This window comes from Tetrao urogallus (genome assembly GCF_951394365.1).
Source record: "Tetrao urogallus genome assembly, chromosome: 3".
Classification (NCBI taxonomy): Eukaryota; Metazoa; Chordata; class Aves; order Galliformes; family Phasianidae; genus Tetrao; species Tetrao urogallus.
The window spans coordinates 58,059,106-58,203,284 of NC_136815.1; the positions used below are offsets into that span (position 1 = coordinate 58,059,106).

The 144,179-nt window shown below is 42.5% G+C and overlaps 3 protein-coding genes across 3 annotated transcripts; all 3 read left to right on the plus strand.

Annotated features, from left to right (window-relative positions):
- Positions 1-18,426: 18,426 nt before the first annotated feature.
- On the plus strand, positions 18,427-73,330 carry PARD6G (par-6 family cell polarity regulator gamma; the record flags this gene model as incomplete). The annotated part of the gene is made up of 3 exons (XM_079533103.1): positions 18,427-18,498; positions 28,993-29,215; positions 72,471-73,330. The coding sequence occupies 3 exons, from the start codon at positions 18,427-18,429 to the stop codon at positions 73,328-73,330; spliced, it is 1,155 nt and encodes a 384-aa protein (XP_079389229.1).
- Positions 73,331-76,049: 2,719 nt separating this feature from the next.
- BLOC1S4 (biogenesis of lysosomal organelles complex 1 subunit 4) lies at positions 76,050-80,221 on the plus strand (the record flags this gene model as incomplete). The annotated part of the gene is made up of 5 exons (XM_079533512.1): positions 76,050-76,289; positions 76,394-76,465; positions 76,670-76,771; positions 77,657-77,791; positions 80,126-80,221. The coding sequence occupies 5 exons, from the start codon at positions 76,050-76,052 to the stop codon at positions 80,219-80,221; spliced, it is 645 nt and encodes a 214-aa protein (XP_079389638.1).
- A 17,842-nt stretch (positions 80,222-98,063) lies between these two features.
- GLIPR2 (GLI pathogenesis related 2) lies at positions 98,064-112,907 on the plus strand (the record flags this gene model as incomplete). The annotated part of the gene is given in 6 exon segments (XM_079533889.1): positions 98,064-98,163; positions 99,481-99,530; positions 99,532-99,659; positions 103,330-103,433; positions 111,592-111,669; positions 112,747-112,907. Coding segments are annotated over 6 exon segments (621 nt in total).
- Between the last annotated feature and the right edge of the window lie 31,272 nt (positions 112,908-144,179).

The following is a 144,179-nucleotide window of genomic DNA, read 5'->3' on the forward strand; positions in this document are numbered from 1 at the left end:
TTTTTAAGCATCCTAGGCATTTAAATCAAAGAGAACAACTGTTGTGGCCTTCTCAGAGGTTGTCCATCAATAGCATGTCAAATAAAGCATTTCCAAGAACAGGCTCATTTCTTTGCTTTACAGCTTGCCCTAAGCCTTGCAGTTTTGTTCACCAATGCCAGAAAAGTCATTCCCAGAATAAAAACAGACATAGAAGTCTCCAGATCCTCATGTAGAGCAATAATGCTGAAAATACATATCCTAAAGAGTTTTACACAGCCACACAGTAGAAAATGCAACCAAGTCATGAAATAACACAGGCAGGCACTTCATAGTGGATACAAGACACCCAGAATAAGCAAGAGAATAGGCAACAGACCAGAGGTGCTCAGTCTGTCCACTCCACAGGCATGAGTGCCCTCTGAATTAAATCTGCTGCCACCACCTTGACTAAGGCTCATTCTCTGAGATCTGCTGGTGTAGCTCACTGGGTGCTTTCTCAGAGCAGAAGCAGTGCAAAGCCCAGATGTCCTTCAGGAGGTTCTTAGTGATCCTTCTTAGTTATACTCTCTTTGGGTTAGTGGCCCAGAGAAATACTAAGTCGGTTACAGACACTAAGGAGAACAACAAGGCTGAAAGGAGGATGCTTTAACGTATGCAAGAGGTTTCTATAAAGAACAAGCTAGTCTGCAGGGTGCAGCCACTCTATACTCTCATTTAATCATTTCTGAATAAATATGCTCCTCAGCAAAGCATGATATTGATTCTCCTGAAATCACGCCTGGTACTTGCTCCCTAGTTTGCCATGGATGCAGATGTCATTCAGCTCATCCAGTATGCTTATAGTTTATCCGTCAGTTTTTGACTTGCTGCTCCCTCTCTTCACATCCCCAGGTGCTGGCTGTGTCTAAATTGTACTGCCTTTTTGCACCGCCTTTCACTCAGCTCATATGCATACCAAATAGTCAGCTTGCTTTAATCTCCTGGACAACTAGAAGTTATCCTCTTGGCTCATACTACTCTCACTGCATCCCCACCATGGCTTCCACTTCTCAATGGTGTCAAATACGTACATTTTCAAAGCCATTTCATAAATAAATGAAGGAGTTAATCTCCCTCCCTGGTTATCGATAGGACTCTTGAAGAGCCTCAGAGCTGGGCTCTGCAGCCTTTTGCAGAGCCACTGAGAGGAATACAGGCGTCCACTGCTTGCAAATAAAAAAGACTAAAATGATAGTAGCTATACTAAAATCAGCGCCAGCGCTGGCCCACCAGCCTCCTCCTTATAGCACTCCTGCAAAGGCTGTTAGCATCACACCAAAGTGTGAGCACTTTGAGCACACTACAGCACCTTGAAGAGCTCTAGGGATTAACCACAGGAGCTGTACATGTTCTGCCCTCTTCTCTTTTCCCAGTGTTAACTTACAAAAAGAGGAAAGGTGATCCAAGGAAGATCTCAGGATTTATCACAGCAGTTGCTAGTGACTGTTTTCTAAGACCTGTGACTAACAAGCCATGCATTTGGCTTGAAACAACACTGAAACTCCCTAAGTAGAAGAACTGTGAGGGATGTATATCATGCTGATGCTGTGCTATTTGATTTGTGCTCCAGCTTAGAACCAGCCTGTATTCCTGCAGATGTCAGAAGCTAAGTAGCTAAAAGGGTTCCCCACATACTATCTCCAACTTCCCCTTTTTTGTTTCACATTTGTTAGGTTGCTGCAGAGTTCTGCTTTTTAAATCTGTGCAGTTGCATGAAGTGATAGCTACAATATTCCTATTCTTTTCTATTATTCTAGGTGCACAGGGGTTCAGAATCATAGAATCTTTTGAGTTGGAACGAGTATTTAAAGGTCATCCAGTCTAACTCCCCTGCAAATGTTAGTACTTGGATTTTATTCACAGAGAAACTTATTTCTGGCACACACATCTGAAATAACATCCCAGAATTAAGGTTTCATTATGCTTAATTCCAGTATTTTTCCTGCAGGTTGTTTTAAGAACACCAAGGAAATCTGGGTGATAGTTAACTAGTAACTGTAATCTTTGCAGAGGCAGAAATTAAATACGATGCTACACATGTGCTTTTAAATGGGGTACAGAAAGGGAAAAAAAAAGCTAAGGTTTGAAACATAAAGATTTTTTTTTCCAGTGGTCCACCTGCATTCATTCTACATGCATCCTTCCCGACGTATGCCCTAAGTTTGATATGTGTAAAACATAAATCGAAACCATATGCTGCAAGCCATTAGACTTGACAGCCTAAAATATCCAAGAGACCACAGGATAGAAATCTCATTACAGCCTCACGGCTGTTGTGCAAATGTTTCAAGTTCATATTTTATCCCGACTCTAATGATCAGGGACGTCAGACTGGGAGCAGAGTGCTCGTGTTTTATCCACTTGGCAAAAGATGGCTGTGCATAGCGGTGCATTCAGTGCTCACGTGTTTTGCTGCTTGATTCGTGGCTCACTCTGTTCTCCCATAGCACTGTGGCAAATGCAAGAGGATTCCAGCATTTCCAGCTGGCCAAGTACACAGATGATGAAACTGCAGTTGATTAAAAGAGCAGTCCTTGGGCGTGCAAAGCAATTAGCACATTTGTGAAAGTGATGGAAGGAATAACAGTGACTGAGATGGAGTCCCCAAGGCGATGATGGCTGGGCAGGGCAATACTGCTCATGACTCCTCCCCTCCTGCACTGGCTCTGTCTGGGCCATGGAAAGGAAAATGTGAAATGGAGTGTATGGGAACTGCTGAGTCACAGCCTGAACCTCTGATTGATCACCTGAGGTGAGCAATGAGTCAGCCAGAGGAGCACAGGTGAAGGCAATTCACCTGTGCTGCCAGAAGGGGTGGAGCCTGGCTCCTAGACCTATTTAAGAGCTGGCTACCAGTGGGGAAGGGTCTCTTCTGGAGATCTGCTCTGCTGGAGTTTTGTAAGTGAGCCTAGAATAGGGGTAAGCTTTGTAAGCTTTCTATCTATTCTCTTTTTGTTGTCATTATCTGCTTTGCCAAACTCCCTTGTTTATTTTGTAATTATAACATCTTAATACTCATTGATTATACATGGGGCTTTAGGAACACTATCACAAATGATGATTTATTTTAATCTGACATGTGACCTGTCTTAGTTTACAGTTAAGAAATGTGGTCAGATGGTACTTGCCATCTAACTCCAGGCAACCTCTGACACCTTTTGTTATTTCTAAATGAATACAACAGTGGAAATACTGGCATATGTGAAGGGATTATGCATAACTTGAGACTTCAGAAGAGCTATGTCTTCATCTGTTCTTTAATGAGGAGGAGGTTGCTGTTGTGGAACCCTTTAGATAAGTTCTTCTCAGGGATCAGTGGATACAGGTGGTACTCAGGGTCTCCCTCTACCTCTGTGCTGGATTTTCCATCTGCTAAGTTTTACTAGTGCCATAAGCTCCAAAGCTGTCATGTACTCTTACTCATGAGGATAGGCATTGCCTACAGCAAGTACACCTCCTCCTGAGTAGAAAACACTCAGTTTTGCCAGGTTTCTGCCCACTCTTTCTTCCTCTGCTGCCCAGCAGAGCCCAATTTAGGAGCTTACACTGCACTCAGTGATGGGTGCCTTGAAGCTCCTTCGACATACTGCTTCAAGTCCATCTTAGAGCAAAAGATGAAGGTGTGTGATTAAAGCTTTACTTGGCAGAGGCTGTATGTCCTAATGAAGTCAATGAGAGACACACTAAGAGTTATTTAGGTACTTGCATTTGTTTACAGAGGAAAACACCAGTCTTAACCAACAGGTAACAAAGTGCAGTAGGTATTTCATAGACAGGGCTTCAGTGAGAACATGGATAGAAAGTACCAGAATGAGTAAAATAGTGTAATGTTAGTATTGGAGGAAAAATACTATGCTTAAGTGCTTACTTGAAATTGATAATTTTGGATTAAAAGTCTCTTTAAGTCCCCTGAAGTCAACAGAAAAGAGGGTCTGGCATTGAAATGTCTGCCAGATCAGATTTCACCTCTGAATAAGAAGATTGTTTGGGATTTAAAAAGATGGCCCACACCAAAACAGGGCAACTCAAATACGCTTTTGAAACATAAAACTATTTTTTGCCTTTGCTCCGACTCTTGTCAAGACTGGCAGCTGGGGAAACTTTGTGCAACACATGCCTGGTGCTCTCTTCCCTTAAGCGTGGATGTGCAGGGTTGGTGGAGGCAGGAATTCCTCTGGCACATCTGCTGACGTGAGGCTCCTGGAATCTGCATCCTCCCTGAGCCTGCTTTAGCTCACTGTCCTGGTGTCTCGGCACCCGCCTCCACCCGCCAGTTCAAGAGATAAGAGTGCCTTCACAGAACCAGTCTTGCAATTACCCACCTTCTAGGTTTTCTTTCCCTGACCTTTAAAGGGATGAACTGCTTACATGCCTTTGTGCAAGAGCCAAGCTTTTGGAGAGGTGGCTGTTTCAAAGGAGCAAGTATGGTCTTTTCGTAAATATCATGTCAGGCCCATGTAACTCAATCTTATTTATAGCAGTCTTAATGCACACCGTGGAGACCAGCGTTGCTGTTGCACAAGAATATTAATCTGAAGCATTTCAGAACTGTGAGGTAGATAGCTGCATTTTTTGAGCAAGCTGCATAGCAATTGTTGACTTTAGCTTTGTCTCAAGTTTCATGAAGCATTTTAAACTATTCGGTGCTCTGAAGAAAATGATAAACTATTACAGATGAGCAGCCAGCCTGTGAATCATTTGTTAAGCGTTTGGTTTTGACACTCAAAACCCAAACTGGATACCTAGGAATGAGGACAGAAAACTGTTCTGTGATGTTAAGCATATAATTTTGTCTCTGAATGCACTTACTAAATATTTGAATCCTCCTTCAAAGCCCCTTCAGCTCACATGTCCCCACAGAACTCACCTGAAGTGAACAGAAAGCAATTTCTGTAAGGAAATCTTAAGACAGAGCTTGCATTATTAGATGAGGGCTGTATATTTTGTGCTTGGTAGAAGCAAAGAGAACAGCTGAACTTTTATCAATCTCAAGGGCACTTTTACAGGCTTGAATGCTTCTTGAAAATCTGGACCTAAGACTCTTGGCGAAAGAAACATATTCCTGCTTTATGTGCTTAGGACAAGAAAATGATCAGAGTCCTTTTGTCTGCAGTAGACTGAAAATAAAATTGATAATATTTGCTATATCCTGAGGCAAAAACTGGTATACTGATACCAAATGCAGGAGGAAAAAAACAGCATACTGCATAGTACTTGCTTCACTGTGCTTTATGGAAAAGTGCACATAGCTGGGCTTTAGTCCAAAAAGCTCTGGTGTAGTACACACTGCTCTTAGAGACACAGAACATCACACTTGGAAGGGATGCATAAGGATCACCAAGTCCAACTCCTGGCTCCACACAGGACCACCCAAAAATCAGACCACATGACTGAGGGCATTACCCAGATGCTCCATGAACTCCAGCACTCGGGGCTGTGCCCACCGCCCTGTGGTGCAGCCCCTTTCCCTGACCCCCAGCTGCCCTCCCCCGATGCAGCTCCTTGCCGTTCCCTCGGCCCTGTCGCTGTCCCGCAGAGCTCAGCGCTGCCCCTCTGCTCCTTGTGAGGAGCTGCAGCCGCCATCAGGTCTCCCCTCAGCTCCTCTGCTGTGCACTGAACCAATACAGGGACCTCAGCTGCTGCAATGCTGTATCGACCCTCACACAGATAGTCAAGAAAGCTTCACTATCTGCTGAGCCTGGGGTTAGTTAGTACTCACCACATCTTATTTGAATTACGCATACGGCTGGGTGTGTAAATTACAGGAAGACTCCGTGTTTAAGAGTTTCCGCATCATGCCGAGGCTTGGAGAAGAAAAAAAAAAAAAAGCAAGGTTTGACACATAATAAGGATTGATGTGCTACTTCAAATGGTAGTGTTACTGGAAAGGAAGGAACTTCCACAGGAAGAGCAAGGGAAATAATACAGGAATCAATAAAGGTTGCTAAAAATAGTATTTGACCTATCTTCCATATGAGCTAAAATGCCCTATGTAAGACATGCACATGCTATACCTTGGCTGGCACATCCAGATTGCTCCTACTGGTGTACAGGTTGTCAGGATTTCCCCAAAGGTCGCTGGGTAAAGGGAAGCACCTCTAGAGGATGAGTGAGGTTCATCTCACCTACCTAAGGAGCAGCCAGCAAAGAAAAGGAGCGTGCTGTAAAGCCTGCTGTTTTCCTAATTAACGTTAGCTTCACGTGCTTAAAGTCAAGCATGTGCTTAATTACTTTCCTGGAGAGAGCATAGAGAGCTGAGCACCCAGGGAGACTGAACTACTAGCTGGGAGGAAAGCAAAGAACTGAGCAAACCTGGCAAGCAAAACTGGGAAATGGGGAGAGCTTGCCTGCAAGGATGACTAAGTTGTAAGCTCAGAAGCGTAATAGGTCTAAGGTGAGAGAACATCATTAGTCAGGCAATTTACAGGTAACATGCTTTCATCATTTTCTATTTAGCATTCATTTTCTGCAACATTGGACAGGAGTTTGCTCAGAGGGGAGGAAAAAGGCAGAGGCAACATGGGGCAGGGAGCTGTGACCCCCTGGTCCCTCTTGCTCCAGCATCATTACGGTTAGTGAAGGCACTAACAAGTGGAACGAATGTCAAGGACAGTGATGGCTGTATGGCTGCTGTCTGGAGGGGGAAGGCTGTCATTCCACTTTCTTCATGTTTGGGAGGTTCTTAGAATTTGAGCACCGTGGCTGCTGTTCTATGTTCTTTGTTCTATGCAAACTCCAGCTATCAATTAGTTCTGATTTAAGCCTCTATTTACGTGAACACTATTAAAGAACAACAGATTATATGGTTGGGGAATACATTAGTACCAAAGATTGTTCTGCAAAACATGAGAAAAGATTGCTTGGGCAAAATTAAAGGGGTTTTTATTTCTAAGACATTTTTTAAGCCTATTACACAAACTCTGCTCAGGGCTTTCTGTGCTTCTTGGTGGGGCTTGTATGGATAGATTGAGAGCAGTACGAGGCCCTAAATTTGAAAATTATGGCCTGTAACAAGTCACAGAAAGGTTTTAGCATTGCCCCTGTTAATCGGCACCAGAAAAACATGTGCAAGAAGTAATACCCTCCCCGCATGCCCCCACCTCCAGCCTCCCCATCTTGCAAACAAAAAACTACAAGAGCCAACAGATCTGTTCTGGTTTGTTTTATTTCACTTTATGTTTATTAAAATGCTGTGTTTGCAGTTTATATTTCTTGGCACACTTATTTCAATGACATTTAAACAAGAGCAGCAGATTGGCTGACAGGATAGATGGTTTCATTTGGAGTTTTGGAATGAGCCTGTGTCTTATAATCATCAACTGCATTATCTGTACTCTTCATTTGCTTTTGTTTAACTTTGGACAGTGAAAACATGCTCAGCTGTTTCCCTTTGTTCTCTACTTGTTTCCGCTTTCAGTTTCTCAAGTACCAGAGGGAGAAATGCAGCAACATCCAAGTTAGTCTACCAGAAGCAAATGTTTACAACACAAAAGAATCATCAATGTAGATGTTTTTACTCAACAGCAAAAAAATCTTTATTGAGAACAGGGCTTGTGATGTGTGATTTTACTTGCTTCTTTGCCCAAAAAACAGCACTTGGTATCAAAATTCCCTGGCACTGATGAGCAACCCTTTGGAGGCTGGCCAGCTCCTGGATGATCAGCTGCTCTCCTGCTCCCAAAGGTTTTTGAAGGGCAGCAGGGGGTAACACCCATAGTCATTTATAGTTTGGGATCATCTGGAGCATTGCTGAAGGCAATTCTCTTGGCTTGGTAAAGCCCCCTGTTAAAGTCATTGCTAGTTTCCAACCAGGTTGCTCAGGAGCAAAGAATCAAGCTCTGATATCTTTTTCCCTGTGCAAGTTTTAGCTGCTTGTTTGAGTAAATTCATTGTGCCCAGAGCCATTCCTGGTGCTAGGCACCCCATTCTATATAAGTAACCTCTCCCACTCAGGAAAGAGCGTGCCCCATACCCAAACCACCTTCTGGGAATAGTCTCTCTAGGACCCTCTGAAGAAGATTCTCTTTGGACCCAACAAAACCGTGCCAGGGGCAATGTGAATAGTTTAGTAATGCTTTGCAATCTGAACAGCAATGTTTAACAACAGAACAATCAAGCTCTGTCTACTGAGAATTGTCCCTGGCATCATTAACGGTTGTGTGCCTATATTAGCAAATTAGCATCCACGTGTGACTCCTCTTCCTATAGCTTGATGAAGCTTAGTCTGTGTGTCCTGTCCAGAGTCTGGCCTCGTGCTCTTTGGCCCTGGAACTGGATTTTCACAGCCAGACAGCACAGACTTGATGTTGTCCACGAATGGCATAAGCTTCATCCTTACACTCTGTCTTTGAAATAATCTGACCAAAACACTGACTACTATCAGCCCACTATGGGCCTCCACTGACTTTGGGCATTCTTAATGAAAGAGCCCTTTTTCAGGAAGAGCTGAGCGTATGTAATTCCCAAGTGGTTTGTAAAACCTTGTTCTGAACTCAGGAACCAAAGCTCAATTGACTTCAGTGGTACACAGCTGGGATCGCAGCTCTGTGGCTGCTCTGCGTCCCTGAATACAAGGATGCCTTCCTCTGGTCGTGAAGGCTTCAGATAGAAAACATCAGTCTTAGCACAGGCAAATTCATTCTCTGTAAGCAAAGCAAGGCAGCTTCAGCTCTATCTGCTGAAAGCAAGCTGAGATGAGAAGGCAGGAAGTTTCCCATAATCCAGCAATGATAACATTTCATATCAGGTTCTTTTAGGAAAATTATAACATTCCTGCATGGTTTATTTGGATGGGAAATTTTTTCAGACTGATTTATTTCTTTACTTGTCAGTTTCTCTCTTTTTTTTTTTTTAATAAGATCTGAGAAACGAAGAATTCTTCCTTCTTTATAACCAGAAACCAGATATTTCACACGATCTTGTATTTCATGAAACAAAACTAAATCAAACTTTCCCTACACACTGAATATTGAATATAGGATATCCTGGATGTAGCAGTGCTTCTTCTCTTCTATCTGGAGTGGAACCAGCAGCCAAATATCTGAAAAACATCTATGAAATTTTTAATCCCGTTCTATGTTCACAGGCTTGCTGTGAGATCTGAGGAGGTGAGTACAGTCTGGGCTGATATCCTAGCACTGATGCTGAGTGTGACGTGAAAGAGCTGAACAACAGGTTGCAGTTAGTCATAAAGTATCAGCACAGATATGGTACTAGGAACAGAAAAGTTAAATTCAGAACTCAAAGTCAGATGTCATCAATCCAAATGTAGTGAGTACATATTATGAATGAAAAGGGGAAATATCTGTGGGTTTCTTTCCTAGGAGGAAGTGTGCTTATACCACAAAGTCAGTGGGTTATTCCCAGCACGGGAAAGAATGAGGTGAGTTGAAATTGGCCATGCTGACTGTGGAGAAGAGTGATGCTGGGGAATGCCAAGGAAAACACAAGATACTGTGCTATGCCAGGTGATACCTGCCCATGAAGGCCATCTGAGTGCCATCAGCAACCTTGAAAAGCTATGGTGGCTGACAAAGAAGTCGGAATGTGGAGCTGCTGGAAGTGGCAGCTGTGGAAACCTCTCATCCTCACTGGGAGCAGACCTGAAGTGCTTTCAAAGTCAGGCTGACATTGTGCGAAACCTGGAAATGTCAGGAAGGAAAGTATGAAGTAGCTTCAGACAAATTCCTACAAGAAAAAAAAAAAAAAAACACCAAACCAACAAAACAAAAACTGAGAAGGACTGAATTTGATGTTCGTTCTACATACAGGTTCATTAGCAGCCACAATTATCCTGCAGGCAGTGGAGACTCTTTTGCTTCACAATGTTTTTCCAGCTTCTCTGACAGGAGATAATGACTCAAAAGTTGTGTTAGGCTTGTTAGCAGTGTAATTTCATGCATTTTAACTTTGCTATTACTTTGTCTAAGGCCCAAATCCTGGCTTACCAGTCTATGTGAACTAGCTCTTCCTTTTCTAAGTAAACCTTTGGCAGGATATTAAAGGGAAGAGGTACCTTTGGAGATATTTTTACTTGTGTTTTTTTTTTTTTTTTTTCCAGGAACATTCTTCAGTCATCTGCCTGGAAGCTGACTTAAGCTGGGAGACCCGTTCCCACAGTTTGGTGGCTGGCTTAAGAATGAACAGGTTGTAAGGCAGTGCTTGTTTTTTCAGGAGTGTTCAAGACACACATGACAAACTCATTGACACAGAGTTCATTGTTCTTGTTTTATGTTTATGCCTGTCACCTACTTCTTCATTTAATCTATTTCCAGAACACCTACAATTGGTAGGACATTTTCTGAAAATAATTTGAAATTGCAAAACCAGACACTTCCCACAAGGTTCCCAAAGGAGAAAAATGTAGGTTTTACCATTATTAATTCTTAGCTGGCACATTTTTCTGAGAATTACTAGTCACCTAATAAATAGGTTTGAGGCATTTTTACAATATAACTCAAAACATGCTGTACATCACTTCAAATTTTATACTTTTTATGAAAAGAGAAAACTAGCATCCAACCAAAGCATATTTTGTACTTGCATTATTTATGGCTATTTTATAGACTGTAACGTTGCTTAAGAAGCACAATCAATTATAGACTGCAGCTTTTCTTAGGAAGCATAATCAACCAAACCTATCTGGGAAGGACTGGCATTCCAAGCAGTTATGCACAGTTCAAAACAAACAGTAAAAATGGATCCCTGCTGTAGCTCTTCTCCAGCCCAGAAAACCTTGTTTAAGCCTTATTTCTTTCTGATTTTCCTCAAATGATGGACTATTCATTTCTACTGTTATTGTACTGTAAGTAGAACAGCCATACCTGAAATGTCACTCAGCCTGTTGTCTTTGTAACAGGTTAGGAATAAATGACAAAATATCCAGGATTACTATAGTGCTAGTCTTTTTAGTATGCTCTTTCGATTTCTAGCAGTTGGCAGCACAGGGGTTTCTAGAACCCAGAAATGTATCTGCTGCTCTGTGTTTACCAGCCCTAACATCCTTTCCTCCATGAATGTAAGTACTTTTGAATTACAGTCTTTTGCCTTCACAGCATCCTGTGGCATCCTGTTGTTAAATGGTGTGTTATAGGAGAAAAATACTTTCTCTTCTTTGCTTTAAACAAATATGCACGATAATTCCACCTGATGCTTTCCATTCTTGTGTTATAGTAAAGTGTCAGTAATTACTTCTTGTTCACCTTCTCGATTCACTTAACAAGTTTATAGCCTCTCCAGCTTCTCATCTCAGTCCTCTTTTTTTTTTTTCCTCCCAAATTGCAGTACAGAAGCCATAACGTATCTCCAGCCATCTTTGATGCCCCTTTCTGCATCACTTCTTATTCTGCCATGCCATCTATGAGAGATGAGACTAGAATCATGCACCAGATATTCCAGATAGAATATGGAACATTATATAAACTGTGGGTTTATATAATGGCACTTACAAAGCTTTGCTTCTTCCCTTCCTAGTAAACCCATGAGTCAGTTTGTCTTCTCAGCTCCTACTGAGTGCTGAAACAATGTCTCAGGAGATGACTTAGAAATCAGGCATTATGTCTCTGCGGAGTGATTAACCAAATTGCCTTATGTAGTTCTTAGATCTTCACATATTTCTCATTGTGTTGCTTTAAAAATGAAAAAAAAAAAAAAAAAAAAAAGTGTTTTTATTGTTAAAGTGCAAACTTGCCAACAGGAACTCCTAATAGGAATCACCTGCTAGACACAGCCAATGAACCCAGAATAGGGCAGAGACCAGGATGGCTGCAGTGGGTAGCCTGCCTTGCATTCAGGTTTCTGGCCCTTCCTAGCATCAGATCTTGTCTTCACTTTCTTATGGCATTGCCAAAAGTGTTCAAGCTGAAATATTCCCCGGCTGCCTACCTCAGGCTAGTTTAGTCTTGCTGGGAGTTTATTTCATTTGTGGATTTTTGTGGTTTGGAGGGGGTTGTTTGGTAATTTTTTTTCTTTTTCATTGTTTGTCTCAGGCAAAACAGCTTTGCTATTGCCAAGTAGGAGGCTAGGGAATTTTCCTCTTATCCATATTTGATGGAAATAAATTGTGTCCTTTCATTTGGAAATTACTAATGACAGTGGGATTGGAGAAAAAGATTGTAGTTGGGCAGAATACATTTGTCCATTATTTTGTCAAGAAGGAGACTTCTGGCATCCCCACTGGCATGCTTCTGATATTTTCCAAACCCTTATCCTGTGAGGAGTCCCAGTTTATACAAAGAGAGATAATAAGCTGATGAGGGGAGCTGCTACTTACGGGATCCTATTTCAATTCTGTTCCTCAGTAGGACCTGAGCTCATCAATGTCTGGTTTCAGCTAAGTGAGCTTCCAGCCTTCACAGTGTACCCAGCTCTGGCTTCCTGCTGCCTTCTTGCCTTACCCCCTGCACCTCCTCGGATGCTAATAAACTGCTTCCCTGTTCTGCAGATAAGAGTTTTCCTGATCACTTACAAGCCTGAAATACAGAGCGGGCCAAAACTATACAACATCACTCCCCCACCAACACACTCACAAAAACCAACAATCTAAACCAGTTGGCATTTTGCTGACTCTTCACAACCACCCTGTCTCCAGAGACTGTTTTGTTTTGGCACTCAACATCAAGAATAACGTCAGATCCTAGCCAGTCATGTGGCGCCAGTGCAAAGTGAACAAAAGCCAAGGAAGGGAGTTATGGGAAAAAAGGCCACTGTTCCAAAAAAATGTAAATGATATCACTTTTCTCCTTAACAGCCCCAGTAAACTATCCCTCCCAATGGCAAGTGCTTCTTTCTGCAGTTGCCTGCAGTAAGGGCACAAGTATGGATCATATTAGTGTGCTTCGCAGAGGCTACATATTTATCATAAAACAGCATGTTTCAGTAAAAATTCTTTCCCCTTCAATATGAGCTGAGCAGTGCTGTCCCTTGAAGTTAGCATGAGAAGTGAGGGTGTATGGATAGCCACAAGAACTGGAGCATGCATTATCTGGAAGGGAGGAGAGCCAGTCGTGTGCCTCATTACAGCACTTGCACTTTTCAGGAGTCATCATTTGCATTATGACATCTGCTAGAGATCTTAATTATGGGTTGTGGCCCCACTGGAGTAGGCCTGAACAGATGTAAGTGTTATGTTTCTAATTATCTTAACACCTTTCTGGCAGGGTGTCATAAATACAAGTTAATTAAGCCCTATGATGCAGAGATATGAGTGGGTTTTTTTTTCATTCTGGTTTATAAATGAAAAAGCTGAGTGACTAGCTCATGCCTATTACTCATTCCTTAAATCCTAATCCTCTCTGGGTCCTTCTTCTCAACCACTAGGTGCCTTCCACCTTGTGGAAAATCAGCACATTTTTGCCCATTGCTGATAAAATTAATAAAGCACATCCCATTCTCGTGGCAAATCTTAGGAAACTTTTCTTACAAAGTTGAAAAACATGAGGCATTTCAACTTCATGAAAGACCTCCCTTTCAGCCCTCTTGCTACCCACCCATAGACCGGGTCCTTCAAGAGACATAAATATTCCCTGGCTACTCTAACTGCAGAGAAAGGACTTGAAAGGAGCTGGGACAAAACAGGTTGGGTGGGTATTTTCTCCCTGCCTGCAGGTACAGCATGTGCACACCCGAGGCCAGCAAAACATACACCCACTTTCTAGCCAAATAATGATCTCTTTCCACTAGCAAGCATCCGCAGAAATCACATTATGTTTTCAGATCAGTTTCTGAAGGGAAAAGCACAAGAAATAAACTTTAGATTTTCCAGAGCTATTGAGGGTATCTTGAGCAGTCAGGTGGAGAGACTGGTCTTGAACATGACCTAAGGCAGACACTTAGAAGTTTAGATAAGCAGAATTAAGCAATTAGAATGCCCTCAACTTGAGTTTCCAGAAGTCTTTTATGACACTTGGTATGTGAAACTCGCTGATGTTCATAGTTATGACAAAAATCCCAGGCACCAGAACTCAGCTGGAAAAATATCATAAATTAAATCATCTCTCATTTATTTCATAGTTGTTTTATTGCAAAATCTCTGTGGTAAACTGCCCTATACCTGGAGTGCTGAATTCAAGCACTCTTTGTTTTAAAGTCTTCAAGCTGTGAAGGGAAAAATAAAAACTAGGAAGTCCAGTTTTCATCTTTTGAATTTGAGGTTAATATTTTTATTGTTTATTCATTTATTGTTTTTTTAGAGGAACTGGCAAAACTGATCTCAAAAATGCCTAAATTTGAGAGGAATTGCTGTTGTACCATACTGCTCCACAGGGCTCATACCAGTCAAAATAGTACATAAGAAGATACACCTTGACAAATATGCGAATAATTATGAAGCTGTCCTTAGTGGTGTCTTGTATTTTGAAGAAAAACTTGTCATTGAAAATGGAGGCTGCTTTGTTGAACTGCCTGGACTGGTGAGCGAGAGGCAACCCTGTACTTAGGGGGATTGCTGTTGAACAGATGGGATCACTGTTTTGCACATGATCGTGGAATGCAGTAAAATTGTTTGGTTCTGGGAAAGTTTTCCTCCCATGGTATTATCAAAATGGCCAGAAGGCCTGGTTCTGAAATCCACAGTCCCGCATGTAATCCTCACACATGCTTAAGGAAGACACGAATTACGAAGGAAACAAAGCATAGAAACATCAATTTTGCAGAGAGATATTCTTATTTCTTGATATTAAGAAGGTGCAAAGGGAAGAAAACAGATATACAAGGAGCCTTTTTCTGCTAACAGCAGAAACGGGGGAAGGACACCGTGTTACTGCCTCATAGCTGACAGCCTGCAGTGACTTCAGCACACTGGGATGCAGAAACACTTTCAGGAGAGTTCTGTCAAAATGTTTCTCTCCAGCACCTTGACACAGCAGGCCTTCATGTCTCACTTCCAGTTTCAAGTCACCGAGGATGGCAGCGCAGGATGGAGGCTAGGCCAGAGGTTACAAATGTAGGCTCCTCATCCATAGAGGCCAGGGGAATTCACTCCGCTGACAGGCTTAGGGCCCCCAAAGAGCTGCAGCAAAGCTCTGCTGCTTTGCACCCGCTGAGCATCTGGCCCTGAGCCTGTGAGAAGGAGGAATTAATGTGTCTCATGCTCTGTGCAGTTCTGAGCAGCTGCTCTGAAGGACTCTGGGAACGTGTGCCCTAGCTGAAAGCTCTGGAAAGGATCGATTGTGCACAAGCATTCCAAAACTTCAGTGTTTTACAGGGCGTGAATACAGGCTGGAAGAAATATGTAATGTAGTAAGCAGCTTCTTGGCAAATCTCTTTGCAGATCAGGTGGGTGAGGAAGAGATTATGTCCATTCCTACTGATTAAGAGCTGCATGGTGCCTGTCCATGGACTAGCTCTGATGGGATCAGGTGACCCCCGCCTGGTACAGCTATGTGCAGTGGTCTGGCTAACATGGGAGGGATTTTGCTGCGTGAATAAGTGTGAGCTCTCCCTCTGACTGGTTTTTGTCATTATTATTAATCAGGAGCTACATCTTTCAGTCTATCTTTATCTTAATATGGTAACTGCTTTAGTAGATCTGCCGAAGAAATCCTGCAAAGATTACTTAAAAAGTCATCTGATAACTTTTTTTTTTTTTTTTTTTTTTTTTTTTCCTAAGAAGCTTTCAGCTGCTGTGTGTTACATTTTTTAGAGATTGTGAACAGTAAGTCAAGATTTGTATTCTGTAGGACTGACTACCTTTGCTACAGCAGTTCCTTGTTACTTTTCCTTAATAGAAGGTGATATCCCTAACCACCTCTGAGAAGGGCTTGAGAGGGCTCTAAGGGCTAGATAGGGGGTTCAGCCTCTTATCCCTGGTAATAATGATAGGATGAAAGGGAATGGCCTCTGGCTGTACCAGTGGAGGTTCTGGTTGGATATCACAAAACATTTCTTCTCAGAAACTGTGGCGAGGCAGTGGCACAGGCTGCCCAGGATGGTGGTTGGGACACCATTCCTGGAGGTGTTCAAGAACCATGTGGCACTGAGGGACGTGGTTTAGTGGGCAATATTTTTGGTAGGTGGATGACTGGACTAGATGATAGTGATCTTTCCAAACTTAATGATTCTATGATTCTATATAGTAAATTCCTTAAATTCGGGAATATTGAGGTAATTTATTTGTTTGTTGCTTTATCTTTCCAAATTGAAGTTTTCAATAACTTACACTTTCATTAAGATTTTGTTGTTCGTTCCAGTTAACTGCATCCCACGCCAGGCTGAAAACCTCTTGAGTGCTTATATGAGAAACTGAAACTGAGGAAAAGTTTTATTATTCTATCTTCCTACCAAAACCCACGTTTCAGCTTCCAGCTCTTCTTGCTGTGTGTTAAATGGTTACCCAAGAGAGAAGAGGCACAACTTGTGGTTAAGAAGAATTGCAGACGTCTGCCATAGGACAGTTCTTCTGTTCACTAAGCAAGTCAGGTAAGTACTTGGACCATAAACAGAAGGAATTACATCTATAGCAGCTCTCTCATATTGACATTATGTATTAAAATTAGCAGTATTACTTCTCATAGAATCATAAAATCAATTACAGGATGGCTTGAGTTGGAAGGGACCTCAACAATCCAGTCAACCCCCCTGCTATGGGCAGTTTTGCAAACCACTAAATTAGTCACTTTTCTTTCAGTTTCTTTAATTTAATGAAGATCTGATCAGCTTAAGCTCTTTAGAGAAATTGAGAACTACCACGGAAAGTTACTCTCCTACCATGGTGTGTGTTTTTACAGTCCATTCTAACTTGAATCACAGTTTCACAAAGCAGAGATGCTTGGGAAGATAATGTCAACTATACAAATTATTTGATATTACAGGGATAATTAGAAGATGTATCCTGAACTTGCCAACTTACAACTATGCTTCAATTTACTCAGCAATAGGAGCAACTAAAGTGAGGCACAGGGAAGAGAGGGAGGCAGATGCCCCTGCACATGGGGATTATTTCAACTGTATTTTTAAAGTGTTTACAGTCATCATCCTAACTTCATAAATAACTGCTCTCTGTACAGCAATTTCCACCTAGAGACCTAAAGAGCTTTCAGAAAATTTACTCAGTGCTTCTTGTGAACAGGATGGCCTGAACCCATACCACTATTAGTGAACCTCCACCTCCTTTCCCAGAACCTCTGCTTTCACTATTTCTCTTCTTCTTTTCTTCTTCTTTTTTTTTTTTTTTTTTTTTTTTTTTTTTTAAGTCAATCTATTACTCTTACTATCAAGCCATAAATCATACAATGGCCAGGGGAAACTCTGCTGTGCTATTTGAGGTACAGGAACTTGAAGGTTGTGTTAATTTCAGTGGTCTGTGGCAGTGAATCAGGCAAGACCTGAGAGCAGCCTTTTAGTATCTAAGGGAGGGCAGTGAGAAAGAAGGGGACAGATTCTTCAGCAGGGTCTATTGTGATAGGACAGGGGAAACGGTTCCAAACTAAGAGAGAGGAGATATAGATTGGATGTATGGGAGAATATCCAACTTTACAGTAAGGGTGGTACAGGTTGCCTGGAGTGCGGTTGGACTTAACGATCTTGAAGGTCTTTTCCAGCCTGAGCAATTCTATGATTCTAGGATTCTATGAGTGGTGGTGGATGCTGCACCCTTGGAGGCACTCAAGGTCAGGCTGGACTGGGCTCTGAGGAACCTGACGTAGCCTGTAGGTGTCCCTGCTCAATGCAGGAGAGCTGGACTAGGTGGCATTTAGGGGTCCCTTCTGACTCAAATGATTCTATGATTCTCTGAATCACAGTGTAAACACAATTTTTATCCCACGTGGAAGTAGAAGAAGCTTCTTCTGAACAGACGGTGGAGAGCGAGTTCTATTTTTCTGCTGAAATGAAGGACACTGGGAGACACTCTTATTAGTTTTTCCCTCTAGTCAAGAATGGAAAACCAACAATCAAAGCAATAACAAGGGAGAAAGGGATTAAAAAAAAGAGAGAGAGAGAGAATGAATATTCTGCACTCTCAAAAGCACAAAATTAAAAATCCTATCACTGCAGTAGGTACCAATATTATCAACCAGCCAGGGCCCTTCGGCGTACGCCAGTCTCGGGGCAGGAGCCGCGGGGCTGCGAATACCCGCAGGCTTCGGGGCGGAGGCAGACGGCCGAGCGGGCGTGGTTAAGCCGTACGGGCGTGGCTACGCGGCTCGGGGGCGTGGGCCGCCGTCCCCCCGCGGCGAAGCGGGGGCGCGCGGCTGTCGGCTGCTGGAGCGCGAGCGCGGTGGAGCGGCCGCTCTCATTGGCGCGCCGGGACAAAGTGGCCGGAGCGGCTGGGAGCTGAGCGGAGCTGGGCGCCGCGTGCCGCCGGCCGCGCGCGGTGCGGCGGGGGGAGGTGGAGGAGGAGGAGGAGAAGGAGGTGGAGGAGGAGGAGGAGGAGGAGAGCGGGGGGGGGGCGGCAGCGGCGCCGAGAAGATGAACCGGAGCTTCAACAAATCTCAGACTCTGCGGTATCTGGAATGCAGCGCAGTGGAAGTGAAGAGTAAGGTGAGCGCGGCCTCGCCGCCGGCCGTACGGCCCGGGGCGCTGAGGGCGGACAGGCGAGGTCTCCGCTCCCGGCGGTGCGGGCGGGCGCGAGGGGCCCCGTGCCCGTCGCCGCAGCTCGATCTTTTGTTTCGCCGCCGGCGCTCGCTCGACGGGGCAGCGCGGGGAGCGCCGCCGGCCCGGTACCGTTCCGTTTTGCCTCGCCGCCGGCCGGCCGCGTCTCGGTGTCCGCGGCCGCTCACAGGTGCTGCGGATGCCGGGGCTTCAGCCGGTACGCCTCCGCGTGGGGAAACACGCGTGGAAGCGCAGGAAAGCTGCCCGTCCCTCGTCACCTGCCCGGCGGCGGGATGGCTCGGCTGCCTCGGTCCTCACTGCCACCGAAATGTTGCGGGGTTACGGGTGTCCGTCGTGCTCCCGCAGCCGGGCAGTTTGTACTGCTCCCCGGGTGGGACGTGGCCCCTGCACTTATGGCGAGTTGTGGTCCCGTTCAGTGAGTGCCGAGTGGTGCCCTAAACGCGTAAACTCTAATCTAGAGCACTGGCCATAGGTGAGAATTGCACTCCCTTCCTTTAGCTTAACGTATCCATAGCGTGAGCTCCTTCCCTTAATAACAGCTTTAAGAGAGTCCTATAACAAAGACTCAGAGCCCTGTTTACAGCTGCAGTGGTCTCGTAAGCGAGCCCTGTGTAGGTGCAGGGTGGTAGGGGGCTGTGAGCATACTGTTGTAGATGGTGAGAGGGAGCTACTTGGTACTCATTGAGTGGTGTCCTGCTGTGCATAAAGCCCACGGGGTCCTTCTTGTGCCACTGTCCTGTGGTGGGGATGGAGCCAGCAAAAAGCTCTGGTCGGTAGTGCCACATGAGGGGCTGTGTGGGACTGGATAAAGCTGCTGTTGGTAGCTCCCAAGCAGTCAGTTGCCTCTGTTTTGCAAGCACGAGGCCTGCCCCAGCCTGCCAGAAAACCAGAAAGTTGAGTCTGCGTGCTGTTGGTTGGTGCCTGTCGGGCAGCAGCGCTGGGACCTGGCTGGTTGCTCCTGGGCACCGTGTTGCAGCCATCAGCTATGGGGCTTGGGTGGCTTCAAAGGGCTGGGCTCTGTGGTGGAGGGGCTCAGTGGGAGCATTGCCTTGGCACGTGGTGCGAGACATTCCTCTCCTTGTGGGTTGAGTCAGATCTGGAGGAGCTGTGGGGAGTCACATAGGCTGCAAACTTGACTTCTAAATTTTATTTATTTATTTATTTAGCCTATGGCGTGATAGCCAGGTGATTTCCTGCCTACGCCCAGCTGGTGTGTTGTGTTAGGCCGCTGCATGGAAATGGCTCCTGTGAAAACGAACAGAATGCTTTCTGGATTAGTTGAGAACTGGCTATACCCGAATGTTATTTCTGTTCTCCAAAAGAAAGACCTTGGAAATCAGTTTGCGCCTGTAGTTATTGGAATGGGAGAGTTTATCACATCCTTGGTACTGCGCTGGATGAAACAGTTGTTTAGCAGTCCCCAAATACCTGTAAATTTTAACGTTTCTGATGTGTGTCAGAGGATTATTTAAAAAAAAAAAAAATTTAAAAAAGGGAAGGAGCATCATGGTGGCTAAGCTCACTGATTCATAAATGCCTTTCTTACACACAGTAAGTATGTGAGCTCTGTGATGAGGGGATTGTAGCTGATCTGAACCTGGACCGAGCCAGGCCTGTGGCCATAGCTGGGGACATGGCTGTGTCCATGGTTATTCTGATGCCTTGCAGTTTTTACATCAGGAGATTTGGGAGTGATGTACTCTCTGCCTGCTGGTCTCTAGGCCTAACTTTGTGGCACAGCATTACGTGTCCTGGTGTGCATCAGGCCAGCTTTTTTCTTTGGGCAAATGGAAGATGTTTTAGAAGTCTCCTGGTCACTGACTTGCAGTAGGTTCCGAAGCGGAGGAGGGAATATGAGCCCTCTGCATGCATCTGCTCGCAAACATGGCAGTTACAGTAATTGCAATTGCAGAGTCTTGTGCTTTAGGGAGCCGTCTTCCTTCAGGCCCTGTCCTGCCCCCATCTCCGCCCCTGAAGCCGGCCTTATAATCAAAGCACTTATGAGCTTATTGCTGGATGGGAGAGGAAGGAGAAGGAGAAACCTGCTTAGAAATTGGCACATGTCAAAGGAAAATAATAATTGAATTGTAATTATATCTTCTCCCTTTTCTCTACTTCAGTGTTTCTCAACAGAGTAAATTAGAAGCTCAGTTGTTATCTAGGTGTTGTCCCTGCTGCTCAAAATAAGTGTTTCAGCCCTTTTAGACAGGATCTGAAGCCACTTTATCTTGCAGGCCTGAAAGAGCTCCTGTGTCTCGTTCTTGCCCAGTCTGGTGACAAGTGGCGTGGCTGCTCCCTTTGAAGAAATTACCTCTAATCTCTAAAAAAAGGTTTCCAGATGACTCTTTCTCTCCCGTTCACCAAGATTTCCAGAGCAAACAACGTGTGGAGATTCTTGTTTTATTAAGAATCCTTCCTGTTGGCACTGGATCACAAACCTTCTCTTCGTTTCTCTCTCTAGCTTTACTGAGAGGTTGAAGGCCCCTCTCTTTGTGAGTGTAAGCCTACAGAAGAACCAGAACTTATAAAATAGGAATTCCTGCATTAATACTGAGACTTCCTCTTTAATTACAGTTCTGTGTAGTCCATGTTCTTTCACTCTCCTCCAATTGAGTGAAAAACTGCATTATTTTCTGTAAGCTTTATATATCTATAAGAATTCTTTCTCGGGTTTTCAAAATAGTTAGTTGCCTGAAAAAAACGATCCTTTACAAAAGCCACCTTGTTTAGCTGCCTGTTGAAGAGTGAAAACTTGGAGCAGTAGTTGAGGACTATGAAAGTACAGCTGCCTGACTCAGGTGCTGTTTTGGATGCTTGGTGGTAGACCTTGACACTGCTGCCATGTTAATAGTGTCATGTTTTCTTGTACTACAAACTGATATACAAATTAACAATGTGACTAACATCCTTCTACTGTAAACAAGCCCATTAAGATAAATATACCAGTTAACCATAACTGTATTTCCTTTGCTATCTTCTCTCACCTAATTTCTGCTTTGTTCCACTGAATGTTGATGTCTGTCTGAATGCCACTACTGGATTTTTAATAAACTTTCAGCTATATTCTGTTGTATCCACAGTATGAGTGTGAGATTGATGTGGGCCTTGAGGACAGGGCATGCTTGTGGTGAACCGTGCTCAGGGTTTTTACCTGGTAACTAACAGGGAAAATAGTGGCTTCAAGTCTTGGGCATGTGTATGAGCTCGATAGTGCTTTAGCAGCTCTCCTCCCAGCTGCTGTTTGGGTGTAACAGCCTAACACCTCTGGAGTGCCTTATCCTGCCTACGTGTCATCTCCTTTTGTTGGAAATGTACGTGTACCCATTACATAAAAATACCTGGTTTAACCTTCAGCATCCTTTCTTTTTCCTCCAAAAGTTACTGGTACGGTTCAGATACCTTAGCAATCTGTGTCAATAGAGATAAGAACAAACTTACACCATTTCTGTGCGAAGAGATTGTAAAGTTCTGCTGCTTCTCTCTCAAGTTAGCTTAGTGAGAGAGGCCTACAGATCATATTTCCCAGCCTTGTGCACTTTTACTGATCTCACTCTAACTCTGAGAGTTGTACAGGCCTTTTGGAGTTCAAGGGATGTTTTCCATGTGTTGCATGCTTCAAAAATGATGAGAAAGCTGAAAATCCTGTAGGTTTAAAAAGTCTTCAAGCCTGCTTTGTGTTTTTAAGTAGTACTTTAGTTTCTTCCAAGTTAGGATCCTATTTATCATACCTAGAACACAATGAAAATAAGTGCAGTGAAAAACTCAATGACCAGATGTTTGAACTGCTGCTTTGGAGCTTCAAAATATTTGATTACATGCAAAACAAATGTGGCATGGTCTCAGAAAACCACAGAGCTTCCCCTTTCAAAATGAAGACATTATGCCACAGCAACATCAGCTCAAGTCAGTCTGGATTTTTGTAAAATGTATCAACAGTAGATACTTATCCTTTGAACATCAGTCTTTGAAGAGGTCTTTCCCTTGTTCCCTTCCCTCCCAGCTTGCAGGGCTTTTGACTGTACGTACAGTGGTTACTGCATTGTACTAAGCAGCATTTGCTAAACTGCTGGTTACTCTGTTATTACAACTCCTTGTTTTCCCTAGCAGGATAATTCTCTGAAGCGGTCATACTTGATAAACTGAGGTCTGTCTTTGAATGTAAGGTCATTTGAGAGAAAGTGACTGCAGCTTAACAAGTTACCATCCATCAGCTGAGCCCTGTGCTTGCTCAGTGCCTTTCACAGGTAAGAAGCCAAACTTCCCAGCTGCAAAGAGAACCATTCTGCAGTGGTTCTGCTACCTTGTGTTTTGGCATTTCCCATACTCTCCTGTGCTTGATCCACCTCCAGGTTCTCACCCTTGCTTTTGTGGTCACTTTTATGCTAGTGACTTAGGAATTCCTGATCTGCTTGAAATTCCATCCAACAAGCCTGTCTTATGGAGTCGTCTTCTAGATTTCCGTCTCGCCACACTGAAACTGTCCTGAAGGCCACAGAACAACGGACCTTTAATTTGCTGGGATGCTCTTTAAAGTTGAAAAGCTGTTTACAGCTGGAGTCAGAAAGGAATGTCTTCTGTTGCAGGCTAAAATACCTGTGGAGGCTCCATCTGGCAGCCTGCAGGACCAGCCACCTCTGAGGAGTTCTTCAGGGCTGCAATTAATAGCGCTTTCCTCAGTAGTGCCTTATCATGCCTTTGTGTGCGCTTTTACTAACCAAGAAACACTCTCCCAAAGATTGATTGCTTGCCCCTAATTACATTTACAATGCAGCCAGAAGTTAAGGATGAAATGTACCTCCTGAGACATTCCCTCCCTGGAAGTGAAGGCAAGGTCTCCCAGCACAGTTAGTGCCGCTCCCATTGGAAATTCCTGCAGTTAATTGAGGCAGGGATGTCTGGGGCAGGGTGCATTGTACCAGCCCCAGGGCCACCCAGCCTGGGGCCATCCTCCTGCTTCCCTGTCAGGTCTGGTAAGGTGTGCCTGTGTATCACATTGCTTCTCTGCAGCTGCTGGTGGCTGTGGAGAGCTCTGGCAGAAACTAAAAGGGTCTTAAATGAGTTTGCTACCAGCCAGAGCCCTTACTGGTTACATCACTTAGAAAATGGTGGGAAAGTGGTTCGCTCTGGCTGGAGACCTGTACTAGTGCAGGGCTGCCTGTCTGCCTGCAGGCTTGTGTGCTGCTGGCAGTGTGTAATACCAGGTCTCCTGACTCAGTGCTGCTTTGTCCTGCGGGTGGCAAGGGGCCAGCTGCTGCTTTTTGCCTTGTGCTGATGGTGGCATGCCATGGATGCCTGCTTCCCGTGCTGTAATTGTGCTAAGGCTTGATGGTGCATGGGGTGCATGTTGAGCAGTGCTCTTGAAAATACAGGACCAGTTTGCTCCACATCCTTTGCAAGCAGGCTTTGGTTCATCCTTGAAATTAGGAAACTGGAAGAGATTCCTTTCTGGACGGGAACAGCTATGTAAGGCAAATATTTCTTTCTTTTTAAAGGCTTTGTTGCGAACAACAACTGCATGAAGTAGGACAGCAGTGTGGTTTTGAAGATGTTTATCGTGAGCTGAAGCAGAGAGGGCAGTTAGGCTGGTGACCCTAATTGAGAAAGTTACTGGAGCGGGGGTGGGGGGTAGGAGGTGTGGGGGTGACAAAGAGGGTGTCTTCAAAGGAACAGGCTGGGAAAAAATATCTTTTGTTAGATGGTGATGTGGCAAAATGGTGCTTGGGAAGGCCACTGAAAAGCACAGACCAGTCAGGCAGGAGTCTAATGGTATGTGAATGTTTGTGGGTTTCAGACACTGGGCAGAAAAGGTCTGAAGGTAGCTAACATAGATCTGTGGTTCCTCCATGAAGGGTGGTACAGAAGTTGCAGGTGCTAGGGCAGGCTGTGTGAGGTTCTTGTGTTCAGTGATGAAGAATTTAGGTGAGGAAGGGAAAAGAGTGCACATAGTGTGGCTCAATTTACCCTTGTGCTGATGGTTGAGATTCTCTGAAGAGGAGATCTGTATGAGATGGCAAGGGTGGCACATCTCATGGAGAGGTGTTGGTCTGAGAGATGTGGTCAGGCAGGAGGTAAACTTGTCTGCCAAGCTGTGGAGGGAGAAAGATCGTCAGGGACTGGAGAAGGTTGGAGAAGTGAATACTGCCTTTGTAAATGAAAGTCAAAGAAGCAGAAATTGTTGTGTTGAAGTACTATGGAAGTGAAGGGGAACCATTGGGGATGGGGGAGGATAAGAACTGAAGATAGTAGAGCATGGCTGTTATTTATTGGGGAGTGACAGGAGGCTATAAGGGAGAGAAGAGTAACAGCATAATGCCAACCAGGAAAAAACTTTGAGGTTAAAGTAGTAAAAAATATCTGTAATGTAGTTCATGTGAGGATCAAACACAGAGGGGCAATTTTGTTCTCCTGATCACCTCTGCGAAGAAATGGTAAATGGTGAGCAGGGGGCTCAACAGAATGCAAAATGCCCAATTTCCCACCAGCTTGATGGTTGGGATGGAGCAGAGCTGCTTTAGGGCAGGTGGCAGAAGGCAAGACGAGAACTTGTTGCAGAGAGCATCTGCTTGGTTGGTGACATCTTGCACAGAGATGACTGGAGTGAGATGGAGAGCAGTGCAAAAGAGTGCTGAGTGAGTTGGGGAAGACATGGCTGTGGGAGAAACGGGAAGACAGAAGGATGACAGCTGAGCTCAGGGCCCAGTTGAAACCACCTGGTACAAAACCATTTACTTTTTGTCTTCCCTCCTTCTTACTGATAAAGTTGCCCTGGTCAGGTAGGTCAGGTAGTCTTCATTCTGAAAATCTCATGGGTAAGCAGAAATTACAGTCTGTGCATGGATGGGAGTGTTTGTTTTTCTTTCTGTCCCTGATACTTTGTGGGAGAAGTAAGTGGTTAATGTAATTCATGTTTATTGCTAAATGTCATTCTCTGATGTTCTCTTATTACAATAGCTTAAACTCAAAGCTAGCAATAAGCCAGAGGGATAGCATCTCATAAACATATTCTTATAACCCCATAAATTTTTTGAAATCACCTTTTCTGAAAAATGAAAAGGTCACTTTGGCTTGCAGAAAACTCCTCTGTTTTGTTGCACAAAATAGCAGCACTCCGTGGAAGCAGACCTCAAAATCCTGCTCTTTTCTACCCTCACTGCTGCACCCCACCCTCTTTTTAGAAAAGTTTTTAAAAAAAGAGCTTGATTGCTGTTAGGAGCCCATGTAAGTTTTGGTCAGCTGGCTGTGACTTTCTTCTTCTCTGTAATTCATCAGAACACTTTTTTTCCTTTTCTTGTAATTGTTTTTCTTGGCCTCTGGTTTTGCTCAGGGCTCCTGCATACTGCATGGCATTTGTTTTGGATGCTTTTGGTCATCTAGTTGCAGACAGCAAGTACAGTGGCTGGCAGATACTTCGGAGGAACTTAGGACAGAGCGTATTCTTTGTAAAGCCAAATTGACAATTCTTTTTAGTTTTTTCTTCTCCCTTCCCCCCTCCACAACATAATTAGCTCTGTTAGACTAAATTCATTTAAGTTCCCTTGGGCTTTCCTGCCCTCTGACTTTTGCAATAGTAGATGCAGTATTTGCATTAGATAAAAAGGTCAGAATCATTTACTTCATTATAGAAAAGTAATCTGCTTGTTAAAACTGTTAGTTTGTCAAACAGTGTAATACAGTATTGTTCTGGCAGAGACTGTGCTAGCAAACACCAGTGCTTGTGTCTCTTTCATTGGAGTGATAGACTAAAGATGAACTTTGTAGCTTAGAAAAGCAGATAGCCATCGTGACAGTCTTTGAAAAGCCTTCAGAATTTGAAGTTTCTGGAAGATACGTGGTGGGTGTTATCTTGAAATCCTGGCTGAATACAATGCAGAGCACCCGGTCTCCAAGCTGTGTGGTACTGCAAAACCTATTATTACTGTGATACTCTCTATCAGCCTCATTAGGGATGATGAATGAGCGGTCACTGCTGAAGCATTTTTTACCCTCCTCTGAAAGGACCCGCTGACAATGGTTGCTGCCTGTGCATGTGCCCAGGGTATATTAATCAGCTAAGCTACAACTACAGCAATGCTAGCCTTTAAACAACAAAACGTCATCTTCATTTCCGTTTAAATCCCTTTTGAAGGGACTTCCTTCCCCTCTGCGGAGTCGCCTTCCAGCTCCCTTGCCTTGAAGGGCTGCTTCATGCAGAGACATGTGAAATCTCGTACACTAGTTTATTGCTGTCATTCTGCTACACAAAAGAGTTTGACTCTTGGCTCTCCCAAGGCTGAACAAGTTGATTTGGCTACGCAGTGTTAGTATCAGCCCTCAGTACCCCAGGTCTGCAGTAGGATCCCTATGGTGTGCCAATACTCCGTGTTGCCTTCCACGGGTACCTGATGTGCCTCAGAACATGCTTCCTGCAGGGCCTAGGCTAGGAGGCCTGGTCTCCTCACTGATGCCCGCCACTCCTGTAGCAGCCTAAGCTCAGCCGGGGGTCGTAATAGCTGTCCTTGCTTCTTCTCTCCTTTCCCATGTCACTTTTCCCCTGAAGGTGGTGTTCCTAGCGCTGGGCGCATCAGGACCCACAGGCTCACCAAGGCAGACATCAGGGTGTTAGTAGGCTGGGGTGAGTGAGTGCCATGCCTGTTTGTGGGGCTAAGTGTCCTGCTTGATAACTGAGTGTTTGCTGGGACTTGTACCCAGGGAATGTTGCTTTGGCTAAAGGGGTGCTGTGTTCAGGTGTGCTGAGGAGTGTAGCTGTAAACAAGACTTACAAGAGATTTTGTTGCTGCCTCTTGAGCTTGCTCTGTAAGTGCTCAACTTGTCAGGTGAATGTGACTTCTTTCATACCTAAAGAAAAACTTTTAGATACTGTTCAAATGAAGATGTCGACTTTCCTATTGACATATTTTAAACTGAAAGAGTAAGATGTCACTTGGATGTTTCTTCGCAGAGGAGTGGGGGTTGAGGACAAAGAGACTTTTTCTTCCATTGGAACCAGCTGTGGTTTGTTTGGCTTTTGTGCATTATGATGGGCACTCTGAATTGAAATCCAAACTGGAACTAGCAGTTAATATTACAAACAAGCAGCTTAATTTGACTAAACGAGCTTTCAGATGATCACAACCAGGCTTTGATGCTGAAGAGTGGGATTTTCATAACTGCGGAAGTAATTTGAGAACATGCTTGCACCCAAAAGCTAGGAGGGCTTTTTTTTCCCCCCCCCCGAATAAATATGGTTCTGGTGATGATTCATACTTTTGTTATCCTCAGCAAAAGAGTGGCTTGTATGTGTAAGTTGATTTAACAACTGAGAGCGTCTGCTTTGAGAAAGAACTTACAAAAAGTTCTCAATTTTCTTTGATCTTTTTGTTTGGATGCTTTTTGTTTTCTTTTGTCTGTGGTCTCTTGCCTGGCATTGACTGACTTTGCAAATGAGAACTTCCGTGAGATGCCAGTCACTGCCTTATTCCTGGATTTATATTTAAATGTTTTCAGAAATGAGTGTGATGAAGAGGTTCAGTTGATAAACACTAGCACTAAATGATCTAAGTTAGGGAAAGAAACATACCAGACAGTTGTCTTGTTGGTTTAGCTGGATGCCTGATTTTTCACGCCATTCATTTCTAAGACTGGAAAATCTGATAGTTTCCTCCTGTTCTTAGTAGCATGCTCACTTTCTGATATCAGAAGTAAGGCTAATTAAAGTCTTTAATACAATCACTTTTTGACTTATTTTAAATAACTTCATGTATTTAAAACACATTAAATTGTTCTGTGCCAAACCATCTCTCCTGGATTTTTAATTTTTTTTAACTCACTTGTAAAGCTTCAAAACTAGAAACTGATGGAGTGACGGAAAAATTAAACCTGTAGAAACACACTTGAAGGACTTTGCTCATTCTGTATGGATGCCAGGAAATTTTGGGGGCATGTAGAGTGAGTGTAACTTCCTAATAGCAGGCTGTGTGCTTGCATACCGCGCTAAGAAGTATCGTGGTTGGGATCCCAGTGGTATTGATGGAAAGCATGTAAAGAATTTTTATTAAGGTTGTTTGAAAGCTGAGGAACTTCTTTTGAAAGCAGTAGAGTGAGCACTTCTGCTTCAGAGAAACTTGTTCTGTGAATGTCTGAGATCGTGATGATAATGATGGCGCTTCAGAGTTGAATCCTACCAACGTAATCCTCTGGGATGAGAACTTAGTGTGTATTTTCAGATATTAAGGTGGCATGTGAAAGCATACCTGTTGTCAGGCAGGGTGGTGTCTTGGTAGCTGTGGTTATATTCTAACAGGGGGGCTTAATAGGGTGTTTGTAGACCAGAAAGCACTGATATGTATAGAAAGGAGAGATCATGGGCGCTGTGTTTAAGTGCCAAGCTAAGACATTGTGCTTTGGTGATGTCTGAAAGCAGATACTCTTTGTTTTCTCTTGCAGTTTGGGGCAGAGTTCAGAAGGTTCTCCCTAGACCGCTACAAGCCAGGAAAGTTTGAAGACTTCTATAAACTAATTCTTCATATTCATCACATAGCCAACCTGGAAGTGATGATTGGATATGCTGATGTGCATGGAGACCTTCTCCCTATTAATAATGATGACAACTTTTTCAAGGCTGTTTCAAGTGCTCATCCGCTGCTCAGGGTTTTTATACAAAGACAAGGTAAGATGTGATTCTCATTTCAGTGTACTGAAAAATGCTGGTACAAGGTGGCCCTCATTTAAAGGCTGGGGTGATGTAAGAGGAGCTTAGGATCTTCTCTCAGGGTTGCAGGCTGTTCCTTCAGGCACTTTGTTATGATGTGCAGAAGTGGTGTGGTGTCAGTGGAAGTAGAAGTATGGTATCTGGGTATCACCCCAAGACCCTTCTTTTCCCAGGGGAATGTGCCTCGTGCTGCCTGTGCTCTGTTATCACTGCAGCCAATAGTGCTGCTCTGCCTGATTGTGGGAGGGGGATTATAGTACAGTATTACTGCAACGCATTTAGAAATCCGTGGTCTAGTGGTTACCGACCCTGCATGTGGCAGGGGGTTTGAAAATAGATGATCGTTATGGTCCTTTTCCTTCCAGACAATTCTATGATCCATCGTGATAGTAACATCATGCTCAAATATTCACGTCTGTGTAGTGTATAAACTGAAAGATATATAGGTATGTAAGAGGGGTAGAAAGAAGTTATGCTGCAAACGAAGTCTTGTTTGATTCTGATCTGCAAACAGATGATCTCCCCTCTGTGCTTATGTAAATGACTTAATTTTTTTTTTCCTGATTTTTTAAATCGAGCATTGGGCAGAATTGCCTGAATGTCACAGTGAGTTCAGGTTTAAGCTGCTGTGTGTTACTCTTGTAAAGCTTTTATTGCAGATAACTGAAACTATTCTCTACCTTCCCCCCAGAGACTGTGTTTGACAGTTGCTTCAGACAAGGTGTCTTCCCACAGAACTCATTAAATCCCACAGGAACCTGATGCCATGTTAACACTGCTTCCACAGTGTTTTCAGACACATAGTGTCTGAAACAGGATTAGGAATTAAACTCGCATCGGTAGCAGAGTCAGAAATGGGATCTCATCTGTGACTTGGAACACTCTTTCTGGAGCTGGACTCTGCTGCTTGGGTTTTGTGCTGATTAGGATTTGGCAAGGGGCTCCAGCCTGCTCACTGATAGGAGCTAATTTAGTGTGCAGTTTAATTTGGTGTCATCAGATACAGAGATCTCTGTGGCCCTCCCCATTCAGAGGGTTATCTGCCTCCTTTTAGATCTAAACCTAGACAAGTTTTGTTTGTTTGTGTGTCTGTTGTATGAGTGGGAATGTCTGTGAGAGAGGACTTGAGTTGCTGTCTCTCCTTTCTCATACAGGAAATGCCAAGTCAGATAATAAACCCTCTTATATCTCCTTCCTGCAATGCCTGTTAGGGCTTGAATGTTCATGGTGGGTTAAGTCATAAGAAGTTGCTTGCATGATTTTGTCATGCCTGCTTTAGTTCAAGTTCACTCATGTGCCTCTGGATCAATCCCATTCAAAATGTGGCTGTTCTTGCTCTGTGCAGACCACTGGAAGTTGAGTATCCTTAGCTGTGCTGAGAGAGGAGTCGAAACAGAACTGCTGGTCACACAAGGAAGCAAAGGAAAGAAAAATTAGTTAGGTGTGGAAAAAGTGCTCTCCCATTATTCAGTAAGAGGCAGTGTGCTATGGGTAAAGGTTTTTAACTTTTAACCTTAGTGGAAAAATACAGCATTTCCCTCTTTTTTTTTTTTTTAATTTTAAATTTTAGTGGAAAGAATTACGCTGACTCAAAAAGGAAGCTTATATAAGAGGAAAGACAAATCAGTGCTTCTCTACATGCGGCAATGCCTGAAAGCTTTCCCAATGCGCATTCTCCTGTGCTCCCTCTAAAGCCAAAATGAATCCTGGTCAGTCCCTTTGATTAATGGCACCTTTTAATATGGGACTCCTGTGGTTAACACTTGAGACACTTGTCCAAGGTGGTTTGGAAGCATCCACGTTTCCTTGTATGGGAAACAACCTTGAGAAATTGTTCCCTTCAAAATTAGCATGAATTCCTGGAATCTTGTTTTTCTTCCTCCTTTTCTCCCTCAGACCTCCCGCCCCTGCTTTCCCTGAAGCAGTGCTGGCCCTTCTGCTGGAGAGCTGTGCAGGGGAGCAATGTGCTAGGCACCTTTCCCAGAGAGCAGGAAACCATTGTGCCATCCAGGGGAATGCGGTGTGTCTGCAGTGCTTCAGCTCACACCCTAAACTCTGGCTGCGGAGGTGGGAAATTAAGTTGACAAGGATGCCAGTAAAATATGAAGCCAGTCCTCTTCTGTGACTTTGAAGGAGACTGCAGAGCACAGACTCCTTAAGTCTGCTGGGTCATGGATTGCTGTCCATTGGTGGGAGAAATCCCAGGAGGTGCCTGCCAAAGGTTGTTCCTGCAGTGTTACAGAGTGGAGGGGTTTGGGGGACAGAAGTATGTAGACATGGAATGAGTGAATAGTTGAGCTTCAGGCCTTTCTGTAGTAGAGTGGACTGTTTATCAACTACTTGATGAGTCATTCTATTTTTCCAGATTATAGCTGCGTTATCCTTTCTCTTGTCAAGTAGGTTAAGTAATCACATTAAATGAGTTTAACTGTTTGTTAGCAGAGTGACAGAGCAGATGGCTTACTCTTTGCATAAAAATCAAGCAATAATTTGCTAGGTTTTTTTTGTTTGCCTCGTTGGTTTTTTTTTTTTTTTCTTTTAAACCTGAGCTTCGTCTGGCACTCCTTTAATTCAGAAGTACTTTCCCAACTTGTCCCCAGAAGCCAGTCACATAGATTGATTCTCACATGCCAGATTGATGTCTAGGTGTGAGATAGCTGTATTATTCTGTGTCCTCGTTCTTGTTCATGTCTCAAGAGCCCCAAAATTTTCAGGATCATAGCAACTGTTCCCTCTTCTAGGCAGTGGATGTCAGTGCTTATTAGCCAGCCTTTTTATTCAGAACTGGAATCCCAATGTGTCTGCAACAGTTACTCTGGATGCTTTTGGGGGTCTTTAAGCCCTGAGGACATCTGCTGGTTAGATCTGGGTGAACTCAGCTCAGACTGATCCATCTGCTGAAAGCATGTGTTGCTCTTCCCTCCAAATTGCAGTGCAGATAGAAATCCTAATTAGACAACCAGACTATAAAAAGAAAAGCCAGTTTTTCTTTGTCTTGCTTTCCCAGGCTACAGAATGGGCTGTGTCCTCAGTTGCTGTAAGCTGATGTGGCTCTTGACTTCATTAGCACAATAGCAGTTGATATCAGCTGATGCTTCCAGCCCAAGAATTTATTTACTTGGCTGTGATTGATATCAGACATATCCAGAACTCCATGGAAGATGCCTGCTGTTGGGGGAAAGGATGGATATACCAAAGGCTCTAGAACAATGTGAAGAATTTATAGATCTGTTTGACTTACTCCACAATAACTGAACTCTTGTACTCTAGTTGAAACCTGTGTGAATGAAGAGCTTATCTGAAGATACAGTTGTTCAGTGTTTTTTTCAAGACTTCGTTTGTTTTATGTCTGATTTAAACTACAGCTCTGGGGAGGTGCAGTCTTCTGAATACAGCAAAAATGTTTAAGCTGTGAGTTCAAACAGAAACAAAGACCTGAAAAACTGAAAGGGATCAGTATTACATATTGCAAATGCATTTCATTTCTCCTTGCATGATTAAATGGAATGACATGACTGTCAAATCTTGTTTGTAATACCTGTCTCCCAGAGTCAGTGTGTGTGCAAACTAGGCTGTTTTGGAGGCTTTTAAAAAGGATGGAATAATCGTAAATGCAGTGACTCTCATTATAAACCTGCCTTGAAACAGCTCCTTGAATTCTGTGAGTGAGACACAAGGATATTAGTGAAGGTCTGTGAGATAAGAGATTCCAGGATTTTCCCTCATTTGCTTGGATATATCAGTGTGGCATGCTTAACCTAGTAAGGTTAGAAACTGAGAAGTATTGCAGGATGAAGATGCTGTTCACCCTGCAAGTACTCTGCAGCATTTTTTTCCCCAAGCAATGGAGGTAGGTCCCAGTCTGTGATGCTGAAGAACAACAGGCATAGTGAATGGTGTGATGTTTGGTTCTAATTGTGGTTGGGCTTGCTGTTGTAAATCCAGGCTGGGTTGTGGGAGAAGTGAGGGTGACTGATGACGACCAGACTTTCACTTCCTACTAGTCTGTAGGATTGCATGGGCAGTAACATAAGAACTGCTGCAGTGAAAGTAGCAAAACATGGGAGAAAGCTTGTGAGCAGCTTGTTCTCCTCTTGATCCCAGGCTGAGGTCATATTAACTATTCTTTGTTGGGACTGTTTTGTTTTTTTCCCCATCACTGATGGAGGTGCATTCTGATGATGTTTCGAGGTTTTAGACTTCTGCTTTCTTTGCTGAGCTTCTGTAAGCATCACTGTTTTTCTGAGTCGGTAGTACAGGCATACAAGTATCTCTCTTGGCAGAGCAGTTCTGAAAGAATACCTGAAGGAGTTGGGGTTTGGAGGAAAAAAAAAAAAAAAAAAAAAAACTTGTTTAAATATTCAGGCAGTCTTGAGGAGATGTGTAGGGTGTCAGCAGGAACTGGAATTGTGGCTGTTGTGTGAGTACAGCTGTTCATTGTATGAGTCAGCAAGTGTATTGCTACAGCTCTTAAGCAACTTCCATAAAAATAACAGCGAACTAATGCATGTTGGGAACATTTATCAAGCCTAAAGCACGTTACAGATCAAATTTGCAGTCTTTCCATTAATGGTGTTAACTTTAAAACTTTCTAAAAGTTTGAATGGTTTCCTACAGATGGAAGACAGCTGGAATTCTGACCTGTCAGTTGCTGGTTCGGCGTTTCTGTACGTTGTACCAAGTATTAGACTTCCTACAGGCACATAAAAGAAACAGCAAAAACCTTAAGAAGCTAAAGAACTTTCTAACAGAGCAACTAACCCTAAGACACTCTATAAAGCTAACCAGAACAGAGCATAACATAATAGTTGATGCCACAAACAAACTGCAGCTGTTAATTGAGGTGGCCTGAAGCTAGTGAAGGCCGATGTCTTGTAGTACCTTTGTTTTGTTTTGCTGTACTTGTATTTTAATAGTCTGCTATGCTAACAGTAAACCAGTACATTGAACACCAGACCTTGATTTTTCTGTAAGAGTGGCTAGAGCTGCAGTCTACCCCCAGTGCTCACTTAAAACTTAATCCAAAGTCAGCAGCAAGAAATGTGCATTTACCAGGCAGGCTTTTGGATCTGGTGTTGAACTTGTTGGCTTGTTTTAACCAATTTGGAAGATGCTATTTTTCCTCAGCAGCATGCAGTGACTAATGTGTTTGAACTGCTGTGCCACGCAGTGCGAAGTCTCTTCTTCAAGTGCAGATGCAGTTCATAGCTCTACAGTTTATTTACCTGGCAAAGTTCTGCTTTGCTTAAAGTACCAACATCTGTGTTTAGCTTTCTTGTTTCATAAAATCATAGGAATCACATTTTTAAAATGAAAAATGTGCTAATGGGAATCATGCCCAGGTCTGACTGAAAAACTGATGTTGAGTTGTTTTATTGTCTTTCATACTCTAAGCAGATAATCCTCAGGAATGGTGGTTGGCTGTTTAACCACATGTGTTAAACATGAGAACTGGCTTTGAGGCAGCAACTAAAACCCATTTTCAGCTATCTAAAACATTCAACCCTCTGCTGAGACTTCTACAGGAAAAGTTTAAGAGTTAAAGTCTTAAGCAGATTTTGGTTCTTTAGTGACCTTCCTGTTTATTTTACAATGCAGGCGTTGACTTTATCATCTCAAAATGTTGTCCTTTGGAAAAAGAGTGGTATGATTTTTCTACTCTCGTTAAAGGCTTCTGGTATATTAAATAATAAAGCAGGTAGCAGTGCGTGTTGAGGCCCTGAACTGCTTCTGGTCTTGGTTGAGCTGTGCAGATTTTCAGAATATCTTTCTATGAGTCTGAGGCATTAGAATTAAGGTTTGGGTTGCAGAGATGACGACTTGAGGCTTATACGCTCTTGTAGAAGATGAGAGAGGAGAAGCAACTGTTCTGGTGCGGGGTCTAGTCGGTTCAGCAGGAGATGCAGCCCTTCTGCTATCCTCACCATTCCAGGGCTGCTACTGGGTCACTTCTGCCTTGGCACTGGTGTGACTCAATGGCTGGGCCCTTCCAGGCAGTTCTTTGGCAGAAAGCTAGTTGCTCTTCTGAGGCACTAGTGTGGGCCAGGCAGGACCATGGCAGTTTTACACCGACTTATGTTGATGTCAAACATCAACTTCATAGGAGGAAGCGCTTATCTGCTTGCAGCCTTTGGAAATGGACAGCACTGCTGTATTGAAAAAGGAGGAAAAGCATTTTGCCTGAGCTTTTGACAAGATTAGGGGATGGTGGTAGTTGGTGCTAATATAATAGGAATTGCTGCTAGGCTTAAATTAAGTCCTTTCATGATTTTCTTTAGAAACATCTCTCTGTTTGAGCTGGAGGGGTCTTTGAATGCTTGTCAAACCAAGTGATCTTTGTCCCACTCAAGTTCTTTGATATCTGAAGATAAGTAAAAATGCAGCTGTTTGTTCCAATGAAGTCTGGCAACAAATTACTATAGCTTCTTTGCTCCACCTTTCATGTGCAAATGACGAGACTGGGTAATCTTTCAACTGCTTTATTAAGCATCCTTGAAAACATTGTTTTATCTGGCTCATCAGACATAAACACAAAACCGCCTTGGATTTTGTTGTTAGCATGGTTAATGATACCTGTTGGCTAAGCAGAGTGAGCAAGGCTGCTTTTCTCCTTGAAAACTCCGTGTTTAGAATATGAAGATATTTTTTTCATCTCCAGTTAATTAAATTGCAGCTAGAATAGCAGGTAAGCAAGAATTTCAAGTGTTAGGATAGTGCCTGGAAATAGTACTGCCTACAAATTGGGTTTCTGGAGTAAATCTGAAACTGATGTTTCTGCAACACTGTGTGCTGCATAAATATTAGTGGCTGTACTGTATGCTAGGGATGGAGCAAAAGCCTTGTGAAAATGCTGCTGCTTTATAAGTGGCCGAAAAAACTTGTGGTGCTTTTGTGTTAAAGCTATGTAGAATTTGCTTTGTGTTTCAAAGTACAGAAGCTTTTGAAGGAAATTATTAACAATTGAAGTTTAACTGATTAAATTTTTAAACTGAAGCTTAAATGCTACAGGTAGTGCTGCTTAAACTGCTTCTAGCTGACACTGGCACCACTGGTTCAGCTGAAATTTAGACTAAAGGAGCTTATTTGCAGTGGAAGCTCATGCAGCCTTTAGTGGGAACCTCTCCTCAGCTCCTTGCTTGGCTTTCACTGATGACCCGTATGTCACAAAGTAAATAACTGTAATCTTCTTATATTCCACATGCATGCTTGTTGTCTTAGGATTGCAGTTTGTTGCTGTGATGTTACTTTTAAAGAAAAAAAAAAACAAAAAAACAAAACTCCCCCAGTTATGCCAAATAATGTCCACAAAAAGATGGTTTCTGTGGAAAATTATTTCTTGTTTTCTTCCTTGATCTGACCACCATAACAGGTGGCCCAACTCTGTTAATACTGGATAGGAAGGCTTGTCAGATGATCCACTGGTATTGAGGTCTGTATGAGGGAATTTTCCACTATTTGTATTTCCTTACCTTGGCAGTCAAAACATGAGATTCTGTTTCCTGTGCATGGCTCAGGTTTTTTCCTGTTCTGCAGAGCTGTCATTTCCTCTCTTGATGGAAAGAAGTACAATGTGCAGATAATGAAATGCACCTGATGATCTCTTCTTGACACATGTTCTGGATTTTTACCTCAAGAGACCTTGCAAGCTCAAAGCGGCTTTCATGTGGTGAGGGAGGATAGATTCCCAATACAAATGCACACATTAACTCAGTGTTCAGGCCTTCAGGAGTAGGCTTTCTGCTGATTCTCTTAAGTACTGTAAAGGGCTTATGACAACTTAATGGGTGCACTCATGCACTGAAAGCAAGTGAGCGTTGCTTGATGCTTCTGCTAGCTGGAATAGGCACTGAAAAAGTAGCTTAGATGACTGAAGATATAACTCAAAAAGCCATAACACAGACAAAACTTGTTTTTGAAAGTGAAACTCCTCCTCTGTCTTAGGACAACCTGCATTGTTGGGTTGCACATTCCAAATTATGTAAAGCTTCAGCTTTAATACTGTGTAAGCACTCATGATATTTTCCAATTCTGAGAGTGAAAGTGGTCTGGGGGCAACTGAAAGCCGCCTTCTTGATCTTGCCCCTGATGACTCTGCTCAAGTCTTGTTTTTTCCTCTGTGCTATGTTTAGAGTAACAAAGAACCCTCTGGGAATATTAAGGAAACTATTAACCTAGAAAAATTCACTGTTCTTGCTCTTGAGTCCCCTGAGATATACTGACACTAAATAACTTCTGGAAACTTCATATGAAGAACTTCCACACCACTCATCTCCTTCCTTCTCCTCCCTTTATTTTCCCATATTTTTCTATCTTGCTGATTTTCTCCCCTATGCAGTTTTTTATTTCTTTCAGCTTTCTGCTCCTTGTGATAGGTTTTGAATTGCTTTGCAAGGCCGTTACTGGGAGTAATACTTTGGGTGAAAGAATACAGCGGCTGGTGCCAACTTGATTCCAAGTGTTGGAATGCTTAAGGAGCATTAAATAGAGGTGAAGTAGCAGCGACAGTGCAAGTAAGGAAATAATTAGTGAAGAAAAAATGCCTATAATTAATAGAATCACAGTCATTAGGGTTGGAAGGGACTGCTAAGATCATGTAGTAAGGTCATGTAGTCAACCATCTGCCCACCCCCACGTCCCTCGTTGCCACATCAGCACAGTTCCTGAACACCTCAAGGAACAGTGACCCCACCCTTCCCTCAGCAGCTTGTTCCAGGGATCTTCAGTTAACTTTATTCTCTGCTTACATATGCGGATTTGAAGGAGAACTGATTAAATTGATTTTACCAATGAGTAAGAAATTCTGTAGTGCCTGGCTGCTGTGGTAGCTGTGGAGCTGCTATCCTGCTGAGCTGGTGGAACGCGGTGTCTGGGCAGGGAGCAGCACAGGTGTGTCTCTGGCAGCAGTGGGCTCTGAGGCTGTGTTGTTGCTGCCTCAGCCACTGCGGATGACCACTGCTGATTCTTTTAAAGATGAGGTACCAGCTGAGGACTTGAAAAGGTTTTAAGCTCTTTTACTCATCCACGGATACCACAGGCCTGTCAGTTCTGACACCTTACCAATGACAGCTGGTTTGTTCACTTTGTTAGCCTGGTTGGTACCTTACTGCTTTGTTTTTGTTCTGTCAGGCAATTTACTATAAGCAGATGCAGTGGCTTTATTTACAAAATAATGCCATCTTTGAGTCTTTGTTTTTGCGTACTTACTGCAGTCAAATTTTAAGTGCAGCTGGCACGAGTAAAGGGACAAAAACATAATGTGTTAAACTAGAAATCCATAAGGTTTCAGAAAGAGAAACACAGGTGAGTCCAGAGTGGTGTCTTTGTCCCTAGCAACAAAAGAAACACTGAGTTGTCAAAGCTGCTTCTTCATCTGTTGGGTTGCTTCATGTAGGAGTTACTTTTCCATGCGGATAACCACTCTTCTTTCATCAGGCTGCCGTACCTGAAAGGTTGTGTCCTAAGGGTTCCCCCTAAGGCACAAACAGCACTGATCTGCTAGTGAGCTTTATGTTTACGAAGGCAATTGAGCTAATTCTGACCTTGGTTTCTGCTAGGTCTGGCTAACACCTCTACTTGGGCAAATAGGCCAAGCCCACAGCCACGTCAGATTTTATTTTAGTTGAAGGTGTCTTTGTGACCTCTTCAAGGTATATGACCCTATGCTGGGCCATGGCTATCAAAACCAGGAAACGTCTCTTGCCTTCTGCTGGTAAAAGCAAATATGCTGGTGAAGTGTTGCAGAATCTTCCCTTCCTGATTTTTGGAGATTTCAGAAAACAAACAAGGCTTCAAAGGCTGTGTGACAGCATTACCCTGAAGCTCTTGTTACACTGTGGAGTTTGGAGCCTTAACTCTTTTTGTGTAAGTGCTATCTTTGGGTTGTCCTGAGGGTTGCCAGCCTGCCCCTTTAAAAAAAAGTGCTGGCCTATGCTGTAATTTGCTCTACTCGGGATTTATTTTCTCCTTCCCTGATCTATTTGCCTGCTTTCCACTGGTTATGGGGAACATCTAGACAACTTGTTAGCTTAGGCAAAAAAAAAACACAAATCACCCCAAACTCACCCTCTTGTTGTCTCCTACTGTGCCGTAGCATGCTTCCCCTTCTGCACACTTGTACATCCCCCCGTAAAGTGAAAAACAAAGTAATGAAGTGTGGTAACAGAGGCTTAATACAGATTCTGTTTTGGAGGCTATAGCCTTGCATTGCTGTACAGTGAACTGTTGTATGTGTGCTGTTGAGCACTCAGAGGTGAGGGAGCTGCTGTGGGCATGGTGTTTAAGCTTATCTCAAGCATGCCATGTCCAGAGGGGGCAGAGTGGAGATGGGGAGCTCTGAGAGAAGTTGCTGGATGGATATCCATTGTGGCTTTACATCTGCTGCTGTGGGCAGACTGGTTTGGCAGCACCTCAAAACCCACCGCCCCTCCCTGAATTATTCCCAGAAGCATCTGGCTACAGGAGCCAGCTCATGGGTTGCAGATCACAGGAAACAGCTTGCTGCAACAAACGTGTCTTCCTTTGCTCAGATGACCCTCAGTAAAGGTAACACCTGCGTCATTTCTAGGAAGTGTAGTAGTGTTGGCAAGCAAGAGGGGGATGTTGCTGGTGTGTGTAAAGCCCTGTCTTACAGCAGGCTTCCACCAGTGTTTAAACCCCAGGCAATGTAGAGAGGTGGTGTTTGAGCACCTCTGCAGCTAACTTGCAAGTCCTGCCACTGGATGCCTGGAGTAAAGCTAGATATTTAGATATTTCCTCAAGTGTGTGGGTTGTTTTTTTTTTTTTTTTTTTTTTTTTTTTTCCATTGCTATACCTCAGCTCGTGAGTGGTGTCTGTGTCCCACACCCTTCGTCTCACCAGTTGCATCCTGAGTTCCCAGGGCCATGTTGCCTAACAAGGAAGTACTACAGCATGCTGTGGGTACCCTTCTACCCTGATGAGTCTCTTACGGTGTGTAGGTAGCATGCTTGAGTCCTGTTGGTCAGGTTTATGGGTGTGTGTACTTATCTTGGAAGATCAGAGTCACTACCTCCATCTGTCTTGGGAGATGTTACTGACTGTTTCAGCCTTTCCATCAGTTCCATCCAAATGAGAGAGCTGAAAGAGACATGAAGATGGTGCTTCCATATCAGCAGTAGCTGAGAGGAAATGTTTCCCTGCTAGCATAAGCCTGGCTAGCTAAGCTTGCTCACCCGCACTCACTGAATAGAACCCTTCCATGGTTGCTTTCTTGTAAGTGGTATGGACAGATTAGTTCCAGCAAACCAGATCACCCTTGCTTACAGACCTCCTGGCACTGTAAGGGCTGCCTGTGTTGACGATGCATGCTGCTGGAAAGCTGCTTGCACATAGAAATAACAAGGGGGAAGTGACATCCTGGCTTTGGAAGGATGCTCACTGCTGCAAGAATTGCTGTCAGAGGTGTTTCTAGGGGTGTGCTGACTCCTAGGTCCACAGGTCCATACAGACAGCTTCCTGTGGTCTCACATCTGTGTGGTGCACAGCAGCTATGTAATGGTCTCACATCCCTTTTGTGTTGTGAGGCTGAGTCAGCTCATGCAGACTTATGTGGCTCATGGAGACGAGCATATTCATGTTTTGTGCTGGGTGGCTGCAAAGTCTGTTGGTCACGTTTTGGTTCCTGCCTTCTTGTGGGAACGTGGCATCTGACTGACAACATACGTGATGGTTAAGGGCAAACATAAGCAAACCTTGTGTTTTTTAGCTTTCACACTGCCTAAAATGTCAGGAGTAGTTGCTGTTTGATGTGGTGAAGGAATCTGCTCTTGAAGTTGCTGATCAGCTACAGTGCGTACAGGTGGGCTCTGAGAGAGAGCTGATCCAGTGTAATGTTGGAAAAGATCTTGGAGATCATCTGGTCCAATTCCCAGCCCACCCCCCCATGCCCAATAGACCATGTACCTCAGTACCCTCTTCATGAAAACCTCCAAGGACGGTGACTGTACCACCTCCCTGGGCAGCCAGTGCATTACTGTTCTTTCTGAGGAGAAATATTTTGCCTAATACCTAACCTGAACTTTCCCTGAGGAAAGTTTGAGGCCTTTACATCTTGTTATCACTTGATAACTTCATCTGGCTAGAACTGGTTCTGGAGACTTTACTAAGGAGGTTATCCCAAGGAAGCTGGATGTACAGAATTCAGTTCAAACTTTCTATCTGTGTCAATAGCATGAAGAGTACTGGCACTTGGAAAGAACAGAATGACTGTGTGTGGTATCTGCCTACACATGCAATGTTTATCTGAGTCTGGGCATCAATACTTAGCAGCTTGGATCTCAGTAAAATATGATAAGTTCTGAAGTAGGGTGTGGAAGAATAGAGCTACCCTGAATTTGCTTGCTTGTTAATGCTGCTGTGGGGGAGCATTTCTTTTACCCATTCAAAATGATGTTTGTTTCAGAAATGGAAGGAAGGAGGCTGATGATTACCAAATTTCTGGTTGAAACAAGTGCTGCGTCTGGTGGCACAGTCACTGCCACCAGACAGCGTGGTTGTGTGCCTTTTCAAGGAAAAAGATATCTAAAGGGAAATAACATATTTAGGTGTCTATCTTATAGGAAGGAAAGTTATTTCATTTTGGCTCTCTTGAAACTGTGTGTCTTCCCATCTTCTTTAACAGTGAAATACTTAGGTGAAATCTAGTGCACTTTTCACATGTTTGCTAATTTAGGAAACTGCTGTGTTTCATGTCTAGCTTTATTATCTTAGCAGAAGATGTGTGGACAACTCCTGTACTAGCCTGACACATTTAAAACAGTCAAAGGAAAGCTGCTTTGAACAATATCACTGTTTAATTGAATAAAGGAGCTGAGTTCTGGGTGTGTTGTCTTATGTACCTTTGTTATCTTTGTGAAGCAGGTGAGATACCAGCTCTTTAAGTAACAACTCTGGTCTTAAGCAAGCATTTCACAACAGTTACTTGACTCATGAGCAGTTGGGAATAGCAGCCTAGATCCATGTTACTTGTGTGGAAAGGACTCCCTAGGTGAGGCCTTACAAAGGCTTATCACAGTTTGCTTGATTGTCATTAGCCTGTATTTTCTCTGGTGGCTGGGATGTAGTGGGGTGGTGAATTGGTTAAGCTTGGGGTTTGGGGTTCTCTCCTAAACTGCCTTGTGGTCCTTCTTCAGAAAGAGGATAAAGAGATCTTATATTGGAGTGATGCCACCGTGTCTGCTGAATCATGACCATGAAAACTGCTAAAGGAGGGGAGGAGGGGGGGGGGAAGGGTCTGTGCTAAATAACAAGTGTTGTATGCCAATGGTTATTTTTGGTGGTTGCAATTACAGTCCTTCTCTTTGACGACTGCACTGGTGTTTATGTAAATGGATGCTGAGTTGCGACAGCAAAGCCACTGAGTACCTAAGCCAAATCTGAAGAATAGTGGACACGTTTGCAGCAATGAGCCTGCTCTTCTCTGCTGTTCTAGCCCGTGACCCTGAGAGCAACTTCCTTGTGTAAACATGGATGTAAGCAGTCAGGATATTTTTGTTCAGGAGCAATATCAGGAGAGTTAGCTGGGAAGAGGCAGCGCAGAAGATGGAGCAGTGGTTAGGCTTTTGAGTCTTTGTCTCAGTGGGAAAGTATGAATGCATTTAATAGTGTGTTTGACTGGCTGGGACCCAGCCCTGACCGCAGCGCCTGCTGATGCTGCAGGGATTGCTTTGGCTTTTAGCATATGGATGAAGGAAAAGCACTTTTAGGAGCTTATTAGTAGGCTGAGAAGAGCAACTCTTTTTTCTGCCCTTCACCCTTATCTTTTTTTTTTTTGTCCTCTTTCAGTGAGACTCAGTGTTTAGACATCTTGTGAATGAATGGCGGAAAGTCTTTGACTTCTGTTTTGAGGAGAAGCCAGGAGTGACTAACATTCCTTAATCTGATTTTATTGCACATTCTTGTCTTGGATATGTTTTCTCTTTTGCCCAATCAAAAGAAGAAAACAATCCCTGGTGCAAGTGGCTTCTAAGCTCTGTCTTCCTGTAGCTCCACATGTGGCTCTCTGTATCCACTTGGGAACTGACTTTGTGCATTGTTTTGTTTTTATGCATAAACTCTGTCTCCAGATTGTGACTTGAATAAAAGCAGGAGGGAGTTCAGATGCTCGAGTCAGTGATGCCAACTGTGGCAGACAGCAGATAATGGCTGTTCTGGTTTTTGCATTAATTAGCATTCTAGAAATACCTGGCTTGGCTGTTTCCTGATTAGGGGATCTCTAGGTAAATGCTTGGTTTGCTGGTTTTATGTATGTATGTATTTATTTCCACAGGAAACAAAGTATTCAAAACTTCTCTGGAAAAAATTAGGAATGCCTTTCTGTGTGCATAACTGTGGCATTCTTTCGTTTGCACATGTTACTGGCCTTTGTGTGGTGGGGACCTCTCTGCATGCTGGTAGAATGTGTGGCACAGAAACAAAGTGCCCATGGTACCTATCTGCACTTCTGTTCACTCCCATTTCTGCCTCTTCCTTTAACTGACAGATGTAGGAGATGGTTTTGACAGGAGTTGAGAGCGTTGAAAATGGTTCCAAGGAGACGAGAGCCTTACAAAACGTGATCAAAGCATGCTGGTGTCACTGAAATATGAGCGCTGTTCTTGATGCTTGTTTGTAGCTTATTAAGTAAGTCTTCCGTGCATGTACAGTTTCATTTCATAGGCAGATGGCTTTTAAGTAAAATAACTTCTCAGTGTTCTCTCCTAAAGTAAAACACTGCTTCCTTCCTTCCCCCCACCTCCCAAAGAGAAGTTTGAAGTCTTCAGCTATTAGTAGTGCTCAATCCCATCCTGTTTGTTTATTAATCAGCTGGCTTTGATTTTCCTTTTGCTTAATTTAGTCCGAGTGCTTGGGGGTGCATAGATGGGAATGCAGGCTCAGGAGTGGAGCCTTTCAAGGAAAAATTTAAGGAGTAGTAAATGGAAGTAGCAGGGGATATATCCTTCAGCTAGGCTCTGGAAGACAGCACTGTGGCACGTTTCTTGCAGCTTCAAAGAACAAAGCAGTGATTCCCAGGGAAGTATGCTATAGTTAGCTGTAGTTAGCAGTTAGGTAAACTTCAGCTGCTTTACTTAGCTTTGGCAATGCTGGCCACTTCTGTTTGCAAAGCCCTTGTTTCTAGAGCCTGTGGTTGGCTGCTGAGGTGCTCCTGCACGTCTTCTCATTTTCGAAGTTGCTGAGGAAAATCCTTGACCTGAAAACACGAGTGAAGTATCTGCAGGCCTAGCTACACTGATACTGGTCCAAGCAATTGCCTTTTGGCTCCCTCTGTGTCTCTTGGCAGGACATGAACCACTTTTGCTCCAGAAGCCGCATAGTTGGGTTAGTGTGGTGCCAAGCTTGAATTCCTGTGCCTGGTGTCTGGAGCAGGGTGGGTGCGTCTGCAAAGGATGGGACAGCAGTGCCCTTGGCGTTGGTGATCCAGGGGTAACACAACAGAGCTGTGTGTGTAAATATATGTTCTTAATTTTTCTCTTCCCATGCTGTGTACTTTTTAGGATGAGGAAGTGGAAGTGGGTATACACGTGTGGCTAGCATCAGATATTCACTACACTGTAAGCAAATATTCCTTTGCACAACACCTAGATTTCTCTAGCATACGTTCTGTGAGCAGTTCTTTACTGGTATTAATACAGGTATCCTTGGACTACAAGGGGTTGCAAGGTGACAGCTAGCAAACACGTGTCCTCCAGCGTGATGTTTTCCTTTAAAAACTTCACATTGACTTTACCACCGAACCTTACAGGAAGGAAGAAAACGGTGGTTTCCAGAGGCTAACCTCAGGCCTTCAGTGATGAGTCATGGCTGGGGACTAGAAAGAAGGATGGACTTTCTAGAAATTCAGTGCCTCTATGGGAGGAGGGAGGATGAAGGAGGATTCTGCATGAGAGCAGGGAAACAAACTCTCTTGGAAGCTTTGTTAACAGTGTTTTCTTAGCTTGAGTTCAGTCCCCCTCTGTATGCACATAGCTCCCTGAACCACCTGGGAACTGTGACGTGGTAGTTCAGGAGAGCTTCAGTGATTGTGTTGATGGAGAGGAGAAAGTAAAATGCCAGTATGTTGAGGTAAAAAAGACACCCTCTGAAAAGTAAAAGGTCTTTTTTTTTTTTTTTTTCTTTTTTGAGAGAGAACTTTTCTGCTAATACCTCAGCTTTCTGCAACAGAGTAGTTCTTTGCCTGGCAAAGTCTTTCAAATAGTTAGACTAAGGCTCATAAGGCTGAATTACAGCATGCATGCTAATAAGAATTTATTGTTTTTGTGCCCTTGAATTGAACAAAAACACTCCCACTCGGTATTTTCAGTCTGGAGGAAAGCACACAGTTCCCCTTGTGCATTGCTCTCCCCTTTCCCAGCCACTCTTCTGTGCTATGAGGAGTGCTGCAGATCTGCTCGTGCTGTAGCCTGTGCCTGTCTTTGTACTGGCAAAAGTGGGTCTTAGGAAAACTGGGGAGGGCATGCACTTGGGAGGGAAGAGGTGTATGGTCCTGTATTAAGCTGAGACAGCAGCTGGAAGAGTTGGGAGTGTTTTGATTAATCCTCCCATGCTTCTTAGAGGCATATAAAAGGGAGAGGAGGAGGAGGAATTTACATTCTCTGCCAAAGCTTCCCACAAGTTGCGATCCTTTTTTAAAAGGGAATTTACCATAAAGGGCCAAACTGTACTTTGAAACCCAGTGAAGCATCCAGCTTTTGTTATGTGGCCCCACAGAGCAGTGTCCCCATGGCCAGGTGGAAGCTGGCATGAAAGGTCTACTTTCTGGGAGAAGCTTCAGATTTTGAGGGCAGCCTTATCCCCTCATGTTTGACTGGGAAGCAGCCGCAGCTGAAGCCCTGGTGTCAGCATCCTCACCTTGCTTCCTGCTTCCCTTCCTCCATGTCTTCCCTATGGTGATGGACTTTTCCTCTTCTCGCAGGCTGAGCCTCTGTGTAAGGGAGGTTTTTACACACAGGGAGGCCACTTCAAAAGCAGCTCTAGAAGTTGATGTTCAAGTCGGGAGTTTTGTCCGGTGTTGTCAGTGATAGAGAACAGCTTAAAAAAAAAATATATATATCCAGATTTAAATGGTTAGGAAGATGTGCAAGAGAAAATTGAATGTAGTGTGGGAGGAGGCTTGCTTTCTAATAGAAATGGGTGAGAAAAGGTAGAATGAGAGGACTTAGACCCATGAGAAGTGCTAACTTTCCTTGTGGGCAATGCTATGTTGGTGAGGTATAGGAGGAAGGTGTGAGATGTCCTGCAGCCAGTTCTGGTTGAGCAAACTTCTTACCTGTGCATGAACAGGTGGAGCAAGTAACAAGGCATCTTCTCTGCCCTCTGCCAGTTCAACTGCCAGTTTATATTTATAAATAATATTGTTCAGATATACATCAGGGGTCTGCTGGTGAAATCTGTTATGTTCTTAGAGACCAACTGCCCAACTCGTTGTCCTCCAGAAGTCTGGGTCACTTCTTTTTCAAACATGCTTGATCTAAACGTTGTTATTCTGTCCTTCTGAAGACCAAATCTTCTGTTTGCCTCATGTAACAAATGATTGGCAAATTGGAAAATATAAGGAAACTTGTGCAGCGCTGTTGTTCTTAGATTATATGATGTTTCAGATGCAGTTCCCAGTGCCATCCGTGTAACTATTTGCTTACTGCTAAAATTGCAACCTCAGCATTGTAAATGCTTGGATTTTTTTTTTTAATTGGAAGAAAGGAGTGCATATTACTTCTTCCACCCACTCTTGTTTGAAATTGAAAGACCATTTTTGACCTTTGTGAATAATCAATATTTAAAAGCTAGCCAGAATTAAGGGTGCTGCATCCTAAGTGGCTTGCATCTCACACATGCTCATCATACTATGTGCTTTCCCTTGGCCAGCTTGGGAAGCAATTCAATTAACCAGTCACTAATTGTCTGTGTCCGTGTGGTTTGGGATGCACAGGCATTCCTGACGCAGCAGAGAGCAATGTATTCAAGGCTTGCTCGACATCTTGTTCGTCAGCTCCAAGGTGGATGGATGTGTGACTATGGTCCTTCAACCCTTGGCAGTATCGCTGACATGGTGCAGTCTCTCACAGGGCTCTCTGCTGCTGAATTCTTAATTTCTGTTGTTTCCCTCTTCCTGGAGGTCTTGCTGCTTGGAGAGGTTGTTGGGCATGCTCTGCTTTGTTCAGGTCCTGTGGAATAGCTGAGTTGGAGAAAAGCATCTGTGGTGGCTAGACTGGTTTTTGCACTGCTGATGACTTAATCTTCTGACTATGTGATGTGTCTGAGACTAGGTCTGCTGGAGACACACCTGAGTAACTTTGGTTGTGGAGATTATTAAAGAAAAATGTTCCCCCTCTAGTTATAATAAAACTTCTGTAATCCATTTCCTGAGTCCCAGCATAAAGGTAATCTGACTGAACTATCATGTTACACTTCTTTTAATTTTCATTTCTCCCTTGCTGTTTGACCAGCAGTCTGTGCCAGCTTTGCTGGATCAGGTTAAGTTTAGAAGACTTCATTTTGCTGCCCTTATTTCAGGGCAGGAAACAGTATACTGCTCTGTCCTAGAAGAGGAAGTCCTCTCTAGATCGAAGCATAAAAACTTTATTCCATTAAATATGGCACATTATGGCAGGAAAGGGCCCTGCTGCCTTGAACCTGCTTGGTTTCAGACTCTTAAGTAGTCTGACCCATGTAATATTAACTTTTAAAATGCTCTCTGCTAGACACTGGAAGCTGCAGTTCCCCTTCTTGGTCTTCATCTCTAAGTCAGTGATCATAAGGCTTAAGGAATTTGCAGCAGACTCGCAACTTCAGTAAGCAGAAGAGACTTCAATATATTGTGAATCTCTAGGTTTAGGATTAGTTTAATCAGAAATTCAGGTTGCTTTGCATTGCAACCTTGCAGCCATCTGCATTGGGTTGTGCCTAATTTTATAGCATATGCTTCTAAAACCCTGCTTTTAAAGAAGCACTTCCTGGTTGTTGCTTACATCTTCAAGCCTGTGGGATCTGGCGTTGGACCTTGTGTTCATTTGTGGGGATGGAAAGGAAAGGTGTGCAGCTCATCCTGCTTAACAGCTGTTCCCGAGCCAGAGGTTTTTGCATGTGGCCTTGGGTGCAAAATCGTGTTGCAGCAGGTTGGATGGAAGGATTAGAGAGAGCCAGCTGTTGGCACAAAGGCTGCTTACTGTCTGTGACGCAGTGTGAAATCAATTGGATAAGTACAGCTCTTGCATCTTACCAGGAACTTTTTTTTTCTTAACCCTTTTAATCACTGTGGGAAATCCAAAATCAAACTTCTTCTTTTTTTTTTTTTGTTTTGTTTTGTTTTAATTCTTTTTTCGAAACTGAGACTAAAATTCTGGGAGTTCTTTGTTTTGTTTTTGGTGGGGATATCTGTGGGATAGGTGAAGATGCTACCGTGACAGATGCAGTGAGTGAGCTTCCCTCCTGATGTGTCTTGACTGGGGCTACTCAAAGTTTGCTCACAAAGACTCTGAAATGAAATTGCAGTCATGCTGGCAAAAAATAAAATTAAAAAAAAAATCAGGCACTTCATGTACAGCAAGATTTTCAGGAGTCTGAGAGAGTTCTCCAGGGAAGTGCTTAAAGTTAGAACACCTAGCTTTCTTGTTCACAAACTTGGTATTTGCCAGCTGTTACCTGGGAGCTGTGGGGTGGCTGCTGGGGAGAAGTGCAGATGTGTTTCTTGGGTCCACTAAAAAAAAATGAAGAACAAAAAAAAGTATGGCAGCATGGAACTCTCGACCTTAGCTAGCAGGCAACATATCTATGATTCATCCTGCGCTGTCAGGTTCTCTTGAATAAAGAGATTGCAGGACTTTTAAGATCACTCTTCAGATGGTATTTCAGTAGAGTAGGTAGCAGTTGTCTGTCTGGATGCTTTTGGACTACGCATCTAGTATCATGTTTTTCAGGTTAACTTGTTCTTAAGTTGTGTATGCTCTATAAGCAAAGTATTTTTACATCCTGCATATGAGTAAAATGAGCTCAAATGGGCCGGTGCCAAGGTATGACTATGGTAGCAGCAGTGACTAAGGTGAAAAAGGAATGGGTCATTAGTGTGTGGGCCGTCTTTAAAAGAGCATATTGTTTTAAAAGTTCTTGCATTGTGCAAACAGTGGTGTTTGTCTTGGTTGGCAGTTATCAGTGATCTTGTTCTGAGATAAGTGACCACTAGCTGGGCTGTCAGGCAGATGACTTCATGGCTGCGCAGCTCAGACTGAACACCTAGCAGAGAACTGCCACCACGAATCCAGGGCTGACTGTTTTGTAGCTGCTGCGTTTCAGAACTGCCATAGAACAGTCACAGCAGGGCTTTTCCTTTCCAAAAAGTCAAGACAATAGACAGCTTCTTCTAAAGAAAAAAAGAAATGGAGGAGGAAGGCACTAATTGCCCTTTAGAAACAAAATCCCTATCTTGCTGGGCTGCTTCTGGTCTAAACTTAAAACATTAGATGAATCTTTGAAGCGGTGCAAGAATCTCCAGGTGGTTTTCCTCTCTCCACCCAGCACGTGCCTGGGTTTCCCACTCACTCCAGGAGCAAAACCTGTGGCAGGGATGAGTGAAAAACTTTGTTCATTGTTGCCGGGAGCAATGAGATGGATTCAAAAGTGGGGAGGCAATGGGAGTGGGGCAGCTCGCGAGTCTGCCTTGTGCTCCTCCAAAACAAATAAGGGTTGGATTTTTATTAAAGCCATGACCAAGTTTTATTTTTTTAAATGAAAACATAAGCTTTATTGACTTTTTAATGGGATCTAGGAAGGCCCTTCCTGTTATGTTCTGTTTTTAAGCGTGTCCTTCTCCAAGCCTATCAGAAATCTCTTGCAAGTAGAGTTTAATAATGAATTTTTGGTTTTGTAGCAAAGGGGAGGAGGTCAGGCTCTAGTTGCTCTGTAAATGAGATCCCTCAAGCAATCTATCACCAGTGTTCATCTCTGTTTCAGTTGGTTGTACGATGGCTCTTGCCCCATGGCAGAGGGGGCAGCTGTTTTGCCAACTGGCAGGTGTCAACCAGTTCATCCTGGTGTTTGCGTGCTGGTTGTGGCAACAGTGGTCCTTCCACCTTCAACAGCCCTCTGTCTTCCTAACAAGGAGAGCAACTTTCACTTAACTTACACCATGTGTGAGGACGAGAGGAATCTTTCTTCTTCTTGTTTCTGGCTGTGCTGAAAGTGCTTCTGCAGCCTGAACAGGTTTGGATACTGGAAGTATCCTAAGGAATGGACTCCTGTCCTTGCTGTAGGACTTGGTTATGTCCTGGAAGCTCCTTTGAGCAGCTGTTTGCTGGAACCTTACTTGCTTGCAGGTCTTAGAGCAGCAGATATTACCACTGCTTTCCCTCTGATATTAATGCTACTTGAGCTTGCTGGCTTTGGCTACCACTTCCCTGCATTCCATAGGTCTCCTCAACATGTGCAGTCAAGCTGTGACTTCCATAGGTGGTGCACAGCCACATAGCAGTCTTCTCTATATAAGCAATTATAATTTCTGTGTTGGCAAGATGCAAGCTGACTGTGGCAACTGTTTCATTGGGAACTGGACTTACATGGGAAAGCTGAGTTCTTCTCTCTTTCCCCATGGAGTAAGGGGCTTCCTGAGAGCCTACAGAGAGAACCATCCCCTCTGACCTGCAGGTATGTGCAGCTGCGTATTACATTCCCCTTGTGCCTGAAGTAGCAGCAGGTCCTTTGCTGCTGGGGATCCACAGGAAAGTGGATGGGAACTGTTGCAGACTTCTGAAAACTGAGGGTTGTGTGAACCCTACTCTTTCACCAGGTGTTGCTTGTACAGTATTTTCACGTGGGCTGTGGGAGTGCAGACTGGGTTAGGGGTGGTATTGCTGACCTTGGTGTACTTGGAACTGCTTAAGCAGTGCGTTGGAGTCTTTAGTGACTGGGTCTGGCATGCCAGGGAATATCAGGAGAGCCAAAGGGAGGAACAGATGATAAAGCCTGGCTGGTTTTGTTTACTCCCCTCTCCCTCCTCCATCTCTAGGAAAGGTTGTAAGCAGACACAGTAAAGGATGTAATTACCTTCCGTTAAGTCCTGCAAGAGTAAAAGATGAAGTTGTAAATATAACTGAGACTTCTTTTGTACTGTTCTTCTTTATCTATTTGCCACTGCCTTCTGCATTTTCAAGCTCCAACTTGCCAAGACACATGCCTGTTCTTATTCTTCTAGTAAACTCCTGACTGAAATAATGGGATGGCAGCTCCAAAATGCATCCTCTTGCAGGCAGATGCATTGGGGTCATTTGTTCTGCATGGTTTTCTTGTGCAGAAACTCAAAAATAGAAGCTGGGACTCATAAGATGGCAAAGGCCTGGCTGTACCAGTCTGAAGATTTGGTTCCTGCCAGTGTAATGAAGAGTTGTACAGGTGTGTGTGTGTGTGTGTATATCATACATATATATGCACACACACACACATATAAATATATTTATATGTATGTATGTATATATGAGGCACTGATGGGTGAAACTGTGGAAAGGGAAGGAAGTGAATAAGCTGAAGACTTGTTTTTGGCATGAGAATGTCTGTAAATTGACCAGAACTGGTAGCAAGGGCCTGGGCACACAGACTCAATGGCATTCCTTCCAAATCTGAAGACTTGCAAATATCTTACTCTGTGCTTTCTGAATACTGATATGAAGCACATCTTTAGAGACACTGGTGTTTTAAGTTGCAGGAAATGGTGCTTTGGTGAGGGCAGAGCAGTTAGGGCCAAAAATAAAAGCTGGAGAGTGTACCACTGGAGTAATGTGGCTGGGATTGGATAGGTGTGCTGCAGGAGGTGGGTCAGTCTGGTGGTGCTGACTCAGGAAATGCCTGCTGGAAATCCTACGTCATCACCATATTTGTTGTGTGACAACATTTTAGAAATTGAGAGACTTTTGTAGCGAGTGCTTTTAGCCCCTGGCTGCAAGGATGGTGGGGGAGGAGTGAAATGGCTGGTTTATGCTAATCAGCCAGCTGTTAATGAAGTGTATATTCAATTTTTGAAATGATACAGAAGAATTTTTAAGTGGGTTGAAGCCAGACTTGAACAGGCATGTTTTGAGGCGTAGTGTTGGGTACATTTGTGCTAGAATACCTTATAGTGAAGGTAGGGTGGAAGATCTTCTGTCTTAATTACCTAAACAAGCTTAGGCTGGAATATGTTTTTGTAAGGAGGTGTTGATTTTTTTTTTTTTTTCAGGATTAAATCTGTGACCTAGTGTTAGTGGGCTTGCTTTCTTCCCTAGGAAGTAAGATCTCTTACTCTGGACTGTTACAGTTGTTGATAAAGGAAATCTAAATGTGCGTGGTGAAATAATGTGGTAGTTCAGCATATCTGTATGCTTCTAATTCTTGGTCTCTTGTCCACAGAATGGCACTGTGAATTTTTCAGTTTGGGTTAAGTTGCAGGACTTGTGAACCTACTGAAGGCTCAGGGCATCCTTCTTTTGGCAGCTGCTTGTTCTGTAGGTTGTAGCCCAGAAGTCACCATTGCTGAAGGAGAAGAGATACATTGGGAGATTCTGATGAAAGCGGGAATATAAAGGAAGTTAGCAACATGGCAATGACTATCCAAAGGGAAGGGAGATAAAGATCAATCCAGGCACCAGTGTGGCATGTGGGCACTTTACAATGTCTTGGCTTTTCCCAAACGTAGAGTTAGCACTCTTCGCTGTGTTGTCTTCTATGCGTATCAGTTCTTCCTGAATCAGAGCCTGTTTGAATCATCCTTTTGAGTCTTGTCTTCTAGATCTTTTTCTTCAGGGGCTCAGTAATGTGCGTGAGCAATTGATAAATCAAATGTCTGTAGTTGCAGAACTGCTTCTACCTCCTCTGCTCTCGAGACTGCCATGCGGTTTTGGGCTAGCCCTGTTCATGTTCAGACACCTCTGAACGTGTCTGTCAGGTGTGCTGTCATTCCTCTCCCTCCCTCCTGTTTTGCTTGGTAACTGCATGAGATCATCTTTTACCAGCACCACCCCCCTTATTCCTCCTCCCAACAACTAGCATTACTATGTAGGCTTTTAAAGTTTTTTGGTTTTTTTTTTTTGGTTTTTTTTTTTTTTTTGCTCTGTGGTTTCAACTCTGTCTGCCTCTGAAAGATCTCTACTTAGTGCAGCACTGATTCTGAGCCAGTCATCTGTCTCTATGGAGTCTGTGGATTATATATCTATATGTCTACGGACCCCTGAGGTACTTTACCTAAAAGTAAAAAGGAAGATACATTGAAGAGTTTGGGCCATCCTGGTTACCTCAACCCATCATCAGGGAACAGGGATACTTGAATTAAGTGTTTCTTGGAAGTAAATGCCTCTAATGTTTAAGAAGCTAGTGGTGGGAATAGGAATTGTGAAGTCCAGTGAGACACATTACACTGTGGAGTCTCACCATAGTTACTGGGCTCAAACTGCAGCCTAATGCAATTGTGCTATGAATCCAAGTGCTGTATTAATCTAAGTCCTGCAACTTGCTGAATTAATTAGACAAAATAAAAAATCACAGATCAGGCTCTGACATTAAAGACTTGACTACAAATGTCATCATTCACTGTTTTGAAAAAAAAAAATCGATAAATCTGTGAAATATAAGATTTCTTTTTCTGCAGCTTGACAGTGCATCAGACTTATCTTTAAACTATGAAACTCATGGAGCAGATCTGGGTGCAGCTCTGCTGGCTTCAGTGCACTGTGATGTGTGACAGCTGAAGTTGTGGCCCTGTAACTTTAGCAGCAGCAGACAGATGCCTTCAAACTAGTTCTTGTTTTGTATTTGAAGGTGAAAAATTAAGCTGATTTTTTTTTTTTTTTTTTCCCTAGGGGAGAAAAATAAGGTTTTGGTAACAGATAATGGTCAGAAAATCCTATTCCAACCTATCCTTGGCAGAAAGAAGGAAGATACAAATCAAGTAGCAGTTTGTGTCCAGGTGCTGGGAATTGTGAACTTCATCTGCTTCCAGGAATCTGCACCATGAAAATCACTTCTCAAACTGACACAGGATGACTGAGAGATCTTAGCCAAGCCTGTTTAGAGAGGTTCTCTCAGTTTTTAGCAATGGTTTCAACTCCTTACTTCCTGAAAAAGTGAATTTCAGCTTCCTTCAGTGCATGTCACAGTGCACCTCTACTACATCGTGATCTGCTGTTCTCCTTTTGTTTCTTTCCCAGGCCAACTTTCTAGGACTATGCAGATTTCAACTCTTAACTACGTCTAGTGCTTCTTTTTAGTAAACATAGCCATTAGCCTAGCTCTGACAATTTTTTCACTTTGTCCTGTGCGTTTTGATTCTTTTTCCCTTTTGTACTACTAGGACTCAGAGTCCATGACAGTCTTTGGTTTTGTTTGTGTACCTTGGGCAGCCTTCTCCATATCTGTTGTGAAGTCCATATTTGAGTGGAGATCTGTGTGCTTGACAGTCTAAGAGAAAGCTGTTCTTGCATCTGGTTTTCTGGAAGACTTTTATTTAAGTAGCCACAGGCTTAGTGGGATCTGCAGATGCTTTTTGCTCCCTCCACAGGAGCACTTAACATTGCTTTCATCTGCTGGCATATCACCATGGCTCTGCTGGCCTCTGTCAGTGATGCTGACCAGGACAGTGCTTTAAGCTCCTGTCAGAACCTCCTCCTAGGACAAACAACACTGTTCTTTATCTGTTCTCATTCCAAATACCATGATGGCAGATGTGAACCTTTCCTTTCTTTAGGAAGAAACGTGACTAGGTTGTCCAAGCAAGCTGTGGTACTGTCCCCTCTTCAGGTCCCTCTGCTCATATTGAGGTAACTGGCTTTCAGATCTCTGCCAGATGGGGCTGGGAGTGTCTGCCACAGTTAGAGCAGAGCCTGTGCTATCAGTGCCTGTGTGGGTACTTGAGATGACATCTGTGAGTGCTAAATCCACAGGCCTGCTACTCTTTCACCCTAAACAAGAAGGCTATGAGCAGTTGTGCAGACAGCAGACATCCTTCTGAAGCAAGCTGCTGTTCAGCAGCAGTGAAGCACTGCACATCATGCAGTCAACGGTTTTACTGTTAAAGCGTTTTTCTGTGCAGATGTGCTCATGTGGCTTACCATCCCTCTGATGTTAGCCATATGGCCTGGCTTCAAGTCTCTGCAGAACTTTTCATTGTCTGTGCCATAATATATGTGTATGTGTATGTACGTGTATGTTTCTTTCCCTAGAAGGAGCTCGGTGAGAGCTGAGATTCTTCACTCTCCTTTTGATCCTGTGCTCCTTTGGGATTGCAGGAAAAGTTTAAAAGGTTTATTCTAAAGCCCAGGCAGACAGGCAGGTTTTTTGTTAATGATCCCTCAAGTGTTTCTTCTTGGCTCCCTTATCTCCAAAGCAGAAGTTGTGACTTTGTTTCCTGTTTGCTTTCCTCAGTAGGTGCTTTAGAAGTAGTGCCCATATTGTCAGATGACAACATCCCCAAGATTGTTGATTACTGTAAGGGTATACAAAAAACTAATAGTTGATATAGAGTGATCCCGTGTTTGACCTTATTCAGCAGGCCTCACTTGACTTGAACATAACCTCTTCCAATGTTACATCTGTAGAACTGGGCTCTCAAGCAGAGGCTCAGACTGTTGAACTAAGACAGCGTGCAAAATATTTACCTCTAAGGACCAGAATCTTTTGCCAAGAACTTGCTAGTCCTGAATTGGTACCCTTCTGCTATAAACTTGAACCTCAGACTATCCGATCACAGAACCTGTAGGTCTGTTTTTTTAACTCCCAGAAATTTCTTAGAAAAGAAGTGAGATGGCAGTGAACTGGGAGCTTTAAGATGGTACTAGGAATTTTGAACTGGCTTGGCATGGCCTTGAAACTTCTTGTTTAGCACAGAGAACAGAAAAAGAACTGCCTGTTAGTGTGTTTGATATCCCACAGTTAAAGCTTAAGATTAAAATAATTTTGTTAATATTGGTCTGTGGAACTGCTGGTAGCTTTACCATTATTTTGTTAACCTGACAAATCCCAAGCCTATCAACTACCACAAGGTGAGGCACAAAGCCATAGACAGTGACCTGCAGGAATGAGCAGTGAGTTCCAGTTGCTCAGAGGCTCTCAGTGAGGATTTTAATTGGCCACAAAAACCACAAGCCTCACCGGGGAAAGATAAAGCAGTGGGTTTAAATTGCTGTAGCAGTCCAGAGATTAAACTAGGGTCATGCAGTGACATGGCTCACTGTGGCCTGAGTAGCTAGTGTCAGGAGCTGATTATAAGCTACAAAGGCTAGCTGGAAGAATTGGTAAGAAGTCTGCCCAAATTCAAGCTTCAGTACATCAGGTAACTGGATGTGTAAAGCTGTCAGGCTTTTTTACATTTTTACAAGGCTTTTGAAAGCCAAAGTTGTAGCACATAGCATGGAGATGCGTGCCTGAATTTGTGATGAGTGGATTTGAAATGAGTGGATAGAACCTGTCCTTCAACAAAGCTACCAACAGTCTGGATGTGGTTCTTGTAATTCGTGTTTCTTTTGCAGCCCTTTCTTTGAGCTTAAGAATATCAGTAGTTCTTTACTACTTATTTATACTTTACAGGCTTCAAGTGTGTTTTCTGTCATGCTTTTCTGCCCATGAAAAGGGTTGGAACACCTCTCCTGCAAGGACAGACTGAGAGAGCTGGGGCTGGTCAGCCTGGAGAAGAGAAGGTTCCAGGGAGACTTGACAGCAGCCTTTCAGTATCTCAAGAGGGGCTGTAGGAAAGAAGAGGACAGGCTCTTTAGTAGGGTCTGTTGTGACAGGACAAGGGGAAATAGTTTCAAACTAAAAGAGGGGAGATTTAGATTGGACATGAGGAATGAGTTTTTTACAAGAAGAGTGGTGACACAGGTTTCCCAGAGAGATGATGGATCCCTGTCTCTGTAGCCATCCACGTTCTTTGCAGGCATTCTCCCTTCTGCAGACTTGAATGATCTCGGATGTGTTTAGAATTTGAAGGCAGTGTACAAAAAAAAACCCAACTGGATGAAAGAGGATGTCTGTGGAATGAAACAGAACAGCAAGGGTTGCTATATTATCAGTGTGAATCAGATCAATAGCTGGCCGAGTATCTGGTTCCCCAGGTGGTTCACCCATCCATAGTCTTGCTTTTTATTGGTGTTTTATTTTTTTCCTCAACCTTTCTACGTTGTGTGGAGCCAGCTTCTGAAGCGCTGCTTGTATTGGTATTATCAGCAGTAATACAGTGCTCTAGGGTGATAAGCAAGCTTCTTTTGGACAAGTTAGTCTCTTGTCAGGATGAAGGGCTGGAAGTTCAGTTGGCAAAGATCAGGTATGGTCCACTAGGAGCTGTGTTGTTAAATGGCTCAGACTGAGCCTGTTGGGTGGGTTTGTCAAAGCTTTGTTATTTGGATGAAATGCCAGCTGATGAGCAAACAGAATTCAAATCTGGTGTGTGTGTGTGTGTGTGTGTGTGTGTGTGTGTTAACAGCTCTCTAATGAACCAATTACTGTTCTGACGGCTTTACAGTCCTTGCTCGTGAGAGGTGTGGGGGCAGTCTGAGTAGGTGGGCTGATCTCTCTTCTCTGTATCAGAACCTGCATAGCAGTTGGAGCCCCAGCATGACATTTGTGAGTACCGTAGCATACATGTTTCTGAATGGGTGTCCTCTGAGAGGACTGGACCACATCTTCCTTCTAGTCTCAATTCCTATCCTAAACAAATGTTGAGCAACGTCTTCCTGCCTGCCTGCCCCATTCCTCTCCCATTAGTTGCTGCTCGGCTTCTGCAGTGGTGAACAAAATATAGGTTGGTCTTCTAGATAAATGTGTGTTAATGACTCAAAAGTTGGTGTGGTGTTTCAGGTGTTAGCTTTTAATTGGAAGTTGCCTCCCAAGTAAGTTGTCAAGTCTCAAACAGGAATTTGTCCATTTTCTCCGCCCTGCTGACAGCATTACTTCCTCTAGAAATTATCTGAAGGGTGCAATCCAGCATGTTTCAGTTTTTTTTCTTTTGTTTTCCACACCAAAGATGCTGACAGATTCTGGCATAGCTTGTAAATTTTAGAGCTGGAGTCGCATGACCATGTTGCTTGCACAGTGTGTGCCAGCACGTGGGATGCAGCAACAGTTTTTGTGGTCCGCTAGAGATGTGAAGAGGGAAAACTAAAAAGTTGGAGGAAGGAAGACGCCTGATACACGCTTTTTCTTTTATTTTATGTGATCAGTAGCATTTCCTACTGCAGCACTTGATTAAATCATAGAATCATAAGAATAAAGAGAAACTTTCCTCCTTTGTTTTGAATTGTGCTCTGCAAAATGTGAAATCTGAACTCGCTGGGTAAAAGTTCTCCAACTTGTAACTTACTTCTGGAAATGCTTTTTAGGGAGATGCTCCATTAAATTTGTCTCTGTTGTAATGAAAATGATTTCTTGAAATAGATATGGTGACACCACTGTCATGCAAGGACAGGCTTTTTTTTTTTTTTTTTTTTTTTTTAAATCTGCTAATAACTGTGGTTGGTGATGTGTGTGCTGACAGCTGTAATATCTGCATGGGCAAATGATACAATCTGCAATAACTGGAAATGCCAGTAGGAATAGTGTCTGTGTGCTGCCCTGTGCATTGAAAGCTTAAAAATGAGAATTTTAAAGCACAGTTAAGATAACTGTTGGGATGGGAACAAACACGTAATGATGTCTTGTGTTTCCAAAGATGCATTTTCTGTCTGTTAAGAAAAATGCCATTTTCAGTGACTGACAATGTAGACAGCAGACACTTGGCATTTTATTAAATGTGAGATTCTTGCAAGGCTTTTATTTTGTATTTTGGGGTTTTGCAATGTTAAAAATATAAGCCATTTTTATTTCTGCCATTTAACCATCATCAGCTGATAGGGCACAGTCTGCATGCTGTGAAGGAGAAGGATAAAGGATTAAGACAATGAGGATTAAGACAAGTCTTAGTGAAAATGTTCTACTTTATTTTAATGGGTACCTGAGATATCTATAAATTCCAGGGGAGAAAGGGAATATTATGTGCTGATGGTTATCTTCTTCCAATTGAGGCCCAAACGAAAGCATCCCAGAAACTTTGAATAATAAAATTAAAAAGGCTTGAAAGGATACTTACGTAATTTTAAAACTTTCTCCAGGCAGACTGTTTAAGACGGGGAAAAAGTGAGAAGCTGTGTCTCCTGCTTTCTGAATGAATATAGTAGAAAGGGTTTGCAACCTTATTTTTTGCAGGGCACATGCTCAAAAGATGTGCAGTTGTTGCATGTGATCCTTGCTCGTACAAATGTCCAGCTTTTATCCTTTTTGAAGTATTTTTGGTAATGAAGGTAGTTTGCATAACTCTGGAAAATGTAAATTGACTGGGAATAATAGATCTGTTAGAAGCAGAGAGAGGGAAAGCAGCTTAAGGACCTCGCTCAATTAATATCCTTTTTCTCAAGTGGCTGGTGTTCTTGGTATTATTCCCAGTGCTTCTTAGCCAGCCCTTTGTCCTAACTTTGCTGTTCCCTAAGTCTGGTTCTGTGCTGCTTCCATTAGTGTCTGCTTCAGGGGTGGAGTTAATGCGCTCCATTAGCCATTCTGGAAAGTAAACTTCTAGCTCAAAACGTGAGCGAGACATATTAGGGTTTTTCTTTGAAGTGGAGTAAGGAAAGGTTCCTTAAGTGCACTGTACTCTTTTAGCACTTCTCATCAGACAGGCAGCAAATAAGCCAATTGCTTAGAGGTTATGAATTAAAGGGATATGTTGAAAGTCCTCAGCTTTCTGTTCTTAGCTTTAGCTGGTGAGGAGCTGTCATCTGGTACAGCATTAAGCATCTTGCTTGACACATAAGCAGTTCTCTTTTGCTATTCACTGTCTCATTTATCGATATCTCCCTCAAAACTTAGTTGGTTTGGGTTTTGACCAGTACAGAGAAGAAGTTGGGGCGTTCCTCTTGTGTGAGGTTCCTAACCCACATGTGGCCCATACCACCATACTTTGCTCCTGTTTGTGAAGGATCCCTCAAGCCAGCTCTTCCACGCTTCCCTCCTGATGCACAGAGTCCAAGGTGGCAGCCACCTCGCCTAGTCCCTGAGTGCATATCTGTTGTCTAAGTCCCCCTCTGCCAGAGACCTTACTCTTCTTTAGCAGTTGGGGTGGCTTTTGAAGATGTCTTCAGGTATATTAAATTTCAGATGGCTTCTAAATTGGAGGCTTTATGACTTCTGAATTGGGGATTTGCTGTTGGCCATACTTAACTGGAAGTACCGAGACACAAACTTGTTTAAGCTGGTAAATATAGCTGCTGCCTCACCAGTTGGTGACATTATTTCCTTCTGGATATTCCCTGTTGCCTTGCAAACTACTGCCAAGGTATATAGAGTGACTCACTTCTTGCAGTGCTTCCAGGATGGAAGTTCTTAAATCTGAGCTTGGAGATGACAATAGCGATGTTTTTGCCTGCTTGCTAGGTTCAGCAGTTGTCTGTGTTGAAATGAGCCCAAAGGTGACACACCCGTCCCTTGTAACACCTCGGCTAGCAGCTGCCATTTGTTGATGGAGTCATTTCTGCAGGGCTGCCTCTTGGTCAGGGCATTTCACTTGGAGGGTCCAGCAGTTTTGGGCAAGTCTTTGTTGTGCTCCTACAGAAAGCTCCCATTGTGAAGGAGCTCGGGCTGGCACTGCACAATGTGACAAGTCTCCTACGCAGAGTCCTCCCACAGCCTTCCAAGCCAGCTGTGCCGTGCTTGCACCCTGCAAGGCAGTGGTGAGAGTGCTGGGAGCTGTTGACTGACATTATTACATAGTTCGGCATCTCCTCCTCGCTTCCTGTGGGCTGTGTAGCACAAGAGCAGGACTTTTTAATTAACACAATGATCTGAAGCTAGCTAAAGAGCAGAGCTCAGCTAAAACGGCTTCCTCAGTTGTTTGGGCAAGCAGCTGATGTGAAATCTGGCATGTTTACTTTATGTTGGCCTTTGACTGATCTGACATGAGAGGCATAAAAACAAATAGCACAGTGGTGCTTTTCTGGGAGAAATGTATGCTACAAGCCAGACTCCTGCTTTCATAGACTGGCTTTTTGATATCCATAATACCCGGCTGCTCTTCAGTGCCTTACTCTTTCAGTGCATTTTGGTTACTCTGAGGATCAGGATTTTCCAGATTTCTTTCTTGCCCGGACAAGCAGGTGATTCACAGCCACAGTCTTGTTCTTTTTCCCCATTTTCTTTCTTAAACTCCCAGTACTGCATCTGTGTATTAAAAGATGGAGACTAAAGGATCAGGGTTATTCCTTTCAGCTTAACCTATCATTTGACTTGCTGTGGCTAAGGGCCTGACTCCTGTAAAATGATACAAAGCCAGATGAGTTCTTTCGTGTGTTGATCTGGATGTTAATTACATCCACCTGGAAAGAAAAACTGGACATGTGCAGATGATAAGCATGATCTGGATGGGTAAAGGTAAAGTTATCTCTTTCCTGCTTCTGACGTGTGCCCCCCCCATTGCCTGTGCAGCACTCTGTACTAACATGGTGTTATCTGCTGAGCCAGGACTAGGTGTCATTAACTTTGAAACCTGTTAAACCTGTCTCCTTGTGCTCTATCTGCTTAGAATGGGAGGAAGCACTCAGATGTTTTTGGTTTGTGCAGAAGGTGCGCTGTGTCTGAGAGTCATGTACAAAATGCAATGGTTCTGCATTGCACACTTTTGGCTGTTGTTTTTCCGACATTTGTTGGGCTGAACTTTTGCCCAGCGCAAATACTGGTTCCTAATGGTGATCTCCACAGTGCAGCCACAAAAGTCTGCAGAGCTGATAGGCTTCAAATAAGCTGCTTCAAAAACGTACTAACAAATGCATGTGAAATACAACACAACTCAGTGTTGAGTGTTTGTATTTCTTCCCTGCTGCCTACCCTGGAGCAAAAATGTACAGTGATGGCATCAACCTGTGAACCACTGTTTTTGTTTTACGTAACTTTTTGTCTTTATGTAACTATTAGTCTCCACTTTCTTTGTCCTTGGAACTGTTTCTTCCCGAAGATGAGATACATCATCAAATAAAAATTGTCTTGGTCACCATTTGGCTCGTGCTGTGGGAATTCAGTATGGATTTAGTAATAACTGCCTGATCTTACTATTAAAGAGCTTGCCAATTCCTGATGCTGTCTAGCAATTTAAGAGAATGAGGCAAGAAAAGGCTTGAAAAGGAACACTGGGCTCTTGTCAAAAGAAAACAGAGGGGTTGTAGTCATTATTGTTCTACTTAGGGGGTGAGGATGTGAGCTGTGTGTCTGTGGCTGTAACCCAGGAGGCTGAAGGCAGAGGAAGTCATCAGGATAAGAGGTGAGAAGTCATGAGCTGAAGTTAATAGGAGCAGTTCAGTGTCTCTGGGCAAGGACGCAGCTTGTATTGAAGCCTGTCCGAGTCAGTTTGTTGTACTGAGGAGTAGTTGTGTTGAAAGCATTCTTGGAAGCAAGCTATGCAGTGTAGTAATGAAACTAAGAGCTAACATACTGCATCTGTTCTTTTCTGCCTTTGAACAGTACAAATCCCTCCTCCTTCCTTAGAGCTCCTGGGCTTTGCGTAACCTCTGATGTATTCTCCAGGTTTTTAGCATAACCAGTAGGATGGGAGCAGAGTCTCTTGTGAACAGCACACTTTTTATTTTATTTTTAGCCCTTCAGGATCCACCAATTAGAAGTGCTTCTTGCAATTTGACTTCTCATGCAGGATGCCTTTACTGAAAGGTGACTCTTCTGGAATTTACAGTGCTCTAAATCACTTTGCGTGCGCTGAAGAGCTGCATGTCTGGTCTGGCCACAGCACAGTTTTTTCAGGCATGGGAAAAGCCAGCATTGCCCGTGCCTTTCATCTGAAGGAGGGCTCAGGCTGTGAATGCTGTATTCTCTTCTAGGTACATGACTGCCCCCCCCCAATCTAATGATATAATTTAGCAAGCAAGCTTGGCAATGACTCAGCGTTATCGCCTGTGTAACAGGAAAACTGAGGTTGTGAAGGGAATTCCCAGAGTCAGGAATAACGGGTGCAATACCCAAGAGTGGCACTGGCAAACTCTGCTCTGTCTGTAGCAACAGGATAGCATTTCTAGCACAGAGTGCTGTCAGAGTCTCTGTGCCAGGCAAATCGTGAGAAACTTGCTACTGCTGGCATGGCTGCACTCCCATTCAGAAAACTGGCTTGGCTAGAAGCAGGTGGTCTGTGCTGCAGTGTGTGGTATGGCATTGCTGATGGAATGCAAGGAATAACCTGTGCTCCTTGGGAGGTGTGTCGATGCTAGCAGCTGCCAGCAGCTGCCAGCATTGATGTTCGTTAAGGAGACAGAGTACTTGCAGGAGGCCCAGGGCTTGATTTGGTAACCAGAGAACATGCTTTCTTACATCTGAACCAGTAAATGTCAGCTTCACTTGCCGTGTTTCATGTTGTGTTCTGATATCGTGGAGCCTGATCTAATCCTTTAATTTCTGAACAATCACTTCCTGTCTGCCACTCCCTTGTTTGTATCATGTGCTCATAGGGAGAAGCCCTGTTTTAAGGAAAAAAGTACAAGAGCCACTAGTTTACCACACCTAAATAATGATGGGCCGTCTCAAAGACTGCTTAAAGGAAGAAGCCGAATTTGCACTACTTATGAAACATTAGTGTATTTGTGTTGTTTTTTCTTCCTTGCTTTGGTGTTAACAAACAGTGCTTGATATTCTAGAAGAAGAAAAGCTCTGCAGTTGGGATAGAGGTGGCCTGAGGGCAATCCCCCTCAAACATACTAGTTCTGCTGATACCCACTGATGCTGGGCAATTGAACAGTACTCTCTGTTCTACCTTGCTTGCAAGAGCCCTCTCTGGTGTGAATTTGCCCAAGGCTTCAGCCTTTAGTTAGTTTGTCTACAGAGTTGGGCAAGGAGCCCTAGCCTGTCACAGAGGAAGGAGTACAGTTGTAAAAATAATACTGGAGCAGTCATTCAGTCAAGAGCTCCACACAGCTGGTCCTTCTGCTGGGATTTCCCTCATCCTTTAAGCTGACAGCTGGTGAGACTTTAAAAGTAACAAACTGATTTTGCCTTCAGCTGTAGAAGACATGCAAGCTATATATTGTGGTTGGCAACCCTGCCCACTGCAAGCTCTGGGTACCTCCTTGTGATTCCCTGCATGAGGAGGTGAGGATCTCTCATTCCTAAGGCTGGCTTGTTTCAGTACCTCCATGGCCTGGGACTGAGGGCCTGGACTCTCCTAGCAGCAGGCTGGTCAGCTTCATGAGTGGTAACCAGTAAAAGCAGCCTTTGCTTCATACCAGCAGTGCTTTGAGGTGCCCCAGAGGCAAGGCTGGGAGGGCATTGCTGTGGAGGCCCAAGCTGGGCAGGCAGGGAGCACGCAGCCTGCTGGCTGACCTGCAGGGTGTTCAGAGATCGTGACGGGCAAGTGCTGTAATAAATATCTTGTGCCACGCTTGTTTTGAAACCTTCTTAATTCAGTGATAAGAGGCAGAATCTGGATTGTGTTTATGATCTGATGACTTGGAGGCAGAAACCAGCAAAGTGCTCTGTAAAGCAGTGTACATGCTTTTCTGCCTCTCCTCCAGTGCAGGTTGTATGTGGCACATCTTGTATGTGGTACATCATGTATGTGGGGCTTATCTTGACAGTTAAGCTATAAAAATATGATTGTGTCCTTTTGTTTCTTTTTTTAGGAAGAGAAAATGAGTCCTAGAAGAATTTAAACTGTGTGAAAACTTAGTCTTCCCTAATAAAATGAGGTAGTGACATTTTAGGATCATCCAGAACAATGAGTGTAGAAGAGAGTGCCATTTATTCCTTCGAGTCTTAAATCTTCATTAAATATCAGTTTCTCTCCACAGTTTGGGTATTGTTTTGTTTCTTATTTCCAGTTATTTTTTAATGGGAATTTAGAAGTCTAAGAAGGTGCTTCCTAGCCTGCTTGTCTGAACTAGCTTGGGATGAATAAGGTGTTAGTCAGCAAAAGAATGCATGAGAAAGAGACTGTTTTCTATACTGCTGTAATTCTTCTTGATAGTACCCTTGTATTTCGCAGATCTGATGTTTGCAACAGTTGTATGACCCCATTGCTGTGGTTATGAGCCTTTTAAAAAGGGCTTGTCCTGGTAATATTATGTTTTTTTGTCTTTCTTTTAAACTAGAAAAAAAATCTTAATTTTAGGTGTGCAAGAATTGTAGTGGGGCAGGAAAGGAGATGAAACCCAGTAAAATTAGTAGCTGAGCCGCAGACACCAGGGAGGTTGGTAGGTACACTGCCTCCAAAGCTGATGTTCCCAGCTCTGGGATGTTTTTTCCTTCTAAACAGGAAAACAAGTTATATATGCTGCAAAAATGTGATTAGCAGATATCTGCATGCAGTATAATAAACAATTCTTGTCTGCTGTCAGTTTTGCCTGCAGCCGTGGAAGGAGGATGACTATGGAATGAACAGAGCGCTGTGGCAGGTGGCAGAAAGCAGCAGGAGGGAGAGCCTAACAGCATGCTAAATTTGGTTTCCCTTGGGCAAGCTGCAGGCTGCATTAGCTGGGTGACAAAGGTTCTGCCTGCCCAGTGTCTCGCAGTACTGCTGCTCCTCCAAAGCTTTTCATTGGACCTATGGATTACCTTTATTTTATGCTCCCTATCGTGGTGCCTTTCCAAGCTTCATTTGCAGTTTCTTCAGAGACTCCTATGAGACTTTTTTTTTTCCTGTCAGATGTATAAAGATTTTGAATGAATGTGATCCTTAGGTGATTTTCTTTCATTACTTTGTGTTTTTTCAAATATCGTAGCTATGAAAAATAGAGTGATATTTTCCCAAATTTGCGGTTCAATCTCTGTTTACCTTTATCTTCCAAACTTCAAACATGTGCAAAAGTAACTAATTTTTCTGGTACTGTGTGGGAAACAGTTACGTTTGGTACTCAGAGGCAGTAAGAATCTTATTAAAGTAGTGGATACTGTTATTTTCTTAGATTAGTAGGAGTTAACTTTAGCTTGGCCTCTTCATTTTTGTTTGGTTGTTTTTTGCTTTGCATTGGGTGTAGACATTTTATTTTGGAAATAAAATATTTCCTTTGCCAACGTATAGGGAGCAAGCAGTCAACATCTGCTTGATCTTCTGAATGAACTGAAGAGGTCCCACATCTTTTTGCAGGTCAAAAATGAGCTAAATGATTAAGCCAAAACTCAAAACCTGCAACTTTCTGTTGCTTCAGTGCTGTATCTTTTGGCATAATGTGGTTTGTGCAAGGAAGCAAGGGGAGAGGGGTCATTGCACATGAAAATTAAATAGGAAGAGGACCCTGATAATCTTCTTCCTTTAAATGAAGATTGTCTTGGCAACATTGTCCCAGGGAGAAAAAGAAACCCAAACAAAGACCATTCTGGTAGAGATAAATGTGATATCTAAGGAGAATGTACCTGAGATATAATGACAGCAGACTTAGCAAAACAACTGAAAAGCCTCCCAAACAAGCTAGAGGCCACAACTTCACCTATAAAACAAGGAATCTGAGAGTTACTTTTTGGCTTACTAAGAGGGGGCTGTGTGAGGGCTTGCAGGAGGTGAGGATCACTTAGAGAGGTACAGGCCTGGACACTTGCTTACATTTGTTGGCATCCTCTTCCTCCTAAAGCCTCTCAGATTAAGATTGGGAGCAGCACTGCTATTCCAACATAAAGAGTCTTCTGCCAAGGAGGGAAGAGGTTCAGCAAGGGAACAGTGGCCTCTGATGACAAGCAGAGAGAAGTGCAGGAGGCTGCATATTAAATTCCAGAGTGATTGTCCCCATCCTTGATGCAAGTGGCTTTGAAATATCTCCTGTGTGTGTCTGCCACTGCAAAGAGAGCCTGCACCTAATGCAATTATACTTTTGCTTGCTGTAACATGCGAGACTAAGGAACAAAATAATGTTCGCTGTCGTGAATGAGAGCAGAATACTTTGAATTTGATAAATGTGTCGAGTGTAGAGATGTGCATTTGTATTCCTTTGATTTTAATCCTAATCAGATAAGAATGCTTGCTAGATAGGGAAGTATCTAAGTGGGAATTTACCTTTTTAATACTGAATCACTGTAGGAGGTTGCTTCTCACAGAACAGCAGTTTGGTAGGGGTTAGGCTAGAGTAGGGTGGTGATCTCAAACTTTATTTCTAGCTCAGTTATTTGGTGATATTTGTTTTCAAAAATGTCTCTGTGTTTACGAAAAGTGGGAAAAAAAGTCATTTTAAAAACAAATGAATTGAGATTTAAGATAGTGAGAATGATATGCTCTCGTATTAATTTGGTCTTGGTGCTTCTGAAGCCCCATTGAATGTCATACCTAAGCTGTAATGTTCAGGTGGTCTTCCAAAGGCTGATGAGGTTGTATCAAAAGGAACTGATGCAGCAATGTGATGGAAGAGAGTAGTTAAGCATGTGTGTGTGTGCATGCACACCTGAGTGTGTTACTTGTCCTTCTAATGGAATAGCTTCTACAGCTGCTCTACCTGCAGTGTTTTTGGATTGGTATTCCAGAGGTTGCTGGCGACAGACATGATTTTAATATTCCTGTAATGTGGAATGCTGTGTTAGCATTTAGATAACCTTATTTTTTCCCCCTTAAACGCTCCTTGATGAGTGATACTGGCACAGGACTCCTGCCTCCCTGAGCCATAGTTCACTTCATATCTGTTTCCTCTGTAAATCCCTTTGCATGTGGTCAGCTTGCAAGTCGCTAGTGAGAGCCTGCCAGCTTATATGTTGTCTGATTGCTTTCACAAATGTGGCTGACTTTGATCTTTCTGAGAAAATAGACACTGAATACAACTCATGTAAAGCACAGACGGTGTCTGTAGAGTGGATGTGGAAAGGTAGAAGGGTTAACCATGACATGTTCTCTTGAAATGGTTTTATGACTGCTGCAAATTTGAATGTTCTGTAATAGAGATCTGCTGGATTGAGGGGTTACCCTTTGCTATTAATGACTCATTGGCCTCCTTCCCAAGCTGCCTGAAGTGCTGCTCTCCCTAGTGGAAGTAATTTTGTCTTTGAAGTACTTTCCAGAGCTGTCAACTAATGTTCCACAGTTCCCAGAGGAAATAATGAGCCATGAGTGTATGTACACTGAAAAAATGGACTCTGAAATGAACTGTTCCTATAGGAGCCTGGCAGTCTGCTTCTCTGTGGAATTCAGCTTGTTTATACAATCTTATCTGGCTAAGCTTTGGTATTTCATCTGGCAGGCAGCTCCTATGAAAAGCAGCTGTCCAAGCAATGGGAGTGGTGCTCCTGGTGGCTTTTTCAGAAGGTCTATAATTTCTTCCTTCATGTAAATTAAAGAAATACAATACTCTTTTGGCTACAACCAGATGCTCTAAGCAGTTTTCTTACCCTTATAAATAGCTCTTTAAGTGTGCTGTGCTGTGCTGTACTCTGTGACTTAAGAATAGGATTCATGACGGCAACCAGGAAGAAGGTATAATGTATTTTGTAAGTCATGAGTTGATAACAAAATTGTTGGAGGAGTAAATACCTCAAAAGTGTAGGCATCTGTAACTTTTTAGATATGTTTTAAAAGAAATTGGTTTAGTAAAATATCCATACTTGAAAGCAAAAACCACCTTTATTGGTTTTACCGTTGCTGGACAAGAGGCAGTTCCACCAATTGAGGTGAGAAAACACTGGTATAAAGAAAACTTACCACAAGTGTATTTCTATATGAAGAGAGCTGTAGCATATATAATCCCTACCAGAAAGGTTCTGATGGGTAAGTAGGTAGTGACAACTATTTCAATGAAAGGAGACAGGCAAAAAAAACAAACAAACAAACAAAAAAAAAACAACCCACAAACATTAACAGGAAGGATGCAGGCATCCAAAGTACTTAAAGTTTTTATTGCTATTTATTGCCAGATAGCAGATTGTTTTGAAAAATGTAGTTTCTGTGGAGGACTGGTGCAGTAACTTTCAATGCCTATAGGAAAAAAAAGAAAGAGGGTTTTTTGGGGTGTGCTTATGTGTAGGACAGAACTGGAGAGCTGATGATTGCTTCTCCAGCTGTGGTAAATGTTTTGGGTTTTTTTCTCTAGAAAAGGTGAACAAGATTACTTGCTTCCTATTGAAGATAATGGGCCCAAATAAAGTTCAGATCTAAGTCTTTCAAAATTCAGTGGTTATCCATGATTATCCAGTTCACAGCCTATCTGTGTCTGAAATTGTATTTTGTACAGGTGAATGTTCGGTGCAGTCTGCCAGATTGTAAAGAATGGAGGCTGTACTCAGCACCTAAAAGTTAATTCTCCTTCTGTCATCTGTGCATCACATTTCACTCTGACCACTGTTCAAGACAGAAAAACAAGACACCCTGTAAAATATGAGACATTAAGTACTGCTTAGATGTGCCACTTGATGGCACTTGTCCTGCCAGTGTGCATACAGATTTATGTAGCCTTCATTCTGCAAAAGGAGGACTTGATATTGCAACAGGAGAAACATGAAATACAAGCTCTGTCTGGTTTATATACTGCATACTTGTCTACCTTGGGATCAGGATTCAGGCACAGTCAGTTTTGTTAGCTAGAAGGGCATTCTTGCTTGGAATCCTGCATGGTGAAGAAATTGAAAACCTAGTAACTGACCTTCATTCAAAGCGTGTTGTTGTAAATTATGCAGTGATGGGTAGCTTTCATTTTGGTCTGACACGTACCACCTGAACAGTGCATAACTGGAAAGAGGTGACAGGTCACTGTTTGACCACCCTGTAGCTGCTGAAAGGTGGTGATATTTGGCTGACTTCTCCCATTTCTGGTGAGGAAGGAAATTTTTCTTGAGATTGACTTTCTGCTGCCCCAGCAACAACTGTTAAACTTCAGTATGGATACTTGGCTTTATTCCTGCTGAAAAAGAAGCAGCTTGGAATAACATGACAACCTGTTTTGTTCTAGCAGGTCATCTTGAATACAAGCAATGCGATAATCCCTGTATTGTCAAGGAATGTATATTTTGTACTTGAATTTCTTCTAGAAAATAGTTAATTGTGTGTTACTTTTGTATGTTTTTTCCTTAAAAGCACTCCAAATTAACTCCCTTTCTCCATCCTGCAATAGATTTTAACAGTTTCACCTTTTGAAGTTGGGTCTTCATCTTTCTCAGAAGTGATCCCATGGAGAATCAGAATCAAAAACTGATGCCTGATGCTGTCTTAAAAACAGATCCAGTCGACAGTGCACCGATTTCATTTTTTAATCTTTTCCAGCCCTGGAATACTTGAATTTAAAAAATGGTCAATAATCCAGTATAACGTAATTTCTAATCTCTCCTCCTGCCTCATGGTTCATGGCTTGGAGGAGAATGAGCATTTTTGTGGCAAACTGGGCTCTTTATTATTAGTGGTGGTGGTTATTTGGAAGTTGCCCAAAGGTCAGGAATGCTGGCAGTCATCTAGGGAGACAGATTAGTGGGCTCAGTGCAGGTGAGGAGGTCATAAAAGCAAAATAAGGACTTTTTTTTGTCATTGCCTTCATTGTTCAGCCAAAAGAAGCAACTTCAGACGTGTCCCACCTGTACGTGTCAGATGGACCATTGTGCTTCTTTAGTTTACCTATGACATTAATACTCAATTATGACAAGCTTGAATGTTGTGAGAATTAACTCTAGGTTGTTCTTGTTATTTTAAGAAGAAGAAAACTCTTGTCAGTAAATCATCTGATCTGGTAAAATGCTTGCAGGCCAGTCTTACTCATTCACTCTTAATAATCATATACAGAGGTGCAGGGAGCAGCTACCTGGGTGTTGTCAGCAGAGAGGGGGATCACTGGGGCATGTTTAATTTTACCTGCAGTGCAATGAACTGCAGTCACCAGACTGATTTTCTGAGTCTTAATGACATGCAGCTTTTGGTTTGAGTTTAGTTTTTGCGTGGTACAAGAGGCAGTTTCAAACAAAAACTTGCATGTAATGTAATTTTAACTTTACCATCTTAAAATGAAAGTCTGGGGTAAAGTTTGCCTCGGTAGCATGCTTTTTCCAACCTTTGTTATCTAGAGATATTATTTTACTTTCTCAAGTGTTGTTATGCAGGATTAATTTATATGAGCAAAAGCTTCACCACACTTCTGTAAACTAATTGTATTTCTGTATTTTACTGCTTGTCTTCAACAGTAAACTGAAAGTCTGTTAGTTTTTATCTGAATAGTGTTAGCATGTTTAAACCCCTGGTGAAATGCTTTTCTAGCTAGTATTGTGCTTCATGTTCAAAATATGCGCAGTATTTCTAATGTGAACTGCAGTGGCACATTTTTTTTACACTAGGTAATTCATGAATATTTAGGTATTTTTTGCGAAGCACAAAATGAGTTTCTTACATGGAATAACGTGACAGTGGGCATTTGTGTATTGTTCAGCTGGTTTAAAGTAGATCACTTTGCACATGCCCTGGAGGTGCATGGAATACATTGACAGAGACCAAAGTATTTTAACTTCTGCAGTAGATCTGACAAAAGCTGCTTTCCTCTGGATTTTTCTCAAGAGTGGGAGGGTTTGTGTAAGCCCGCATCTGTTCTGTGCTCCTCAGCACATGGACTATGCAACAGGGCAGTTTCTCTCTCCCCTCTTCTATTCTGCTTGGCGCCTTACTTCCACAATTTTTCTTTTTTTTTGTTTTAAATTTAACACTTTAGCACTTGCTGTGGCTGTCAAATTCTTCAGAAATTAAAATATTCCAAAGAGAAGAGTGCAGCGTTGATAGGTGTTTATTAACATAAATCCCTCAGTGAAAGTGGCTAGGCTAAAAATACATATCCAGCTAACTCTCTCATACCCTGCTTTTGTGTTTGAGGTCTGCTATCAGTTAATGCTGTGACGGATATTAAAATATTCTTTCATTCAGGCTTTTATATTAGGAATTGTAGACACATTTTTCTCCATGTGACATATATGTATAAAATTACTATCTAACTCTGAAAATACAATGTCATATAAGAAGGTGTATCAGGCTTGCAGCTGCAAGTAATTGCATTCCATGCAAGAGTATGAAATCAGAAGTCTCCTTCCTCAAAATGTGGAAGAAATATGGATAAGGCATTGGAAACAGCTAATTCATTCTGAATGATGTGTCAATGGACTTAAACTGAAACAAAGGTGAGGGTAAGCAGAAGAATTTGACTTCTTCCGTATTATTGGGAGTACAGTTTCAGTGAACCAGAGTAAGGAGGGAAGACTCCCTGCAGTTTGAATCATTCTGTTTGATACAGTGGTACGTTTTATCTTTCAGATGAAGTGGACTACAGTAATTTTGGGACCAACACGTTGTCAAGGAAGAAGAAGGCTCTGGTGACGCTCCGCAACGACAACCTCCGCCGGCGTCCTCACATTAATATTGGCATGCCTCACGATTTTAGGCCTGTGTCTTCCATAATTGATGTGGACATTCTTCCTGAAACACACAGGAGAGTGAGGCTGTATCGACACGGGTGTGAGAAACCTTTAGGATTTTACATACGCGATGGCACCAGCGTAAGGGTTACTCCTCACGGACTGGAAAAAGTACCTGGTATCTTCATCTCTCGTATGGTTCCTGGGGGCTTAGCAGAGAGCACAGGCTTGTTGGCTGTAAACGATGAAGTCCTGGAAGTTAACGGCATTGAAGTAGCAGGAAAGACTCTCGACCAAGTCACAGACATGATGATTGCTAACAGCCATAACCTTATTATCACGGTCAAGCCAGCGAACCAGAGGAACAATATTATTCGGAGCAGTAGGATGTCTGGTAGCTCTGGGCAGTCTACAGACAGCACCGCTAGTCACCACAGCTTGCCTACATCTCACGTACTGCAGAACTTCCACCCTGATGAAATGGAGAGTGACGAAGAAGCTGACATTGTCATCGAGGGCAGTCTGGAGCCGCAGCACATTCCCAAACTGCACAGCCTTACTTCCAGTAGCCTCTCTAGAATCAATGGCAGCAGCCTTAGCCACAGACTTCAAAGGGACCTGGTGCTCAACAACAACTCTGGCCGAGAAAGCAATGGCAGCATCCACAAATTACTCAGTTCCTTAAAAACTGATCCCAGACACAGTCTGGTTATTCCCCGAGGAGGAATTGAGGAGGATGGCACAGTTATTACGCTTTAGTAGCAATTGCTGCAACTCTTTTCAGTCTTAAGTGCCAATGGGGACAGTTGACTCTTAGAACTTGTTATGCACAAAACAGAGCTGATATTCTCATAGACCTCACAGGTGCAGAATATTTTTGCTGTCTAGGAAACATGGCATTTGGAGTTAGACAGAAGACTGCCATGCACTGCAAAATTGATCAGGAGAATGCCAGAGTGTAAAAGCTGGTTTATATCTCAGTCCTAAAGTAAGAGGGCAGATTAGTTGTAGTTTGTATAAATTTAAGCAGTTTTACAAGCTACCACTGGCAGTGCTACATGCTTGGGTTTGAATGCATGGGTGGATGTATTTATACACGCATGTATATGAGTTAGGTTTTAATAGTAATAACAAATGTCTATTTGAAGTGGAATCTGTTTTTCCTCTGATATGAGTTTTAAAAGAGCTCTTCTCAATAGCATTACATACAGACCTTCTGCTAATTTGTTTATACCACATTTGCAGTGTTATGTCTAAACCAGACAAGCTCTGTAAAAGTAGTTTTCTGCCCTAGTGGTAACAATGGTAGGGAGATGCTGCAAATGCGTTTCCCAAATGAAAAAATGTATGTATTTTTTAAAGTGTAGGGAGAGGAGGTTAGAGGGTGATGTTATTGCTTTGGGATCAGCACCACCTGCTGGTCAGAGGCAGATCTGCCTGCAACACAGATCTATACTATATGGGAAAACAAAATCATGATAGTGAGAGCTTAAAACTGTTCATTATGTGTGAAATGTATTATTTTTGATATTTATTAGATAATACCTCTTTTTCAAATTTTCTCACCATCTCTTTTTCAGTATCAAGTTCATGTGAATTCTAGGGATACATGACACGCAAGAAGGTGAAAAGAAATGGGAGAGTGCTAGGACTGTTTCCTTCCCCACCAAGATAGGTTCTTGCTGTATACAGCCTAAATCCTGGAGGTCCTTTCTTACCAAAATTTGGCCAATTGCTATACCAAGGAGGGATGCTGACTGTCTTTCAAACCTAACTTAGAATAGTTCTATTGTTTTTGAACTCTTCTAGTAATCATAAAGCTTTATGTCTACACTTGATTTCTAGAAACTTACAATATGCTGGATGTTGGCGGTGGCCAGACATCCCTACTGGATGCTAGTTAAGGGGTAACCAGTGACTGCTGAGTGGATAACTGCTCACATCTGAAATGCCATGAATTTGTTAAAATGATCAAATCTAAAGTATTTTGTTACATCTCAATCAGTGTAAGAAGCAAAATATAAATGTTTTACAATGTATTTTTCTACTTTTAGCTTGTCTTTTTCTTTTTGTTTTTAACTTTGTAGTACATTAAAGGTTTTTTTTATATGGTGAAATAGACATTTCTTAAATATTGTATGAATATGAAAATTCAGAAGTCTTGGTTTGAAAAAAAAAAAATTACATTCCATTTTGGAATATGTAATGACTGGACAAAGGATATGTGGACTAATTGATTATTGCTAATTTAGAATGCCTGTGGAACAACCAGTCTTCTGCTCATTGTTAAGTATGTTTGGGACATTGAACTTAGTATGTTTCTTTTAGATTTGCTTTAAAAGTTTATTTTAAAACTCTTTAATTAAACCTTTTCTAGGTGTCACAGCAGTTATAGAGCTATACTTATTTTTCCCAGCACAGTAAGAATAGCACATTGATCCTATGTCTTAAATACATGTTTGTACTTTACCAAAGGTTTTCATTAAAAAAAAAAAAAAGTGATTATATTGGTGCAGTAAAAAACTGAATAGCTGGATACGCTTCAGTCAGTCACACCATCTTATCAGGAGGGTTTTGTTACACCTTCTTTAAATAAGTTGTTTTGCCTGGCTGAGGGTTACTCATTTTGCCTTATTTAACTGATAAAATTGTGACCTATCTGCAATAAAATGTGCACTAAGCTTACTTCTGTGCTATATCCTTTCCCTTATCCTGAAGGGCAGGAGTACAGTACTTCTGTAGGAGTATCACACTTCCTTGGTGAAACGAGGTATGTTTTTTGGGTACGTTTTTAACAACTTCAGATTACCAGTTCAGGGTTGCCTCTTGCTGCAACCGTGCAGTGAAAACCAAAAGCACCAATGTTTCTTCCCGCATCTTCCCATCCTGCCTTATGAATGGTACTGTTGCATTGATCCCCGTGGGGGCTCTGCTCTTTGTAGCAAGGCTTTCTTTGAGACTCCAGTCTTCCTTCAGGCCTTCACCTGGTTCTGTCTCCTCAGGAAAAGCTTAAGGCACCTTTCTCATGGTGAGGTGCGGCAGCTCTGCTGGGAGGAGGCTGGGTGTCCCTCCAGCTCATGCGCTGTTAGAAAATACCCAAATCTGGTTCTGCGTGCGGAGGGGGGGACAGTGCTGAGGTGAGAAATGCAGCTTAGTGGAGAGGAGTGGCGGGGCGTCACAGGGGCAGAGCAGTGACAGAATTGCAAACGTTGTCTTCATTTGCATCAACTACAAAAAAGAAAACAAACAAACAGCCTCAAACCCCCTGCTTCTGTTTTTGCATGCACCATCCTACAAACGCAAGTCCCGTGTGTGGATATCGATGATCTCCGTGCAGGTTAGCTCTCGCTAGCAGGAGCCTCCCGAGGAGCGGGGCCGTAAAGCCCTGGAGAGCCGTAAGCAGCGGGGCCACCCCCGGCGGGCACGGGGCGGGGCGCGAGGCGGCGGCACCGCGCATGCGCCGGCGGCCGCTCACGTGATGGAGGCGTCGCCTGACGGGCGGCCGGGCAGCGGTATGGCGGCTGCGGGGACGGGGGCCGAGGCGGCGGGGGTCTGCTCCGGCGGGGACAGCGGGAACGTCTCGCAGAGCCACAGCAACGCCTCCGGGCTGGGCGGGCAGGAGGACGAGGAGGGGGACGCGCTGGACGCGTCGCTCAGCGCAACCGCCGCCGCCTATAGCGCGTACCTGCTGGTCGAGCGTAGCGCCTTCAGCGAGCAGGTGGGCGGGTGGGGTGCCCCTGCTTTGTGCTCGGCGCGCTGCCGTTCGCTTGGTGCCCGCGCTTGAGGTTGTGCACCCCGAAAGCATTTAAACGCGTTTTGCAGGTGGAAAGCTTAGAGAAGAGCCTGGAAGAGCTGCTGACGAGAGTAGACGAGTTTGTGGGGATGCTGGACATGGTACGTGGGAGGCGCCGATCTCTTATCCAACTTGCTGCTTTTAACTTGGCATTGGTTTGGTTTTTTTTTCCCTAGTATGTTTAATACATTTGTTTTAATCCGCTCAGTGGGAGCACAGTTGTAGTTTTATAAATGAAATGTAGTATTTAACGCTTTGCTCTATTCATCGATTTATGTATAATCCCATCAACTCACCCTCTATAGATTCGAAGTGATTCATCCCAAGTTGTCAATGAGAGCATACCTGAAATTTACACCAAAGCTACCGAGATGAGGCAGATATACAGGAGGATTGACAAGCTGGAGGTACGTGTTTGGCATCCTCTGGTTGTGTTCCCAGACTCAGAAGGTCCCCCTCTGTGTCAGTCATTGATATAATGGTGTGTGCATGCATGAATGTGCAGTGGGTTCGCTTCTTTTTCATATCTGCTCCAGATTCAGTGCTTGGGGATAATGAAAAGAATGCAACTGCTGAACAGTTTCTGACATTCTAGAACAAAATGTCTTTTGGTTTTCAAATGGACTGCTTGAAGCAAGGCAGCTATCCTTCTATTTTCAGAAAGCCAATAGTATTGCTTTTTCTTCTTTTTTTCTTTTTTTTATAGCATCTTTCAAAGTCACTGTGAGAACTATCCTGAGACTAACGAAATGAGAGAACTGTCAGTTTCTGGTAAAGCTACAACGCTCCAAGTGATTCACCTTCTTGATCCCACTTTCTATAGAAAAACATATAGGTATCTAAATTCTAAGAAATTGCCCAAGGAAGCTGTGGATACCCCATCCCTGGAGGCATTCAAGGCCAGGCTGCATGTGGCTCTGGGCAGCCTGCTCTGGTGGTTGGTGACCCTGCACATAGCAGGGGGCTTGAACCTGGGTGATCATTGCAGTCCTTTTCAATCCAGGTCATTCTATAATTCTATGAAATCTAAATTAATTTCTTGAAAAGTAGATAGAAAGGGTCAGGCTAATTGTTTCATTAGATGTGGCCTGTTTTTGCGGTCTGAGTATCTCATGAGTGATTTGTGGCAATAAATTGGACTTGCAGATGAAAGGGAAATGGAGTATAAGTGGTTTTCTGCTTTTTCATTAGCGATACTTTCTTTCACTGCTTTTTTGTAATACAAATCCTGTTTTAACGTGAATTAGTGAAAATGTTGTGCTGCTTTGTTCTTCTTTCTTCTCCTCATGCAGGCTTTTGTGAAGATGATTGCAAACCTCGTGGCTGGAATGGAAGAACGGGTTGTAAAGGCAGAAACAGACCTTGGAGCTTTTCCAAGCACATTCAAGAAAATCTTGCACACGATCAGCATGCCGTCCTTCCGTAATGTAAGTAAGCTTTAGTTCTCTCTGCTTACCAGTAGACACTGGTACAAACTAGAACAATAAATGGTAAGTTTGTTACACATATAAATGAATTTCAACATCAAACTCGTGTACTTTATTAATACATTTGCATAGTTCTCAGGTTTATCTGAAACAACACCCAACAAAAAAAAAACCCTCACAAGTTCTGACAAGTGAACTGACAAGTTTTGAGTTGTGCTTCAGACTAAGTTTGAATATATGAAGAAGGGAACCTGAAGGACCCAATAGGAACATGTAATGAGCAAGCCCATATTGAAGCATCCCTGATCTCTGACAGTATGCAAAGCAGGTAGGAAGGGCCTACACAGATAACACTGTTGAAGCAACATGATGCATTAATGCAGTTACTGCCAAAAGTTAGCAGAATAGGAAGTAAAAACTGTGCTACACAATATACTTATTATAAAGGTTGAATTTATCCACAGTCCACACAACTTGGTAATGGTGTTAGCGTCTTGTCAAACTGTCTGAAAGGGATGTGTGTTCTTTTTCTACCTTCCCTCATGACTACATGTGGTCTGTTTTTCTGCAGAAGACGTGAAGTACCCTCTGTAGAATGTTTCAAGGTGATGCCATACCAAGCCTTAAACAACTGACACTGTGCACTACTTTTTAAAATAACCTTTGAATTTAAAAAAAAACACCAAAAATTTCTGGCCTCACATCTCGTACTTCTTGTCATCATCTGCTATAATGTACCATATACCACATTTAAGCGTGTCTCTCTGCATCTTGTCAGCACCCAGTCTTTCCTTTATCCTTTCCTATGTGCATCCCATTCTAGCTCAGGTCTCCATCTCGTATTAGTGAGAATGCTGAAATAAAGTCAGTTTGTGGAGTGGGAGAGGAAGATGTGGTTGCTGAAGTATTATTTATTAGTTGCTACATATTGTAACTATGTGTGGCAGCAAAAAAACAAACAAAAAAATCTGAAAAGAATATTGTCTTGGTAAGACTTGGTTCAGGAGCACTATTTGCTGCTAGTCATTAACTTCCAGGTCCCTCATTTTCTTTGGTGTTTAAATTCAGTGATGCCCCTTCTTTCTAAAATAAATAAGAAAATAAATGAACAACATGCAAAGCAAACAGCATCACAACTGCTATGGATGGGCTAATTAAAAAAGCGAACAACAACTCTGGCAGCTGTGGATAGGAGCATCATAGCTTTAACTTCACCCTTGAAAAATATTCAACAGGATTTTCTGTAAAGTTTTCAATTTTAAAGTTTGATAATTCTAATAAAATGCTTTTTCGTGTTGCATGGGAACATTTTGCCAGCAGTTTTTCAGCAATAAATAGGGTGGAAAGTCATTCATCTGTTTTGTGGGTGTACTCTTAAGCTTCAAGTATGCTACTGTTAACTCTTTATCACTGATGAAGACTCTTCATCTCTTTGCTCCAGACAGGCAAAAAAGTAGCTGAAAAGCTTCACATGCAAACTGACTGAGAGCTCTGCAAAACTGTTTATCAGATTTTGTCATGGGAAGCTTCATATAAGTTTTTTCTTTTTTTATTTCTTAAAAGTTTTTAATTAATCAAAACATGATTTTAAGCCTTTTCTTTAAGGCCATATGTTGAAAATATACCCTGGCTCTGTGTTGCCATGCAGCGTTATTTACATACAAGAAGGCTGACAGAACAGTCAGTAGTGGTCCTTGCTGTTGTCTACTTGAGCAGTTTTAGTAAACAATGCATAATTATAATAATTACGTGATGCATAGACAGTATTGAAGATGAATGTGTACACTTTTCCTGAAAAGCAGCGTGACAGCTCTTTCCCAGTTCACTACCGTATTATTTTAACCATAGTTCATAGTATAGTATGTATAGTGTAATATATGCTTGATGCAGAAGCTCAGCAGGAGCAGCAGACCTGCAAGAAACATCTGCTAGGTTTGATTTCAAAAGAGGACTGTTTTAAGTAAGTAAGTGATAATACAGGCTAAGGCTAATTTGAAGGAAGCAGCTGAGAAGATCTCAGAAGGCTGGAGCAGGAAAGGTAAAAGTTTGTGAAGCAAAAGGAAGAAGTTTACTATGACTTGACTGTTTCCCATTTGGCTCCTGCAAAGGCTGGCATGTTTTACACTTTTCAAGACTGAGTTTATTTAGGTGATGAAAGGGCAAAAGCCAAAGTAACACGAAGAATAAGTGAGATCCGTCTGAGCTGCAATGTAAAGTTCACCTGAGTGAGGGAATATGGCTTTAAAACTTCTTTTGTTTTCCACTTCAGTTCTGTAGGTTTTCTGAAACTTGATTTTTTACGAAAGCAAAAAATGAACTTTATCTGATTTGCAGAAATCGTCTTCCTCACGACAGCAGACTGCCTATGAGCCTCCTGTCCTCTTCAAGACTGAAGATTATTTTCCGTGCCCTAATGAAGCACCTTATTGACCATTTTGGTTTTGGAGTTGGTATGAATCAGCCAGAATAGAACAAGCCAAGTGAACAAAAGAAATGACAGCCTCAAAATAGCTGCATTTCTGAGTATTATTAGTGGCACATTGCCATTCTGATTCTCATTGTCTTCCTACAGGCAGCATTTTCAGGTAATCTCTTTTTGGGTATATCATTTGAAAAGTCTTCCAAAAACAGTGTACATTTTCAGTTTATAATGAGGAAGGAGCTTAAAAATACTTCTGTGTTAGAGTTTGGGGCTTTTTTTTTTGTCCTTTTTTTTTAAAAAAAAAAACAACAAATAATAGGAAACATACTTTTATACTACATCTCTTTTAACAAATCAGGGCTGCTGCAAATGTAAATAACTACCACAAAGCAGTTATTTTTGGTTTTTTTTTTTTTTTATTTAAACATACTGGGGTGAAAGTACTTGGTCCCTGCAGTCGGTGTGGAGAATTGCACCACCTGAGGATGTGCAGGGGTGGCAAGAGGAGGACTGGGAAGATTGGTGAGGAGTCAAGGACATGACTTGGCTTGGGCAGTGTAGTCCAAGTTCATGATGTGAACATCCTGTGCCTACTGATGGTCATCAGGTCACTGTGACCACAGTTTCTGATTATTGCAACATGTTATCATGTGATGTGTAACCAAGTGGGTATGATATATATAATTTACCATCAGAAAGAAAAGGAATGTAAGTTGAGGCAGGGCCATCTTTGGATTGAGCCTGTATTGGACGCCTCACCTGACCTGACGCTATTCCCTTTCACACCTCTGTGCAGTGACTGGGACTGTCTGTGCTGCCTGGAATGTGAGTAAATTGTCAATAAACGAGTGGCTTATGTAACACCTGATGTATTGCGTTTCACCTAACAGTATTGAACTGCACAGTTACTTCTGAGAACCTTTTCTACAGCTTCCTGTAACATCTAGCAGTTGTTAATCTTTAATTTCTATGTTCCTGTTGAAAACCAATTTTACTACTGTTTTACTGCTGTAAGAACTCACTGCAAATATACGAAATTCAGAGGAATATGACATACATCAGGGAAACAACATCATGCTTGTTGGTTTTACGTTGCAAGCAAAGAAAAAGGTAAGTAGTTGTGCAATGAGGGTTATGTGTTAATAGATACAGCTTTCAAAAACATATGGTCTCATCTCCCAGCAGCAGCAGAGACCAGATTCTGAATGAGTATCTGCGGTGACGTTTCCTAAAAGTTTTTAAGATTGTGAGGACAAAATCATTAGGCTCCAAAAGTAGTTTTAATACAAAACTATTACCTGAAATTAAACAGAGTGAGTCTAAAACATATAATTCTGTATCACAGGAATTCAACTATTTGGAGAGGAGCCCACCCCTTCTGTTCCCACACCCTCCTTACTTTTGTCAGTATCTAAGCATTAAACTGTTCAGATGTTCCCCTGTAGCAACAGTTGCATTTCCAAGAAGTACTGTATGCTTGAGCTAATGCCTAAATAATGAAGTCTAATCAGTCCTTCTGAGTGAAATCTAATGAAAAGACATGCCCATGTATGTTCTGTAATGATGTAAGGCTACAGCCAGATACATGAATGTTCTTATAACAAGTTGAGCTTGACCATAGTTCAGAAAGTTTATAAAGTTAAGGAGTTCTCATAATACTAACTAGAACCACATGCTGGCTCTGCCCAAGTGGGCTGATAAGTGCTACCATGGCTGTCTCCTTGTTCCCACTGAGTCTCACCAAGTGGGAATAGCAAAAGAAAAACAAAAAAAACCAGGATTATATTTGCATAATGCAAGATACATGTTTATATATAATAAAAGCTGTATTTACGTGATAGGAAGGGTGGACTCAATCTTAGATCTTATTTTTCCAAGCTCTTGGAGAAAAACACGAACTGTCTTAGCTAAATATGTACTTAACTGATAAGCTATGTCTGAAACAGGCACATGGGCTGATATTTGTAATTTGTTACCTTTGGACCCACAATGTTTTCCAAATGCTAGTATACTACAGGTGCCATAAAAACTAGGGAAATTATAGAAGGATATGCCTAACTGATGTGAAAAGAGACAGGTTTGATTTATCCAGCCAAATGATAAAGTGCATTTTAAGATTTGAAGATTCGTTAGATTGCACTGATGTTACCTGAGCTGACAGCAGTTCATTACTTCTGCTGACAAGAACCTTCAGTAGTTTAAGTGCTAAGAAGTAAGCAGCAAACTTAATTTGGATTCTGTCACTTACAGGAACTGTTCCCAAAGACTTTGATCTTGAGATTTAGAGTGATCATATGTGAAAATGCTTTCCAGAGTTAGAAGGATAATCCAGATAAGTACATCTGTGAAGAAAACTTTACGCCCGAAAATAGAATGTCTGTTAGGCTAACTTTCAAGGAAAAAAAAAATTGACTCTTATAAATTTTCATAATTTTTTTGTGGGGGAAAAAAATGCATTCTTGAGCCAGCTACCAAGGACTTCTCATACTCCTGGAAAACAAAAATTCCTGCTGGGTTTGGCTGCGGTTGAATATAATGCTTCCATAACTGGTGATCTGTTTAGCCGGCAGCTGAACATGAGGCATGAGAAGCCTCCGGCTGCTGGCATCCACAGGCTGATAGAAATACAGAGAGGAATGGGAAGTCGGGTGAAAAGAGGCTGTGCTGCAGCAGCGGAGCGCAGGCGATGTCAGTGCTGCTGCTGATTCAGCCTGAAGCCGGTGGGTGGTAGTACAGCCTAGGGGTGGTGGCACAGCCTCCAGCCACAGCCCAGCTGGAAGGTTTGGGGCGTTTTCTTCTTGCTTGAGGATATCTACTCACAAAATTACTGCTAGTAATTGTTACGATTTTGCAATTAAAAACTAAGTACTATTCAAATGAAGCATTATTATCAATATGTTAAAATGAGTAAATAACAAGCATAGTAGAAGAAAAGGAAGGAGGGTACTGCTTATGGGGCAGTGTTGTCCCATTTCACAAAAGAGAAGGAAAGAAAGAAGTTTCCACTGATGTTTTATTTGCTCTTCAGGAGGTTTCTTGGGAATAGCTGGATGCCTACCGTATTTAAAAATAAATTTATTGCCATCTGTTTCTTAGAGGTGAAACTGTCAGGGTTTTCTCTGCAGGCAAGAGGTCTGGAAAGCAAACTTTTCAAAGAAAAAAAGCAGAATCTGGAATCCCTGCAACACTACAACTGTAAAACAGCTTGCAGTAGCAGTAATGGGCACCTGAAATTCTTTGAATGCGAGTCAATATGGAAGAGAGAGATGGAGGGTGAGTACAGCTTGTGTTGGGTTTCTCTTCTGGAGTTGTTAGCTTGGCTTTTCCTGGTCTTAGTTGTGTCCCTGTAATCAAGGGAGGGAGAGCACAGGAATGCCTTGGGAAAATGGGCTGTGGAGTGATGCCATGTAATGAGGGAGCAGTGCAGCTGCAAACTCATTAGAGCTCTGCTGAATGAATGGGGCGACATTAGGAGAAGGAGACAGAGTTGGCAGCAGATGGAGGCTGGGGGAAGTAGGACTAGATGGTGGTTCAGTCTGGCACTCATCGCTTTCCAGTATGGAACCTTTGCTGGGCACTAAATGGATTGGGTTTGGATCAAATTTAGCCAGGAAGCCACTCCAGAGCTTTATCCAGCCTGCAACAACTGCTGTTGGGTGTTTCTTCCGTGTACCGGCCTCAAGCCAGGCTTAGTTCAAGGTGAAACTCACTGAAGCATGTAGCATGAGCATCAGGTTTCTCACTGCAAATCTGGCTCTGCGGTGCTTAACCATTGCTGGTGCAGCTCTAGCCCCACGTGGGTGATGGGCATCTATATGGAGAAGGACTGAACCGTAGCTGCATGGTGAGTGAAGATTTGGTAGTGCTGGAACTTACATTTGAGGAACTTATGTTTAAGGAACTGAATGGATCATTAATAAGGAAATGAAATTCCTGCAGGGAAACTGAAGAGCCTGATGTAAAGGAAAGCAGCTGGGGAGGAGGAGGTGGAGGAGTGACAGGAAGGAACAGATGCAGGACCTTCAGTGTGAGCTCAGACGTCAATGTATGGTGGAAGTAGGGGCAGCTGACATGGGAGGTGTATGGGATGCTGCTTGATCTTGCAGGGATAGGCTGATAAGGGACTGGAGCATTTCAGGAGGAGAAGGTGAGGCAGCTGGAGCTGTTCAGATGGGAGAACAGAAGAATCAGAGGGATCTTACTGTGTATAAATACCTGAAAAGAAGGGAGTGAAGGAGAGGGAACGAAACACTTTTCAGCAATGTTTGCTGGTAGGACAAGAAGAGTGGGCACAAAAAAGTATATACTGAACATCAGAAAACACTTTTTTTTCATTGAGAATGATCAAACACTGACAAAGAGATTGTGGAGTCTCCTGTCCATGGAGACAACAGAATCACAGCTTGTCTGAAGTTGGCAAATCCATCAGGTCTCAGCCCTGCTCCAGGAGGGTCAGCCAGAGCAGGCCCATGGCCAGGCAGCATCTGAAGGTCTCCAAGGAGGAGACTCCACAGCCTCTGAGCAGCCTGTGCCAGTGCTTGCTCACCCTCACAGGGAAAATGTGCTTCCTACCTCATGGTCCTGAGCAATCTGCTCCAGCTCCCCCTGCTTGAAGGTGATAACTTCTGGTAATAGTACTAGTTTTCAACTACTTTCAGCTCAGGGATTTCCTAAACCAAATGTGATTTCTGTGTATTCAGTAATTTTCAGTGACTTTCTTATCCATGTTTGTTTCCATTCTGTGAGACCTTTGTAGGCTTTTGGTGTCTGTGGTTGAACTCCTGGCCAAAGTACCTTCTATGTTGCATCCCATATACATCTATATTTACTTAATACTCCTTTCAATATCCTCCTACCTTGTAGTGGAGGACACAGTCAACAGTCAGTACCCATCTACATTCTTGATCTCATAGATGTCTGTAACTTCTCTTTTCATTATCTCTTCCCTTAGCTGAAGAAATCTAATTTGGTGGCATTGTGTATGGAGCTTTCATGCCCTTTGTTGCCCTTCTCTGATCTTTTTTTGACTTCTGCTCCATCCTTTTAGAGATGAGGAAATATTGTATGTGCTTTCTCGTCTGTTTCTGAGCATTTAAACTGAGATTTTCAGGACGCATCATAACTGTGTGATCTCATTCGCAAGTAACTGGCTCTATTTGTTATGGGAGGCCAGCAGCTGGCCTAGCCATCTGATTCCTACGTGTATTTGATTGAGCTCACCTGGGATGTCAGTGGACTTTCCTCATCACAGGCACAGAGCAACTATCCTAAAAATGTGTTCAGTTTAATTCAGCTCAAAGCACAAAAGTGATGAAGCAAAAAGAACATAAAGCATCCTTTGGGCACTGTGACCTCAGCCTTGGAGTTAGAACACTTTGTAGCACTGACAAGATACCCTCTTCCTTCTGAATGTCCTTAGAACTTTTTTGTGCCAAATGCTCTTAGAGTACCATCTCCACCCCCCTCTTCACTTTGACCCCTCTGTATCTCCCTTCCCAAGGATGAGCTCCGATGGCTCTACATCTTCCTGCATGGTAGTTTGCAGTGAAGGACCCTCAGCATCCCCTGAGGTAGGAAGTGACAGTTCTTACAGAGGTTGTGCCATGTCATTCTTTTTTTTTCTTCTTGGAGCTAGTTGAAAACAACTTCGGGTGAGTGTTCTCCTCAGATTGAAGTGGTGGTGGTGGTTTTTATTTCCTGAAGTTAGAGCAATTTGTAATTCTATAATTCTCTGAGGCTGCAGTGGGCATTTCACTGCCTTGATCTGATGGGATTTGTACTTGTGCTGAGGAGGGTACTGGGCCTCTAAAGAGCACAGTGCCTGTGCTACACTCCCTTATGCACTACAGTATTTCCACATTTTGTCTCCAAGTTTCCCTAGCAGTAGCTTTTATTTAATCATTGTTTTTATTTCCAAATGCTTGATTGTATTCTTAGTTACAGACTTCCTCCAAATTGCCATCTGATAAGGTCAGCAATACTTTTTAGTCTGGAAAAAAATTTCACCAGTTCACATTAAAATGCTAAAAAAGTTCCGCTCCTCACTCCCTTTTCTTTCTTGGTTTTTTTTTTTCCTCTTGTATCTGAAGTTACTCTGCTTTCTAGTCTCTAATGAGTCATTGCTCTTAATCTGTACTGATCATTTTCACATTTCACGTCCAGGCTGTGATTTTGATTTCTGTGTTTTGTGATCAGAAAAAGCATCAGTTTTTCCTCTAGGTAACAATCTGGATTGTTCCAGATTGGAGACACCCTCTTTTCCAAGATATGAAAATCTGAAAGAGTGGATACCAGGAAAAGGTTCTTCGCCAGCAGCTTGGCTGGGCCCCATAACAAGCTCCACGAGGAAGTGGTTATGGCATCAGTCCTGCTGGAATTCACAAAGTGTGTGGATAACGCTCTCAGATGTAAGGTCTGCTTCTTGGATAGTGCCATATGGAGCCAGAAGTTGGACATGATGGTCCTTATGGGTATGATGGTCCTCAGGATATTCTGTGATTCTATGAGAATCACATGCAGGCATCTCTGCCAACTTTTGAAGATCTTTATGCAGTTGTGTTAACAGCAGTCAAGGTCATAAGGAGGTGTTGCTTCTACTAGCTGAATATTATGAAGATCTAAAACATGAATTGAATAAAATATAACAGTCAACTATGAGGAAATGAAAACTTTAAATACCAGCAACGCCCAGCTATGCAAAATTGAATTCTGTTCTACTGTTTGTCAAAGCTGTGGAGCGATACAGGATATTAGTGAATGTTGATGTAAATCCTAGAGATAGAACTACCCAGCATTTCAGATGTTGGAGAGCTTTTTTAGAAGCTACAGTTCATGTGGGCCCAGAGTTTGCTAAGTCCTACAAATGAAACAGCTGCTATCACCTCATTACAAACAACACTGTTAGAACGTCATCCAGCTCTCCACGCCGTGCAGCCAGTGACTGCCAGCTCTCATGGCAGAGGAAGTGAACGAGTTTCTTATCTTCACCTTCTCTGATCTCTTCATCCTGCCCAGGCATGCTACCAGCTATGGGAAGTGTCATGCAGTTGTGAGGCTGTCTGATCTCACACCCTGTGGTTTCCTCTCCACCTGGTGATCACTTACCCAGCTCTTCTTAGCAATCCGATCAGCTATCAGATAACGATGCGAACTCAGAATGTGTTGCACCGTTGCCAGTGAAGCAATCTCAAGAGTAGTATGTTGTGAAGGAATATTGTTCTCCTTACCTGCTCCTGCTATTTGTACTTTTTTTAGAAGCAAATCAGTTTTATTCCTTTTCTTTTTTGCTTCTCATGGAACTCAGCCTCCAGAGGTTGGCTGTGGACAGTTAAAACTTGCCCTTCTCATCCCCTGTCCCCTGCTTTGGTACACAGCCTGGAAGAGCACAAGATGCCTGGATTCGTAATAGGAGTCTTGTTCCTTTTAAGATGAGAGGCAATGGCCTCAAGTTGTGCCAGAGGAGATTCAGGTTGGATATTAGGAAAACTTTCTTCTCAGTGAGGCAGAGGCACAGGCTGCCCAGGGATGTGGGGGGGTCACCATCCCTGGAGGTGTTTGGGAGCCATGTGAATGTGGCACTGAGAGATGTGGTCAGTGGGCATGGGGGGGTGGGCTAATGGTTGAACCAGATGGTCTTAGTGGCCTTTTCCAACCTGAATGATTCTGTTCTACAATTCTAATGCCTCCTGGCATGTTAGTAGATGAGGGAGCTTCAGTGGTTGCTGCATATGCAGCTCATCCCATGGGGAGAGCTGTACGCATGCCAAGGGAGAGGCTGAGCCAGTGGACTTAGCACAAAACCATGTACAACCTTTGGTCCTTGAAGAGTATTGTAAAAAAGAATGGGAATTATTAAGCCCAGATGATTTTTTGTGATGAAGAAAAGAAGGAAGTAGGAGGTAACTGAGTAATGTGGAGATCTCTGTATTATTTGAAGAGGTGCAACACTTTTGAAGTTAAAAAGTTCAAATTGTCATGTCCATGCCTAGCAGCTGAAGTAACAATTAATTTTTGTCATGTTAGCTTGGGATATTTGGTATGACATGAAGGCAGCCTAATTAGCCTTCACAGACTGAAGTAAGGTACACGCACAGAAAACTCTTCACAGAAATAAACCATCAGCACAGATCCTGTTTAACCTGAAGAATCCTATGCTGCATGTTACTAATACCTTCTGCAGCTCATTTTAACTATGGAGAAAGTCCCTTTTGTACTTGTGAAATGCAGTTCAAGTATCTTATCGCTTGTCTGTTTTAACTGTACATACAGCAATTCAGTAAAACTTTAACACGTACGTAGCTGTAGGAATTAACCCCCTGGGTTATCCCTGCTGTGGCAGCATAGCTATTTGGCAGCACAATTTTTTTCACAGCATACTCTTATCAGGAAATAGTTGCAATTACGGAACTAAATCGGTATGTAAAAACATGCGGCGGTTTCGAGCTGCTTGGTTACTGTGGAGGCTGCATGGCTGCTGACCCTAAACAGAATCTTTTTAAGAAAAAAAGCTGTGCCCCTATTCCTTATAAGGCATGGGCAGGCTTCCCTGAGCACTGAGAAAGGGGCGGTAACGGGTTATTTCAGCGGAGTTTCTCCAGCGGCAGTCGCGGCAGAGTGAAGAAGTTGCATTGAAATTACAAAGCCCTTCGCCTGAGCTGAGGAATTCAGGCAAGAGAGCGGGAATCAGGTGAAACTGAAAAAAAAAAAAATAATATCACGACGTGATCATGGGAAAATCAGGTGAGCAAATGCGTTCATGCAGTTGGCTGTATATCCTTGCAATGGCACCACTCGGTTTTGTGCTCCAAAGCCTCAGTGGCTTTGCTGTGAGCAGGCTGCTTTCATTTGCGCATGTTGCTGGCTGGGAGGAGCATTCTCTCTGACACAGTGAAAATGAGTCTGTTTGATTTAAAAAGCCAGAAAAAAAAAACAAACAAAAAACCCTCTCCCCCCCCCCCCCTCCCCCAGACCTGGTCAGTGTAGAGGTAGTTGTATTTTCCTGTATGGTTTTCATTTTGTAGCTGGTAACAGATGTGTTCTGCTGCATGAAAGAGTTTTATGGTATTCAGAGAAAGGATCGTTTTAAATCTAGTAGCTTTAAAGTTACACTGTGTATAACTGACTGGCAAAGCTTCTTTACATTGCAAATCATCAACAAACTGCTTGGAGAGGGAAGATTTTTTATTGCCCTAGCTTTTAGAAGGAGTTAGATTCAAAATCTGGTTACAGTTACAGTTTAACCAAGTGCTGTCTGACTGAGCTCATAAGTTTTTCCCCAGCTGTGCAGATTTTTGTCAAGCCTCTTGTTCCTGCCTGCTGCGGGCTGCCTTGTTGGGCTCTGTTCATTGCCTGTGTGCTCGGGTTTGATGTTCTGAGTAGAAGAAAGCCCCACTGAAGCTGCCTGGAAGTTGGAGACTTTAAAAGGAGAGATTGCCATGGGATCAGTCCATCTTTGACCCACTAGTGTCACAAGGAAGTTCCTGCAGATATGTGCCTAGAGTCTGAAAATCCCCACTCCTCTTTTGAAACTGCAATGAAACCAAATAGCTTGTTCTTGTGGTTGGGATGTTATTTCTGTAACTAATCAGGGCTTGGTAGCATATTATCTGTCCATCCTATCCATCCATAGCACACATAGGATGTGCTCAGTGCAATCTGGTCCTTTGTTCACTTAAAAACATGAAGAAACTCAACGCTAACACTTGAGTGAGCCTCAGCATACAAGTGTGCTTCCTTTCTTTTTTTTTTTTTCTTTTTTTTTTTTTTTTTATTTAAAGATCATCGTCCTGGTTGAGGTCTGAGGATCTGAGCACTCTGAGAATGTGGTTAAGGGCTTGCTCTGACTCCCTGGTGTGTGGCAGCAGACCGATACCCAGCCCAGGCTTAGCACCACCTAGCCGCCAGTGCATGGGCTTGGCCCATTTCCTGGAAGCTGTGTGCTTTCAGATAGGTTAGGATTTAGTAAGTGATCTTACAACCACTTAAATAACTGTAATCGCTAGGAAGTAGCCAGTTCAGCAGTTCCTTGCTAGCAGCACAAGAAGTATGAGTGCCAGATGAGCCTTGCATCTGTATGTTGCATTGGCATAGTTAACTGGGCAAAAGCAGCAGAGGCTTCAGTGTGCCACTCCCAACACCAAACTGATACAAATCTCTTGTTTTAATGCATGCACAATCTCTGTTTGCAGATTGCTGATGCAGTCATAAGGCAATTGCTGTCTTTAGCTGTTATTTCCTGCATATTTGTTAGAGCACATCGGTTCTTTGTTCCAAAATTAGAAGTAGAAATTAGACCAGAAATTCCTTCCACTAAGGTTTGAGTATTGTTTGCTCCACTGAGAAGTTGTACAAATAGAGCTTCAAAGTACGTGCTCATAGTTTTTTGTAACCTGTATCACACGTTTCAAGTTAAAAGTGAACTGGGCCCTGGTTGCTGCTTTTGTGCTGTTTGAGCTATTTAAGCTGTACATTAAGCTGAGATCCTGTCCTAACAATCAATTCATTGACTAAATCCCATCTGCCCTTTCCACCAAACTGAAGTCTCTAAATTCCTTTCTGAGATTGATGTTTGCCTTTGCATGGGTGAAAGCAGCTATTCTGAAGAGCACAGCTCTGTGTTTTGTGTGAGATTTCCGCTCTCGAGGACACGCAGAAGACACAGGAGATGCGCAGAGATTTGTCTTTCCTGGGACATGTAGTAGAAATGTAATGGGTAGGGATCTGCCCGACCTCTCAGTGACATCCAGAGCACCTGCTCCTTTCCTGGATCAGAAGAATGAAGGGATTGCCTGAAGGCATATGTGTAGGCTTGTTTAGCTTGGAAAAGAGGAGGCTCCAGGGAGACCTCATTGTGGCCTTCCAATACTTGAAGGGAGTGTATAAACAGGAGGGGGAATGGCTCTTTACAAGGGTGGATAGTGATAGGACAAGGGAAAATGGCTTTAAACTGAGACAGAGAAGGTTTAGGTTAGATATTAGGAGGAAGTTTTTCACCCAGAAGGTGGTGACACACTGGAACAGATTGCCCAAGGAGGCTGTGGATGCCCCATCTCTGGAGACATTCAGCTGGATGTGGCTCTGGGCAGCCTCGTCTGGTGGCTGGCGCCTCTGCAGATAGCAGGGGGGTTGAAACTCGATGATCTTTGAGGTGCTTTTCAACCCAGGCCATTCTGTGATTCATTCATTCTATGATTCATGTAGGGATACTCTAATTCATGTAAACTGGGCACTCTATTTTAGAACAAATCTCTTCAAAGCTGTTTCTTTAACTCTGTATCTTTGATGAATTTATCTTGAGGTACAAGTATCCCCTTGGAAAACCAGCTCCGCTGTTTAAAATCTCAGTTCTTCGCAGGCATTTTGATTGGAGCTCCCTAATAGTGTGTTGTTTCTAGCTGTCAGATTATACTTAAAGTGTATTCTTTGCAAGTATTTTGATTAAAGACTTTGCATTGGTTTTGCTTCACTTAGTAGAACTGTGCATAATAAGACATCGGTACTCTAACAGCTTTTTGCCTTGGATGCTGCAGTCTACTAAAACAAACACATGCTGAAACTCCCCCATCAAACCATAGAGAAATGCCTCCCCTGGTTGTAACTGCTGCAAACACCGCAGCCAAATGTGGGGACCTCCTGTATCCTCCCACTAGCCTTATCCTTTTGAACAGCATGTGGATTAGCAGTGTGATGCCGCCTCATCTCCCCAGAGAGCCCAAAGCAAAAAAAAAAAACACCAAACATCAGGGAGTATTTCAGCAGGAAATGAGCTGATGGTGAGCTGTCTGCTTTTTGTTGCTGTGTTGCTAGGGCTCCGTCACCGCATGGCTCTGACCCCATGCAGCTGTGCGAGGAGGCCGGGGTCCGGAGCAGCGTCATCCCAGAGGGGATATCCACAGCAGCAGCTGCCTGGGGGCTGGGAAGGCAGAGAAAGGAAAGTGTCATTTCTTCCAATCCCCCTCCAACCCTGTGTGTTGGGGAAGGAACCTTGCCCTCCTTGCTTTCTAAAAACTAAGTGGAGGAGGTGGGGAGGGAATAATTTGCTCTTTGACTTCTGGATGGTGAGCGCAGAATGCTCTCAGAGAAGAACGAGCTCAGTAAATACTGAGAATCTTTTTACAGTGCTTGCTTTTCTTATTTTCTTTCTTCCCACCATCCCTGCCCCCTGCAAGTATGGGTGGGACTCCAAAGAAGTGACTGGGAGTTCCCCACCGCTGCCTATTGAGTCTGTGCAAAAATAAATAGGGACCAAGAAAGGGCTTTAACAAAGAGAAAGGAGATAGGAACCAAACTCAGTGCTGTTTTCCTTATTGCTTTTAATCTCCCTTAGAACTACATGCTGCTTTTAACTTTGAAGGTGCATCCTTGGAGCATGGCATAAAGGACTATAGTGCGTTTTCAGAAGGAGCTGCATCTCCAGCTGATGAGAGGTGAGAGTTTGTACTGCAGCATCTTAGGAGGAGGCAGCTGTAGCAGCTCCTAACAAAAGTACAGGTATACAAGAAAAATGACCTGTCTGCTTTCTGAAGAAATGTGACACAAGCTGCCAAACTGACAGCGCATTTTGTGTTGCCCGGTTTTACAGGACCCAGGGGATAGAGAAAATGAATGAATCTAAGCTGCTGGTAACCAGGCATTCATGTTTGGTAACAATGGGGCCCGTGCAGAACTTCATACAAGTTACTTGCTGTTTCTTTTTACACCAGAACTGAATCTGAGGAGGATGAAAAAAGAACCTTTAAAAAATGTAGCTAATTTAATTAAAACCCCTGCACTTCTCCAGTGTGTAGATGATGCTAATTATTCAGTTCATGTTCAGTAAATGAGAAATAATGGAAAATCCTCCAGGAAGACATCAGGCTTTGGCAAACAATGTTTGATGCCTAATCTTTACTTGTTTGTTGCATAAAATCATGCTTTGGGCAGAGTGGAGTGGAGGAGAATGCAGAAGCCATCATCCTTTGTAACAGTGGCTGCTCTTGTTTGTTGTTAGATTAGGAGCCTTAGTTTCTAACGTTCAAGGCAGACAAGTACCAGAAGTGGCTTGCAAAGAATGAGGCACAAGGTGATGGTCTGTACTAACCAAAAGAGCTAGCGAGGTTTCTCATGCCATATAGTTGCATGTCCAAAAACATCAGCTCTCCTTTCTGGGTCCCCCAGGAAATCATTCTGAAAAAAATAATTAAACATGACGAAAATTTATTTCTGAAAGTGAGTGAAAACATTCAACAAAGCTTTGTTTTCTGTCAGTATAATTGATCCATTTGGTAGTTTCTATCTTGTTTGGATTTGAACTTGTCTTTGTTGCTGCTCTTTGTACAGGAATGGAAAGTATGAGAAAAATAAGTCACTTGACTGTAAGTACAGAGTTGTTCGTTACATATCTGCACAGGCCAGAAGAATACTTCAGATAGCTGTTTTGGTGAAGGCCACTCTGTTCTCCTAAAGATTAGCTGAAGTTTATCTACATTATGTTTTTACAAGCAAATGCGAGCAAACTCTGCCCAGTCTTTGGCGGTCTGAACAGAAACTGTTTCTGAGTCAGTGTGTGGCCTTGATGAGGAGGAGGAAGCAACGCCAAACTCTGGCTAATAATTCTACTCTAGAACTGGCTTGTGTACTGTAGGTTTGAGCCTGTAAGAGATGGCCAAGTCTTGGATGTTTTGGAGGAAGACAATATGGGCCTATTTAAGACCGCTGCAAACGTTAATACTTTTCTGTGTTGACTGAGCTGAAGTTAGCAGGGTGAATCTAGGCTTCGAATAGAAATCATGTGGTCTTTGCCTGCTCTCAGCTGTAAGTATGCTTGTTAAATAGCTGCAGGAAATGATGACATTAGCTTCTTTCTGAAGGTTTGCAATGCCACCAGAGTAGCAGTAGGATTTGAAAGCCATCCTTCTAATTTTAATTGTGAAGACTATCCCTGCACATCACAGAATTGGAGAAACTCAGGACATCTGGAGTTGGAGGAGACCCACGAAGATCATGGAGTGCAATCCCCGGCTCCACACTGAACCACCCAAAATTCAAATTCTATGTCTGAGAGAAATGTCTAAATGCTGCTTGAACTCTGGCAGCTTGAGGCCATGCCCACTGCCCTGGAGAGCCTGTTCCATGGTTCCACCACCTTCTGGTGAAGGACCTCAGTAAATACAGCATCAGGGATGGAAGAAGAGAAGAAAAGGAAAACGTTGCTTCACTTTCTCCTCCTGTGTAGTGTGGTCACTAGGTCACCTGGGACTTTGCTTTTCAAATCATATGTGCCCTAGGAATTATGTCCAATTATGTCTAATAATGTAAGGCCTTACTAATGAGAGGGTTTCCTTTTTAAAAAGGTTATCAGCTTCCTTACTGTCTATCAGGAGTGTGCGTATGTGTGTCGTATTTACTATACTGTGTTGTCCTCCTTAGCAGAATAGTGATAAAAATAACACTTTTTGATTGTCTCTTATATGCAAAGTCAATACTGACTTCTCCAGATTTGGTGAGCAGCTCATTTCCAGTCTTCTGCGTGATGACCACTCCATGATAGCAACTATTTGTTGAAAGGTTTGCTGATCTCACTGTTTGGAGGGGAGAAGGGCTCCAACCAAAGCTCTTCTTTCTCTCACACACCCTTTTTCCCCCAAAAATGAAAGCAAGAACTTTGTCAGTAACTTCTGATTAGCTTTTCTTTCTTTATTTTTTTATTCCAAGCTTATGTATCAGAAGGCTCTGCTGCTTTTCTGAGCTGTGCAGTTTCCAGGTTAGCAGGTGTTCCTTTTTAATCAGGGGAGTCAATTGCCTAACAGTTTATAAAAGGCCTTAAGTGAGGAAGTAATCAACACTGTCTGTTATGGCAAGAATAGGATTTGCAATCAAACAGTGACATGAGTAATGTCACTGAAACATTATTACACCAGTGGTTTTATATTCTCAGGCAGTATGCTTCAAATTGAAAATGGGAGGGGAATAGTGTGCTATGTCACGTGGAGCAGGTAATGCAAGCTTATTAAGCTGCCAGTTTCATGTAGAGGAAACTTGGGTAATAAAATGAGTAGGGAGTGTGTCCATCTGATTCAGTTAACTTAAACGTCTTAGTGTTGTCCTGAAGCTCATCCCAGTGCTAGTGAGTGAAGGAAAAGTTGAGGCATAACTGAAAAACATCAGAGAATCTTCTTCCTGAAGAGAGATCTCCTGAACCAAAGGGGAAATTATTCTATTTCTGCTTAAAAACAAGAAAGTTCCAGGAATTTTCTCCCACTCAAGCTTGTATGTAACTCTATATCCTAATTCCTTTAATACTTTTAAGCAATACTTTCTGCTAAGTAAGAAAATCCAGGTTGGAAAGGAAGTAGTCTAGCAACAGCTATGCTGAGCACAGGGAGTTTGGCACTGAAGGAGATCAGGTTTTGTGTTTGGAAGTGATGCATGAACTGGAATGCCTAATCCATGCTCCCAAATGACGTTTCTAGAAATCACATTAAGGGCCAGTCTTTGAAGAAATTTTTATCCCAGATGAGGAGCAGAAAGGAGCAGTTAAGTACATGGAATAAGAAAAAAAAGTAATCTTTGTGGCATTGCAGAGCCCACCCAGCTCTCTATCACTATGGAATGTTTATGTCCTCAACCCAAAATGCAGAATCAAAATGTAACAGAAGTGTACCTGCCTTCATTTAAGCTTTCTCTGCAAGCTAAATATTCAGCATTTCTCCATTGAAGAAATTCTGTTCTCACATTGTGAAATATTCAGCTATAGCTAGTTTCTTGAGAAGCATTTCAAGTGAAAATAAAAGTTGCTGATAATATATATGCCAAGCATCTTCGGTCTTAGGTGAGAACATGGTCATTAGCTGAAGTTGTTTTTACTTAAGAATTTTGTTTGTTTCCAATCTGTTAATAAACTTGAAGCTTGTCAAAATATGAGTATCCTTAGTTATCTGGGAAGGTAATAAAGGATTTCTTGACATATTTACTTCGCAGTTCCTAAAGCTTCCGATGAATTTTCTCATAGAGTTGTTGGGCGTATTAACAACTGTATTTGCTGCATCATCTTTCCACGCTCCATTACTACTGCCAGAATAGTACAGTTTTGCAGAGTCGAAGAAGACTAAAGATTTTAGTATTAAGTTAGAGCTGCACTTGATCTTCAGTTACCTCTATGTGTGTTTTCTATACAGCTTGCATTTGTGTCCGCTCTGTGCATTCTAATATTTGGCTTCTTTCTGCCTGGAGAGTGAATGTTCCTCCCTGTGTTCTGGGCAGAAAAGAGTGTAAAAATAATGTGCAGTATCCTGGCTAAAAATGAGTCACATCACCAGAGTTGTTGGTATCAGTTTTCAGCACTTATTTCTTCCCACACTGGTGGGTTCTTTGAAACATACTTAGTATCTGTCTTCAGAAATGTGATTCTAGCTGTTACATGAGTACATCTCTTCTTATTTATTTTGGGTCATACACAGGCAGAGTACAAAGGTGAGGTCTATGTCATGGTTTGAAGATGAATTGGGGCAGTCATAATGGTATATTTCTGTGTTGGATTCTATGTGAGGTCCAGTTCTTGTTGCATCATCTTGCAAGATTCAGCTAGTGACTGCAGAGGTGACACAGAGCAGCTGGTATCGTGGAGAACGTGTTGGTTGCTCACTTCAGTTTTGATGGCCAGTGTAAGGGAATAAGAGAGTAAGAGAAAATCTGATAGGAAAAGTCAGCCTAGACGCCTCTGCTTACTTTTCCACGCTCACACGAGCTAAACAAAACTGAAAAAGTCTGAAGAAATCTACCAGGTGTGCTCTGTACCACATCATGGGCTGTAAATTCATTGTTGCTTGCTGTCATATCTTAACACAGTGTTCCAGAAGAATCCACAACAGAGGTAAATATTTGAATAATGAGAAAGAGGCAACTGTAGATAATAGCATTAATTGTTTCATGCAGTGCACAATGATTCATGTCCAATACCAACTTCCTTGCAGCAGGAAATATTTTTTTCTAGAAGCTTAAGCAGTCTATGTGAAGGAAAAAAAATGTACGTCTCCAAAGCTATTTGGGAAACTGTTCTCATTTGAGTGGGATCCTGAGAACTCCCATTAATTCTCACTTTTAATATCTGTCTTCTTGGACTATGGAACGTTGATTAAAATGGAAAAACTTAACAGGTATTCTAAAACAAATCTGTAATGTCTTTGGCAGTTGGGCGTCCCTCTCCACGCTTCAGAGTGCAGAGAACAAGTGGAGAGAGGGTGGTGTTTAGCACATGAGTTTGAGTCACTGTAGAGAAGTGGTTCTGTAGCAGACACCTTGGGAAAGGAAGAGAAAGGAGAAGGATGGGAGGGATCTCTAAGCCCAGTAGAGAAGTGTCTCCATGGCTAGAAGAAGCCATGTCCATGTTTTGTTGATCTTTGTAATTCAAGTTGTTAGTACAGAGCTGGATTGTGCTATATGTCTGTTAGGGGATGGATTGACAAAGCCTGCATTTCAGTTCAGTTCAAGCTTTTGTTTCCTAGAAATTTAATTTGTTATTGTAAGTGAAAACGAATTATTTAAATTAAAACTTTGGCATTTGCAGATCAGATTGTATATGCACTCTTTAATGCTGAGCTGGTGAGAAATTAAGTCTAGGTGATGACAGTCACAAACTCCTGTGCAGAAAAATGCAGCCTGGAGTATGCGACGCAGCTTCCAAAGCTGTTCATTTCAGCTTTTTTGATTAGCAAACTATCTTAAAATGTCTCTGCTGGAATCTTGTGCCCTCGTATCAGCAAAGTTAAGTCAGTTGGCTGTAGGCTTGCCTTACTCAGTAACCTGTGATAAGCGCCTTAGAAATAGGCCATGACCTACAGGCCATGCAAATGAGAGTTTTAAGATCCTGGCTCAATGGAATCAATTAATGACAATAAGGAGGATGAAACTGTTTTGTTAGCAAAGAGTGAGTGGTGCTTAAACGCTGAAGTAGAGATGCCTGGTTTCTTTGATGGTATGCAACATGTGGAACAAAGTTGAAGGAAAAGCTAAGAGCTGGAATGTGATGGGGCAGATACCATTTCAGTAGGATTTCTGTTGGTGAATTCTCAGCTGTCTTATGACAACAATTTTATACAAAATAAATAAATATAGCCTGAAAGCATGTTGTTGGGGAATACATTAGGTACGTGTCCACAAAAACACAGTGGTGTTTTTGTGTTGGTGGAAGTGAGAATTGAACTAACTCAATTCCATATTCTGTTCAAAGTTATGAAGTACTGAGTGAAGCGATAATGACTTTTTATGTGCATTTGGACATTGAGATTAGTTTAGGTCACCATATTATCTTAAGGCTGTTGTTAGAACCAGTGAAAACTCTGACTACAGCTAAAAGCACAAGTGTGGGTTGGCTAATTACCTTAGAAAAAAGTTGCAAGAACAGTGTATGCAAACTGACAGCTATACTGTGGGAGAATGCATCATTACAAACAGCAGAAGAGTGTACGTGCTTATAAAGGAGGAGATGAGTTATTATAGTTGTTAAAATCAAGCAGTGAGAGCAACTTGAGAAATCTAAGATTAACAACAGGAAAAACTTTCTAGTCATGAGATCTACTTGGGCTTTGAAAGAATCTTAAATGGAAAATAGTGGGAGTCTTTCTAATTAGAACATTCAGAATTATAGAATAGAATATAGAATTATAATGCTGATAATATATGTCATAAATGATGTCACAGATTGCATTAATAAATGTAAATCTGTGTCACTGTAATGGAGTAAATACTAAAGCATGCCTTGGCCTGTCCAGAAGCTTCTGCAGTACAGAGAAAGTGAAAACTGTCTTTCTGTTTTAAAGACACTATCCATACTTCTCTGACTGTCCCAAAACCCTATTTCAGGTTTCAAATTTCTCTTGAAGCAGGAAATTCCATTAGGTAGCCAGCTGCAGGGACGAGTTGGGTTGGTTTTTTTTTGTTTTGCTTTGTTTTTTTTTTTTCTTCTTTTGAAACTTCATCAAGGCAAAGAAGAGAGAACATTGAAGAGGACCTAATTCTCACTTATTTCAATTTCTTTGCAGTGGTCACGTGGTATATAGAAATTTTGAAATGAGAGTCAGTCAAACTGACCTCAAATCACCTCCTTATTGAGAAAGGGAATGAAGTTCACTTTTCTCTTCAATCTTTAGTAAGATTGTACCATCCCACTGGAATTGCCTCTTAGAGTTCCTGGATGGAAGTCATCAATGGTTCGTATCATCCTACTTGTAAGCAGTGAGAGTGGCATACTCCTGTTTTTCAGTCCCACCTTCTCCAGCATCTTAGTTTTCAGGGTATGTTTTTCTGTCTTCACTGATGTCTGTATTTGACAGACTTTTCCAACTTTTTTGATGTGATTTCAGCTTCCAAACAATTTGCTGAAGAGGTCTTGAAAGCACACAATGACTACAGGAAGAAACACGGAGTTCCCCCATTAAAACTCTGCAAGAAGTTAAACAGAGGAGCCCAACAGTGAGTTCAGTCCTTTCTTTTCTCTGATAAGATTTCTGTCACTTTTATTGACTAGATTTGACTGTGCACACTGCAAAAATACTTTTCTTTTTGACATGCTGGTATTCAGTGAAGGCCTACTGGATGGAAAGTGATGCACTCTACTCTTTTTGTCTTCCTACCCAACTCTTCTCTTCCTTTCTTTCTCCATCAAACAGCACCACCTAATCATATGTGCACTTCTCTGGTCACAACAGTGTAAATCTTTCTTGCATTTTCTTTGAGACGTGGGCTGCATCTGTCTACGCCTGTGTATGTCCTTTACAGAAGGTAATTGCCTAAAGCATGCTTTGCTCCCAACTGCATCAAATGATGTATTGTCAGCTGCATGAGAACATCTGCTGCTGCTGAAATAGCGAGGAAAATAACTTTTTTGTGGTAGGAAGTGATGACTGGTCTTCCTACTGCCTGATTTAAGTCTTTCTTACAGTAACTTTAGACCACTATTGCTTTTCCTCTTTGCTGCATGTATGTGACAACCAGATTGTTTCCTTTCTCTCTGTAGTAAACTTTTTCAAAGTGGTTTTCACAAAATCATAGAATCATAGGATGATTGAGGTTGGAAGGAACCTTTGGAGATCATTTGGTGTTCTATTTATTTGCAGGCTGAGGTATAGATCTTTGCAATATGAAGGACATACTTGAAGGAAAAAATGCTGACTAAACTCTTCCAAAAATAAATGTCTTCCCATAATAGCTAAATGGTGGTCAGTTTGATCCCAGCAAACATGAGATCTCACCTCCGATTACACTTTCTACCATAACCATGCCGGGTTTTCCAGGCCAGCTGGCTCAGAACCAGAGAGGCTGTGGTGTTTCCAGAACCCAATTTATTCTCAGCATCATGCTGCACTTTGCCATAAAGATGGTTCAGTTCTCTCAGCCTAGAACAGAGATCTCTACGAGGTGTTGTGCCATACAACACGCCATGTACAGGGCATGTAGATGTGCCCTCTGGCAGCAATCCATGTTAATTTTGTCTGACTTCTTTCCTCTTCTTTTTTGAGACACCATGATAACTAGATACGGTACTTCTGTGATGCCAGTGACTGCATACCTATGCAGTCTTGGTCTTCTTCCTGTTCTTCAAAGATTTGGGGTTTTTCTGCTTTAATCTGATGCCTCACAGCGAGGAGGAGATTTCACTGACTTGTCCCTTCTTTGCTCTTCCAACTTTTACAGTTGGGTTGAGCAAATCAATTTGTATGAATAGTTGAGATTATTCTGTGAAATAGACATTTTCCACATTTCTCCATTTAGGTCTTTCTGGAGTTCCTCACAATCCTCTCTGGTCTCAGCTGACTTCCTTCACTGTGTTCAATAGCAGTTGGAAGCCTTTGGTAACTTATAAGTATTAAAGTTGTGTTTAGAAACTGGTGCAATTGTTCAGTAGCAAGAACCAGAAATGTTTTGTTCCAAATAGCAGACATGAAATTTGAGAAATCTTATTTTTTCAAGTTAGATGATGCATAATCTAAAATTCAAAAGCTTCAAAGAGCTTCACTTTTTCTTTTCACTGTATCTGGTATCTTTGTTGAAATGTGTCTGATGTATCTCTTCTTCTCTGTCTGTATTGAAAATGGTGTACTTTCTACTATTTTCAGTCCCAAGAATGGAGACAGGCTAACTGAATTGATTATTGGATCCCTGTTTTAGGATGAGTGAGTCACCCTCAGCAGGTGTCTGTTTATATCTGACTGTAATGAAGCATAGGGTGATGATCTCAGATACAAATCTCATGTTTTCAGCTGCCTGAGCAGGAGGGAATTAATCACCCTTTGTCTCAAACCCTTGGCAACTTTGTCCCAGTCTTACCTCTTTCTTGGAATGTGCAAATCCTTAAAGAGAAGCAGCGCAGGACTATGGGGATAGAGGACATGAAGAAGTGTCAAGAGATCCTCTAGTTCTGGATCTAGCAGATTCACAGCTGACAAGCTTTCATTATTTCTAAACTACTGGTGGTAGCTCAGTGTGGTATTTTTGTTTGATTTCTTTTCTTAGAAGGATAGGACAACAGGAAAGCAGGACCTAATGACTAAAGTACTAGCTTGGACCAAAATGCTCAGCTAAGCAATCCTGTGTCTGACAGATGCCAAGCTTTGGGAAGAAGCAGCAGAACAAGACATACATAGTGATCCTTGCTCTGTTATCTTCTCCTGGAAATTACAAAATTTTCTAGGAAATTGTGGTTTTCCTAAATATTAGGTAGTATCTTTTTTTATTTTTATTTTTTGGTTATAGGTGTCTAATAGCCCCTGAATACACACTCTGTAATTTTCTCTAGCTCCTTTCAGATCACCATGTGCTTTGGTGTCTGCCTCATTGGTGATAAGTTTTGTAGCACACTATGGAACGATTGTTTTGTTTTATTTGACTTCTAAATCTACCTGATGATTTCTGATGCTGTGAGAAATGACAAATGGTCTTTTGAATTTGTTTGTCTCTGCACTGAAGCCTTTTCAATGCTGACTAAAGAGAATAATCCTTTTACACATGAAGTTATTTTTAATCCCATTGTAATTAGACAATCAAAGTACCTCCCACACTCTCATGTGTTAACTTCTATGGAAACAATGCTTCTTATCCCTGTGCTGCTACACACGTTTGTTGTTTCAAATTCTCCCTGTGATTTCTTTCTCTTTTCACTCACTTTGACTAAATCCCAGCTTCAATCCATTTTTCTATTTTATGTAGAAATCAAGTTAATGGTGCGGAGTTTTTGGAACTGTTCTCTACTTATTAAAACTGGTTTAAGCACACTTTCTATTTTTTGATAGTAAAACACTAGCAAAACATTGAAGTGGCCCCAGGACTTCTGCAAATATATGCTGGAAATCTCCATCTAGTGTTACAGCGAGTCATTGACTGTCCCCTGTTTGAGGAAGGCTTGGATTTTGCTCCCTTTCCCATATGTACACCTGATTTATGAATTATCTGCGTGCTGATTTTTGAAGTTACATTATCTCTTGTGCAGGTTACTTCAGTGAGGGGGTTTGGAAATGTTGAGATTTGTAGCAATGCTTATAAATGCTTCCCTTTCCCCATTAAAGTTGCAGCTGTGGATTTCCAGGTGCTGGGTAGACAGGATGAAGGGAGATCTACATTCTGTTTCTTTTAGACCTTTCTCATCCATGGCACAAGGGCTCAGAAATACATGCAAAATGCTCTCTGGACTTTCCTTTCTCATGAGCGCTAGATCTATACAGGCGTGAAGCATCCCTGGCATCAGAGATTTGCAACTGAATAACTTCACTTAAACTGCCATCTTCTAACAGGACAAGGGGAAATGGTTTAAAACTAAAAGAGGGGAAATTTAGATTGGGGATAAGAAAAAAGTTTTTTACAGTGACATTGGTGAGGCACTGGCACAGGTTACCCAGAGATGTGGTGAATGCTCCATCCCTGGGGACGTTCAAAGTCAGGCTGGTTGGTGCTCTGAGCAACCTGATGTAGCTATAGGTGTCCCTGCTCATTGCAGGGAAGCTCGATGAGATGACCTTTAAAGGTCTCTTCCAACTCAAACGATTCCATGATTCTAACATTCCTTGTTTGCATTTCCTCTTTCTCTTCCTTCACCTCTCCATCCTCTTTATCTGCTGTCTGTAACACAATGTGTGCATCCCTTTGCTAGGTATGCAGAAGAACTGGCAGCCTCAAGGGTCCTCAAACACAGCTCTGAGTCTGCTAATGGAAAATGTGGAGAGAATTTGGCCTGGGCATCCTACGATCAACCAGGTAAATTTTCTTCCCTTGCTGTCTCACAGACACCATATAAATAGCCTGTTTCATTTTCCTTGGGCTCAGAGCATGAGTGAGCTGGATGTCAGGGCTGGTTGCAAGAGTACTGCCATTGCCTTCACTTCCAAAAAGTGGCCACTGCAGCCTAACCCACGTTCCATGGGCACAGGCTTCTGGTATGCAGACACTTACATTGCTGAAAGCAAGAAACACAGATATGCACTGAAGGGGTAATGCGTTGTGGCAGCAGGTTATATCCCTTTAAAGATAGGATTTGGTGGCCAGGCTGTTCTGTATGTCCCAGCTGTGCACCTACTTTGAATTCTGTTTCATGGGAGGGGAGAAGGAAGCTGTCAATGCCCTTTTCTTCACCTTTATCCTTTGTTTGCCCTAGCCTGAGTAAAGGCTGACCACAGGTCAACTGTGGTGAGGGAGGTAGAAAAATGGCAATTGCATGCTACACAGCAGTTCCTGTTTCGGAGGTCAAATAGACAGTGGGAAACCAAAGTGACAAAGGCAAGTATGTTAGGCAACATCTGATCTCTTCTGCTCTGTCAGTAAACAGAAGCTTTGAGCCCTTTTCCCTGCCTTCATTTCTGAAGATAAAAGTTCTCCGTATATTTTCTGATCGTAAATGTAGCACATAATAGGCAGCCTTCTGTTTGGATACCCAAGGAGCTGAATTGTGGCCATGCTGACAGCCTGCAGTGAGCACTCAGAGCTATGCTCAGCAGGCTCTTCCCTCCTTCCTCCTCCAGCATGCAGAGTTAATGCCTCCGCCTGCTGAGAGAGCAGTTGGTGTGTATTATGAGTGACCACTTGCTTTCTTTATTTCCATCCACCCCTGGAATTCACAATGCAGTTTAGAGGAGGTAGGAGCTCATTTGTGTGGACTGAAGGTCCTGTTTTAAGGACCTGGAAATTTTAGTAACTGAGTTCTAGGCCCAGGGGCACTGCTGGATTCCTTTGCAAGTGCTAGCTGTAGCCCTGCATGGGTACCTTTTTATATTGAAAAAGAAACCCGGGGTGGAAAAATCTAATTGGATCTACTAATACTTGACGTTCAGTCGATTGCAAGAGTCTGAGGTAAGTCTTCAGAGCAGCATGGGAACAAACAGATGTATGGCAAAATTTGCACAGTGCCTATGACTCACTGAGCTAACTTCTTCCTTCTTGTTTATGCTGATGGCCTATGTTCTTCCCCTGAGGTTAAAGAAACAGGCTTCTCATTCAGAGAGCTGGAAACAACACACATGGATCCTTCCATAAATTATATAATGCTAGTCCTTTTTTGGATCACACTTGTTTTCTTCTATGCACTGTTTCCATGCATAACTTGCCAGTTTTGAGCAGTTTTTTATTGCTATTTTTTATTCATAGAATTGACTGCCTTCATGAGAAAAATAAGCTACATCTTTTGTTCTGTGCTACATTTCCTATGTGTCAGGATGAGTCAGAGTATCAGAGTAAGAAAACTCCTTGTTCAGAGAAAGCTGTTCTGTCCAGGCTTAGTTTTCATCTCTGTGGAGCTGGTTACTTCTTCCTCTTTTTCTCATACAGTTCCCTCTGGATAGTTAATTTGTAGCCTGCTCAATGAGGCTGAAATTTGTATTAGGCATCTATTCAAGGGCTTAATAAAGGGAGACTGTCTTCCTCCCCAGATAAAGAAAAACTCAATAAACCTCCAGCTTAGTGTGTTTTCTCTCTGACACAAGTAATGCTATTGTTTATTTTGACTCTTACGGAGTTCTGTGATAATGCCAGAAGAGAAATTTATTGTTTCAGAGATGATTTAAGCTTTAAATTGTAAGAGTCTTTTAGTTTCACCCCTCTCCTGGCTCAGGAATCTCTTACGTTGTATTCAGGATTTTGGAGTTACACAGCCTAAAGCTGTAGCTGGAAATATATTTATCCCTGTAATCCAAGAAATAGCTGACAGCCGCTTCCTCCCTCCAGTCCTTCAGGAACTGCTCTGTGGCAGACTTCTCTTTGTCTCTGTTCACGTAAGTGAGCTGTCATCTGCCACTGCTACAACAGAGACCACAGCCTGCCTGGGCAGCTGCACTGTGTCAGGCTTCTTAGGACGCCTCATGTCATTTCTCATGTACGGGGAGGCCTAAGGCAAGCACTGAATGATTCAGTTCTGGTTGGGATGAATGCTGTCATGAAGAGTGTGTGTGTAGTCCCTGAAAACACTGCAGCTGATGAACTTTGGGGAGTTTGTAAGAGAAATTCACTGCTTGGTATTACCTAAATCTATTATGGGAGGAACCTGGGTTTGGCTACAAAATCAGGTCTACTGTGCAGAGCAGCACGGGCACATTCTGCCCCAGCCCTGAAGGAGCACGCTCTGACTCACAAATACGGTTACTTGAGGCATCTATGGCTCTCTATTCCTCTTCAATACCAGATTTTCATAGTACTGCTAAAAATTCCCCCATTCCTGGAGGCTCAAGGCCAGGTTGGATGGGGCCCTGGGCAGCTGAGCTGGTGAAGGGCAGCCATGCCCATGGCATGGGGTGGGGATGGGTGGGCTTTGAGGGCCCTTCCAACCCAAACCATTCTGTGATTCCATGATTCTGTGAAAATGGACCTTCATGAGAGGTGCTGAAAGTAGAGAATTACACCCTCTGAGATAACTTCTGATGGAAACTTAAATTCACCTCTCCTGCTTTCCCCTAAGAAAGTGGAAGGGAAATTGGTAACAAAAGCTAGGAAACACTAAAGGAAAGATATGAGGTTTAAGGTACCTGGTTTGTAGATTTCTGTGGTGCTTCTCATCCTCACACAGAGATGTAATCTATGTGCTGTAATCTTACCTGAATGCTGTTAATGATTTTCTCAGATGGCTTGAAAATTTAGGTTTTCTTAGGTGTAAGGAGAGACAGTAAGAGTGGCCACAGAGAAATTAAACATCAGGTGAGCATAATACAGTAGTTGGGCTGCTACAGCCTCGTGCCCCTGGGTCCAAGCAGTCAGTGAGGCAAGAGTATATTCCCAGGTGTGCATAGAATCATAGAATGGCTTGGGTTGGAAGGGACCTCAAGGATCATGAAGCTCTAACTCCCCTGCCACAGTCCACCAACCTCCCCATTTAACACTAGACCAGGCTGCCCAGGGCCCCATCCAATCTGGCCTTGAGCACTTCCAGGGACGGGGCATCCACAACCTCTCTGGGCAGCCTGTTCCAGCACCTCACTACTCTCTCTGTAAAGAACTTCCCCCTGATATCCAACCTAAATCTTCCCTCCTTCAACTTAAAACCATTTCCCCTTGTCCTGCTGTTATCTACCGTTTCAAAGAGTTGACTTCCCTCCTGTTTTTAGGCTCCCTTTAGGCGCTGAAAGGCTGCAATCACGTCACCCCAAAGCCTTCTCCGGGCTGAACAAGTCCAACTTCCACAGCCTGTCTTTATATGGGAGGTGCTCCAGCACTCTGGTCATATTAGCGGCCCTCCTCTGCACCCTCTCCAACAGCTCCCTGTCTTTCTTGTATTGGGGCCTCAGACCTGGATGCAGTACTCCAGATGGGGCCTCATGAGGGCAGAGTAGAGAGAGGCAATCACCTCCTTGTCCCTGCTGGCCACCCCTCTTCTGATGGAGCTCAGGATGCATGTACACGCATGCATAGACAGCGTGTACATACATATATGTATGAGCAGGTGGCCACACGGATCAACACGGGCAGGTACAGGCATTATTTACACGAACAGCATCAATGGCCTTATCCTGTGCCCCTTTCTGGCCCATCAGGACAAACATTTACTGTTGGAATACGTATAAATGATATATATGCATTTATTTCCAACAATGGATTCTTAAAAATGTATATAATAAAATATTATTGGCAATATAAAATAATGTATACAAAATATATTCTTTTCCCAGTAATGGGAATTTGGGTACCTTCAGCTATTGGGCTCAGACACCTGGTCTGTCCATTAGCTGCCCCTGTATCCCAGCTACAGGGGATGGATGCTGGATGTACAGCCCCGTGGAGGTGCAGTTCCACTCCAGCTGCTGGTACAGACCCTCTCATCCATGCACACCCAGCTCTCTGGGCTCCCCTTCTCCCTTAGTGCTGATGCAGCCCATGAGAGTGAGATTCAGACTGATTGGAAGTGAACCAAGCAGGTCATCAGTCAGCTGTTGTTAGAAGGGTGGAGCTGAACATACGTTCCCATAGAAAAAGTGTTGAAACTGTAAATATGGTTTACAACAATGCAAAGAGGAAGGATGTTTAAAAAAAAAAAAAAAGTAGTATAGTAACTGCCTCTGCCATCAGAAGAGGAACTGCACGTTGTAGGACAGATCTGCATGGTTTTGGTAGAATTAAACTTCCGTCATTTCTGCCAGAATCCACAGTGATGGATGGGAGTGCCATCTCTTTTCTCTTTTTCCTTCTGCTTGAAATGCATTTTGAACAGTATTGTTCAAACAACAACCCTGTTTTGGAGGGGACTTTTGGGGGAGTCAGAGCTGTTTTCAGTGAAAAATTCCAGTGCAAGGTCAATTGGGCTCTGAGTATAATTGCATCACACAATTCCAGTGCAAGGTCAATTGGGCTCTGAGTATAATTGCATAACTTGAAATGGGAATACTATGGTCAGTTCTCTGAACCAGCACATCTGAGGATGCAAGTTGCTATCGAAGGGGCTCAGTGCTCTGCTGGCTGCTGTGTTGGCCTCTTTCCATTTATTTCCTCCAGCCCCTGGGAAGCCCAGGGGTCACTGGGCTAACAGCAGTTTTCCCATAGTTGCATGTGTACCAGTTATTATACTGAACAGTTCTTTCTTGTTCGCCTGCAATATGTTTTTGGGCACCGTGGCTGGGAATTAACACATGGTAAATTGTGTTACATGCCTATGCTTGTTGTCCTTCTTGAGTAGGACTGGATTATTCTTTTACCTGATGCCATTGCCATCTTCTCTGAATTTAAAGTATTATCAGATTTTCACATTATAGTATTCTTTAAATAATATATATGTATCTATCTTTGTAAAAACTTCTATGTCTCTCACAATCTTTCCATTATGCTGAGCTTAAGTTTTGCTCACACAGAGCCTAGATGCATTTCTTAGAGCTACAGTAGACAGCGTGGTGTTGACTTTCTCTTGGACTACTCTTTCATGCTATGTCACACTGCAGGGGACATTGAAGTACTAGTAGCACTGAAAGTGCAGTTCTACATTTGTAAAAGTTCATTTACATAGTGTAGTCACTTAAGCACTTGTATATACAAAGTGCATATGCTCTATAAGGTCTGACATGTCTGCTGAAGCACTCTGTGCTTCTATTCAACAAAGATTTGTTTAGCTTTTGTACTATATGTTTTTTGTTTTTCCTTTGACTTACACACAGATTGCTCTTGGCACATTTTTTAGTCTTTTAGTTTTACTTAGAGTAGCAAATGAGCAGGTATTGTATTTGCTTTACAGACTCTAGCCATTAAGCAGGTCTTCTGGTGTTGTTATTTGGTACTGGGCAAGCAGGGAAAGAAGGAACCTGTTGTTACTCCCAGAACATTTACTTCAGGAATCAAAACATGTTTGCTACATCTTTATGTAGAAAATATAAACAAACTCACTAAGTGAGCCCCATTCCTAACAGGCAGTGTGCTATGGATCAGTTCCTAGAACTTCCAGTTCACAAACCTCTCAGAGATGGCAATTCACTCAGTATTTTCTTTCAAGTGACAGCTCTGACAGCCAGGCTGCCAGGCTAACAACGCCATCAGTTGAGCAGATTGCACTCGTAAGTCTAAAGAGGTGAACAGCTCAGCGTCTGACTTCAGGAACAGCGCAAGTTTGAGACTTTTTGCTGTGAAATAGCAAACTGTGAGTCATTGTGGTTCTGCAGCCAACGGTCCGCCAGGGACCAGCGTTCTTCATGACGGTAGTCTTGACAGCTTTGGCAGCTTGCTCTGGGATCAACTGGCCTTGCGTTATACTTCCTGGAATGCTAAGCAGAAACTTCATTACTGATGTAGCACAGGGAAAAGGCTGCCCCCTCCTCCCCCCTCCCTGTCTGAGACAAGAATTTCCTAAGAAACAGTAATGGAAAAGACGTAATGTTTGACTTTTGAGTGCATCTGCAAGTTCTGCTCTGAGCTTCTGCCCTCTGTGCTGTCTGTTCAATCAGATGCATTGCAGATTCATTCACTGTCAGAATCTGCTCTCGTCTAATCAGGTTCCTAAACAGCTCAACGAAAGCAGATAGGGTTTTTCTTTGGTAGATGTCACTGTTAGAAACCTACAGACACGTAGCACTATGCCACTGGCTGTAGTTGTGATCCTTGTATAGCTGTGATCGGTGAACACCTCGGATGAAATGAGCCAGTGCTGGGCACAGATTTCCATACAGTACCAGCTCCTGGAGATGTAGTACCCTGAGCTAGAGAGCTCGGAGTGGAAATTCACAATGGCTCAGGTGCTGTGTAAAACAATTAAGAAGAATAAATCCACTCAGAAATTTGAAGTATGAAATGCTGATGGGAGCATATAGAGCTACAGGATGTAAGGAGAGTCATTTTGGTTTGCTGGGAGTTGTGAAGGAACATCTTCGTAACGTTGATGCACAGGTTGGGGGGCTCACTGTAGAAAAGGCCCCTGTGCTCTTTTGCCAGAAAACCTGGCACAGCTCTCTGAAGTCTTTTCAAACTTGTTCCAAGATGGAGGAGCTGCTGAAATTGGTGTGTAGAAACATGACAGGAACACTCATCCAAGATGGGGGAGATGCATCTTCAGCTACCTTCCAGGCTTACCATTGTAGAAGATTCTGGGCAGACACAAACCATGGACTCCATGCGTTTAATTGCGAGGCGGTTAAACATTTTGTTAAGGACTGCATGGATCTCTGCTCATCCAGGTCCGAATGCTGTGCCACACTGACCTCTTTTGTCTGAGAGCTTTTCTAACTTCAGCCCTATTAAGTTTTAAGTACATCTGAGAATTGGCTTGTGGTCCTGTTTACTGTGCTGTTGGTGTCAGAATTCTGCTCCTCTTCAGGTCCATCTTATGCAAAGAGCACCTCTCCACAGACATCTATTGCTGTACCTGTTTAGTGCATTGCTGCCCTAGATCTCAGCCAGCCTGTGCCATGGCCACGTCCCTTGCACCTCAGTGAAGAAACTGATGGATTGTGGTTGTATCAGGGAGCTGAGAACTCCAGAAATTGATGACATGAGATGGTTAATAAAAAACAGATTGATTAGTAACTGTGTAGGAACAGCTGTTGCAAAACAATAAAAATTTGGTATGTAATGTGCTATATTGTGTTACCTACATTTCAAAAACTCTTATTCAGTAAAAGTGTTCCTTCATGTGCCTGGAAGTTGTGCCTTGGGTTGTACAGGTCTTGCCAGCTGTTAACTGAAGATCATACAGTCACCAAGGTTAGAAAAGACCTCCAAGATCATCCAGTCCAACCGTCCATATATCATTAATATTTCCCTTCTAAACCATGTTTCTTAGTGCAACATTTAAACATTTAAACATTTCTTGAACACCTCCAGAGAGGATGACTCAGCTACATCCCTGAGCATCCCTGTTCCTGACCACTCTTTCAAAGAAGAAATCTGTCCAAACTTCTGATCTGAAGATCATGCTGGTCAGACTGTAAGTGAATCACAGAATCACAGAATCACCCGGGTTGGAAGGGACCTCAAGGATCATGTAGTTCCAACCCCCCTGCCTAGCAGGGCCACCAAACATACACATTTAGATCAGGTTGCCCAGGACCCCATCCAACCTGGCCTTGAACACGTCCAAGGACGGGGCATCCACAACCTCCCTGGGCAGCCCGTTCCAGGGCCTAACCACTCTCCTTGTAAAGAACTTCCCCCTAACATCCAACCTAAATCTTCCCTCCTTCAACTTGGATCCATTTCCCCTAGTCCTGCTATTGTCAGCCCTTTTGAAGAGTTTACTCCCCTCCTGGGTGAAGGTTCCCTTCAGGTATCGATAGGCTGCAATGAGGTCGCCCCGCAGCCTTCTCTTCTCCAGGCTGAACAAGCCCAACTCCCTCAGCCTGTCCTCATAGGGGAGGTGCTCCAGCCCCTGATCAGATTGTAAGCGAACTACTTATCAGACTGTAAGTGAACTATGTTCTTGTGTTTGTGTTAGCTGTCCTGATTCCACATTCCTTCTGTGTTTCAGGGAAGGATGTTGCTGACAGATGGTACAGTGAAATAAAGAATTACAGCTTTCAAAACCCAGGGTTTTCTTCAGGGACAGGTAAGTTCAGACTGATTACCTTCTCTTCACAACCAGGACTTTTCCTTTAAAGAATTGCCTGCTGCGCTTGTTTTGATAGTTTTCAAAAATCTACCTTGTTCTTAGGAGAACAATATTATAATTTCCCCCAAACTTTTATGTTAGAAACTAATAGAAAGGTAGAAGGAAGTAGGTGTAGTAGAAGAAAGGTAGAAGAAAGAAGGTGTGAGAAATGAGGAAGGTTTGGAATTTGGTTTTTCTTTTTAATATATTGTGGGTTTTTTTCTGCAACTCTAAAATTTCTAGAAGGGACCTTATTTTTAAGGCAAGTCAATTTGTAAAAAACACTGAATTGAAATGATATAGGTGTCTCACTAAATACAGTGTGTTGTTGTTTACACTGGCATGTGTCTTCTGCCAAGATGTATCACTACAGTTGCAGAGGTTACTTCAGCAGTAATTTGGAGATCAGCCACAGGTCATTGACTGCATGTTATCAGCCCAGTACTCAGTGAACGTAAGAATATTGTTTCTTGAATAGTAATTGAGCAAGAGATACAACTAAGCTTGTTTGAGATGAAGAAAATCTTGCTTTTCTCCCATGGTGCTTGTTTGTGCATAGGGGGAACAACTGATAACATAGCTTAGGGGTGGCCATTAGAGGTAAGCAGAAGCAGCCACAAAAAGAAAAAGAAAAACAGCAACAAAGAGAATTATCTTGAATTGTTCTCCATGCAGACATAATAGGGAAGGATGAAATGGTAGAACTGCTATTCTTACTGCAGGAAGTAAACACCATAATGTCTTTGTGGAATTTTATGTCATTTATTCATCAACGTCCTTCTTTCATGATTCTCCTACTTTATATTCTTATTTGGAAATAGGACATGGAGCCAAGAACACTAATATGGAACAGGTCAGAGCAGGCTTGTTCAAGACAAGATGCTAGATAGGTTTTTTCGCATGCCTTTAGTGAGATCTCCTGTTAGAGAAAAAAACAGTTTCGTATGCCTCTTTCTCCCCATCTTCCTCAATATGTTTGAAGGAATAATATAGATTTAGTACCTAAGACATCTGCATGTTTCTCTCTTTCTTCAGGTCATTTCACAGCAATGGTTTGGAAGAACACAAAGAAAATGGGTGTTGGAAAAGCATCTGCTAGTGATGGTTCTACATTTGTGGTCGCTAGGTACGATCCAGCTGGAAATGTAGTAAATCCAGGCTACTACGAAGAAAATGTCCTTCCTCCAAGAAAATAACCTTTCTTTGGAGGTAGTCTTACTGCTTTGTGACAAATGAACCTAGGTTTGGACTTAACACTGTTTGAAGTGAAGTACAATTCAATGAAATTTCCTGTTGGATACTGCTGCTCACTTCTCATTGCAGAAGAAGCAATTACACGTTGCTTGAGTTAATCTGCACATTAAGTCCCTGTTGTTTCTGAGGAGACTTCAGTTTATTTGAGGATGAAGTATATGCAGCATTTCTGAGGGGTAAAAGTTTCTAGCTTGTTCTTTTTTGTGGTAGTTTGCATGAACTCTGTGTCAGTATGTGAGAATACACATGTTGGATGTCTTTGTCTAAACAAGCAAATTCGTAGCTCTATGTAAACTGAAGATACCAGCTTGTAACTATATCACGTATTCCAGGTTTTCTTTTTTTGCTATTAAGTGCGACTTCTTTGCTCTGTCTGTACCTTTTTCTACTGTGAGGTCTCATCCCTACAGCTTGAACGTGTGCAAAGCCTCCTGTATGAAAGTTACACATACATATAAAACGCAGTGCAATCCAGACATATATGCTTTCATTAAAATGATCTCACGGGACACTAAGACTACACTGGCAAAGTTGTACCAGTCAAGCAAGCTATAACTCATGCATGACCAAAAAATTACTAGAAATGTTTAAAACTTAGCTTTACATTTCAGGTGCTAATATCTGAAAACACAACACTATCTTACAGTTTACAGAGTATACATTGTCTTATAATCAAATTGATTACTTCCCTTCCAGAAAAGCAAGGCGCTGCCATTTCTCTTTGATATTTACACACAAAATAAATTTCTCTGGGAAATCATCATCGATTTCATTTCTCGGTAACTTATTTTTATTTCCTAGAGAATATCTTCTGCAGGCATTAACATTCCCAAATCGCAATTAAGAGATGTTTGCTCTTAGTTCATAATTCAAAGAGTTCATGAACTGTGCTTCAATTTGGGATTTTCTTTTCTGTGTAAGGGTTCCTTCTGACTTCTGCTGAGATTTGGCTCATGAAGAGTGCCATTGCAGAAATACTTTCTTTTGTTTACACAGTTGAAATAAACTGCACTGTTACAGCTTGATGATATGTCACTGTGATGCTATATATTACAATCCTTTCGCTGTAACCAAGAATTTAATACATATTATGACATCTGAAAATTATATATTTTTGAATATGAATCACTGAAGTCTTTGCTGTTACCTGAATTTTTGTTGAATAATCCTTAAATTTTATTTCCAAGACATTAACATAGGACAATATTACTTAAGTAATGAAGTCCAAAAAACAAAACAAACAAACAAAAAACAACAAAAAAAAACCACCAAGAAACAAACAACAACAACAACAGAAACAACCAAAAACCAGCAAGTAATCTAGCCCAGGAAAGACAGGAGACCTAAGAAATGATAAATCATAATATAGACAAGAGATGACCATCACCTTTTTATACAAACTTTGAACTAAGCCTTGGATTCAGTGCTGAACAGACATATGTCTTTCTCTGCTGAACTCCTGCTTTGTGTTTTAATTTCTCCCTCTCTTGGTTGACACGTTCTTGGTAAAGAACAGCCACTTCACTCCCACTCAGACATGTCCGTTTAGTAACTGCAGTTTTGAGGCCTTCCCATCTTCAACTTTCATTTAAGAAATGTCAAATAAATCAATGGTATTCAAATACTCTTTTTTTTTTTTTTTTTTTTTTTTTGCACTTTCTTGCTGCTGTTGGCCCTATAACTCTGAATGGTTGGTGTATATGTTCAGTTGAGTGAATGCAGTCAGAGTGTTTCACTGCTGCCACCTAATATGTTTTTTATGTCAGACCTGGGAGGATCTTGGTGAAGAGAGGACAAAACAAAACAACCTGGTCATTAGCTTTATTTAGAATGATAATGGCAAGTGAACTTCCTGAGGTTTTTAGAAGGAACATTTTGAGGTGGTGTCTGATCATCTGACATGGAAGGAACTCAAAGCTACTCAAATAAACCCAGTGCAAGCTTTGTACACCCTACAGAATTTCTATGCAGGTAAGTAGCAATTTAAAAACAAAACAAAACAACCCAGTCAATCTAATTCTTAATGACCCAAGCTCACAATGTTGATGCCTTCTGCAAATGAACTGTCTGTGTAGTAAACCATGACGTAGGTAAAAGGCCAAATGCATAGAGAAAGGTAATGTTGTTTTTGTGGCTCACCCAGAAGCCATAGGATTTGGGGAAATGCACATTGAAACCTGCCTTCTCAGACCTCTGTGTTGCTCTATCACCTCCACCACATCTTGGTGAGTTGTGATGACCGAGAAGTGGCAAAGAAAGGTTATCTCGTGTGATGTAAGGGCAGAACATGATGTTCAAGCACATACAAGAGGACACTTTCGCTGTGGGAATAAAGAGGTGGCCTGATCTGGCAGCTCTGATTCTAGTGAAAAATATTTGGTTTGAGAGGCGTGGAAATGGCCTCTAAGTTCTTTTTGCAGAAGAAAAAGGAGGAAGAGGAATTCTACGTTGTCTGAGGCTTTATTTCTAGTCTGCTGCTTTAAATAATAACAAAGCGTGTAGGTAAGAATTGGGAATGGTCTTTAAAAACTGCAAAGGGGGACCCTTGTTTAACATATTTTAATTTGCTATCTTCACTCCTTTATCTTTCCCAGACCTCACCAAAATCTTGAAGTTGACATTGTGAAGTTGGAGAAATACAGATATGTTTTTACCTGAAGCCAGCATTGGGTTTTTTGGTACAAAATAATTCCCCAGAAGATCACTTCTGCAAACATGGGTAACAAGGACAATGTAAACCTTTCAAAGGCAGGGGGAGAAAGAGGACTTGAAACTGAAACAACAGATTTTGTGGGTGAGCAAGCAGTGCAAGAGGAGCAGACCCTGCAGTTCTGGTAGCAGGAGGGATCTGGAACAGCACCAGGCCACAGGCAGAGGCAATGGGGGAATTTGGGTGGCATGTTCTTGTTTGCATCCCACTCTGAAAGGCCTTGCAGGCTGCTGGAAGCAGTGAAGCCTGCCTTGCTCGTAGTGTGTGTTCCTATAAACTTCTTTGAAATCTGGCTTTGGCTCTGCAAGGATGTTTTACCATTTTTTACCATTGTTTAACCATCTGAAGCTGGCAAAGTGATGTCATGTCATCATGAGCAATCAGCACAGGTTTCAAATCTCCTCCAGAGTAGGAGCTGGAACAATGCATGCCAATTATTCTTTGTGAGTGCATTTTATTGCATTAGAATTGTCTGAGGAGTTTTAAGTTCTGAACCATTTAATAGCTTTTCTGTTCAAAACTTGATTTGAATTCTAGGCATAATGCAATGAATTATTTCATAGTAGATGTACATATAGGGTGTTCTGTGTTTTGTGGTTGTGACACATGACAGTGCTATAATCCATAGGCTTGGTGAGGGAAGGGCCTTGTGGGATGGCACCTGAGGATTTTTTTACTCCAGACAGAGTGGAGAAGAAGCAAAAAGAGATGGCACATAGAAAGCCATCTTCCTTCCCTTTTTGAACCTAACACCAGAAGCCTCAGAAACCTTCACTGGTGGGGAGAACATAGGAGAAAGTCAGGGATTAGGCTGCTGTGGTTATTGTGTGGTAGGAAAGTGAAATGTGAAAATGACATATTTATTTCTGTCTCCTTCATACAGGCTGGAGACCAGAATAACTGTCTACACTTCTGATTCTGCTGTGAGTCATTGCATTATTGTACCACATTTTCCAGCCATAATAGAGATGGGAAGTCTGAGTTTTAATGCCATTCATCTCTCTTTTTGCTTCTTTGGAGGACATTCTGGGTTAATTCCTGCTCCTCCAAGCCTTGCTCACTGGACTGTGAGATTTTACTTCTTGCAGCGGGGAAAAAAAAAAGATTTGCAGTATGCTTGGCCATTCCTATATGAGCAGCCTTAAGCAAGTCACGGTCCAGAAGATAATCTGCCCCTGGTTAGATCATCATTCTCACAGAGAGAAAGTTAGAAAGCCAATGCCCAGCTTGAATTCAACTTGGCCACTGAAGTAAAAAGAGAACAAAAAACTTTTTTACAAATATATTAACAGTAAAGAGGTGGGCTAAGGAGAATCTCCATCCTTTTTCTGAATATGGTGGGGAACTGAGGATAAGGAAAAGGCTGAGGTTCTTAAATGTGTATTTTTTTTATATCTGTCTTTAAAAGTCAGATAAGTTACCCTCTGGGTGCTCTACCCTCTGACTTGGAAGTCTTGAATAGGAAGCAGAATAAGCCCCCATGATTCAGGTGGAAAGAGTTGTTAAGAGATCTACAACATCACCTGGGGATGGATGGGATCCACCTGAGGGTGTTGAGGGTTCAGGCAGAGGTGATAGCCAAGCAGCTTTCCATAATCTATCAGTGTTCCTGGTCAGCCACGGAAGTCCCAGAGGATTGGAAGCTCATCAATATGACTCTAAGGAGGTCAATATGACTGTAAGGAGGATCTGGGAGAGTACAGGCCTGTCAGCCTGTACTTGGTGGTAGGTAAGGTTATGGAGCAGATAATCCTGAGGGAGATTACACAGCATGTGCAGGACAACTGGGGGATCAGGCCTAGCCACCATGGTTTCATGAAAGGCAGGTCCTTCTTGACAAACCTGATCTCCTTCTGTGATCTAATGACCTGGCTGGTGATGAGGGAAAGATTGTTGAGTCAGTCCACTGAGGCTTCAGCACAACCTCAAACAGCGTCTCCCACATTTCTCCTGGAGGAGCTGGCAGCCTGTGTTTTGGACAGATACGATATTTGCTGGTTGAAGAACTGGCTGGATGGCCAGGCCCAGAGTGTGGCGATGAATGGAGTTCAAGCCGGTTGGTGGCCAGTCATAAGTAGTGCCCCGCAGTGGTCAGTATCAGGGCCTGTCCTGTTCAGTATCTTTATAGATGACTTGGATGAGGGCATTGAGTGCACCCTCGGTAAGTTTGCAGGTGACACCGAATTGGCAGGAAATGTCAATCTGCCTGGAAGGCCCTATAGAGCAATCTGGACAGCCTGGCTAGCTGGGCTGGGGCCAATGGGGTGAAGTTCAACAAGACCAAGTGCTGAATCCTGCACTTTGGCCAGAACAACCCCAAGCAGTACTACAGGCTAAGGGCAGAGTGGCTGGAAGGTGATGTTGGTCAGTGCTCAGCTGAACGTGAGCCAGCAGTGTGCCCAGGTGGCCGAGAAGGCCAATAGCATCCTGGCTTGTATCAGAAGTAGTGTTGTCAGCAGGAGCAGGGAAATGATTGTCCCTCTGTACTGAGCACTGGTGAGGCTGCACCTCAGTACTGCATTCAGTGTTGGGCCCCTCACTGCAAGAAAGATGTTGAGGCACTGAAGCGTGATCAGAGCAGGGCAACAAAGCTGTAAGGGGTCTGGAGCATGTCTTATGGGGAGTGGCTGAAAGAACTGGGACTGTATAGTTTGAAGGAGAGGAGGTTTAGGGGTCAACTTATCGCTCTCTACGACTACAGGAAGGATGGTTATGGTGAGGTGGGGGTCTAGAGGCTAGATGGCTAGCCTCTTCTCCCATGTAGCTAGTGATAGGACAAGAGGGAATGGCCTCAAATTGTGCCAGAGGAGATTCAGGTTGGACATTAGGAAATAATCCTTCTCTGAGAGAGTGGTCAGGCACTGAAACAGGCTGCTCAGGGAGGTGGTGGAGTCACCGACCCTGGAGGTGTTCAAGGAGCATTTAGATGTTGTACTGAGGGACAAGGTTTAGTGGGAAATATTGATGATATATGGATGGTTGGGCTGGATGATCTTACAAGTCTTTTTCAACCTTGAAGATTTTATGACTCTGTGATAGAATCATAGAATATCCTGAGTTGGAAGGGAACCGTCAGGATCATTGAATCCAACTCCAGCTTTCTGGATGAATGAAACACTGAAAGCCAAAAGGAGGCTGAGAACATCACACAGTGCCTGGGTTTGGCCTCTCCTCTCCGTCGTCGTGGAGAATGTGGAACAGGCTGCCCAGAGAGGCTGTGGATGCCCTGTCCCTGGAGGTGTTCAAGGCCAGGTTGGATGGGGCCCCGGGCAGCCTGGTCTAGCATTAAATGGGGAGGTTGGTGGCCCTGCATGTGGCAGGGGGGTTGGAGCTTCATGATCCTTCAGGTCCCTTCCAATTCTGGACATTCTGTGATTCTGTGATGTGACAGTGGGTGTCTGACAGAGCCCAAAGAGTGGCCTGGAAGCTGAGAAACATCCCCTCTTCCAGCTTAACATATGGGGAACATAAACCCACAAAACTCTTACAGGGTTCCTCTTATGAGCTGTTTACCTTTACCTACCGCATCCTCTAAATCTTAAGTTCCCTTTTGCTTAAAAATTACCACCTTAGGATTACAGCCCCATTCCCTGCCACAGGCAGGGTTGCCCTCCAGCATCTCAGCTACCCAAGGCCCCTCCAGCCTGGCCTTGAGCCGCCTCCTGGGATAAGGCACCACAGCTGCTCTGGGCAGTTGTGCCAGCGCCTCACTGTTCTCTCAGTAAAGAATTTCTTCTTAACATCTCACATAAATCCCCCTTATTTTTTACAGACTTTGGCCCTTCTAACACGAATGGGACAGGCTGCCTTCTCCGGATGGTGCAGTTTTGCCCTCTGGAAGAATTTGCTCCAAATCCGGGCAGAGAGTGACGCTTGCGGGCTGTTAGCCAGGCAGGCGTGCGGCAGGGGGCGGCGTTGCTCCTTGATTCGCAGCTCTCTGCTCCTGGATGCGTGCTGAGGAGCGCAGGCAGCGACAGAGCACCTTTCTGGGGCTGGGCTGCGGGGTGATGTGATTTATGCGGCACAAGCATTCCCTCTAAGCATAATTTTTAATATTCTAAGGCCCATGGCTCCATTACTGAGTATATTAAAAATACCTCATCGAATGGAATAAAGATGGGCTTTTTTTTTTTTTTTTTTTTTTTTTGAATTGCATGACTTTGACTGAAAATGTAATTTGGAAGGGATTTAACTGAGCCTGTACAACTTTTAATATAGAGTGGGGTAAAGGCTTCTATTCTGTGCTGCCTTTTCTCAGTGGTCCCAGAATTTACACCTGATGTTCCTCAAACAGAGCAGCTCTGGGGCTGCTGCTTTAACCATATCTGCACCCAGTCACTAAATGCTCACTCAGGAAAACCAAATAGTAACCAGCAATACTACCAATGCAGGTTTCTGTAGTGTAGTGGTTATCACATTCGCCTAACACGCGAAAGGTCCCTGGTTCAAAACCAGGCAGAAACAGCTGCTCTTTTGGGGCTTGGGCTACCTCCGCTCCAATTCACCTTTACAGCCCCTGCCATTCTCTGCAATTTCACACATGAAAATCTGACCTTCAGTCAACTCCATCGCTCGCTGCACTTCTCAAGCTACCATCTCACCAGGTACGTACCCTGCGGGCCATAAAGATGGGAGGAATGGGAGAAGGGAGAGGAAGAGCCCCATGCCTACAGCTCCAAGAAGCTGGTTGCAGGGCCTCGGCAATGTGTGCTTGGGATCTGTAATGTCTGTGCTGTCCTACCTGGCTGCACCATGCGGCATGGAGATGGTTTCCCAGCTCCTTCTGACTCCATTTTTCTCCACTCCCCAGCACATACTTTGGCTTTGGGCAAAGTAGAGAGGGAAAAAATGCCCTGCACAAATGAGCTGGCTGTGGTGGGATAAGGCCAAAAAGGGGTTCATGCCTGTGGCAAGTCACTGCATAGGGCAATCTATCACATATATTTCTTCTGTATAGAATCATAGATTATCCCTAGTTGGAAGGGACTCCCTGGGATCATCAAGTCCAACTTGTGGCTCCATGCAGGAACACCCAAATTCAAACCTTTTGTCTGAGAGCAGTATCCAAACTCTCCTTGAACTCCAGCACTCGGGGCCGTGCCCACAGCCCTGTGCAGCCCGTTCCATGCCCACCGCCCTGTGGTGCAGACCCTTTCCCTGACCCCCAGCTGCTCTCCCCTGACACAACTCCATGCCGTTCCCTGCCGCTGTCACACAGAGCAGAGCTCAGCGCTGCCCCTCCGCTCCCTGTGAGGAGCTGCAGCTGCCATCAGCCTCCCCTCAGCTCCTCTGCTCTGCACTGAGCCAACACAGGGACCTCAGTTGCTCCTCATATATCTTTCCCTCTAGCTCCTTCCCCATCTTTGTAGCCCTACAAAAAAAAATAGTTATTCACAGTACCTTGCATTCTTTGTGTCCTGTTGTGCACTTGCTGATTCTCGGAAGTGTCAGCAGAAAAGGCACGCAAGTGCAAGAAGCATAGAGAGGATTTTCCCTTTCTTCCATCCTAAGTGCATTACCAAGTGCCTCACTCTGGTCAGTTACAGTGTGAAAATGTATTTTTGGTAATCAGTGTCCATGTCAGTAGTACCTACTCTAGAAAGTACAGGCAAAGCTTTTCATGTAATGTTTAACCAACAAGAAAGCTATTTCTCTTCTATATTTGATAATTAGTGCCATATCACATCCCTTTGGCTGCTTGCCCACATCCCTTGGAAAGTGCAGAGCTTACATATAAAGCTCAAAGAGTTTTATTCAATTATTTTGGTTTGTCCTCCATCTCCCTTTCTTGGTTGCAAATTGCCAGTGAACAAAGTGCCTTCAGGCTGTAATTTCCTGTTGCATATTTTCTGAAACAGTGTGAGGGGTTGTTCTTGATGAGCTTTCCAGGAGCCTGCTACAAGTGAATTTGTCTCATTATCAGCCAGATATCCCCTTCAGCTTCTTGCTACCTTTTTTTCTTTCACTGTCCAGGATTGTTTTATTTCCCCTTCCTGGGATTCAAATATTAAGGTGGACCTGGACCAACTCTGTGTGGCTGAAGGGCTGTTTCCAGGAACTTTTGTCTTAGTGAATCTGCTGTTCATCCTCTTGCCATCCCAGTGTGGTGCTTCAGACACCTGTGACCTGTTTTTACACAGTGTCAACAGTCTGAAGTGGACTACAGAGTGTTAAATCCTTTCCTCTGTCAGCTGAGGGATTCTCCCCCCAAAACTGGAGTAGACACTGTAGTCCTAGCAGGGTCTGAGTCATTCTAGGTATGAAGAAGAACTGTCATGAATTATCACAAGCACTGGGGTCTCTCAGATGTTCTCAGGGAGACTTTGGTGATTACAGTTGTGGCAGACCAGAGGTGGCCTGAAAACTCATAATTCTTTCCTTCAGCCCTTGGACTGCAAGCCTTGTGCTCCTGCAAAACACAGCTTAATATGAAATTTATGAAATTGTGCCTTTATGGAATAAAATACATTCTAGGACGTAATCTCTGTTCCTCTCCTCTTTAAAATAATAGGATTAATGAACAGAAGTATTTGTGTTTACATATAAAATCTCCCATGCATTTGTCAGGGATGTGTCCAGATGCTTTGCAAAAAGTACACCAAAGCAAATCAAGCCAAACAAAACCCTTGCTTTTCTCTATCTTGTAAACTTCCATATAGTTGAATGCAAGAACAAACCAGTGATTGTTTCTCTCTAACCATGACTTGCATTGCGATATGCTCTTGTACTCAGTGAAACACATTATAAATGTTAGCAATTGTTTCTCTGTGCCCATCACAATAGCTGAAGAGTTAAAATTGCTAATGATCTGTCCAACAGCCCAGCCATTTTTCAGCTGCTCACTGGGACCATTAATCAATGTAACCAAGATGCTTGAGCAACATTTACTAGCAATTAACCTATGGTTATGGGAATATTTTTCCCTATTAAATTTCTATTCTAGCCTGCACATCAAATGAAAGATATGTCCTAGCACTGCTTTTGCTAATTGAAAAGGCTATGAAACAAAAGTTCTTGGACCTACATGGACCAGTTTGAAAGGAGAAAAGGAGGCATCCAACACACTGAAAACATTACACTGAGTCCTTTCTGAGACTGCTGAGTATTAACTGAGCTCTTCCTTTCCACTTGCTCTTCCTGAAGTAATTTGGAACACAGAAAAGACATTGGAGGTGTGTTGCAGTTGATTAATGTTCATTTTAAAGGACGTATTAAAAGGTTCTCTTGTAAAGAACTGTAAACACGCATGTGCTCCCTAATCTTCACATTACCCTACATTTTCTCTGTTCCGACTCTTCAAACACTGAATAATTTTATTACCTCAATTTTCTCTACCAAGATGCAGAACTGAAGTATTTCTGATGTCAACAATGTTACACCAGGAGTAATCTCTACCTCTGATGTTTTCTCCTGCCTGCGAAGTTGATTTGACTGGTCAGTATTCTATGCCCTCTGTGAGAGTTCTCCACTTGTCATGAAGGAAAAGAAACAGGAAAGTTTGTGTTTTTTTGGTATTGGAGATAGGAAGATGTTAACAAACATATTGCTGAAGTATCAACAGCGATATTCTTTCTTTTCTTGTGTCCCCAAAGTTTCGTGTTTGTCGTCCACTTTCCTTCATCTCAGAAGGAATGTCGTGAGTGCTTTCGTACTCTCAGATTGGACTGAAATTCAGCACTGCTAATTTTTGAAGCATTCATCATTCAAGTGTATAATTCTAATACACAGGAATGTAAGAGAAGCCTATATATAGCTGTAATCTTGGCCATCACTTTTCTAAGAGACAATGCCAGTTTCCAGCCCACATGCTTGAGGGGGAAGGAGACTTCAGCGTGTGACACAAAAGCAAACAAGAAAGATGTCTCCAAACACACTGAAAAAAACTCTCTTGCTTTCTTCTGGAGTATGACTCACGATTTCTAAGCATTTAGCAGAGCCATAGCATCATTGCTACTCCAGTTCGAATAGTCCTTTTAGCTCTGATGAGAGAGGAGAATCAGGATTACAGAACCAGAAGCTGGCACTGGGCCTGAATGTATTGCAACCTAATTAAAATTAGGAACGGTTGAAAATGTTCTTGGTTAGATTCTATAGACAATGAAAGGCTGTTTTCCTACAAATGCTATCTTGATGATTTCCTCCACTTATATTCTTGTCTTTTCATTTATTAGTTACCTAAACCTTATAAAACAGAGCTTTCTCCATCCTCATGAGGCAGGTGTGTATACAAATGGCAGGTACTGATGAAATGTTTACTGAAAAGATTAGCTTGTCAATGAGGCAAAGAATGGATATTGATCCCCCTTCTATGTTTGTCAACCCGTAACCTGTTTAAGAAATGGCCTACAGCAATGAAATCCAATCAAGCACTCTCTGCAGCTCCAGTTTTCTTGTAATATAGGGAGGGGATTCAATCACAATAAAGGAAATGAACCACTTATCATATAAATGAGGATAAGGCAATTAGCAGGTTACAGGTTCCAACTCCAGGGGAGTTCAGACTGCAATACAGGATTACAGGATGGATATTCTGGGCAGCTGAACCTTTCTGCAGTCCTTGTTACACAGCACGATACATTGCAGTGCCAGGTTAACAGAGTTAATAGCAGCACGTCTGTAGGTGTGTATCCTAGCCACCCCCTGCCTGATGACTTTGTAACTGGAAGATTCTCAGAGAAGCGGCCAAAACAACTTTCTAAGTGATTAACACCACTGATGTCCGTCCTAGGGCTACCTGAAAAACAATTTTTCAGTTTTAGAGAGAATGCATTATTTTGATTTGAATCACCATTAGAAGAAATTTTAGCCCTTTCTACTGTTAATCCCCCACAACAGTAACATGAGGCCCAGGTCTGGTCCTTCAATGTTTGAGATGAGTGCTGTAGCTGCCAGGCTGCAGATACAGCCTTTAGTAGTCTGTTCTGAAGCTGGTTGTGTTTGCATGCGTGAGGAAGAGAGACTTGTAGACCAGCTGATGCTCACCCTCTCTTCTCAGAGTGGGCTTGCAGGTTCAGATCCCTGCCCTAGAACAGATGAAACAGCATGGGGCACTGAATCATTTGCCATCTGAGGGGAGTGACCTACCCCTTTGTTTTTTTAAGGTACAGGTTTTCTTCTCCAGAAATACAATTCTGGACCCTGATGGGAAAATAAGAAATCAAATATTTTTTTCATTAAAAGTGATATGTTTCATTAAAAGTGATATGTCTTGGTATACCAGTACTTTCTGTCTAATTACAAAAAAAAAAAGAAAAAAAGAAAAAAAAAAAGAAAAAAAAAAGGTAGCATCTGAGCAATGTTTAAGCATCATCAAACTTGCATCTCTGTGCTTTTTTTTCACCCTTTTCTGAACATTATTCTGCCTAATGGGTGCCTGTATTGCTTCAAATGTGCACTGAAATAGACTTCATTAGATAAGCAGCCTTCAGAGCAGATCTTGTGGGAGATTATGTGTGCCACTCAAGAAAAAGTGAGAATTAGATGAACTAACTTATTTAGGATAGGCAGAAAGATAATCAGCCCTCAGTTCCTACTCCTTGTGTGAGCTGGACCTCTGGAGAAAGCAGCAGTCTGTCCTCCCTGGTGTCTAGCTCCAAGTGCCAGAGTTCAAGGAGCGTTTGGATACTGCTCTCAGACACAAGATTTGATTTTTGTGTGGTACTGTGTAGAACTAGGAGTTGGACTCAATAATCCCGATAGGTTCCTTCTTTTTTGGGATATTCTACAATTCTATACAGAAGAAATATATGTGACAGATTGCCCTCTGCAGTGACTTGCCACAGGCATGAACCCCTTTTTGGCTATATCTAACCATATCTAAGCTTTGCCCAAAGCCAAAGTATGTGCTGGGGAGTGGAGAAAAATGGAGTCAGAAGGAGCTGGGAAACCATCTCCATGCCGCATGGTGCAGCCAGGTAGGACAGCACAGACATTACAGATCCCAAGCACACATTGCCGAGGCCCTGCAACCAGCTTCTTGGAGCTGTAGGCATGGGGCTCTTCCTCTCCCTTCTCCCATTCCTCCCATCTTTATGGCCCGCAGGGTACGTACCTGGTGAGATGGTAGCTTGAGAAGTGCAGCGAGCGATGGAGTTGACTGAAGGTCAGATTTTCATGTGTGAAATTGCAGAGAATGGCAGGGGCTGTAAAGGTGAATTGGAGCGGAGGTAGCCCAAGCCCCAAAAGAGCAGCTGTTTCTGCCTGGTTTTGAACCAGGGACCTTTCGCGTGTTAGGCGAATGTGATAACCACTACACTACAGAAACATGCATTGGTAGTATTGCTGGTTACTATTTGGTTTTCCTGAGTGACAAAGAGTCTGATTTTTGGGTGGTGTGGTGTGGAGCTGGGAGTTGGACTCGATGGTCTTTGTGAGATCTTTCCAAGTAGGGGTGTTCTATGATCCTTCAAAAGCCATAAGTACAATCACTATTCACACAAATTATTATAAACATTGCAATACTTGTGATGGAACTGAGCCCTTGGTGCATGTTTTGTCGATGTATTGCTGTGTAGATACTGGTACCAGTAGCATCTGGTCCAGTGCTCCCAGCTGGGTGTGCCTGCTTCTCATTTATGGAAGAGAAGACAATCCTAAAACCAGTTCCTTCTCTTTTTCTGATACCGTGTCCCCCAGAGGCTTCCTGTCTGCTTAGTTAATGATTAAGAACTAACTACAGAAGGGCACGTATCAAGTATGGACATATTATATTGTGTCAGAATTGAGGAGGAAGCCTCAAGCTTGTGTCCCCTGTGCCTCTCTCCAGTATTAATCTTCTCAGTACATGAAACATTTTTCACCAATACATAACCTCACTTATTACTTCCTGCCATTAAGTGCAGCAAATACTCAGACACTCTTCTGGAACATTTCCAAATGAAATCTCAGAGTCATTACATTAACCTTTTCCATTACAGAGCAGAAGGAAATTAGCTACTGGCATACAGAGAAACACATGGAAAATGGTACAATATTTCACATAATTGTATTTTTGTGCTTTTCATCAATGCAAAGAGTTAAACATAAGTGTTAAAAGTCCTGCATGCTTCATTAAAAACTCTCAATTTCTCAATTTTCAGCAAAATAAGCCATCAGCGTTAGATTCTATAATTGACACCATTGCTTAGGGAACAAACCTATGAATCTTATTAGAGACAAATTCATTACTTTAAGTCCACCCTTAGGATGCAGAGCTCATAAAAGAAACCTCTGGAGGGTTCAGCTTAGGGGATGAGATGATTTCAGGCTGCAAATCTACAGATTTGCTGTAATTAACCTGAACTAATTATTGCCAGGCGATGGGTCAGACATCCTCGATAAAAGCCCCTGACTGGTTTTATTGTCTGCTGGGTTTGCAGCAAGAGAGCTTCTTGTTAAACAAAGAAAAAGTACTGAAAGAACAGTCCTATATATTCTTAAAGTAAAGTAAATCTTTCCACTGGGAGAGCACAGCAGAGTCTATTTAAAATGCAGAGTCAATAGGCACAGCTGAACTACATGAATGTTTAATACTTTTTCTAGCTAGCTCACTGCAGGTAACGATCAGCAGCAATGTTCAAAAACAACTCCTGGGTGGGCTAAACATGTCTCCATAGGAAGTGAACGAACTGCTTGCCTGCTTTTGCAAGTATCATAAGAAGGGATCCATTTAAACACATTCATGCTCTGCAGATATGCTATTACAGTCAAAGCACGATGGGCATGCAATGGATGCTCTCCTATTACCATTCTTCCATTGCTTACAAGGGACAGAACAGGTGCATGCGTGCACCTACAGAAGCTTCCACTGCTCACACCAGAAGAAGGAATAGTCTAGCCTGTATGAGATAAGCTTGTACCTCTGTAATAATAATAATCATCATCTAATTTTAATTTTCGTGGACTTGAGAAGCATTGACTTCAGTGAAGGTTTTTGTATGTGTTTAAACTGCCAAATTCCCGTCCTCTTTATCTAGTGAGGATGTATCAAGCTGTAGCCCAATATGTAGTATGAATTGAAATCAATGGCAATGACAAACATTTAAAGATACCCTTTGAGTCTTGAAGATTCACCTGAACAAAGCTGATATCCTTTAGTGTAGGTAATAGTCCCACTTTGAGTGACAGATGCTCTCCAGATGAGGTTTCTGGCCAGCAATTTGACCATTTCTGGTTGTTAAGAATTAGTTGCACTGTGGAGGGACCGTGTGTTCTCCTTACTCCCTCAGCTAAAGATGTTTATGGCTGCTCCTTCTTTTCCTTTGATCCAGAGAGTCACCACTACTGCTTTTCTCTCATAAACTTGAATCCTACCTTCCCTTTCAACTCTTCTCTGCATCATACTGTTGGTGTTTGGTTTTGGCAGGTTAGCACAGGGGAGGTAAGCAAAGTGGGGATGGTCACTGAATTTTGTCATGTGAGTGACTTAAAAGCCATATTTTGAGCTTCTGCAGGTCCCAAGGGAGAAACAAGCAAACAAAAAGCCCAACCAGTCTGTACCAGGGCTACCTAGGGACTTCTGGGTTCCTTATCAGCTGTATGATCCTGGGCAGCATCCTTGGTATCCTTCTGAGCTCATTTTCCCCCAGATAATCATTCCTGCCTCACAGGGTTACTGTCAATGTAACCTGTACTCACATATGCTAGCCTAAGAGGTTTCACTGCACTAGAAAGGTCTTGAAACTAAGACATTTTTGGCTAGTCCCCAGTCATTATTTTTTATCCTTTATCAGTAGGTTTGCTATAGGTTTTCTCTCTTTGGATCATTACCTTTTTTCCTCTACTAACCATTTTCCTACTAGCATAAAAACATCCCCTTCCAATAAATAAATAAATAAATAAATAAATAATCAAAATTACTGTGTAAAAATGGCACAAAATTTGATCAGTGCTCGACCCCTCTGGCCACTTTTGCCTGCAACAGTTTCCATAAGGAGTCTGCAACACAGCCAGCCCTATGGTACAGCAAATGTGAGCCTGCAATTCTTCTGTGTGGGTGAAAATCAAACAGAGCTCTCCTGCACACCTGGGTCAGTACGGTGTCCTTGTCTCTCCCTAATGAGCTCAGGGGCAGAGCACTGCAAGCACGCCCCAAGCCAGTTTACGACATGCCACAAATAAAAACTAGTAACCTGCGCGAGGGAAACCCACACTGCAGTGGGAAAGAGCTGCAGTTTTCATGTGTCACCACTGTATGCCACTGCAGCCTAATCACTGCGCTACGTCGCAGCAACGAGGCACGGCTACAGCCCACCCTCAGGAACCAGTTAGTAGTACACTGTAATCCCATTACGTTTGGATGTTTTCAGAGCTATTAATCTCCAAGTAAACCGTTCCAAAGTGAATTATCTGAAAATCATAGCATTAACCTCTTAGTGCATACACCATTTATAAATACTGGAGGCAACAGGAGTCCAGTTCATAATATATGTATAATATACATATATGTAACTCATTCCTTAAGAATATTCCGTGTGTGATTTAAAATCCATCAGAAAAGAACCAGTCATCAAACAGTATTTTTGTAACCTACTTATGCTACGGATGAAATAAACATGAATAATCAGAAATGAATGATCTCACCCACTGTCATTTCTAAGTTTTCCACTGGACTGGTGCAAAATTAATGCTAGATTTATCCTTGCAAGATAGGTGGGAGAGTGAGAATGGCCAGGACAGGGATTCATAATGTAATTTCACAATCACTGAAGTTATTACTTTGTCAAAATAATTTATTCGTTGGAAATTTTTGGCAATTCTTGAAATTGCAGGGGAAGTATCCTCTAACTCAATGGCAAATGCCAAGTAACCAGGAGTTTTAGTCTCAGAACAATATTGTGATATCTACAGGATGTGTTCAGGTTGAATATTAGGAAACATTTCTTCTCCAAAAGAGCAGTGAGGCGGTGGCACAGGCTGCCTGGGGGGGTGGTGGGATCACCATCTCTGGAGGTGTTCAGAGCTGTTTGGATGTGACACTGACGGACATGGTCAATGGGCATGGTGGGGATGGGCTGGGGTTGAACTAGATGATCTTAGAGGACTTTGAAACCTTAATGATTCTATGGTTCTATGATTCCATGTAAATTTAAACACTGATAGCCATCATTCTCGTACAGGTGCACTATCACCCAGACCAGAGAAATTACAGACCCCCATGTGTCCCATCCTGTCCATTTCCTGATAAGCGAGGAAGAAGAGGTTACGCAGCATGTGGGGCATGCTTCCTTTCACTGTTTTAGTGCCTCCCCACCTTTGAGAAATGGTAATGATAAGGTAAAAAGAGTGAAAATGAGAGCTATCTTTCCTTCTTCTCTGCAAAAAAACCCATATGACTAGTAATAACCTATTCTCCAAAGGGATAAATAAATAAAGACATACCAAAAAGCTGAAATGACTGAAAATAAAGAAATTCCTAAGATGCTCTCCTTGCCCTTTGGGTTTTCTCAGGGCATCGTGGCCTATGCTTGTTACCAGCACACAGGCTTCAGACATGGCGTTCCAGACATGACTTCATTCATCTGCTGAGTTATGTTTGTCTAAGAACTACTAACTACTTGCAAGTTTTACATTGTACTTCACACCTTTGCTTGCTTCTGACTGCAGTGCCTATGGGTTGGTTCGAACTCTGTAATAGTTCTGTAAAAGTTCAGACTCATCCCAGGCTGGATGGGGCTTTGAGCAAGCTGGTCTGGAGGGAGGTGTCCTGGCCTATAGCAGGGAGGTTGGAGCTAGGTGATCTTAATCGTCCCTTCCAACCCAAACCATTCTGTGATTCTGTGTTTCTATGAAAATAAGGCGTTACTCCTGTCCCACAAACCCTTTCCATAGAAGTTACCTTTTTAAAGCAACTATTGCGAAAAATGGAAATATAATCATGAATCCAATAATGCCTCTAGTGGAAGGAAACCGAAGAAACACTGGATCTCTGAAATCTTGTATTTGGCAAATGTGGCAATCTTCTTTTCTCTAAAATCCAAAGTCTATGGTAGAACTAAATCAGCACAGGGGTGGGTGTAAACGGGAAATAACTATCAGATGTGAAATGTCTTTGGATTGTTTAGCAACATTACCATTCACAGCCACGGAATACATTACTTTTTATTGTAAACTCTGTTCCTTAGTGTAGTATAAATCTTAAAAATGTGTCAATACAGGGCAAAGTAAATAGTCTCTGAAGAGAAAAAATGTTTTAAACCATCTATCAAGTCTAAGAAGTTGATAGCAATTAAAATCAGGGCTGTTTATGTACAAGCATAAATTGCAGAGCTAGCCTCAAACTAGCCAGTAAAAATCTTGGCTGGGTGGAAATTCCAATTGCAAAAGACTGCAAAAAGCAACACCTGAATGTTAAGAAATGCTTTGTAGATGATGCTTTTTGTTTCCATAGGGAAATTATTTTCTATGAAATTTTATGACATCCAGGGAAATCCACTTATATATTTATTTTTACATTCAAAGACGAGTATTTAGGAAAATTAAAAAAAAAAAATAAAAAAAATCCCAGGTAAAAATAAGATACCTGAGAAGAAATATTGCCCATAGAAGATGAGCAATGAAGTATATTATATTTCGATGCTCATTTTTCCCCAGAAGTGTTACAGAGAGAGATAGGGAACTGTTTTAATTTTTGTAATCATTAATCATGAATATTTTCATAAGGGAATGTAATTACTTTTGAATTTCTGTGTGCTTAAATTGAATTATTAATTGTGACTCTTGAATATGTGAGGCCCTAAGGAAATGGTTCACTTGGTGGTGAAGAGGAGTTATGCTCGTGGATTCTGCCTCTTCTTTAGCAGGATCTGTTGTGGTAGAACAAGGGGAGGTGGTTTCAAATAAAAGAGGGGAGATTTAGACTGGATATAAGAAGGAAGATTTTTATAATTAAGGTGATGAGGTACTGGAACAGGATGCCCAGAGAGGTGGTGGATGCCTCATCCTTGGAGACATTCAAGGTCAGTCTGGATGGGGCTCTAAGCAACCTCATCTATCTGTAGGTGTCCCTGTACATTGCAGGGGAGTTGGACTAGGTGACCTCTAAGGGTCCCTTCCAACTCAAAAGATTCTATGATCCTATGAAGGAAATCTCAACTTGGGATCCAATTGAGGAGCTGGTACTGAGATTTTGATGTTCCTGACATTAAAATCCACCTTGAGTTAATTGTGACTCCACCAGCAAAATGTAAATTATGGGTAATTTGCCACAAGCAGTGGGTAAATTAAACAGGAGAAAAATGACCATGTAGGAGTTTCTTCTCATCTTCCGTACCTCTGGAGACAGATAAATCCAGCAGGAGTTTCTCCATCTCCTTCTGAACAGCGAAAGGCTTCATGAAGTGCTCCCAGCTCTCAGAAGGAAATGAGACTTGGGGCTTCCTTCAAGTCTCCATGCTCCTGTTGTGTGCTGTTCCCTGTCTGATCCGTGGGAACATGGATTATATTTATTTTCTTCTAAGAGATGAAGTCATAACACAAGTGAGGTGGTGAGATACCATTTTGCTGAAGGTAGCTGATGTGCCTTTGGTCCCTCCCCACCTGTTTTTGAGGAGTCCTCAGGCAGGGGAACATCATCCCTCAGCTTGCCAAGGACAGGGCTGCTGAAGGGTACCCTGGTAACACAGGAGGTGAAGCGAAGCTGCAGGAAATAACAGAATTAGTCTGGTATTTTTAAACTTAGACTTTGTCATGTGGTCTCTCTGCTAAAGATTTGTGAGAATTTCGCAAAATAAGACATGAACAAATCAATAGAGGAACAGGATCTGAACCACAATGCAGGCATTTGTTGTCTCCTTGTGCATTAAATTACCCAATTAATGTTTCCTGTTGCCTTAGCCCGTTCTAATAAGGCTTGATGTCGCTTATCAGCCCTAATCTTCTAAATGATGAGCAAGAACTGCAGCTGGATTTACAAGAGCCTTTGGGGCACAATACCAAACTCCCAGAGAGCTGAAGATCCATCCCTGGAATGATGCTTATTAGGGGTTCTTATTCATTACCATTTACTTCACACAGATATTCGCTAATAAGATCAGATCAGCTTTATTTTTTAAAGTGCTATTAAAACAGATATGCTGGACAACCAATCTCTGTGTATAAAGCATTGCTCAAAAATTAAGCTTTTTCTTGCATAAAACCATCATTTTAGATATATTCAGAAATATTCCTTTGAGTCAATTGACTCTGCCTAGTTTGTGGGCTTATTTTTCCCGACAAGGTGACCTGCAGTTTAGGAATTATTTGAGCAAGAAAAATGTTTCCAGAATTAACTGAGAGTGATTTTTATGGACTGCGTGCATAAGTTAACTAATTAGAATAGCAATGTTGGAAAGGAGTTGCTGGTAATGAGTAACTAACAGGTATAAATGATTTTTAATAGACAGTGGTAGTGACTTCAGCATGATAAATGCTTTCCTGTCATATGATAAAAAATAAATAAATCTATTTTACTTAGAGATCCTGTTCCGGCACTACGAGGCCAGTGGGGTGGAGGAATAGATTCATTTAGATAAAATGCTATTAAATTGCCTGCATACTGTCCTGTCAGACAACTATCGACCCTATCCCATGGGAGAAATTGATTTCTGTGCAGAGAGCTATGTTCTTTCTGCAGCATATTGTTTTGCTGCTACTGCTCTGGTAATCACATCCTGCTGCCTCTTTTCCTTTCTCTCCCTTTCTGTCTATTTGTTGTGAAAGATTGATTGAGAGACACAAGGAATTTACATTGCCATATTTGTTCCTATTGGACCGTTTCAATTATTTTCTGTTAAAAACATGAATATTTCCTTTCTAATAATGCACATGTGAACTTCCTTAAGTGGTCTGTGAGTGACATGTTCAGGACATGCTGACATGCTCTCCTGTAAGGAACATAGGGAACTGTAGGGCTATCCAAACCCATAATGCCTGAATCATGCAGGTGTTGGAAGGGAACTGATAGGGGATTGAGGATTGTTGCATAGCTTTGGATCATCTTTCCATCTTTTATGCTTAAACACTGTTTATTCGACTTCACTGATGATAGACATTTTTAACTGGACAAAGCACTTGAGATCAATGCCAAGGCTGAAGTTGAACTTCGTTTGAAGTCTTATGTCTGTGCAGGAAAACAAGAATAAAAATAACTGTCGTCAAAAAGGTACGCATTCAGATAATACGGCATTAGTTTAAAAAATTAGTTTAAAAAAGTTAGCTTACAATAGTTTTAGGACAAGAGGGAATTGCCTCAAGGTGTGCCAAGGGAGGTTCAGGTTAGATATTAAGAAAAATTTTCAGAAAGAGCAGTGAGGCAGTGGCACAGGCTGCACAGGGAGGTGGGGGAGTCACTGTCCGTGGAGGTGTTCAGGAGCCATTTGGATGTGGCACTGAGAGGTGTAGTTGGTGGGCATGGTGGGGATGGGTTGGTAGTTGGACTAGATGGTCTTAGTGGCCTTTTCAAACCTTAATGATTGTATGATTCTGTGAAAATTGTTTGTCTGAAGAGTTATGTGCCTGATCTTTTCTAATTGTCTTTAGTTCTTATATTAGTCTCATTATTGCATCTCACTTCGGTATTATCAGAGTTGAAGCAGATGCTTCAAGACTTGTTTGTGGGGATCTAGGTCTTTGCTGCTCACTGACAGCATTTGCACATAAGGGAGTCTCTGACTGGGAATCAGCTGCGATCGGGTTCCTTGCTCTACTTCAAGCAGAAGGGAATGAGAGCCTGCTGTTTACACACAACTGTAATTTGGTAGTCACAGGTTGCTCTACCAGACCTTTGGATGGAAGTGTGGAGTGGCTTGAACAGAGACATGTACCAGGCCAGGCTTGAAGATGATGTATCAAACTAATGATTCCATCTTTGCACATAAACACTGAGGCTATGCCAAATATACAGAATTTCAATGCCTTTATGTTTGTTATGCTGAATGGTCAAGGCTGTAAAAGCAGAATTACTGGTGACCTTTAAAAAACAAACAAACAAACAGGATGGAGCTTCTTATTTGCCTTTTCCTTGCCTGCCTCCTTTAGTCTGTAGTAAATAGGAGTTGGACTTGATGATCCTCATGGATTGCTTCCAACACAGGATATTCTATTAATCTATGAAATAGGCATAAAATATTGTTTGACCACATTCACATTGGCCATGGGGCATTGCACAGAAGCCTTGCCAGAGTAAGGTTGGAGCCTCCCTGTCCCTTTCCTCTCCAGGGGCTGGTGGCATCCACTCCAGATGTTTGAGTATGGCCACAGTATGAGTATGGCACACTCACAAGCAAGCACAGAGCTAATCGTGACTGGGACACGAGTGGAAATTCTTGATGCAGAGACATGGCTGGGACATGGAGATTTCCTGGAGGAGAACAGAGACAGAAGGGCGAATCACAAGAATCCAAGAATCACATCTGGATTATCATATAGGAGAGTCCATCCCACATTTCTCAGTCAGGCTCCCAGGTGCCTGAGGCTAGTAGGTATCTGTGAGTCCTGAATACTTAATTTTTTTACTGATATTAGCTTATATTTATTTTCGTTTCATCTGGACATAGTGGTCTTCATATTTTCTCTTTGTTTTCTAAATAATACAACATCAATATTACAGTAAGATATCTGCTGCAACGATAGTAATTTAGCAGTAAACAGCCAGCATGCAGACATGGAGCTTCATTCTCCTCACACCAAGGTTTCTTTGAAAGTAACTTTTCTATGGTTTTATAACTACCGCTCACATCACATCCTACTAGTCCTTTACAGCTCACAGTTACATTTCATTATTTTCCTGAGATAGCTCAGTATCTCTTAACGTACTCTTTGTTTTGAGGTGTGGAAATGGAATGGGAGGCTGCACTGTCTGGTGTTATTAGAAATACAAAAGAAGGGAAGAGACAGAGGAGAGAGGATGAGGAGCTGGAAAGATGGAAGGTGGAAGAAGCAAGTGGGGGAGGACATGTATTTATGAGCATGACTAGGAAATGGACAGTGTTGTGTGGTCTGGGGAAATGGCATAGTCAGAGCACAGCTGAATGAAAGGAGTCAGGTGGGAACAGCAGAAGGCCCAAATAGTGAGACCTACACCAGAGAAGGTGGGCTCCCTTCCTCACTCCAATCAGATATCAACCACAGATGACAGGGGTAGTTTTTGTCTGTTGGTGACCAAGATGATGATAAACTAACAGGGTCTTGAAATATTAGAGTGAAAAGAATCTTACAAATAGATGGATACAAACATCAGTTGGATTTATGAGGTATGAAATTTCTTGAGACACGTTGTCATCTCATTATGTGTATTTTTAATTAAGTAAAATTTAATTTGATAAGCCATTAGAAGTACCTCCACAAGGAACTGCTAGATTCACTTCATAGAGAGTTTCTAGGCTTCTTTCTCACAACAGGGTGAATTTTGCTCTGTGATCACTTTTTGTAGAGTAAGCAAAGCAAACAAGCTACTAGGAGAGTCTAATGCTGATAAAAGATGGGCTTTTGTAAACTGTATTCTGCAGTACCGTATCTTACATTTATTGTCTTGTGTTTACATTTGTTTGTGCTTCAGAACACACTTAACCAAGGAAGAACCTGGCCCTCGTTCCCATCCCCATCCTTGTTCCAACTGATTTCATGCAAACATCCATGATTTTAACAGTACTTTTATTTTAGAGAGTGAAAAATGCTTTGTCTTTCATGCCAAGTACAGGGAGAGTGAAGAAGGGAAGAAGATGTCAGATGAATCTGTCTGTAAAAGATGAACAGTTTGCAGGACCTGCTCTTGGACCATGCTTCTTTCTGTTTAGTGCTTTCCTCCTTTGCCACCCATTGCTGAAGACAAACACAAAGAAACACAAAAGCAATTTAAAGCAATGTTGCAGTACAGGGTAACATATGGAATATCTAAGCATGGCTTACTACAGTTCTCCGGACAGAGGAAGCCAAAGATTTGTGTTACACTTTGAAATACACTTTTTGAACTGAGGAGCTTCAAATCATTTTCCAGTTCTCTACCAAGCCTCCTCTGTATTAGGAGAACTCTGACTTACAGATAGACTGGATAGTGGAAGTTGTGCCACCCTTGGGAACTCCGCCGCCATGAGAGGTGGCCTCACTGGACATCATCTGGGAGGCCCTGGAACCACCAGAGATCCCACTGCTGGTAAAGCCTGAGGAGTGTGTTGAGCCTTTGGCACCTGGAGAAGTTACAGAAGAGATGTTGCTATGCTTTCCTAAGGAGAAGACTTCGCAGGATAATTGTAAACTACCATTCTTTTCTAAAAACAAACAAACAAACAAAAAACCCCCACAAAGCTAGAAAATATGTCGGAAGACAATGACTGCTAATTACTTGACCTCTTCCATCAGTGCACTGCCTTTTAGATGGCATCCTGGTGAGAGAACGTCTACAATATTTTGTTGATGTTGCTGAATATAAAGAAAACGTACAACTCAGTCACAAAGACAGTTTTGATTAATTTGGTTGTCCAAAACAGTATGGGGCAAGTTTGTCTCTGCTGGAATTGCAATTTTCTGAGGAGCTGCTGGAGGGACATGGTTTAGTGGGAAAATATCGCTGATGGGTGGTCAGTTGGGCTAGATGTCAGGGAGAAGTTCTTCACAGAGAAGTGGTAAGGTGCTGAAACAGGCAGCTCAGAGAGGTTGTGGATGCCCCATCCCTAGAGGTGTTTCAAGGTCAGGTTGGATGGGGCCCTGGGCAAAGTATCCCTTCTTTTTCTGGGAGAAGTGTAAAGCATTACCAATGACAAGTGATAGTGACAACCCTTAAAACATTCCCTGAGGATGCTCAAATATTTTGGTGATGAGCTTGTTATAATGTCATCTGTAAAGTGATATTGAACAATACTCATGCCCTGCTGCATGTGGGGGAGGGTTTCCAGCCTGAATGGAAAGGTTAAGAAGATGCGTTTGAAGAGTGAGAGATTTCAGGAGCACCTGCGGAAATGAAATCAGGCCCTTTTAGCTCTCAATCAGGCAAAGAACGTGTGGCAAGCTCTCCTGCTGCAGGGAGCCAAAGCTCACACCTGTCTTGGCAATGTTACAGAGCAAGTATTTTTCACAGGGATAAAAGCTCTTCTGGAGTGTGTCCTGTAGGCACGGCTAAAGTTTCCTCTAGTCTTGTAGATTTATCTTCACCAAAACTAGTGTTTTTCCTAAAAGCATACAGTTAGTACAGATATTGCAAGAACAAAGTAAGGCACTGTTAAAAGTCTTTGTCTCTCTTCTAAATATTCCCAGCACTTGAATTCAACTGCAACTTCATGCTTTCTGCAGGATGCCACTGTTTATGGGCATGCACACTACTGCTGTACCACCATTATGTGTAACAGTAGGCAGGGTTCTGCAGCTGTCTGCTTTATCATGGTATTAGTGATGGTTCTTGTGTAATGGGTTCTGTGCTGATAATGCAGTGGAGTGTGCCTTAGAATAGCTCTTCCTGCTTTTTAATCCCTTGGTCCTCCTGTCAGTCTCTCAAGTTCTGTCCTGCTGCTACCATCCCCTAAGCTCTTTGCTGCTTTATTCTGTAACTTAAACTCACTGATCGAATTATTCAAACTAAAATTTAAACAATACCTGTTGAGAGTCCTGCACAGTATCTCTCTAAACGACCCTTATGTTACTCTCTCAGAGCCTCACACTATGAAAAGCATTGTCAGCAACGTAAACCACATCTAAAAAAATAACTTACCTCCTTTCAGTGAGGTTTATCACCATTTTACTTATTAAAAAATTGTGCAAATCTAGACCCTGGACAGCTTACCTGGCCAACCACTCATTCTGTGGCTGGACGAGTCAAGCTCAGCTCCATCCTTGAGTAGATCTGTAGCTGCTTAACACAAAAGCAGTTGGCCAGCAGTTGACCAGCTGTTGACCAGTTGACTAGGAATTTTCCAGCAGTTGATCAGCAGTTGGCAAGTTGATTGGGAACTGCCAATATAGCAGAAATCCCCACTTGTTGCCATACCATAGACTACTGTTAAATATGTTCCTGATACACGAGAGTGGTGAGTCCAAGATCCCCAAAGCAGGAAGGTGTTTGAAGCCTTCACCCAAGGTCAGCCTGTGAACCACTGTGCAGCTGGGTAAATCAGAATCACAAGGGGCTCTCTTCTCTGTGGGGTTATGCATACTCAGAGAGTGTCTGCTGAACCAGGTCCCATGGGTAGGATTAGCAGACAGGATGCCTTGTGTGTGCATCCCCTGGGACATGGGGTTAAACAAGAGCCAAGATGCTTCCATTGCCAGATCAGGATTGCTCTGTGTATGCAATAGAAAAGCAAGCACCTACAGGGTTAGCTAGCATAAAGGCCAGTTAGCCTATTTTTAGTACTTGTATACACACTGCAAGGATATGTATGTTCCTTTATATGTTTAATTCTCAAACTGCAGCTAATTCCCCTCTGTTATGGAGTCTGCATAAGATTTCATGCTTTCTCTCTGTATGCGTGATACACATGGGTGTGTAAGAGCAAAGAGCAAGGGGAATCTGAAATTTATATGAAATGTTAGTACACAGATCATGTTCTTGCATACATGCATGGATGCTTACTGCCAGCATGACTTTCTGTATTATTGATGATAGGAAAAACAGCACAGACTTTGAATAGACACTGTCCCAAATCTCATGAATACTACCTATGTATACATATATATATACTCATGCTATGTACATTCACAGAGAACCTTCTCAACAGCATCCCACTTATAACGTGCAGTTTTATATGTGAATCTTCTGTCTTCAGTGCAATACAGGAATGTAGGAAATAAGTGATTATGTGACAAGCTTATGTTCAAGTATACAATTCTGTTTGGCTCTATTCACTAAACAAAACAAAACAAGACCTGCAAAGGAAAAAAAAAGTTTCTCATACCCATTTCTTGTAGAGTAGCAGTAGTCCCTCCAGAAGGAACGCCTCCCCCAAAGGATTTTGCCTCATCAGACATGATTGATGAAGCAAGAGAACCTCTTGCAATTCCAGAGGAAGTGAAACCGGCTTTGTGGACGTTCTTGTCAGACATTTTGCCTGCTGAAGGTGCAGAAAGAAGTTCATAGCCACCCCTTTTATATCCAATCCATCTAGCAGCAAAGAAATGAAACTGAAGCTGGAAAATATCTGAAACCTGCAGTCACTCAGGAAAACGAAACTGACCTTTATGAACATGCTAGATAAAAAACAAACACACCTTATCAGAAACATCTAAAAAAAGGGTATTTCCTCATTTTAAGTGTTAATGTGACCCTGATAACAGATAATAGACAAAAAAAGGCAGCAAAGAAGTGCTGATGCAGAAACTGCAAGCTGAGTTTGTTACAGTGCCCAGAGCTGAGATGCAGCTATACCTCCCCCCCCCCCAGAAAAATTGTTTACAGGGAGTAGTAAATCAGAATACAATTAACATAGGATGATTGAAATTAATTTCATTATGGAAGGATCTGTTAAAGGACTCTGTGTCATGAGAGCAGATTGACACAGCTGTTTAGTTCTTCCTCGTGCAAATCGTGTTAAAGCTCCATCTTTAACGAACAGGACATGGCATATGCTCCTTTTATTGCAGCATTTCTTAGCCTGTAGTTTAGATTAGACAGTTTAAAAATCCATAGTTCTCCTTCCTTAGGTAAAGAGGACTACCTGGTTAGCTCAAAGTACCACAGGAAAGGCTCTCACAGTGTAAATAATACAGAAAGAAGATCAAGAATTTTCACTATTGTGTAATGCCCTTGTCTTGTACATGTTGGGTTATGGGACAGATGACAGAAAGTCCATTTCTGTGCTACTGCATATGGTATGTATCTGAGCAGGGGGATACTTGCCCCATGCCTGCCTGAGTAATACTGCTCTCTGTATCTTCGAACGCTTTTCTTTTATGCATTTTTATTCTTCAATTCAAATGTGTTTGTCTCATTTAACTGCAATACAGTTGTTTTTATTAACCAGTCTGCTTGGATTAGGCTTTCTGTCATGATGCATCTTCATCCTCCAAAATCTCTTTTTGTCTCATCTCTCATTTATCATTTTGAATTATTTAATATAATGAAATATCTAAAGTTACAGCTTAAATGCAAGTAAAATTTCATGTAAGAACAGGACAATTAAGTTGTAGGCCCACTTGAGTCACAATATAACAAAAAATGACTATAAGTATTGCAGCATGTACTTCCTTCAGAACTGCAAAAATCTTTTGATGCTTGGTTAATATCACTTATTTAGTATTCCAAACACTCCAACAAGAAATGATGATAAAATCTAGCAGAGCAATGGGGAATTAAAACTTCATGATGTTGCAGAGACACTGCATATGATAAGTTTTTACCAAATTCTGAAGTACAACAATTCATATGAATACACTTCTGAACTTCACTTTGCAAATAGTTCAGCTTAGCATAATGTGGCAAATCTCTCATGAGTGTGTCAGGGCTAAGCCTCCCATTAGGTCTTAAAGACCCCGAGCAGCCTCCCTGGGGCCCTCCACCCTTGCCTCTGCCTGTGGACTCTGTCCCTGTCTCAGCAATGCTGCAGGTGCACCTGTCTGCAGCTCCATCACAGCCATTGCTACCTGACCCAAGCTCTCACCTGCAGCCTGTATTCCTTGGGCCTGCCTGGTTATGATGGCTAGGCTTGCTCAGTGGTCTCTGAGCTGTGACTGATCCTGGTTGTTTTCACCACATATGAACCTGATCCATTGACTCATGCTGCTGGCTTGACACTGAATCTGCCTCCTCACCATAATCTCATCTGATGATTTGGGCCTTTGCTTCATCTGATTGTCATCTTTGAGTCTGCTCCACTCACCTTCCTTGGGATGGTGGGGCAGGGCTGCAGCTGGTGATGCTCCTGGCTGTTCTATCATATTTAATTCCCTGTCCCTTTGGGAACAGCCAGCCCTTGCTGTGCCCTAGCAGCGTATGATGTGGCTGACATCACAGCCTCCAGTGTAAAGATCCAGTGCTGAAATGGGACTGGGAACAAGAACTCAGCCCCCGAGATTAAGCTTCCAGAGTTCTCCTCCGTCAACATTCCAGAAGGACACACTTCTTTCACCTGATTACTTTTTTGTGTGTAATGATCTCCTACCTGTTTTACTTCCTTTAGCCAGTATCTGGGTGTGTAATTTTCAAGCTGTTTGTTCAGTATACTTGATGTCCAGCTGAGTTTGCAAGGAGCACAAAAAACCCAGAAGCACAAAGGTCAGTGGGCTGTCAGCCAAAAATTCACTGATAATTTAAAACCGAAAATGATACAAGGAAAACGAAAACAGCTCTTATCACTGAATCTGACAAGCAGCCTCACTGGGGTCTGGGAGAGTATATGAGTAACTTCCCTTCTTCAGGAGATGGAAATTGGAGGAGAGAAGGTAGGTGGTGTGAGCTGACCTGAGAAGTGTTTGGCAGCACTTCTGAGCCTCAGAGAACAGAGTCAAAGCCATCAATACCAAGAGTAGGATTACTTCCATTTTCAGCCTCACCATAATTTCAGCAGCTTTATGTGCTGAAACATTTATACATTTCAGCTAACACAGTTGGATATTTAACTCCCAGAATTTCAGGTTCAAATGAAATCTTTAAGAGCCAGAAATCATGTGCTGTCTGGAACCAGGTGTCCATTAAAAGTAACTGGGAGACCAGAAGCTGGCTCAGAAGTACTCTGACAACTTCAGTCAGGAGGATCCTTCCCTTCTTCAGGGAAAGAAGTGTGCAAAGATGAAAATACCAGACAAACCAATACAGACAAACAGAAGTGCACTCAAATCTTCTATATTTCACCCCAGAGTGAACTGACTCTCTCATGTCTCTGGATACAACCTGCTGTGCCACTGCAGTCCCTTTTCCTTGAGGTTCTCACTAGTGTACCACTTAGACACTTTTCCTTCATAGCGAGGCTGGGCAGCTGATAGCAGACATTAATCTCTGCGTAACTTGCTTTTGGTAGTCACCTTTTTCATTCTAATAACATGTTCATTGAAGTCACTTTTTCATAAACATTTTCCCATAAACCTCTGTTTCAAAAGAGATTATTCAAACAGCTTTTAAACAATTACTCTTTTGAAGGGTCTAATTGAAGGAAATAAACCTGTAGAGAATCTGACTGAACCAAAGATCTTCAGCATCCAAGATTATCTATCTGTCACCCTGTGACCTATTTCCTTCACACTACTTTTTAATTTTTGTAGCAATTATAGTGTATATGGATAATACCTATTAGCATATTTATGGTCATTGCTTCATATTTATTGTCTGCACAACTCATTAATCTTCATCTAGTGTGTGAGGCTGACAGCTCAATCTATTTTGCAATCTCTGGGCAGCAGCCATATCCAAAAAGCCTTTGTTTCCCTGTAAATAAACTGTGTTCAGGACCAGAGGACAATGGTACATCACGCGGTGATTGACACAAGCCATGGCTGCTAATCAAAAGTAGATTTTATTACCAGCTGAGTCAAGTGCATTCTGGGGCCATTGTTCTTGTGCTGTCAGGGCAAGAGCATACGTAGTCAGTCACCTTCTCAAGATGGGTTGATTGTTCTCCAAGATTAGACAGAGTTGCCTTATTATCTATCCCAGACAACAAGGCATCTCACCCAAACAGACGCCTTTACAGAAACTGCCTGTACATCGAATTGATTTGAATTGCTAATGTATAATCTGTCCAGCACAGATGTGCAATGAATATTTGGATGTTGTTTTGCATGTCAGTTGAGAAGGCTGAATGATGAGGTGATGATCATTCAGTGATGGGTACTGGACATTTGCCAACAATTGAGTTTGAGCACTTTCCCTGACAGTAATCAGATCAGCTTCCAAAACGTCTTTTCTTCAATTCACTGACAATTTATGTTAGAAGATAATGCAACTCTCTCACAGTTAACACAGTTGGCAGCAATTTGCATTTTTTTCATATAATTAAATTTTTCATTTCACACGAGAAGAAATGCATACAAGTCATATATAACTGATACACATATTCCAAGATACTTCCAAAGTAGTTCCACTTGAATAAGAGACCATCTAGGTAAGTAAAAAAATTGAAATGCTCAACAATGCAGGTGACTGTAATTTTATTAGTTATAAAGCCACTTTTGACACACACGAAAAAATAGGAACACTATTATAGGATCTGCAATAGGATCATGTGATCATGGTCATGTTGACAGAAGGCCAACCAACATAATGTTCTGATTTTAAAAACTGTGGTTTGTGTCAGGACTGACTTAGTATAAAACAGAAAAAAAAAGAAAATTACACAAGGCTGGCATTACGACATCGGGGGATTGATGCAAGTTCACACAGTGACATTGTGTGACTCCTGTAAGAGTGCGAGAGGTTTTGATACAGTTGCAATCATAGAACTGCAATAATTTAGGTTGGAAGGAACCTCTGGACATCAACTGTTCCAGCCAGGGACTTACCCTTTTACTCAGAAACTGATTTTGTTGAGTTCTGAGCATCTCCAAAGGTGAAGATTTCAAATGCACTCTGGGCAATTTGCTCCAGTATTTGACCACCACCACCCTTAGTGTGAGATACTTTTTCTGTATATCA